Source organism: Rhinatrema bivittatum, chromosome 7 (assembly GCF_901001135.1).
Source record: "Rhinatrema bivittatum chromosome 7, aRhiBiv1.1, whole genome shotgun sequence".
Classification (NCBI taxonomy): Eukaryota; Metazoa; Chordata; class Amphibia; order Gymnophiona; family Rhinatrematidae; genus Rhinatrema; species Rhinatrema bivittatum.
The window spans coordinates 82798615-82929524 of record NC_042621.1 but is presented as its reverse complement, the minus strand read 5'-3'; the positions used below and the strand labels follow the sequence as shown (position 1 = coordinate 82929524).

The window sequence follows — 130910 nt, the reverse complement described above, 5'->3', positions numbered from 1 at the left end:
ACCAGGACGCAAGTACCCAAACAGTAAATACATCCCATGCTGCTGATGTCTGTAATAAGCAGTGGCTATTAATAGCAGTTAATGGGCTTCTCCAGTTCCTTCCCTCCTGCGGACTCCCATTTCCTTCTCCTCCGTTATTCCAGTGAACAGGAGAAGGTTGATCCTGAAGCAGACACTGCACATCTGACACAAGACAGGGCTGAATTACTACAAGTTTGAAACTTGTGAGCAGTATTGACCCTCCCCTCCACAGTTACATTTCCTTTTTGTCTACAGATTATGCCCTGGGGTGCCTCAGGGATCTGTACTCAGACTGATGTTTTTTAATATCTGGAAAAGGGAACGACAAGTAAGGTGATCAAATTTGCAGATGACAAACTTAGGCCTGGATTCATCATTCCTGGAAGAACGATGAATCCTGTGAAAGCCCACAGCCTTCGCACCACAGCTAAGCTAAAACCAGCTACACTACCTTAACCACTTCCTCTGACAACAAATTCCAGAGCTTAATTGTGTTGAGTGAAAAACAATTTTCTCCGGATTTGTTATAAATGTGCTACTTGCTAACTTCATGGAGTGCCCCAATCCTTGTATTATCAGAAAGTGTAAATAACTGATCCACATTTAACCTTTCTAGTCCTCTGGTGATGTTCTAGAGCTCTATCATATCCCCCCCCTCAGCCATCTCTTCTCCAAGCTGAACAGCCCAAATCTCTGTAGCCTTTCCTCACAGGGAAACGATTCCATCACCTTTATCATTTTGGTTGCCCTTTTCTGATCCTTTTCCAGTGCAAGTATATCTTTTTTGAGATGTGGTGACCAGACTCGCACACCATCCTTAAAGTACAGTCTCACCATGGAGCAATGCAGAAGTACAATGACATTCTCTGTTTTATTCAATGTTCCTTTTCTAATAATTCCTAACATTCTGTTTGCTATTTCGACTGCTGCAGCACACCGAGCCGACGATTTCAATGTATTGTTATGATGCCCATGTCTTTTCTCCTGGGTGTTGTCTCCTTCCATGGAACCTAACATCATGTAGTTACAGTGTGGGTTATTTTTCTCTATGTGCATCACGTTGCACTTCACATTACATTTCATCTGTCATTGGACTGCCCAGTGTCCCAGTCTCGCAAGCTCCTCCTGCAATTTATCACAATGCACTTGTGATTTAACTACTCTAAATAAGGGGGTCATTTATCAAAGGCTTATCGCACGCGATAAGCCTCAATCGCATATGAAAAGGGCCTTCTCGTATGCGATATCATGCAAATTAGGGGGAGCTGGGTAGGGGGCAGAGTCGGCGGTGTCTTCACTGCTGGTGATAAAGTTACTAATATTATAGTCGGCAGTGGCGCTATTCAGTGCGAAAGCCTAAGTTTGTCATCTGCAAATTTGATCACCTTACTTGTGGTTCCCTTTTCCAGATATTAAAAAACATCAGTCCGAGTACAGATCCCTGAGGCACCGCAGGGCATAATCTGTAGACAAAAAGGAAATGTAACTGTGGAGGGGAGGGTCAATGCTGCTCACAAGTTTCAAACTTGTAGTAATTCAGCCCTGTCTTGTGTCTGCTTCAGTATCAGCCCTTCTCCTGTTCACTGCAATAAAGGAGGAGAAGGAGACGGGAGTCCACAGGAGGGAAGGGACTGAATTAGTAAGCAAAGTGGAAGTTCCTCAGACTCGCCCTCTCTCCATCTCTTCCAACCCTGCTGCTCTGCCTTTTACACCTGGAACTGGGTCCCCCCATAAATTACCCCCTGGTTATGACTTTCAGATGCTGCAGAATTGGGGGGGGGGGGAAACCATGACAAGGCTTAAACTGATGATGGAAAGCTTTGCTGCAGCAGACGGAGAGAAGTGAGGGGGTGGGTCCTCAGCCATACATTAGGGTAATACGTTTGACAGATGAAGAAACAGGAGCCCAACTCATGCCCACCTGCTAGTGGGTTTTATTTGGGACTCTTCATTATTGATGTTCATTACTTTTGTAACATGCCTTGATGTGATAAGGGAAAATCAATCTATCAGATCAATAAACTAAGTAAACTCAAGGAAGTACAGACTTGGGGAGCAGTGAATGTGGTTTATATTTATCTTATCCGTTAACTTTAATTGTATGATTTACAGTCCCTTCTGCTGTGATATATTTATTCTACCTGCCTTCATCTTCCTTCCAGCTTGTTTTAAGCTTCCAAGTTTATTCTATTCCTTGTTGATTGTAACTTTGACTTATTCCTTTTTCCATTGTTATCTATTGTTTACCAGAATTGTTACCTCAGTTTACCCTTGTTAAATGTAAACCGATCCGATATGGTTATTTACCATGAAGGTCAGTATATAAAACTGTTAAATAAATAAATAAATATTCTTACAAAATAAGAGCTTGGAAATGGTTTAGTTGTAAACATTGGAGGTAATTTTAAAAGGAGTTACACCTGTACATGTAACATACTATCGCAATTTTCAAAAGTCATTTATGTGCATAAAGTGCACTTACATTTATTTATTTATTTATTTTATTTATTTAATGAGTTTTATATACCGTTATTCGGTAGAGCCATCATAACGGTTTACAAAGGGGTAGATTTTCAGACCGCGCGAATAGGCGTACTTTTGCTGGCGCATCAGGCGCAAGCAAAAGTACGCAGGATTTTGGTAGATACGCGCGTATCCGCTAAAATCCTGGATCGGCGCGCGCAAGGCTATCGATTCTGTATAGCCGCGCAGCCTACCCCCGTTCCCTCCGAGGCCGCTCCGAAATCGGAGCGGCCTCGGAGGGAATCCTCTAACGCCCTCCCCTCACCTTCCCCTCCCTTCCTCTACCTAACCCACCTGCCCGGCCCTGTCTAAACCCCCTCCTTACCTTTGTCGGGGGATTTACGCCTCCCAGAGGGAGCCAGTGGGCTGCCAGCGCGCCGGGATGCGACCTAGGGGTGGGTCCGGAGGGCGCGGCCACGGCCCCGGACCCGCCCCCAAAACGCTGCCAACATGCCCCCTAAATGCCGCGCGACTCGGGCCCGCCCCCGACACGCCCCCCTTGCCAAACCCCAGGACTTACGCGAGTCCCGGGGTCTGCGCGCGCCGGTAGGCCTATTGAACATAGACGCACCGGCGCGCAGGGCCCTGCTCGCCTAAATCCGCCCGGATTTGGGCGGATTTAGGCGAGCAGGGCTCTTAAAATCTGCCCCAAAGTGAACATTTTTACATGTTAATATCCTATGGACAATTCAATGGCTTATATTGTAGCGATTTTCAAAAGCCCACTTACACTGTTAAAGTGCATTTACATGTGTAATATCCAATTTTAAGCACGTAAATGCTTTTTAAAATCAAGCACATAAAGAATTGATTTATTTTATGCAAATCCAAGAATTGTTTTCATAGCATGCGGTGTTTGAACACTGCAGGGTTTTTTTTATTTTTTTGGGGGGGGGGGGGGAGTGGGAGTTATTTATAGAATGTGTTCAGTTTTAAAACCTAATCTTGGCTTGTAGTTGTTGGTGATATAAATGGGAAATACATGTTTCCCCAGACTAAACAAACTCAGCGCTCATTTTAGACACAAGAAAAGATTTTTTTAATTTGAGAAGTTACTTTTGCTTGGGGAGGACTTACCTGACCCAAAGCTTTACAAATATCAGACTAATAATTTTAAATAAAATGCATCATGCTCATAAGAAATGTATAGATTGGCTACAAAGTATAGCTGGACACCACAGGAAGAAAATATTTAGTTAGTGGCTCTATATATCTTGGGCGTATTGGTGATCTGATAGATAAGGATATCGCAGACAAAAGCAACAGATGGAAGAAGGTGCATGTTAAGTTTGAAACTGATCAGGGTTTGCTGCTCTTCGAGCCAAGTCTGTGTCTAGTCAAAACAGTGACTGCAAACTGATAACTTTGTTTCTGTAGAGAAAATATTGGAATAGTCTCCCGTCAGATAAGGAGGACTTCACTAGGACTTTGAGGTACTGAAGTGCACTGAATTCTGTGAAATTTATTTTGCGTGTAAAATCAGTTTCTTGTGCTCCCAAGTTGTGCTAAGGCACACGAGTTTCTCTTTTTATGCGTGAAGCAGAACTTGCAAAATTGTTGGCATTGCAACTGGTAAACTTTCGAGTTCTACCAAAAAAAGGAAGAAATAGAGAAAACAGAGCAAAGAAGCCCATGGTAAGTAGGTTTAAGACTTTTTAGGTGTGACTGTCTCATTTCTATCACTGACAACCACTGGGTCTGCTATTGCTTCTTGGCCCCGGCCCATGACATTTCTAATTGTACCAGTTGTAGTTGGATGACCCTGCAAGCGAGGCAGTGCTGCTCCTGGAAGATGGAGGTGGCCCGCCTCTTCCCCTCCTTCGGTGGAGGGAAGGGTCTGGTCCATTCCTTCCTTCCAGAGTGTGGGTACCAGTTGTGCCTCTCTTGCCCTTCTCTGCCTCAGTCTTCAGTTCTGATCCCTCTCATCCTGCTCAGCAACACTTGGAAGTAACCTCTCGTCTTTAGACGTAGAGCTTGTCCCGCCTCAGGAATGTGACCGGGGATTCTATTCTCGGGACTTAATCCCTGAGATTTACAGAAACTGAACAGTGTCAATCCAAGATGACCTCCCTTTAGATGATGTTGCCTTTTATTTGGCTGTGGGCTTGGATGTGTGGATTCCTATTTACCGTGCCCATCTGAAGGTCTTCAGGCTCATGTTGGAGAGCGTACACTACCAGTACAAGGTTCTTCCGTTCGGCCTCTTGGTGCCTCTGAGAATGTTTTATGGTGTTTTGTAGCTGTGGCAGCACAGCTTCATCAGCAGGGAGTCTGCTAGTTCCCATTCCTGGTGATGGGCTCATCTCCATCGAGTCCCTCAGCATGATCATCAAACTTCTCCAGTTCCTCGGGTCTCCACTGTGCCTACCACTACAGCTGGCTACTTTGTTCAGAGTGAGTACTGGATCTGCTCTACAACTTCCTCCTTCTTCTTTGTGTGCATTCTCGGGTTACCCCGGTCTACGGACCACTACCGGATCCACACTATCTTGGGCAAACGGCTACCACCAGCCTCCGGCCTACCCCACTCTGCGGACCACTACTGGAGACAGCCTGCACAAGTCTCTACGAGAGAAGGTATTCCCCGGCTTACCCCGCGCTGCGGACCACTACCAGGACAACCTACACAAGCTTCATCTAGAGGAAGTGTTTCCCGGGTTACCTCGCGCTGCGGGCCACTACCGGAGAGACCAGCTTACAGGTCATCTACTCTGGACCGAGTCTATTAACCCGCTGCTTGGGTTATCCTGCTGTATAATAAACTACTGCCTCTGGTGTCCATCACTGCTGAGACCCCGCCTGTCGTAGTGAATCCCTGCAGGGCTCCTACCTGTGGGTGGAGTCAGCTCTCACCATGACCCAAGGGCCCACTAAGTAGTTCTAAACACACAGCACGAAAGAGAAGCGTAACACCAGTTTTATTTATTTATATATATATATATATATATATATATATATATATATATATATATATATATAGTAATAATTACAATGATAGTACCGTATTTTCCGGCATATAAGACGACTGGGCATATAAGACGACCCCCCCCCTTTTTTATACATATTTTTAAGAAAAAAAATAATTTTACACTCAAACAGGAGCAACCCTATCTATGAAAAGGCAACACTACAAATATTAAATCAGGTCCTAAAAACCAATACACCTCTTATTAGGAAATCAGAACTAGCAAGCAGCAATAGATCCCCACACAGAAATAATTGTAAAACTATACTAATAAGCAGAATAAATGTTTCAAAACAGCTATGAACAGAATAACATCCAACAATTAAAAACTCATAAAAACTATTAAACATTCTCCAAACACCAATAAAATATTTCAAAAAAGCAGACACATCACATAATATTAAATAATTAAAATGGCAGTCAACAAGAAAAATAAACTTAAAAAGCCACCTTCCCTTACCCCCTCCAGCAGCTCTCCTACTCCTCTTCCATGCAGGCCGTAGCACACACCAGAAGCAGCAGTAGTGGCTAAGCTCTACACTCATGGTTCTCTTCCTTAGTGCCCATGTCTCTCACACACACACACCATACCAGTCATGCCCCCATGACCAGTTTCTGTCTCTCACACACCAATCATTTCCCAAACAGTCTTTGACACACATACACCAATCACCTTCCTGAACAGTTTCTCTCATGCCATACACACACACAGGCTTCCCACTCCCATGTTCTGCTTACCGTACATATACAGGCTTCTCACTCTCATAATCACTTTCTCTGTCTCACACAAACAGACACACACCAGTCTCTCTCTCATTTCCATGCTCGCTCTCCACTGCACAGGCTTCTCATTCCCTGAATCACATTCTTTCTCTCACATTCACACACACCAGTCTCTTTCTCTCACACACACTGTCACCTTATCAACCAGTCTCTCTCTCATGCACGCACACACACACAGCCCTCCCACTCCCATGCTCTCTCTCACATAATCAGGCTTCTCACTCCCATGCTTTCTCACATACCCAGATTTCTCACTTCCATGCTTTTTCTCTCTCTCTCTCTCACATACACATCAGTCATCTCTCTGAGCAGTCACTTTCATTGTCTCTCACATATACACGCACATGAGCTCTCTGACCAGTTTCTCTCAATCACAGACATGCTCTCAATCAAATACATTCTCTCACTTACACACAGGTTGGCTGGCTGCTTCTGTCTCTCTCTCACTCACTTCTTCTCCCCTCCCCCGCCCCCCAAGCACAAATAGTAGCTGCAGCAGCCTCCTCCTCCAGCCCCCGCAGGCCAAGAAAGAAGAATCCCATCGGCCGCGGGAGGCTCCTGCTGCTGAATCCTTTCTCGATTACCGGCTGCTTCAATTGCTCGGGGGCCGATGCTGCAGCGGCCGCTGCTACTTTATCACGCGGCACGGCCTTTCTTCTTCCTGCGCACCGAGTATCACTTCCTGTTCCGAGTCCGGGGGGGGGGGGGGGGAAATGCAGGTGCGGGAAGAAGAAAAGGCCAGCCGCGGATGCCACAGCTTTTTTTTTTTTTGTACCGCTGCTGTTCCCGCTGGGCTTGAACATGCTGATAGCCCAGCGGCAACGGCAGCAGGGAAGGAAGAGCAGCGGAAGAGACCGGGAGCACGCGACACACAGGTGAGAAGAGCTGCCCTATAAGACGATACCCGGCGTATAAGACGACCCCTGACTTTCGAGAAGATTTTCAGGGGTTAAAAAGTCATCTTATACACCGGAAAATACGATAATAATTATATTACTATATATATATATATATATATAGTAATAATTACAATGATAGTTCACAAAAATGGTTCAAGTGCTTATGAAATACATGTCATAATATATAAAATTAAGTACTAATGCACCAACCTAGATTCTCAATAAAAGCAACTTTTATTTAAATTCTGTTATATCAATTCAGTCAGGAGACATATCCCATGGAAACCTCAAGAGGATAAATCTCCATAAACATTCAGGAGTTCTATTTAAGATGCTTTTTCACGTACTTGATGATTAGATTATTGTGTGTCAAGTTGTATATTTTATTTTTGCAGCTTTGCCTAGCTGCCTGTGGATGGACAGGCTTTCCTCATTCTTACTATATCCGCCTCTAATGCCAGTGACATGATGGGACCTTAAACAGATCCCTAGTGGCACTGACTATGGCCAGGGGTTTTTAATGTTACAATACACACCAGGCACGGGGGGGGGGGGGGGGGGGGGGGGGAGACTGTAGACAATCACTTTAGAAGAAAAAACACACACAGTGACACACAATACACAAAGGCGAAGGCAGGAAAGGCTGCTGCTGTGTTCCTGTCAGAGTCTGAGTCTCAATAAAGCAAACAGTTTCAACTGCTGTTCTACAGTGCAGGCACAAACATATTGTCCAGTCTGCCTGCTACTATAACTCTGTGACTCGTTTACCATTTTTTTCTCCTGTCTAAATGTTACTGCAAACCTTTTCTTTCACTCTCACTGAAGGGCTAATTTTAAAAGGCCTGTGCGCGTGAAATCCGGGAGATACATGTTGGCTGAGCCATGAGCGCGCCGCACGGATCTGCATAGGCTCACAGCCAGGCGCGTATCTCCCGGTACACACAGAAGATCGGGTTTGGGGAAAAGGGGCAGGCCGGAGGCGGGGTCTGGGAAGGGCGTGGGCGGGCCAGGACAGCGCCATTAGGCACTGTCCCGCTGAAGCGTGTGCTGGGAGCCAGCCGCCCCGTGCAAGTTGCTGCTGCTGCTCTGGAGAGCAGGTAAGTAGAAAAGCAAAAACAACTGGGGTATTTAGCAGGGTTTTAGGAGTCTGGGTTAGCAGGGGAAAAGGGTGGCAGGTTAGGTTAGAGGGGTTAGGACGTTCCCTCCCAGTCCGCTCCAGTAAAGGACTGGGAGGGGGGAGGGAAAAGAGCCTAGCGCGTCACTGTGTGTATGTAATGAAATCCCCCCTCCCACTTACGCGTGCGATTCGGCACTCGCGCACATGTGCATGCCGATATTAAATCGTGCACGCATGTAGCAGATTTTATAAAATGCACCCGCGTCGACCCGCGCATGTTATAGAATCGCTGCGTCCATGTGCGCGCACTGGGAACCGTGCACACATGGACACCCGCTCGCGGGTCTTAAAATTTACCTTTAAGAGCTTAAGAAATTCTCTCCTCCATGAAATCCTAGAAAGAAATGGTTCTGGAAATTGGTGATGCCTCTCTGCCTCCAGCTTTCCGTTCAGTTTCAAGTGAAAAAAAAAAATGAGGAAGTCACAGCTGGACCAGGCTGCTGCAAAAAAAGTGTTTTGACTTGATTAGTCTTGCTCTCTCATTACCCTTTACCTCCTGCTCCTTCCTTGCCTTTTCTTATCTTGACTCTGTTCTATCTAGCTTCACAGAAAAAGCCCTGCAGGTTTGCCCCATAGACTTTAATATATCTAAAACCAAATGCAAACAAATTGTTTTTATTATTTGGGCTCCTCCAATTAATTTTCTTCACAATGAAACAAAATAAGAAGGATTCATTCATCGCATTTTACCCATTCGTTTTAAACAAACGCAAATCCCTAACCAGAAATTGGTGACAATTTTCTGAATGACTACTCAACAAATGTAGGGGGTAATTGTTGCGCCCGTCAGTCGCAGATGGCTGCGCCCTCTATTGCTCACCTTTTTTATGCCTGATTCAGTTCCTTACGGGAAGATGGCTGCCTCTGCTTCTCAACGCCGACCCCTCCGGCGTCCCCGGTCCAGCATGGGCGATTGCGTTGGCTATCTTTTTCCCGGAGTCACCTAGGGCACACATGTGCACAGCCCCGTCCTTTATGTGCGTCATGGCGGGAACCTCGGGGGCATCCCCACCGCATGACATCACAAGCTCTGGTATTTAATCTCCGTTCACGATTCTGAATAAGAGTTAGCAAGGAATCCTCCATGCTGATCTCTCTATGGTACCAGACACTCCCACTCTGTGTACTCTCGCTCCAGGACAACGTAGGTACCCGCTCCACGGGGGCCTTGCCTCGCTTCTCTACACCCTTTGGGGTTATCTACTACCAACAAGGATGCCTAAGGTACCTGCTCCTCGGGGGTTTTGCTTGGCTCTTATCTACCCTCTGGGGTGGCCTACCACCTATAAGGTCACCTAAGGTACCCGCTCCTCGGGGGCCTTATTTCGTCCCAAACCTCCGCTCCTTGGGGGTTCTCTTCTACTACAACTGCCAGCATCAGAGTGAGTACTACCTCACCAGTTCTGTCTCTGCATTGTCTCATCTCTCTTTCCATAGTTCCTCGGCCTACCCCGCTTCGCGGACCACTACCGGATCTTCTCTCATTGGCCTTTCCATCGTGGCCAGGGTTCTCAGCCTACCCCACTTCGCGGACCACTACTGGACCCATCTTCCTCTCAGGACCTGGTGAGACTGTGTAAACCGCCTTCTCCATGCTGCAGCCCTCAGACGGAACATTGCCATCAGACATCTCCTCTGCTAGCTGGGATCATTGCCCGTTCCTCGGGTTACCATCTACGTTGCAGTATAATAAAAATTAACTTCTCTGTGTCCATCTCTGCTCAGGAGCTAGCCTATCGCTGCAAGTCCCCGCAGGGCTCCACCCTGTGGGAGGTGCCATCTCTTGCAGCGACCAAGGGCCCATGCTTCAATATCCAAGTACAACAGTAATTTTCTAAAGGATTTACATATGTAAATGTAACCTATTGTAGCAATTTTCAAAAGTCATTTACTCATGTAAAGTGCACTTACACAGGTAAATCCTTTGGACAATTCAATGGCATATATTGTAGCAATTTTCAAAAGCCCTCTTACATGGGTAAAGTGCATTTATACATATGAAACGTATTTTTAAGCATGTAAATGCTTTTGAAAATCAGGCTCTTACAATATTAATGGTATAAATTCTAAACTTTGATGAAAAGTACTTTAATGTATGCCTTAGTCCTTCCAATCTGGGTTGATGAGGTCTCAGCAGTATGTGATTTAAAATATTGTCAAAACACCTTAGCAAATTAATGACTTATGAAAATATGAATGATAGTTCAAAAGTGTATTTTTTATCTGTACATTATGGGGGTCATTTTCAAAGGAGTTACGCATGTAAATGTGACATACTATCGTAGCAATTTTCAAAAGCTATTTACTCAAGTAAAGTGCACTTACTTGAGTAAATCCTATGGACAATTCAATGGCATATATTGTAGCAATTTTGAAAAGCCCACTTACTTGAGTAAAGTGTATTTACTCGAGCAAAAACCAGTTTTGCTCGAGTAAATGCTTTTTAAAATCTACCCCTATGGGGCGGATTTTAAGAGCCCTGCTCGCCTAAATCCGCCCAAAACCGGGCGGATTTAGGCGAGCAGGGCCCTGCGCGCCGGTGAGCCTATTTTACATTGGCCTACCGGCGCGCGCAGAGCCCCGGGACTCGCGTAAGTCCCGGGGTTTTCGGAGGGGGCGTGTCGGGGGCGGGGCCGAGCGCCGCGCCGTTTTCGGGGCGTGTCGGCAGCGTTTTGGGGGCGGGCCTGGGGCGTGGTTACGGCCCGGGGCGGTCCGGGGGCGGTTTTGGGGGCGGTCCGGGGATTTACGCCTCCCTCCAGGAGGCGTAAATCCCCCGACAAAGGTAAGGGGGGGGTTTAGACAGGGCCGGGGGGGGTGGGTTAGGTAGAGGAAGGGAGGGGAAGGTGAGGGGAGGGCGTTAGAGGATTCCCTCCAAGGCCGCTCCGATTTCGGAGCGGCCTTGGAGGGAATGGGGGTAGGCTGCGCGGCTCGGCGCGTGCCGGCTATACGTAATCGATAGCCTTGCGCGCGCCGATCCAGGATTTTAGCGGATACGCGCGACTACGCGCATATCTACTAAAATCCCGCGTACTTTTGCTTGCGCCTGATGCGCCAGCAAAAGTACACGAACGCGCCGTGTTTGAAAATCTACCCCTATTTTTATTGGCGTGTGTTTTTCACAAGAAATAATCTATTCATTCATAAAATGGAAGTGCTCAACATGGATCCATATTGAAACAAGGCAAACTCAAAAATATCAAAATAAAAACACATTAACCAACGATATATTGAGCTTTATTTCTATTACTGTGACTGAAGAAACCTGAATTATTTCATCCATGAAGAAAAAGTTTTAGTATTGCAGTACTTTAAGAAAATTCCTAATTTAACTTGGTATTTTTTTGTAATAAAAAGACATTTCAAACAATATTATAATAAAGTTTATTGCCATGATTCCATCATGCATTGACGCAAATCAGCTCCTTAGGCAACCTGTGCCTTCAACAATCTATTTATTTCTATGGAAATAAATGGAAAACAAGTACAGAAGTCTACAGCGTATGACATGGAGAAGCCATCCATATTCAGACCGGTCTGCAAAATAGCAAAGTGCTGGAGCTGATCCTGACTCATTCTGGATCACTTAGGGCTCGTGAGGGAGAGATCGGGAGACAGCGATACAATGCTGGCTGTTGCAAGACTAGCACAACAGAGTGGTCCGAATTAATCACTGTATAATATGGGATACCCCTTTATAAATAAGGCCAGCTCTACTTCATGTGCAGCACATCCTAGGAATGTAAGTACAGCTCCGTCCATTGGTACTGACAGAACTGGGCAGTAAACATTTTTGTAAACTTGATTGAAAAAAAAAAGTCTCTTCTTAGGAGATATACTGTTTTAAATTATTTTATGAACGATAATGCAGAGTACTGGTACTTTGGTACCAGTACCAGACTGGTCCATTAATTAGCAATTTCATCTATTTCTACAGATAAAGGTATATTGTGTAAAAGATGAAGTAACTATTTCCTTATTATTTCATATAGTTCAGCAACCCAGCCAGTCATTTTTCACATTACCAACTTTAACTATCTTCAAGCTGTTGTCTTCCAGTTTAAGATAATACCAGTCCTTGAAAAAGTAGCTGTAGCCTGTGGGAAAAATACAATTGTTAATAATATTCTGGGTTTGGTTTTTTTTTTCATTTAATTTATTCTATAGGAAAGTTGGCCATTAATTTTTTGTTTTACAGAATTTTAAATAGGTTAATTAAAGTTTAAGCCTCTAAATTATTTCTTTTACAAGATGACTCTGAAGACTTGGTATCTTTTGCTGAAACTATTTTTTTTTTTTTATGGCAGTGTTACCTCAGCCGCGTGGGTCTCTGCGGGGCAGCACACTGGAGGGGCCGTCCGGGGAACAGCAGGGCTGAGTTGGCGCATCGGCAGCACGGTCCTGTAAGGATCGGGGCGTTTCTCTCCGGCAAGCTAGCCAGCAACTCCGCGCGACAAGGGGAACCAATTCTCGCGCGATTCGAGCTCTGGCCATGCCCCCCTGACGTCAGACGCCGGCTGAGGCGCCTCTTGCGCTGGAAAATAGACTATTTAAAGGGAGCAGCATCTCTGGGTCGCTGCTTCGGCCACGATTGTTCTTTGGAGCTCTCGCCTTGTGATTTCTGCCTTTGGTTTCTGACTGCCTGCTGTTTGCTTTGACTCGGACTGTGTATTGGATTTCTCTGCCTGCTGCCTGCCCTTATTGGATTATCTGCTCCTGGTTCCGGATTGCCTGCTGCCTGCCCTGACTCGGACTGTGTATTGGATTTCTCTGCCTGCTGCCTGCCCTTATTGGATTATCTGCTCCTGGTTCCGGATTGCCTGCGGCCTGCCCTGACTCGGACTGTGTATTGGATTTCTCTGCCTGCTGCCTGCCCTTATTGGATTATCTGCTCCTGGTTCCTGATTGCCTGCTGCCTGCCTGGACCCGGACTGCTCACCCGTGTTCGCCCTACCTCGCTGGTTTCGGACTCCTCGCCACAAGGTAAGCGGTCTAAACGGTGGTTCCACTACTATCTGCGAGATTATCGTAACAGGCAGAAAGTCAAAAGCATTGAGAAATTGCCTAGCAGCTCAGTAACCACTAAATATCTGTGTCTCCGGGAAGCAGACAAGAAAGAGTAAACCATGCTGCAAGGTGAATGCCGTTTTTACTCACCATTTCCATTAGGATTCAGCACAGCATCTAAGTTATCTGGAACCCCATTCCAAGCATCAGCAATTAGTTTAGGGAAGCCAGGATCCATTTTCTTCTTTACTTCATTATACCTGCAGGCAATGTAAAACAGCAAATATTTAACAATTATTTCACCTCTCATTAAAGATCTCCTTCTTGTGAGGTTTCTCTTAATTTTTTTTTTTTTTTGTAGCTGCCTTCATACTTTGATGTGAAGGAATAATACAAAAGCAAACTCCTTAAAGGACCAGAGCCCGAGATCTGGCCCGGTCCAGCTTCAGTCTAAGCCAGCAGGGGATCCTGGTCTGGGTGGAGGTCCCTGGGAAGGCGCGTAACTAACTAGGGAGACCCAGGGGAGAGGAGGAGTCCTGGAGAAAGAAAGCACAGCTGAACTGCAGGTTGGGATATTACTAAGAAGCACAGCAGAGCTGCTTTTATTTGCTTTCTTCTCACTAATAAAGATGTTTATGCAAGAGTTCTGCCAGAGTCCAGCCTCTGTCTTCTAATCTAGATTTATTTATTTTATTTTATTGATGTGTTTTTTTATACCGAAGTATTAGTGTAGGCCTTCACTCTGGTTTACATTTAGAACAATTAAATACATTGAAGCAGGGTGCAGCTTTAACATGGAATAACATAGGAACTTTGGTATAACAAGATAAAATAGTATAATATATTGATACTAGAACAGGTAAAATAGACTGCTATAAATGACAAGAGATACGTTGGGTTGTAGGATATTCGGAGGGTGAAGCTGAGGGCGCTTAGATAGAGTTTAGTCTTCAAGCAGAAGAGAGGATTGCCAAGGAGATAAAAAATGGTGACAAAACATTTTTCAGATACATCAGCGAAAAGAGAAAGGTCCAAAGTGGTATAGTGAAATTGAAAGGTCAATGTGTGGAGGGAGACGAAGAAATGGCAGAAATATTAAACAAATACTTCAGCTCTGTGTTCACTAAAGAAGACCCTGGAGAAGGACCATCTCTACACAACAAGAAACTGGAGGGAAGTGGAATAGATGAAAATCCTTTTACAGTAGAAAATGTGTGGGAAGAGCTAAAGAACCTGAAAGTGGACAAAGCCATGGGGCCTGATGGGATTCATCCAAGGATATTGAAGGAGCTCAGAGATGTTCTGGCGGCTCCGCTGTGTGACCTGTTCAATAGATCCCTAGAAACGGGAGTGGTGCCGAGTGATTGGAGAAGAGCGGTGGTGGTCCCGCTTCACAAGAGTGGGAACAGGGAGGAGGCTGGCAACTATAGACCGGTTAGCCTCACTTCGGTGGTGGGAAAAGTAATGGAGTCACTGCTGAAAGAGAGAATAGTGAACTATCTACAGTCCGGAGAATTGATGGACCAGAGGCAACATGGATTCACAAGGGGAAGATCCTGTCAGACAAATCTGATTGACTTTTTTGACTGGGTAACCAAGGAATTGGATCAAGGAAGAGCGCTCGATATCATATACTTGGATTTCAGCAAAGCTTTTGATACGGTTCCGCACAGGAGACTGGTGAATAAAACGAGAAGCTTAGGAGTGAATGCCGAGGTGGTGACCTGGATTGCAAATTGGTTGACGGGCAGAAGACAATGTGTGATGGTAAATGGAACCTTCTCTGAAGAGAGAGCGGTTTTAAGTGGTGTACTGCAAGGATCGGTGTTGGGACCGGTCCTGTTCAATATCTTTGTGAGCGACATTGCGGACGGGATAGAAGGCAAGGTTTGTCTTTTTGCGGATGACACTAAGATCTGCAACAGAGTGGACACGCCGGAAGGAGTGGAGAGAATGAGACGGGATCTAAGGAAACTGGAAGAGTGGTCGAAGATATGGCAGCTGAGATTCAATGCCAAGAAGTGCAAAGTCATGCATATGGGGAGTGGAAATCCGAATGAACTGTATTCGATGGGGGGGGGAAAGGCTGATGTGCACGGAGCAGGAGAGGGACATTGGGGTGATAGTGTCTAATGATATGAAGTCTGCGAAACAATGCGGCAAGGCTATAGCAAAAGCCAGAAGAATGCTGGGCTGCATAGAGAGAGGAATATCGAGTAAGAAAAGGGAAGTGATTATTCCCTTGTACAGGTCCTTGGTGAGGCCTCACCTGGAGTACTGTGTTCAGTTCTGGAGACTGTATCTACAAAAAGACAAAGACAAGATGGAAGCGGTACAGAGAAGGGCGACCAGGAAGGTGGAGGATCTTCATCGGATGACGTACGAGGAGAGATTGAAGAATCTAAATATGTACACCCTGGAGGAAAGGAGGAGCAGAGGTGATATGATACAGACTTTCAGATACTTGAAAGGTTTTAATGATCCAAAGACAACGACAAACCTTTTCCGTAGGAAAAAAATCAGCAGAACCAGGGGTCACGATTTGAAGCTCCAGGGAGGAAGATTCAGAACCAATGTCAGGAAGTATTTCTTCACGGAGAGGGTGGTGGATGCCTGGAATGCCCTTCCGGAGGATGTGGTGAAGACCAGAACTGTGAAGGACTTCAAAGGGGCGTGGGATAAACACTGTGGATCCATAAAGTCAAGAGGCCGCCAATAAAGAGTGGGTGACTCGCCAGAATGATGGCTACTGCCTGGAGACAGTACCCTTATTCAATAAACGTACACATGCTTACTGAGACTCCAACATCGTTCTAGCTTCAACAGCAAGAGGAAATGTGGAATAAAGGATTTGCACTCACAAAGAGGGGAGTAGCTGGCTTGTTACGGCGGTTACTACCCCAAACCAAATAAGCCTGATACTTCAATTTCAATGCATATACAGCATAGTTCTCTGCTTCAACGGCAGGGGAGAAGAAAAACTGATACTTCACACATCCAGCAGAGCTCTCTGCTTCAACGGCAGGGGAGAAGAAAAAAGGGTTCGCACTCACAAAGCGGGGAGTAGCTGGCTTGTTACAGCGGTTACTACCCCAAACCAAATGTGCCTGATACTTCACTTTCGATGCATATCCAGCATGGCTCTCTGCTTCAACAGCATGGGAGAAGAAAAACTGATACTTCAAGCATATCCAGCATAGCTCCCTGCTTCAACGGCAGGGGAGAAGAAAAACAACCAATAAGGGCTGTATAACATAGTCTGGGTAAAACAAATAAGCATGGGTGTAGCTTGCTTATTGCGGCGGTTACTACCCCTACTATAGCTACTACTTGTAGCTTGCTTATTGCGGCGGTTACTACCCCTACTACCCCTAACTAATCAAGCTAGATATTTCACTTGGATGCAGCTCCATCACTGCTCTCTGCATTAATGGTGGGGGTGGAAGGGAAATAGAACCAAAGGTTACTAAGAGCCAAGAGTAACAGATAAGTATGAGAGAAAAGAGGTGTGAAGCTTGTTGGGCAGACTGGATGGGCCGTTTGGTCTTCTTCTGCCGTCATTTCTATGTTTCTATGGAAGAGCGGCGGAAGGTAACTTAACTTAGATAAGACCGCTCATGATGCCACATCTGGGCAGTGTTCCGGTATATGAGGTCTATGGAAAGATTCAAAAAATGTGGGGTGCTTTTCTGATCTTGGGAATGAAACACCAAGCAGAAATTAAAAGAAAAGGGAGGGGGGGCATAGAAATATAAGAATATAGTCCTAGGCATAGTGACGTGCTTGCTGTGATTGCTGTATTACTGCTGTAAATGCTGAAATTATACGAACATTATTTCAAGAATAATAATAATAATAATGTTGTTTAAAATTATTTCATTATTGATGTTTAAATGTGTTAGACTAAGGAATTTTACTTCCTGCTCATTCTGTTTCATTGTAAACCGGTTTGATATGCATTTTATGCAGGAAAATCGGTATAAAAAAACTTAAAATAAATAAATAAATAAATAAGAATGGATACGTTTTTAACAATTTATTTAGATTTTTATATTCCACTTTTTGCACGTTTCTCAGCACTTCAAAGCGAATGTACAACTGAATATGTATAGCTGATGGTGTGTTCAGTTGTAAGACCTTATCATAGTGTGGATTCCTGACTGCATGAATCACAAGATGAGTGATGTGAAGCATGACTGTCTGTCTGGCAGATAAAGTATGTGCAGGTGATCATCCTGTAAAATAAGAGGCACTGCCCATTGCACGTATTGGAGTCTATACATCAAAATTAATACTAAAACTGTCATCATACATGTTAAAACTAGGCTTGGATAAGTGCTTGGAGGAGAAGTCCATTACCTGCTATTAAGTTCACTTAGAGAATAACCACTGCCATTAGCAATGGTTACATGGAATAGACTTAGTTTTTGGGTACTTGCCAGGTTCTTATGGCCTGGATTGGCCACTGTTGGAAACAGGATGCTGGGCTTGATGGACCCTTGGTCTGACCCAGCATGGGAAGTTCTTATGTTCTTAAGGGAACCTCTGGAGATACTCCTACCGTGGGTAGCATTAAAAATATCCAGATCAGAGGACCCCCCCTCAAGTCAAATAAAACGATATAAGTATGTGTGATTAGATACACTGTAAGGATGGAATGGAGGGTATTAAGGAAGCAGTTGCAGGCTACTCCCAAAAATATTTTTTGAGCCTTGCTAAATAGTAAAATAAATATCCTGAATTTCACCTTTTATAACAGTTGCTATTTATGAAAACCTAAATATCTCCACACATCTACCTTTTGAAGCACGAAAACATGTGAATAAGTTGGTTCTAAATGCTAAGTAAGCTGGCATTTGAGTGGAACTGTTCTGAACTGGCATTGGAAGGGATTTTACTCCAAAAACTAAATCTAAACTGAATTTCTTCAATTATTCCTCTACAACAGATTATTGCTTTATAGCAACTCATTTTTTGCTTCTGTCTTTATTAATGTTGTTAATACCCACAATGGTAAACTTATTCACAATTCTTTTTCATTTTATGTAAGGACGAACTTATTCTGTGCGGAAAGAGATTTAATTTTTCTCATCATTTTTCATTGCCTGAGTACAATTTTGAGCACTGGGATGATGTTTTGTATGAAGTCATCAAATATATAATTATAAATTACCATGAATTTAATTTTTCTATGATAAGAAAACATATATTTGCATCTTCTCCCATTTAAGGGCAAATGTATGCAAAATTTGAAACTAAATGGAAGAAAACCAGTGACAGAGGAATATATTAAGTAATGCATACCAGAGAGAGTGATTAGCAGACAAAGAATGGATTGTCATTTATTTAGAAGTGGAAGTATTTTCAAGAGAAAATAGTAACATAATTAGGGCTTCTTTTTTTTTTTACCAAACAAACCCATTGTTTTGTCATTTGTAATCTTATCTGACTCCTACTGGGATCTCTATGTTAATAGTGCTTCCTTCTGCCAATAAGAATTATTTTGACAAAAAAACAAACAAACCCACTCCTCATGCAAAAAATAAAAAATAAACTGTGTTTGTTGGATAACCACAACTGGATTCACTACTCTCTCAGTCTTCTCTTTTCCTACCCTTGAAAGTGATGAAGAGAAAATTGAGATTAGGCTAGTGGGGATAGAGAGTAGTGGGGATAGAGAGTAGTGGGGATAGAGAGTAGTGGGGAGGGGGGGGGAAGAGGATGGGTGGATAAATGTTTGTGGGGGAAGGAAACTGGGGATGTGTGTGTATGGGGGGGGGGGAGGACTCACTGGTGGCTGGAGAAATGTGAATGTTGGTTTGGTTGGGGGGGGGGATGGGAGTATTGTTTTGTTATGGCAGGACATTTGTATTATATAAATGCATATATTTGATTCAGCCAGAAAGGGTACCCAGCAATAGTACCTGTGCCTCAAAACACTGATAAATACATTTGTTTTGTACCCTAAAAAAACACACTAATTAATTGGAAAAAACAGGTAAATTTTAAGAACCCGGTGCACAGAAATACCGGGAGATATGCGTGTGGATGCGCCGTGCGTTTTGGAAACGGTCCCGCCATGTGTGCCAGACCCTGTCACAGGGAAGCACGTGCCGGCAGCTGGCCAACGTGTGAAACTTGTTTCACCTCAAAAGATAAAGTAAGCTTGCAAACAAAAAAAATTCTAATAGTTAGGGGGGGATTAAGGGATGGGGAGGAGGGGAGGAGAGAGGAAAAAGGAGGAAGAATAGGTAGGGGGATATGGAAGTTCTCTCCCAGTCTGCTTTTTAATTGGAGAGGACTAGGAGGGAACTGGGAATGGGCAGATCACGTCACTGCGCGTTTAAAAAAAAAAAAAAACTCCCCCTTGCGCGTACAACTGGGCACCCACGCGCACATGCACGCACCGGTATCATATTTTATAACATGTGAGGGACGATGTGTGTATGTTATAAAATCGGCGCGTCTTTAAACATCTACCCCTAAATATCTAAACTTAAAGGGGTAGATTTTATAAATTTACGCGCACGCGTACTTTTGTATGTGCACCAGGCGCGAACAAAATTACGCTGGATTTTATATGCGCGTAGCCAGACGTATCTTATAAAATCCGGGGTTGCCGTGCGCAAGAGGGTGCACATTTGTGCAACCGGCGCTCGCTGCCTGTTCCCTCCGAGGCCGCTCCGAAATCGGAGCGGCCTCGGAGGGAACTTTCCTTCCGCCTAAATGGCTTTTGAATATCGGCCTTGCATAGTCTTACCTCCAGAACTTATCCCCTGAGAAAAGGTACGTCTTTTTGTTTTTTTTCCAGTTAAAAGCCGCATCAACATGTTGCACTTCGGGAGGTAAGCCAAGACTGGTGAGCCTCTTCGGGTATCCTCTTTCCAAAGTACTTGCTGAGTAAACCCAGTATTCATTTCCTAGGCAAAATCAATGTATGCATTATTAAATTAATGTGAAAACAAAGGGAGATATGCAGAGTTGGAGCTACCTGCATTAGCCCTGATGTAATAAGATGTGACAAAGCAAAAGATGTGCACTGAATTTCACCCCATAATTTCGTGACTCATGTACTAAATACAGAGTTAATTCCCAATGCAGAATGCGAATGGCATGCTAAGGCACTATTAAAAAAAAAAAAAGCAAAAACATTGTATTCTGAAAATGTGCACACAAAGACACACTTACTGCACATAAAACATGAGTTATAATCTCAAATTGTGTTTTAGGTGCATACAAGTTGTGCTCCTGACTCATATTTTGTATGCACATCTTTTATTAGCACTCTTCTGCTCCTCATGTTTTGTGTGCAGAAATTTCAGAAAAACCTTTTTTGCACACGAATAATGTTCTTCAGGGGTGTAGGGTGACTGCTGAAGTTGGTGGTGCACCAGAAAATTTGCTACAGTTATGTGCCCTCCTACATTATCTTGTGAGCACTGCTTTCTTTGATTCAAAAAGCCTATCAAAAGTATGCTCATAGCAACCCAATCCATAGAGGGAACGTTAGCTAATCCCTTAAAATAATCACCTAATCTACTGACAGCGGTACAATAAAATATGTGGATGAAAAATATTTTCTGCAAGAACATTCAAAACCACTTTCTGTGTGCAAGTGAAATAAATAAAGAACAAACTTCTGTTTAAAATAGAAATGAGGAAGAGATAACCATAATGTTTTAAACACCAATGATAAGTCCCATCGTTTTAATAGAAAGAATTAAAGTTACACAAGAGCTTGACATTTAACATACAGACAGGCCCTCACCAAAAACAGAATAGAAATGCGCCACCAAAAACTAGAAACCACAAGCCCATCTGTGTTGTGCAGTGCAACAATGGAAAAACAGAAATATCATCATTCCTCTCAAAAGATCAAGCAATAAAATCTATCATATAAAACAGTATTCATAATTCTAAAACCATGCTAATAAAAATAATAAATAGTTTATAGTTTATTATTCTTTATATACTGACATATCGGGGTTCCATCATATTGGTTTACAATAAATAAACATAAACAAAAACCACATACGTTAATAAATATAAATCAGCATATTAAAATAACAATAAAAAAGTACTAAAACTGTAATGCTAAAAACTATACTACATACAATAATTATTAAAATGACTACTTATAATACTCTATGCTAAAATCAATATAAATAGCAATACTTCCTAAAACAGTCCTAAAATCTATTTGCTATCCGTAAAAGCACACTTAAAAAGCCAGGTTTTTAATTCAAATGTCAAAACAGCCAACCAACATCCAATAATTAAAAAAAAAAAAACCCAAAAACTTGAATACATTTTTTCTAATATTTCCCAAACAGCAAAAAAATATTTCAAAACCTCTGATGAATAAAACATCTAATAATTAAATAATGTTCTAATATTTTAAAAAAATTATTTAAAAACAATAGAAACATCAAATTACACCCAATAATTAAAACTAATAAGGATTAAAAAAAATATATATCTTGCTCTCCATACCCGGGATCTTTTGAGTTCCAGTCACCCTGAGATTATCTTGCATTAGGGGAGGTAGGGCCGCACAAACTTCTCTCACTCCCTCACTCACACACCCATACTAACACATTCATTCTTTCACACACTCCCTCTCTCTCACATACATAGGCTCTCAAAGGCTCATGGTCTCTAAACACAGACACACACCCACAGCCTCTCACACAGACATACATGCACCCAGGCTCTCACACATACAGGCTTTCATATAGACATATATACACACACCCACAGGCTCTCACATAGGCACACAAGATCTCACAGACACACACCCACAAGCTCTCACATAGGCACACACAGGCGCTATCACATACATATGCTCTTGTACAGACATATACACACTTCCACCGGTGCTCACACAAACACACACACATGCAGGCACACAAGATTTCACCCAGACACACTCCTTAATTTCAGGCCATGGTAAGATGGGCACTGCCACAGCCTTGCCGGCCTCCTCCTCACTTCGTGCCATGGCAGGTTGGGCACTGCCATGACCCTGCTGGGCACTTCTACATTCGGGCTGTGGTGAGATGGGTGCCGCCACAGCTCCACTATCCTCCTCTAAACCTTGGGGTGTGGTGGGTTGGGCATCACCACGGCCCCATCGGCCTCCACTTCATTCCCTGGTGGGATGGGTGCTGCCATGGCCCTACCGGCCTCCTTTTTGCTTCGTGCCATGGCAGGATGGGCACCACCACAGCCCCACTGGACTCCTCTGAATTGTGGGGCGAGGCGGGATGGGCATCACCATGGACCCGCTGGCCTCCTCTTCACTTTGCGCCATGGCAAGATGGGCACCGCCATGGCCCTGCTGGATTCCTCTGTACTTCTGGCCGTGGCGGAATGGGCATGGCCATGTGCGTCTTAGAACTGCACGCATGCACCAGCGTAGAACTTCTCCCGCACATGCGTGCAGGTTAGAGGGAACATTAGTTGTGGGCAGCAGTACTTATGGTTCTAGGGGGAGAGCCAAAGAAGATGCGATGGCGTCACCAAGTTGATGGTGCATAGCGCACCTCATTTTAAAGCTGGTGGTGCCTGTGCACTACTGTGCACTATGGACGCTATGCCCCTAATGTTCTGTGCACAACTCATGTTTTATTTACAGAAAACATGGTTTGTACACAAATGCTGAATTCAGGATCCCTGTCCCATGAATTCTGGGTTTAGCCCCCATAGACTTATCACTAGCACTAGGAAATTTATTCCATATCTGAACAGGAATTTAATTTCCAGAATTAAGAAAATATGCATCAAGCCAGTGCACCTCTCTGCACTAGAGAGAAATATCAAAAGCTTTGATGAACTTGGGATTTATATAGCAAGCACCAATTTGTCTGCACAGCTTTTCTCATGCTTTTCTGCATATTTTTTGTACACAAAATGTATTGCATTGGAAGTTGTACACACAAAAATGTATGTATGTGTAGACAGCTGAGTGCATCTTATTACATCAGGGCCATTGTTAGATTAAGCATTTACAAGAGCTTCCGTTCCATTTCATTAACAAAATAGATACAACTAAGGAACTTTCTAAAATGCTACCAAATCTTTTCTTCTGTAATCCAGCATACATCACAAATTAATACACATGAAACTTTTGATTCAACAAATATACCAACAGTTTAGCAACCCTTGCTCCTAATACATTGTGCAGCTATAAACATCCTTGTTGCACCATTTTCTTAAAGCGTTTGATGACTTGGATGCATTTAAAAAAATGGCGTATGCAAGACCAATTAAAAATTTATTTTGATGGCCTAGGGAGTTCTTTCATTTTTGGATTAATATGCTGAGTGAATTTCATACTCTGTTTACCTTTCAATCCAGTTGGAGCAAACCAAATTTAATTTATTGGTTAGCAGGACAGAGAATTTTAGCGAGAACAAATTTCAGTTTATCCTTAAGGTTACATCAATAATGTCCACAAAACGTTGTCAATATGTGTGATTCAAATTAAATTAATAATACTACCTTTATTTTATCCATACGATTCAAAATGCTACTTATATGTAAAATTAATCATATATAAAACAACTACAGTTAGCATGATTTCATACAAGCAGCAACTTCAGTCTACATTTGAATATATGATAGGGAATAATATCGTCATATCAGTCTACTTAAAAACATCAGCCATGATTCACTAAGGCTCTTCTCCCATTCTGTGTCTATGGGAAATATCATTAAGGAAACAGGCCCAAAGAAATAAAAATCAGCAAAAAATTGCCAGTGCACATTTTAATGAACTAAATATATGTAGGACTACTTTTTGACAATTATACTCTAATTATACTGACAAATTTTACTCTCAGGGGGTCATTTTCAAACGCTTATCGCGTGCTGGGGGCAGAGTCGGGGTGGCGAGGGGAGGAGGCGGACTCCGTGTTGTCTTCGCTGGGGGCGATAAGGTAAGCAATGTTACTGTCACCAGTAGCGCGCCCAATACCACCACCTTTCACGTTGGCACTATTGGGTGAGAAAGCCGGCAGCGATAATACCACAGTGGTGCGAAGGCTGCTGGCTTTCCCAGGCCCCCCCCCCCCGTTTTCACTGGATTTACCATTCTGCAATAGAATGGTGAATCCAGGCCTTAATCTTAAATCAATATTATCTGAAGCTTGTTTGCTCTGAACACTGAAAGAAACTGAATTAATTTTGAACATTCCAGAAGTTTATTTAATATGCACTCCTTTTATATTAAATGGTTATATCAGGACTTCCCAAAACCTGTCTTGGGGACCCCAAAAACAGACAGAATTTCAGGATATCTACAAAAAATATGCACGAGATAAATTTGCGTATCATGGAGACTCGGTATATTCAAATTTATCTCATGCATATTCATTGTGGATATCCTGAAAAAGCCTACTGGCTGTGGGGTTCCCAGGACAGGTTTGGGAAGCCCTGGGTTATATAGTCATACCTAGTCCCAACTTTAGATATTCTGAGGTAGATATTCAGCCATGGGGCATCTAGCAAATGTAGGGTGTAATCTACTAAGGCTTTTCTCCCATTCTGTATCTATGGGGAAAATTCTTAGTAAATGACCCTGTGGCATTATGAGTGGTCTTAGGGTAGCTAGAAGACAGTTTCAGGCTGGACCCTGGCAGAATTCTTGCATAAACTTCCTTAGTGACGAGAAAACAAACAAAAGCAGTTCTGCTATTCTTCACAGTTCAACACAAATGTAGAATTGCAACTTACAGTTCAGCAGTCCTTTTTTCTCTAGGCTTCCTCCTCTGTCCTTTCCTGAGCCTGGCTTGTTATGCACCTTCCCAGGGGCCTCTACCCAGACCAGGATTCCCTGCTGTTTTATGCGTCAGGTGGACTAGGCCAGATCTCTGGATCTGGCCCTTTAAGGTGTTTTGGGGTTTCCCCTATATATTCCTTCACATATCCTTCCTCTTAGCTCAAACCTCTTAGGTTCAGCTTTTGCCCTTACTCTTCAGAAAATCCCCATTCCTTTCTTCCTTCCCAACCCTATGCTGGGGCTGTTTAACTCATCTAAGGATTCCCCTCTCCATCCCATTTAGGAAACTGCTCAAGGGTTCACAGGGTGCCTGCTCTTCCTCGTGTTTTACCAGTAAGTCCCTTTACTTTGTTTAGTGGGTATCTGGAATACCCCAATTCCCTTTGGCAACAGTGCCATCAGATACTGGATGGCGAGCCATCTGCCCTGATTTCTCTGGAAGTAACAGGAATTATACAGCTAAATTGATTGGGCAGATGGGCAGGCTAGATGGGCTATATGGTCTTTTTCTGCCCTCATGTTTCTATGGTGTACAGGGTGGAGATAACAAGTCTATTAAATATAGTTCACTTTTTAACTAGGGGCTAGCATGCAGCATACACTTACATTCCAGATTCTCCATTCCCTGCAGGAGCTAGTCATTTCCCTAAAGCACCTTCTTACAACTTTTGATTCTGCCTGCCTCTTGCCCTGGGACAGCGGTATGGAATATATACCACCCCATTTCTTCTACGATGGGTTGCCAGTTTAGATGCATGGCAGAAGAGTTTGTTTAGTGGAAAGTTCTGTTAGATCAGCTTGGGGAAACGACTTTTCCTTTTCAATTCCTTTCCTCTGACGTTTGTGTTGAGTGGCAGAGGGGGTCCTCATGCTAGTAATGCCAACTTCCCCCAATGCCAGTGCTAGTGGGTACTGCTTTTGCAAGTGATGCTGCCTACCAGCATTTGTCAGATGCCTCAGTATCTTCCCTTGACTGCCTGCAGTGAAAATGCTAGGCAAAATGTGGGTCCTCCCTCATTTTAAAATGATTCTTGTCCAGGGAAGTCTTATGTAATCTCTTCTCTGCATCCTTGGGGGCTGAGGTTGGCACTGGAATTGAGGTTGAGGGTAGAATATGAGGCAAAATGCTAGGAGCATTGCTTACACTCTCTATTTTCACTTGCTTGCTCTTCCTGGGGGGATTGTCAACAACTTCAGTGTTATCTCCTCCTAAATTTTTTTCAGCTACTGGCTCTTCAAATTCTGATTCAGAGAATCCTAGATAAGATTCTTCCTCAGAATCAGTTGTTGAAAATACTGTCTCCATTACCCGAGAAATAACCATAGAGAAGTGCACTGCTGGTTTTGGATTTGAACTTCCACTGACTCTGCCCCTGCCTCTGACCTGCTAATGCCAGCCTTAGACGGATCTTCTGCCCTTTGGCCCTATTTCAAAACAAGAGGGAGAGGAACAGGCAGCGGTGGCACGTGTTCTCCAAATTTCAATTTCATCTGGCTTGAGTTGGCTTCCACTGGTGGCATTTTGCAGCTAAAAAAAGTCTCTTTTCAATTTAGGGACAAGACTGCTGTTTTTCTCATTGCTACTATTAGGCTGAGCTGGCTCCGCAGCAAGTCCTTTGCCCTTTCCTCACAGTGGCATGATGGCATTTTAAGTGCCTACTGGAGATTTTTTTTATCATAAAGGAATTTATTGATACTGTGCCCAATTCATAGTACCATAGTCTGTCACACACACAGTATATATGTGTGTACTGCTGACTTGTTTTCCACACACAAACTCTGTTTAAAACAGAACCCTGGCAAATCACTTCATCACTTTAATATGTCTGCTGCTAACCTGCATTGTGCTATGTCAGACAGAAACAAAAAAATCACTCCTGCCCTGCCTCCAGTGAATACAGAAAGCAGTGCTACTACTTCTCTGTTTCTGACACCTAGAATGAGAGATCACTACAACAAAAGAATATCAGAAACAGCACTTCATAAATGTCAAGACTACATTTTTTAAAAGCTTTTTTTCAACTCTGACAGAACTTCTGGAAAGAGATACTTCTCTGCCAATTGCCAGACAGCAAATAGAGACTTTCTTGCATATGCTCATTGGGGTAGATTTTAAAAAGGTGCGCGCACATATGTACACCCAATTTTATTACTTGCGCGCGCAGGTGCGTGCAAGTTATAAAATCAAGGGTTGGCGCGCGCAAGGGGGTGCACAATTATGCACCTTGCATGTGCCGAGCCGCGCTGTCTTCCCCCGTTCCCTTCCCCAGAGCCTGACCTTCCCACCCCTTCCCCTAACCTTCCCCTCCTAGCCCTACACTAACACCCCCCTGATCTTTATTTTACCTTTTGCGCACGCCGGCCGATTGCAGGCACACGATCTCTGACACAGTGGCAAATGGCCGCTGTGCCAGGAGCAGCTGACCCCGTCCCTGGATTGCCCATGCCCCACCCACACCCTGCCCCTCTTCCCAAGCCCCGGGACTTACACGCATCCTGGGTCTTTACACATGCTGCCGGGCCTTTTGAAAATAGGTCCAGCATGCGTAATCCCCCTACGCGCGTAAATCCTTGAAAATCTGCCCCATAGTTTTCAATGGGAGGACATCACGTGATCCACATGGCCTCTATAGGCTACTTTAAAAAGATGCTTCACCATGATTTGTCCTCCATCTGGTCTCCTTGTCAGCTTGTCCTGTCTTGGCTTCCAGTAGGGTGTTATGTCACACTGGCAAGAGTTGATTGCTATAGTTACCAGTTAGACCTTGCCTATACCTGTTGTTTGATCAACACAGCCATAGATTTAAATGTGCTTTAGACTGGAATGGGAAACATAAGCAAATGAGATGAACATTTTTGTTTAAATTCATGGCACTCTCCATTCATTTTGGGGGTCCACAAATTAAATGAACATGGACTAATTTGTTGCATTTTACCTATTTGTTCCAAACAAATGCATATCCCTAGAGTCTGTTTCCTGCTGTTTTTATCCAGTTACCAATCTACATTAGGACACTGCCTCCTTTCCCATGACTTTTCAATTTCCTCAGAAGTCTCGCATGAGTGACTTTGTTAAAAGCTTTATTGAAATCCAGATAAATTATATCTATATTTACGTCTTCAAAAAAGTGTAGCCTATTGGTAAGGCAAGATGTCTCTTGGCTAAATCCATGTTGGCTTTGTCCCATAAAACTATGACTATAGGTTCAGTAATTTTGCTCTTTATGAGAGTTTCTACCATTTTGTCTGGCATGGATGTCAGGCTCACTGATCTGTAGTTTCCAATCCTCCTTTGAACCCTTTTTAAAAATTTACATTGTTAGCCCTCCAATCTTCAGGTACTACCAGCCCACCCACCACCCAGCTACCTACATTGCTAATGACTGAATGATAGTCCTAACCCTTCCTTCCTTGGCACGTGCTCCTGGAGACACATCCTTAGGGCAAAGGACCTAGATACCAAACTCTGGGGATAATAATCAGTATTACCCACATTGGTACATAGTCTGCCGGCAATTGTACCCAGTAATCAAAGCAAACGTCCACACAGGGCTTTACCCCCAGAAAAACTACCAAAAGAGATTGTTTGATTTTACAAACTATATGCATTTTCCCCATCTCCTCCCCCTCAGACTGCATTTCATTCTGTGGGTAAAAGTATGTTCGTGGTTTAGCACCATGCGTATTTTTACTTGAGGGTATTGCACAAGAAGAAAGACCCAATTTCTGTAGGTAAATGTCAATTTCACCCAAGGAAAGAGCCTTCTTTAATATCCTCTCTGTAATTAAGCAGCTAGAACTCTTTTGAAAAGTGCCTCCAACAAAATGAAAGTATTCAGGACTACTAATGTCCTCCTGACATTTTACTGCACATGAAACTGAAATTACTTTTAAAGAGAAGAGTTTTGGTTACAACAAAAGATTTTTTAAAAATCTTTCCTTCAAAAGAACTAATTTTTGTAAAAGATCTAACATACAAAACATTTATATAGCATGAAAACTTTTACCTGCAAAAATGACGGTTTTCTCTTCCTGGGGGTCCTCATAGACAGCATCGATTTTTTCTGACACTTCAGGCCAGAAGGTCGCCACGAGCAGGGGGCCTGAGGGTTTATTTCGGGGATTTACAGTCCTCCATATGAACCTGAAAGAAAGAGTTAGAGAAGACGCACAATGAACTGCTTCCTCAGCAATCTGTTCCTCATCATTCCTGGACAGGCACACCATGTGCACACAGACTGCAAGAGAAGACAATCATAAATACCGTCCCAGAGTTGGGAATCATTTGCTTTAATTGTATTGGGATGAAATCTTTTTTTTTTTGCTGTTTTTAAAAAGGTCACTAGAAATATTTCAGTGGTGCAAACTGCAAGGATTTCCCTCACAGATGAACACAGGGAGGGTCATTTTGAAAGGACTTTGGGGGGCACAATAGTGCTTTACCCTCAGAAATGGCTCTTTTGAAGGCTGCCTGGGCGATGATTTGTGCATCGTGGAGAGGCAATGCAGGTGGCGAAGCCTGGGCAGGGTTTGATTTTACAAGCATACTTTGATCTTGGAAAGTCTGTGCATGAATTTCCCAAAAGCTTCCCCTGCACAAAGTAGGTAGTTTTTGTGGGATCATTTTCGAAGGCAACGTGCGAACATGTGCTCACTTTGAAAATTAGGCGTATAACTCCCTGCAGAATTTCTCTTTGAAAATTAGGTAGAGAGCCAGTGCAAAGTGGGATTTCAAAATTACATTAGCCTAACCTAATCCCATTCCTTTTACTTTAACCCACAGTAAAAAGTACAACCTTTGTGGACACCTGTATATGCTCAGAATACATAAAAATTACCCCATGAATAGGGTTCTGATTTTAGGTTTTAAATGATGTACGCTGATGTGTAAGCCTGCCGGATGGATACATGTTCCGCACTGACTATGTAGCAATCTATACAATATTTGCTAATCTAAGAACCAGACCCTCATGCTGTACCTTTACTTTCTTTTCCGTTTACCTGCCAGGAGCCAGAGTCGGGTAGCTCCACCCACTCCCATGACATCATTGATGGCAGGCCACTGGGCCACCAACTAAGGGCCACGGCAAAGGGCCCTGTCCCTTCACTTAGACTTTCATTTGGACTGACTTTATGTTTCATGAGGGCTTCTTTGTAAACAGGGCTGCTATAGTGCAACAAATAAGACTACTCCATGACCTCAGTTTTTTAAAATTCCTCCTCGTATTCCTACGGCTCAGAATAATAATTTAAAGCTATAGTCTGACTCTTTTTCTCCAGCTCATGTTAACATTTGTTCTTTAAAATCTAAAACAGACATTGCTTTCAATTCTTAATAAATTTTCAATTAGATTTTTTTATTCGTTACAGAGAGTTGGTACACGGATGCCAACTCATCTTTTCTGCAGTTAATATGTCCCAGTGGTTTCAGTTACTTACATAATGCAAGACAAAATAGAAGAGATGGTGGAGTGGTTTTAACCTATAGAATTAACATTCCTTTGAAGCAGATTTTGATAGATATAGCTAGTTAATTCGACAGCACTGTAATTAAGTTGAGTGATTGGTTGTTATGCTTGCTTTATTGTCATCTCAATGTTTTGGCAAAAGATCTCTATATAATTGCAGTTTCTTGTATGTGCTTCTCAGGTACGCTCTAATAAGAATCTTTCTATAGGCGACCTAAACTTACATTGCGATAGCTGCCCTATTGGTGTGTTTCAGGATTTTTCAGCTCTAATCATCTTTGCAACTTTCCCAATTAGTTATAGTCCTGACGCATAAACAGAACATATTCCAGAGTATTTATTGCTACCCAACGAATATCTGCAACAAAATGTAGTTGATGAGCTTTAATTAAATTTTCCTTCTGTTTGAAACAGCAGCAAAATGTTAATTGGATGCAGAAGGTATCAAGGCAGGTTTGTTCTCATATTGACAAAGACCAATTTAAAGAGGAATGGGATAAACAGAAATCTAATAGAGAAAGTGACACTGCCCGATCCCTAACTTCATCTTTAATCTTCAAGGTTCTTCAAGGTGAGGATCAACAATAAAGAATCGCACCCAGTCAGATCCAACCTGAGAGTCCCACAGGGATCATCCCTCTTACCTACGTTATTCAACATCTACCTTCTTCCGCTCTGCCAGTTACTGTCTAACCTAAAGTTAAGTCACTACTTCTATGCGGACAACATCCAGATTCTCATCCCGATCACAGAGTATCTTCACAAAACTTGGTCCCATTGGAATAGCTGCCTCCCATCAATCAACCTACTTCTTACCAGCCTCATCCTCGTCCTCAACACCAAGACGGAGATCCTTCTCATAGCTCACGATAACAACAAAGTCCTTCTCAACTCCCCAAGTTCTTCCCAATTAGCCAAAACATCAGTTAATCACTCACCACATGTGAAAGACCTAGGCGTTCTGCTGGACAACCAGTTTAACTTAAAAAAATTCATAAATAACACCACCAAAGAATGCTTTTTCAAACTGCACTCCTGGGTAGGAGGTTTTTCACTCCTACCCAGGAGTGAAAAACCACTCCTAAACCTCCGAGACTTCCGCCTGGTGCTCCAATCTATCATCCTGTCCAAAATTGATTACTGCAAATCCCTCCTTCTGGGACTCCTCACTAACACCATCAAGCCTCTACAGATGGTCCAGAACGCGGCAGCCAGGCTCCTCACCAACGCTAAAATAAGAGAACACATCACCCCCATCCTTCAGAACCTTCACTGGTTACCAATCAAATACAGGGAACTGGGGAAGGCCCTACTGTGTCGCCGCATGTATGCTTTTAAAATCCCCCCATTGCATGCGGGAGAGGCCACCCGCCCGCACATATGCATGCGAACATTAAAATCCGGCACCCATGTGCGCGCGAGAATCATATTTTATAACGTATGTATGCCGACGTGCACACATGGACATCCATGCACGTTTTTTAAAATTGACCCCGTTATTAATAATGTTTTAAAATCTATTTCACATGAAATTTGAGATAATGGAACCATCATCCCAAGATTTTGCAGATTTTTTTCCAAACCAAATTTAATGCTCTTTTGCCAAACAATTTGAATATAAATAATAACATAGTGATGAAAATTTAACGTTATCTTCATGGAAAACTTTTGATTTTGTTTCTGCTGGTCGGCAGGCTTGGAGGTAGGCTTGGATGAGGGATGAACAAGACAAGGAAAAGCAACACACACTAGTAAGCAAATCAACCCTTTGCTGAGGCAAGGAAGAGAACATGGCTGGGGCCTTTAAACCCAGCCATGAGATGTTATTGGATCATGCTCGTGGTCATGCTTCCTGCCACGGAGACATCAAAAGGTACCGCATGCCTCAAATTAGATATAGGTTCCAGCCTACTACATTTGGAAAAATAACCAATTTGTTAGGAGGAAACAGGGACAGCACATACCAGGCTACCCAGGAGTGAAAAAGGACCAAGTTCTTGGCAGAGTGTACACAGTCCACCCAAACAATTTGGAATTCTATCATCTCAGACTCTTGCTTCATGAGATCAGAGGGCCCACGTCCTTTCAATATCTTAAAACTGTCGCTGGTGTGCTACAACCCACATTCCAGTCTGCCTGTCCAGGAAGCTGCACTCTCACATTCACCACCTAGGATCCGTCAGCTCTTCGCTATTATGTTGGTGTTCTGTCAAATGGCAAACCCCTTACCACTATGGGAAAAACATAAAAGTCTTTCAGAGGATATTTGTAGGCAGCTTCAGAGGGAATCTCTGCAAGACGATGTCCAAGAACGGTCGTCAATAATCTATAACAAATGCCTCACCTTCCTTCAGGATAGTCTACTGGCTATAGGAGGTCAACCTCTTCACAAGTACGACTTGCCTGCACCATCAGATGAACACGAACACGCTGCAGCTAACACCGACTATTTCAGAGAGCTGGCTTACAACATCTGTGATCTGGCCAAGACAGTTGACAACAATGAGCCAAGGCTGAATACCGAGCAGAGGAACATCTATCATGAAGTCATGACCAGCGTTCACTGTCAAAGTGGCCAAATCTTTTTCCTAGACGCTCCAGGAAATACTGGTAAAACATTCCTCATCAACCTGTTGCTTGCCAGGGTATGAAGAGACTCAAACATTGCCATTGCTGTGGTTTCTTCTGGCATCACAGCGACACTTCTGGAAGGTGGACAGAAGACACACTCTGCCTTCAAGCTTCCTCTCAATCTCAATAACACCGAAACACCTCTGTGCAACATCTCCAAGCAGAGCAACATGGCACAAGTATGCTCCCAGACATCCGAAACAACAACAGCCTCATGGGAGGGTTGACAGTACTGCTCGCCGGGGACTTCAGACAGACTCTGCCAGTTGTTCCACGGGGGACCCGTGCCGATGAAGTTAAAGCCTCTTTCAAGTCCTCTTACCTGTGGCCCATAGTGAAAGTCCCGTCCTTGAGAGTGAACATGAGGGTGCACCTGACAGGCGATGTCAAGGCAGGAAAGTTTTCACACCTTCTTTTGGCTATAGGAGATGGTACACTCCATGAACAAGATGGCAAAGTGAAACTGCCGGCAAATCTATGTCACCTGGTCACAGATTTGAAAAGTCTTACACAAAAGGTATACCCAGATCTTCAAAACATCCACATGAAGGACACATCGTGATTTAGAGAGAGGGCAATTTTAATTTCTAAAAATGACACGACAAACTCTATAAATGACACACTCCTGCAGGCGTTCATCTCAGAAACAAAAACATAAGTCTGTGGGCTCGGTCGTCAAAGTCAACGATGCGGTACATTACCCTGTCGAGTTCCTGCACAGTCTCAACCCTCCAGGCATATTCCTCAGCACAATCACCCTGCCCCCGGACCTACACGCATCCCGGGGTTTCTGCGCATGGCTAGGCTATTTGAAAATTGGCCTGGCGCTTGTAAGGCCCGGCCACGCAAGTAAACCCTGGAATTTAAGCGCGCCAGGGTTTGAAAATCTACGCCTAAGAGATCAAAGACTATGCCTCTACATCTGTTGATCAGGTGGTGATTAAAACCACTGAAATAACTTTAGAAACACATTGGTCAGCTCTCATTGGCCTAAAAAAACTTGCCAACCAAAATGGACAAAATGATTTCTTCGGTTAATGGGTTAACTGCTAAGTCTGATGAAGTCTCAGCAATTAAAGGAACGGGATGAGAAGTTAAAGGAATTAGAAAATTCTTCTGAAATTATGAGAATCAGATTTAGTTCTGATAAAAGATACTCATATTATATATCGAAAACTGTAAAACCTGGAAAATAATTCTAGATGTACTAATTTTCATTTTCTTAAGCGTACTTTGTTGTCTCCCCTGGAATTGCTTAGTCTGTCCCTCCTTTAGTAAAACTGTATTATTTGCCAGTATCTAGGGGCAGAGTTTCTCCCCCAGGGGCATTGAATAAAGTATATGATTTGTCAGTCTTTTTAGAAGAATCACAAAAAGACATCAAAGACAGAGCAACATTTCTGGTTAATCTTGTTTTAGAGTCAGACAATATCTGGAATCTTAAATTGTTCTTCCCTTTGTAAGATAAGAAACGTCTTGGGCAAAACATTGCAATATGTCTTGACGTTACTAAGGCAACACAGTCTAGAAGGAAATTATTTCTTCAGAAAAGAGTTACAGCCCAGGGTTTGAGTGCAAGTTTTATTTTACAGTTCCCATGTAAATGTACAATAAAATTTGAGGGGGTCAAGTATGGTTTGTTAATTTCTTTGAGCCTTCACAGAGGAATTCCTACAACATAGGCCTTCCCCTAGTGTTACTGATGCACAGATGACTGCTGGCGCGTGATCCCCGGCCCAGCGGCGGTGCGGAGGCCTCTGGCCAAGCCCAGGCCCCGCCCCCGGACCGCCCCTTTTGTGAAGCCCCTGGACTTACACGCGTCCCGGGGCTTTACGCAGGGCCTTTTTTAAATAGGCTATTATTTTAAATATTTCTTCTTTTGCTCCCCTTTTGAGGTCTGATTATATTGAAGCTCTATTTTTTTTTCTTTTCCTTATACATTGTTGTTGCCTTTGTGAGCTTCGTCTGTTTCTGAAGATTGTATTTTGGAAACAATGTTTTTGAAAATTTCAATAAAGAAAAAGTTATAAAAGAATTTGTTTCAGTATTGAAGGTGTCATTGAGCTGACAGCAGAACCTGTATTTGCAGGTGATAAGTTGGATTTGCTGTGATAGAATGCTTAAATCTTGCACACTAGTTTAAGGTTACCATTTAATTATGAGTTTATAATTGTGTTTATTTGTTTTCTTGCAAAATAGACAGAGCTTAAATGAATTGTGTGAGCTAGTTCAAGGTTAGTATATAATTCTAAGTTTACAATAGTTTGTTTTGGGAAAATAGAGTTTGAATTAATTCTGCATTCTACTTTAAGGTTAAAGTTTAATTCTAAGTTTTATAATTTTGAACTTGCAAAGGTCACTTACTTGATCTGAGAATGCAACTCTCCATATTTCCTCTGACATACATGCAGAGTTAGGCAAGTGGATACAGGAGCACGCAGGAGTCACAGGACATTTAGGAGTGGAAGCAGCATTCTGTTAAAAAGGACTGAGACATTTCTGAGGGGTTTAAAGGATCTGGCGTAACTGGGGAGTGTGAGGGCTATCAAACCAGGAGAGCCTGGAGGACTTAGCTGTTAACTGGGTAAACTGGTGGACAAACTGATAAATTGGGAATGGCATGGGTGTGTGCCCCTTTTAAAATCCCCCGGCTTACTTGGTACAAGAGGGATTTGTGCACCCATGCCGCGCCAACAAACAGGGGTGGGCCGGGAACACAATCTGGATGGGGCAGGGATGACGCTTGCTGGGACAGAGGCCATTAGGGCCTATTTTGGGGAAGTGTGCGCAGACAGCCGGCGCGCGTAACTTCTGCTCCAAAAGAACAGGTAAGTTAAAAAAAAAAATTGGGTAGATAGGTAGGGGTTAGGGGTCAAGGATTAGAGGGGAAAAGGGAGAAAGGTTAGGTAGGGGTATAGGGAAGGGACCTGGGAAAAAGGCCAAACGCGTTGCTGCACGTAACAGAAAAATTCCCCCTCCCCCCGCGCGGGCGAGTGGGGAATCTGGCGCACATGCATGTACTGATTATAAAATCAGGCATGCATGTGTGCACGGATATCATATTTTGTAACATGCGCATGTTATAAAATCAGCCTGTCCATGTGCGTGGGCTGGAACCGCGCGCATGTTATAAAATCAGCCTGTCCGTGTCTGTGTGCTGGGAACCGCGCGCATGTTATAAAATCAGCCTGTCCGTGTCTGTGTGCTGGGAACCACGCGCATGTTATAAAATCAGCCTGTCCGTGCGCTGGGAACCACGCGCATGTTATAAAATCAGCCTGTCCGTGTCTGTGCGCTGGGAACCGCGCGCATGTTATAAAATCAGCCTGTCCATGTGCGTGGGCTGGGAACCACGCGCATGTTATAAAATCAGCCTGTCCGTGCGCGTGCGCTGGGAACCGCGCGCATGTTATAAAATCAGCCTGTCCGTGTCTGTGTGCTGGGAACCGCGCGCATGTTATAAAATCAGCCTGTCCATGTGCATGGGCTGGAACCGCGCGCATGATATAAAATCAGCCTGTCCGTGTCTGTGCGCTGGGAACCGCGCGCATGTTATAAAATCAGCCTGTCCGTGCGCGTGCGCTGGGAACCGCGCGCATGTTATAAAATCAGCCTGTCCGTGCGCGTGCGCTGGGAACCACGCGCATGTTATAAAATCAGCCTATCCGTGCGCGTGCGCTGGGAACCGCGCGGATGTTATAAAATCAGCCTGTCCATGTGCGTGGGCTGGAACCGCGAGCATGTTATAAAATCAGCCTGTCCGTGTCTGTGTGCTGGGAACCACGCGCATGTTATAAAATCAGCCTGTCCATGTGCGTGGGCTGGAACCGCGAGCATGTTATAAAATCAGCCTGTCCGTGTCTGTGTGCTGGGAACCACGCGCATGTTATAAAATCAGCCTGTCCGTGTCTGTGTGCTGGGAACCGCGCGCATGTTATAAAATCAGCCTGTCCGTGCGCGTGCGCTGGGAACAGCGCGCATGATATAAAATCAGCCTGTCCGTGCGCGTGCGCTGGGAACCGCGCGCATGATATAAAATCAGCCTGTCCGTGCGGGTGCGCTGGGAACCGCGAGCATGTTATAAAATCAGCCTGTCCGTGCGCTGGGAACCGCGCGCATGATATAAAATCAGCCTGTCCGTGCGCGTGCGCTGGGAACCGCGCGCATGATATAAAATCAGCCTGTCCGTGCGCGTGCGCTGGGAACCGCGCTCATGATATAAAATCAGCCTGTCCGTGCGCGTGCGCTGGGAACCGTGCGCATGATATAAAATCAGCCTGTCTGTGTGGGTGCGCTGGGAACCGCACACACATGGACGCGCGCGTGAACATTTTAAAATCGACCCCAGAGTGTTTATGCCATGCCCCTTTGAATTCTTTGACTGCTTTCTTCTTCGCCACCTCCAGAAGGACATTCTAGGCCTCTACCACCTTCTCTGTGAAGAAATATTTCCTGATGTTAGTTCTGAGTTGTCCCTCCTGGAGTTTCATTTTGTGACCCCTAGTTCTATTTTCTTTCCAATGGAAAAGATTTGAAGTCCATACATCACTGAAACATTTTAAGCTGAAGGTCTGTATCATATCTCCACTGCACCTTCTCTCTTCCAGGGTACACATATTCAGATTCTTCATTCTCTCCTCATAGGTCTTCCGATACAGACCCCACACCATTTTGATCACCCTTATCTGAACCGCCTACATCCTGTCTCTGTCTCCTTTGAAATACGGTCTGCAGAACTGAACACAATACTCCAGGTGAGGCCTCACCAAGGACCTATACAAAGGCCTCACCTTTTTCTTACTGGCTACTCCTCTCTCTATGCAGCCCAGCTTTCACTTTATCACATTGCTTCGCTGTCTTCAGATCTCTCTCTTGGTCTGTGCACATCAGTCTTTCACTCGCCATCACATACAGTTTACTTGTTCCACTCCACACATTATTTTATAGACCTCTATCATATTTCCCTTAAGCTGTCTCTTCTCCAAGCTGAAGAGCTCAAACCTCTTGTGTTTCCTCACAGGGGAATCATTTCATCCCCTTTATCATTTTGGTTACCCTTTTCTGTATGTTTTCTAATTCTGCTCTATCTTTTTTGAGATGTGGTGACCAGAACTGCACACAATATTCAAGGTGCAGCCGCACCATGGAGCGATACAGAGGCTTTGTGATATTCTCTGTTTTATTCTCCATTCCTTTCCTAATAATTCCTAGCATTCTGTTTGCTATCTTGGCCTCTGGCACACACTGAGCATAGGATTTCAATATATTATCCCTGATGACACTTAGATCGACGTGGAATCTTTCATCATCTAGCACCCCAGACTCACTCTGGGAAAAGTACTAGATGTGGCGGTTTCCTTCCACCAGGTACAATTAATGTCCCACATGGTACAGAGGCTAGAAAGAGAGCCTGCACAGACTGGAGGACCTCAGCAATGGCCCTCTGAGGCAGTCATCTTGTCTTCTGCACCCAGGCCACCGGCCACCGTCTCTCCCATGAGCTTTAACTGTGGAAGGAGAAGTAACTTGGCAAGGGGCTGTTGTTATGAGAGAAGCAAAGTGATGGACATCAGATTAGTGTTGCAGCCTAAACTAGAGGGTAAAGTCCACTTCGATAAAGGTAAATCTCCAAAGCAGAAATGATCCTCAAATTGAAGAAAAAAAGGAACATCAGAGATACTGGCACAACCCAAAATCGAGGCTATGGATACTTTGTCCTTCTGTGCCCTTTGTGTGATGAATGGGCACGAGGAAGACCGGTATATTTATAGAAAGGCAAAAAACGAAGAGCCCGTGAGAGGAATGGGTAAAGCCAAAGGGGAAGCTACACTGCATGAATGCTCTTTATGTAAGTCAGAGGACCATATGGGCAAAGAATGCTTATGGCTGGAAGAAATGAAGTGGGAACGCAAGCTGGCAGAGCAGAGCAAGAAAGAGCAAGGGGCAAAGGCAGAGTCTCAGCATGAGAATGGAGAATGTGAACACAAATGGGTGAACACTAGGGCAAAACTTCAACTCGGTGGATATTCCAGGGTCTTAAGGAGCCAGGAGTGATCTAGGAGCTAGATGAAATTCCCACCCAAGATTTTGTGGATTCAAGGTCTGGCAAGACTCTCGTTCCTTCTATGTGTGGAACCAGCCAGAGTTTGGACTCCTATTTGTACTCTTGGCTGTTTTCCAACTCCTGGCCGCTTCCAAGCAATCACAGCGGGTAACAGAGTTTAAAGAAATATATTAAATAAGAAAACAGTAAAATATCATAAAATAAAATACAAAAAAACCCTAAAAATAAAACCTAAAAGGTGAATTTTAAGAGTTACATGTGTAAAAATGAGCACGTGCATGCACAAATAGTGCATATTTGCACAAGTGCTATTCTACAAACCTCAAACATACACGTGCAAGTAATGGTGTGCAAATAAATTTGCTCACGTAAGAGGGCTGGGGGGGGGGGGGCAAGGAACAATCTGGGGCGGGGCCAACCTTTAAACATACAGGGTGCTAGTTTATAGCCTGAGAAAGCGATGCACGTATGGTTATTACCTGCTAATTATCTGAGGTAAGCAAACCAATGGGAAGGCCTGATCTCAGGAAGCCATGGGACACTACCGACCTATCCAAGGTCTGAGCCTCAGACTGAAGAATTTGGACACATGAGGAGGCAGTCTACTGTATGTCCCATTTCCTGCACCTACCATATGGGAGGGGAATTGCACTGGGATGTTTTTAATCATAGTGAGGCTCCTACCCCCATCGATGCCATTACAGACCTCTTCCAGAGATTGCCACTAGATTTGCCCGGAAGAATGATATTCTCTATCTGTTGGTCCTGCTTTTTAGGTGCTTTCAGCTGTTTATACCACTGGTTGCCACTCTCGTGGTGTCTTCGCTTGTCCATGCCATTGCTGATGCTGTCTTGCTCCTCTCATGGTGCCTTGGCGTATTCTTGCCACTGTTCGTGATTTGCCTCTTTCATGGTGCTTTAGGCTATTCCTGCCATTCTTGATGCCATTTTGCTTACTTTTGATGTCCTGGCTTTCTCTTCCCTCTGATGCTGTTGTCTGCTTGCAAGTTTTATTAAACTTTGTTTAAAAAAAACTTCCAGTGTTGGTGCCCAAAATATGATGCATTGCTTCCCCCACTGGCTTTAATGGAAAACAAATGAATGCCTGGACATTATTTTGGTAGCCAAACCAAACAAAACTAATTACTGAGCCAAGTGAACTGAAATATCTAACCAAACAGAAAATTGTTTCTGTGCATTACCCAACTAGGTTCAAAATTACTGTTCTCAGCAAAACTGAACACAGAAAGGACTGACCTCCTACAGCCGGTTTCATGCACAACTGCTCCCCTACCACAGTATTAAGAAATGTATGTTACCTAGAGAACATTATGCTTTACTTAAAATAAACCAAATAAGGATGGGACAAAAGCATGTTTATGACTCATTTCAGTTTCACTTCCTGTTTTTAAACATGTAGTCTATTCACTACAGCTCTTTGTAAAATGTTGAACTTTGTAAGTGGAGGCTAGTGTAAATGAATGTACTAAAAGAGATGTTATGAAATTAATGTATACCTTTTATCATAAAATATATTCAATATTTAAAAGCAGTAGCCCCACATATTGCAAAACTTCAAACGCGAAGGCAATATAATACGGGCCATAAACAGGAATTAGCAGTTCATCACATTCAAAAGCTAAGGTCAAATAATTTAGAAATTATTTTTTTTAGATCCTTCAGCTGTTGTCTTCCATTCATTATTTACTCAGCATTAATCGGTTCTTATTTGGTGCCCAAATGATGAGACAAAGAGAGAGAGAATCAGAAAGGCAAGGACCTTGCGAAGTGAAATAAGATTTAATTTAAATTATTTCATTTACTCAGTGGCCTTATCTGGCTTTTGTAATTATGAAACTTTAGACCAATGGTGCAATTGCTCGAGTCCCACTCAGTGCCCTCAAACAATATTTGCATCAAGTAGGGGAGCCAGTGCTTCAATGATCCTTCTGGCAGTTGCACTTCTTTAACATTGGCCTGATATAAAGTTCGAATTACAAATGAAAGAGAAATACAAGACCTCACAGCTCCTTTAAAAAAATGATAGCCTTGGGATTGCCATTGTGCATTGCCAGGGCCAGGAACTTGTGAATTTCCCAGCCAGGGCAGCACAGGGCAAATTACCACAGGATTCGCTGAACTCAGGCGCTGCAGGGTAGTGAATCCTGCTATCATTTCTTTGCAGTAAAGCAGCACAGTAACATGCTTAGCAAACAGGTCCCTGTATGATGGGAACTAAAATTCACTCTACTGAAGTACTGGGTATATATGCATGCTAATATTAAAAATATTAAAGAAGACGATAGTATGAATTTATTTATTTATAGTTTATATAGGTAAATTGCCCAATCCTGTAGAATGGTACAAATATACTAGCAAAATAAATTCAGAAAATGTTTTAAATTGTATGAGGCTTCAATCAGTTCTAGCCTTTATATCTTAGGGCCTGATTCATTAAGGTCTTTTCCCACAGAAACAGAAAGGGAGAAAGCCTTGGTGAATTAATTCATCTTTTTTTATCATAATATAAAAAAATGAATCCTGTATACTAATCAGAATTTAGCAAATATCTAACCAGATTTACAAGAGATTTACTTTTATCTAAGGAAGGTGGTATACAAATATTTATTTATTTAAAAGTTTTTCTATACCGTCATTAACTTATTTACCATCATAACGGTTTACAATACGGCACATATAGAGGAGATTAGCTCAAAATTTTACAAAAGGGGTGCCAATAGAATCTGATATCAAATAAAGATTAAAAGCTATTTGGTTAATGACATGGATTTTCCAATGATGAATGACTTCATTCATGGCATTACGGGTTATTGACTACGATTATCTGTGTTATAAAAAATAATTTCCAGGTATGTACTTGGAGATTATGTGTTAGGTGCTCTACTCCTGCTCTTCCTTACTTATTTGCGCCATTCTCTTTGTGAAAGGCCTGTTTGAAAAGCTAGGTTTTGAGGTTTGTTTTAAATAGTTTAAAATTTCTCTGGAGTCTTAGCTAGAGGGGCATAGTGTTCCATAACATGGGACCATCCAGTGATAGTGCACATTCCCTGACCTGTGTAAGCCTTGCTGTTTTTACTGATGGAATGGTTAAGAGAGCTTTGTTTGCTTATCTTAAATTTCTGTGAGGTACGTGTACTCGAAGTGCTGTGTTCAGCCATTCAGCTTTTTCATAATGGAGCAATTTGTGTATTATGCAAAGTGCTTTGAACTGAACTCTTTGTTCGATGGGTAGCCAGTGTAGATCGGCTAGTGTATCTGTGACGTGGTCTTTTTTTACTTTTGCCAGTGAGAATTCAAGCTGCTGAGTTTTGTAATATTTGCAGTGGTCTTATTGTTGTGTAAGGTAGACCAAGCAACAGTGCGTTGCAGTAGTCAGTGCTAGTAAATATTAGTGACTGAAGCACAGTGTAAAAGTTTGGCAGAGACAGTAGTGGTTTTAGTTTTCTAAGTACCATTAGTTTAGCATAGCCTTCTTTAACCTTTAGTGATATGTGCTGTTTGAGGTTTAGCTCTGTGTCTATTATGACGCCAATATTGCGTGCCTTCTCTGCTAAATTGATTTTTTTGTTGCTATTGAGTATTATTTGAGTTTGCGTTATATTCATATTCTTTCTTTCTAGGTGTAGGAATTCAGTTTTATCAATGTTAATTACCAACTCCATTTGGTTCAGTAGTTTTATTATGTCAAGATACATGATGGCTAAACTTATTGTTTTTTCAATGGTGTCCTCTATTGGTAGGATTAATTGAAGGTCATCGGCATACATTGATGTCAAAATGTAACACTGTGTAGGATTGCTATAACAGTATTATCTTTCTTTGTGTTCTTTACCTGTCTTTGAAGAAGAATATTTCTCCTCTAATTTGGGCTACACCATCAAACACAATATCTTTGGTGCACAGTTCTGGAGTGACTGGTCCTAATGTTGGACCCGGACCTGGACCTTCAGATGTCCCCCCTGAAACAGACAGAGAAAATGCACTACAAATATAAAAAATATAAGAGGTGCATAACAATTTTTCCCAAAGGAAAATTCCCTATATTGTACATTTAAACAGTACACCCTGGGCAGAGGCCTTTTCTGTTGGCATGGCCGAGGTTGGTGAGGTGTTGGGCATTTCCCAGATTGCAAGCTTGCAGCCCAGACAGATGGATAGATAATTACCAGGAACTTTAATCATTTTTATGAAAAGCGCAGTGGTAGTTACGCACCTGAGGAAGATTTCAAAACATGGCCAGTGTTGGGCACGCTGAGCTTTGTTGCATTTAACTGGTGTTGAAGTCAGGTACTGGATGCATATTTTATGGAATGTTTTGAAGATAAGTGAACTTTTATATGCATTTAGAAAAATTTTAAAAATGAGACATTGAGACAAATGATTACAATTACTCTGAGCATGATAAAGGAGGCAGTATCATAAATAATACTGGTGCAATTCTCCTAAACTATGCTCTGAGTATATGAAGGTCTTTATTTTATACTTCCATCTATATATAGTTAGGGATTCTTAATGATTGGTATTGAACTGTATCACTTAGGCCTGGATTTATCAAAATGCGATAAGTATCGCATGCGATAGCAAAAGGGGCGAGTTTTATGTGAAGCGCTAAGTTAGGGCAAATTGTGATAAAGTTTTCACACTTTGTGATATGTGCCAGACCTGTTGTATTTCCTGCATACAATGACTGGGGGGGGGGGGGGGGGGGGAGAAAGAGAGAGAGAGACTAGCCATAAAGCCCTGACCCTAGATAGGTATTTATATCCCTATGAGAGGCCCACCTAGTAACTCGAGGTGAGGTTTAGGTATTAGTGTAGGGGGTTAGGGGCCACTTTGACATTCAATGTGAGACGTACGAACAGAACAGTGCTCTCTTGTGAAGATTTGATGGCCTTCGGAGAGAGGAAACTCACCCAAAGATGAGATTTGTGCAATGTTCTCTCCACCTAGCTTGATGTTACCCAGGTAGAGAGTCCATCAAGCTAGGTGGAGAGAACATTGCACCAATTTCATCTTTGGGTGAGTTTCCTCTCTTCGAAGGCCATCAAATCTTCACAAGAGAGCACTGTTCTGTTCGTACGTCTCACGTTGAATGTCAAAGTGGCCCCTAACCCCCTACACTAATACCCAAACCTCACCTCAAGTTACTAGGTGGGCCTCCCATAGGGATCTCTCTCTCTCTCTCTCCTAAAACAGGCCTTTCAGGAGACATCACAAAATGCACTAATACATTACCATAACAGAAGCTGTCGCACAGCTTAACACTTCTGAAAAAGGTGTAGCCAAAATCAGTGTTATGTCTGTACAGTAGGACCTCACAAACTGGTAAGCCCACTCCCACCACTAACTCCTCCTCTTTTTCAGATTTGCATCGCACCATACGATATAGTGCTATCACATGCGTTAAAGGCATTTTCACATTTGATAAGCCCTTAATGCCTTAGTGCATTTTGATAAATGACCCCCTAAGTTGGAGGGTATTATGTTTTTTGTTTATCTAAAAATTAGCCGGTTGGTTTTAGGGTGCTGATTTTCAGTGCTAGATGGTTGAATGCCTTTCAGAAACTCCCTGCACTCCCCGATCTCCTTTCACTAACTAATCAACCAAGTCCTAATAGTTTAAAAAAAAATGTTCCCCCTGCTAACAACTCCCCAACTCAGTCCCCTAGCTATAAATGTCCCTGCTAATCAGTCCCCTCACAATAAGCCTTGCTCACCAAGTTTGGATTTTGATTTTAGATTTAATTACTCATTTTCCATATCGAATTACAATTCAGGTAGTGTAGTGCTGCTATAAGAAAACATGTCCCCGGACCCTGACCTCTCTCTCACGCCCCAGCTCTCCTCCTTTATCTCCATACGGCCCTTCCTCATCCCTGAGGCAAGACGTCACTCTAGATCAGTGTTTCCAGGGCTGCTGGCAGTGGGGCTAGGTTTCCGATACCCCCTTTTTCATATATTTGAAAAGGTGAACCAATCCTCATTTAGAATCAGAATCTGACTTCTCTATGTTTCCTAGCTAAGGAAGATTTTCACAACTCTCAAGCTGTCTTCTCTCTACACTGTGCAACCACAAATGAGTGCAAAGCAACTGCTGGCAGAGGACAGGGAATTTCTCAGGCCAATATTGATAACTTCCTACAGACCGGATCTCTTCTGAGGGGGAACCTTGCTTACAGGGGGCTATGCAAGACGTTGAGTTAGCTTTATAGTTAAGACATAGGTCTAGTGTAGTTTTGAGGAAAACATATGGAAATGTTACCATAAAGCTCCTGCATTCCATTCACATCGTCCTGTGAGAGCTTGAAGTTTTTGGTGTAGGTGTAGATTGGGGCCATTAGAGCTCCTGGATCATCTGAATGCTCCAGCCCCAGTGCATGGCCAAACTCATGAGCAGCAACCAGGAAAAGGCTGTAACCTAAACAAATAAATGCAAGTCACAACAAATCAATTGGTTATACAACATAGATCATAGTCATAGATTGAATATTACAGTTTTATTTCATGTCACTAGGGGTTGGACTCCTGCTTGCTTCGCTTGCTAACCCTGCTCGTGGGCTCTTCCTTCTAAACTATACATTCCTGCCTATGTGTAAAATTCAAGAGAGAGAGAGAGCTATAGAATCCCAGCCCCTTCTATATGTTAAGGAAAATCCCTAAAAGAGGATGCCAATTTCAAATACTTCAATACCTGTGTGTGTTCAAGACGCTGTAGTAGTGTGGGTGTCTTGTACTTACTCTGTGGGGGTGAGCAAATGGGGGGGAGGTGTGTGGGGGGGAGGGGTGCAGGGGGAAGGCATGGTGGAGTGTGGATAGGTTTGGTAGGGGGAGTAGGTGGGGAGTGCATGTGTGGGTAAGGGTACTGTTTCCCCCCTGCACTCTCCACTTTGTCCTTCCCCCTCCCTCTTCCTCCCCTATTTATTTGGGAGTGGTGATAGTGTAAGGGAATAATATGGGAATGTGGGGCGATGCACACTCTTTACACCTCACACTCTCCACTTTTCCCTCCCCCCCTCCTGTGTATGTGGGGAGGGGGGATGGATGGTGATGTAGATGGGGTGATGGTGGGATGAAGAGGGGAATGGTGGGGAAGGGGGGAATGGTTTGGAGTGTTGGTGTAGGGTGTGTGGGGTAGAGGGTGTGTGTACGTATTGGGAGATGGAGGAGGAGGTGTATAGGGTATGGGGGTATGGAGTGTGGGGGTGCAGGTGGTAATGAGTATGCTGGGGCTGGGGTATGTATGCATGTGTGTGTGCGCATGCTTGCTCACCTGAACTCTCAACTCTCCTCTCCCCCTCCCTGTATATGTGTGTGTGTGTGTGTGTGTGCGCATGCTTGCTCCCCTGAACTCTCAACTCTCCTCTCCCCCTCCCCTGTATATGTGTGTGTGTGTGTGTGTGTGTGTGTGTGGCATTAGTTCAGATGGGATGGAGAGGGTGGTAGGGAGTAGATGAGATATATGTGTAGAGTGGGCAGTTGTGAGGGGATGAGTTTGTGTGGTGGTGGGGATATATAGAGAGGGAGGTGAAAGGAGATGGACGACTGTGTATATGTGTGTGTGTGTATATGTGTATATATGTATGTGTGTGTGTGTGTGTAAGTGTGTATATGTGTGTAAGTGTGTATGTGTGTGTATATGTGTGTATATGTATGTGTGCATATGTGTGTGTATATGTGTATATATGTATGTGTGTGAGTATATGTGTATATGTGTGTATATGTGTATGTGCGTGTTTATGTATGTATGTGTGTGTGTATGTGTATATGTGTGTATATGTTTATGTGTGTGTTTATGTATGTGCGTGTGTATGTGTATATGTGTGTGTTTATGTATGTGTTTATGTATGTGTGTGTATATATATGTGTGTATATGTGTATGTGTGTGTTTATGTATGTGCGTGTGTGTGTGTGTGTATGTGTATATGTGTGTGTAGTATGTGTGTATATATTTATATGTATATGTAGTAACATAGTAATGATGGCAGAAGAAGGTCAGATGGTCCATCCAGCCTGTCCAGCAAGCTTCCCATGGTAGTAACTGCTGCTCCATGCCTTAGCCCAAGAACTCCCCACACCAAGAGAGCATGCAACTCACAAACGCGCCTCTGCCCCACCCTTCACCCCATCGCATGCCCTCTCACAGCAATCAACCCCACACACCAGAGAAGCATGAGGGGTGAGAGGGCAGGCGATGGGGGGAAGGGTGGGGCAGAGGCGCATTGGTGAGTTGCAGGCTTTCTTGGCGTCAGTGTTTGTGATGGGCCCGATCGTTAATTTTTTTTTCTTTTATTTTTCTTATTTTTTTGATGTGCATATCTACTAACGTCTGCGTTGGAGATGCACATTTTTCTTTTTGCATCGGGAGTGAATGCCTAATAGCCTCATTTACGTGCATTTGCATGTGAAGAGCGCTATTACATTCACTCCGCGTTAGACACGCGTTGAATAGGCGCACCATATTGCATCAGCGCACCATATTGCATCAGCCCCTTAGTCAGATAGCCAACTCTGCCCCTGCCCTCCCCTCGAGTTTGCTGAATAACATTTTAGCGGAATAAAATGTATCTGGCAAACTTGAGGATGGTAAGCACAGTGGAATTTTCAAATCCTGCCATTTGTCTGGCTAAGTCCAAACTTAGCTGGAGAAATGACTGTGAATATTGACTTGATTGGGTATAAATAACTGAATCACATTCGTATATTAAAATTTATTTCTCAACCCAGTTGGCTAGATTGAAATGGTTTTCACAAGTGTATAGCACTAAAAATATAGTGCTCTACCCTCTCCCTTTTCCAGGGGAAAAAAACCTTTTAAAATATCATTGCCTTCATAGCTATTGCCATACCCCTGCTGAGCTCGTTTGGATGCCTTGAACCACTGGAGTAGTTCATGGATACGATCAGCAGAAAGTAGCAGGGAAGTTAAATCCATAGCACCCAGAAGGATGCAGAATTTATAAGAAGGTTTCCGGGTTTTAAAGTCGAAGCATTTCACGCAAATGCGCAACACTGTACCTTGATCTGGGCAGAACCCCCATTTGCGGTCATCATCGTAGCTGCTAGACGTAGCACACCACATCTTCCCGTCACTTCTTCCAGCACTGGTGCAGGAGTCGTATTTGTTACCAAGGAAGGTGAAAGGAAATGCACAGGGAGAACCTTCTGAATTCCCGCCCACCGTTGACATAGCTGGGAAGAGCAAGGTGTAAGCGGGGTTAATGTCGAGTCGCTGGCATGTACAGGGCATTTTACAAAGGTTGTTTCTGCAGGCTGGTGATTGCACCAAGATCGCAAACATGCAGAGTAAGGAAAAAGTGTCTTTCACATCTCACCAAAACCTTTCACAAATACAAAACACGTCAGGGCAGAAGAGGCAGCAACTCTGGCTGTGCGCTCTCTCAATAGCCAAGTTAAACATTAAAACTGGCAGAAACGTTCTGAATGTTAGCTCATGAAGGTCTGGAGAGCCAGATTAGCCCTGCTCATGCTTTATTTAACTTGGCCACATCTAAAACCCTGAAATGACAGGGTCCCTTGAGATTACTGGTGGGTCTTTATTTCTAAGCTGGTATTTTTGATATCATGATCACTGGGAATCATTATTTTTGTTAATCTGAAATATATATATGTGTGTGGCTTCCAGGCCCCCTCCTGATCCCCATCTGCCCCCACCTAGCACTCCTCAAAGCCCCTCGCTGCAATCCTGCTGCTCCCGGCAGCTGCCGGCTAGGGCTGGGAGGCTCAGGTCGGGCATTAGAAGGGGTCCCGGATGCCACAAATGTTTGCAGAATCCAGCGGGGGGTGGGGGGTGGGATCCTCGAGATGATAGGCCTGTAAGTTTCTTTTAATGTTTTATGGTTCTTGAGGGAGGAGGGGTGTGCACTATGACCTACATCAGATTTAATTTTTTAGTGAGGTGGGATGGGGGGAAATGAGTGATCGGATTTACAAGCCTGCATGGATTTTTGTTTTTCAGTACTTAACCAGCCATATCGTTTATAGTTTATTATTTTTCTAAACCGTCACATCAGCCGGGGCCTTCACAACGGTGTACAGTAATAATGTAACATGGAAATACAATAGATTGATAAAAAAAAGAAATAACAGCTAAAAATACTAAACGAGATGAAGCACAAAAATAAATTAGCTGTTGAAAGACATCATAATGCTATTACATTTTAAAACAAAGACGTTACCTTAAGATTCCTAAAATAAGTAAATAAACCTTCCAATATTAGATAGAAATTAGCCAGTTATCTGGATTCAGATACTTGCATAGCTTCAGACCTGTTCTGAACAGGGCCAGATTTACCCAAACATAACTGTACAGCATTTACATTCAGTGATATCAGGCTACGTTTAAGCCCTGCAATACAATTGCCTCTTTTTATCTGGTAAGTTTTATCCAGACAGCAAGGGGACATATTTAAACCCCTGGCTTTGTCCAGCTAAGTCTTGAACTTAGCCAGACAAAACATTTTGAATATTGTCCCCCATCTCTCTCAGCTGCTTTTTCCTGATTTTATTTATTTATTTATTTATTTATTTATTTATTTATTTAGAATTTCTTTTATATACCGACATCCGTTTGCACATCGTATCGGTTTACAAATAACTATGAACTTTTAGGCAAAGCCTTTACATGGAACAGTAACAATAACTATATGAGACAAGGAACAGTAACTGTAACTATATGCAAAACAAGGAATTATATGAGATAACGAGCAGAAACTATTGATCAATAAGGTAAGGCGAAGCAAAGTTACAGGATCATTGGCATAATGAAAAATAAAGCAATACAATAAAAATTTAGCAATTATTTCTGTGGTTTTCATTAACTGAGCTGTATTGCTTATTCTAGTATTGGATCACAGTAGAGAATCCAGAATTCTGCTCTGACCCTGTTCAGTTTAAAGTTGATTAATATTTTCTGATACCCTGTCATTGTTTTTTGAGATGTTCCTTTGAATGATTTTATGCTTATGCTCTAGTACTATTACTTACCACTTCTGTGGCATTACTTCACCTACACAATGTTGTAAAAGGGCATATAAGAGATGGTTCCTCCTCAGTACAGCTTACTATCTAATCAAGACAAACGTACAGGGAATATCATTTATTAAGAAAATGTTTAAATATTAATGAGGAAATAAGAGGGAAAATCAGAGCCTAAGATTTAAGAACAGCCTCAAAAAGGTGGATTTTTAGATGGGATTTAAATAAGGCAAGAGAGGGAGCCTGACGGACCAACTCAGGTAGCTTATTCCAAGCATATGGTGCGGACAGTTGGAAAGCTCAGAGGTGTGAAATGGCAGCAGAGGAGATGAGCATAGATAGATTTGCCTGATTAGCAGCGTGCATGAGGAGGGATGTAGAGAGACAGGTAACAGAGGAGAGGTAGTGAGGAGCTGCAGAATGAAAGCTCTTGTAGGTGAGTAAGAGGAGTTTGAATTGTATGGGGGAAAAGGGAGCCAGCGTAGTGACTTAAGAAGAGGAGTTATACGGGTGTAGTGACTTTTTGCATGGGCACAGAATTTGAGCAAGAGATATACTGCAGAACAGACACAGGAATGCAGAAAGAGAATTCTAGGGGTTTGGTTGTGCCTTACAGGATGGGTAAGTGGAGAGACAAGAGTGTCTAAAGCAGAAGAGGGTATTATGTTGTAAAAAGGAACTGCTTCATCAACTGTCTTAGACAATGTACTGGAAAAATGAAGTCAGGGCTAGTGCAATCCATTGTGCAAGCCATGCATTTGCACAGGGTGACATCCTGGAGGGTGTGGTGGCCTGCGAGCCAAGAGGGGCTTATCTTAAGTGAAGATTGCAGGGATACCGACTGAGATAAGAACATAAGAAATTGCCATACTGGGTCAGACCAAGGGTCCATCAAGTCCAGCATCCTGTTTCCAACAGTGGCCAATCCAGGCCATAAGAACCTGGCAAGTACCCAAAAACTAAGTCTATTCCATGTTACCGAAGCTAGTAATAGCTGTGGCTATTTTCTAAATCAACTTAATTAATTGCAGGTAATGGACTTCTCCAAGAATTTATCCAATCCTTTTTTAAACACAGCTATACTAACTGCACTAACCACATCCTCTGGCAACAAATTCCAGAGTTTAATTGTGCGTTGAGTGAAAAAGAACTTTCTCCGATTATTGTTAAATGTGCCACATGCTAACTTCATGGAGTGCCCACTAGTCTTTCTATTATCCGAAAGAGTAAATAACCGATTCACATCTACCTGTTCTAGACCTCTCATGATTTTAAACACCTCTATCATATCCCCCTCAGCCGTATCTTCTCCAAGCTGAAAAGTCCTAACCTCTTTAGTCTTTCCTCATAGGGGAGCTTTTCCATCCCGCTTATCATTTTGGTAGCCTCTCTCTGTACCTTCTCCATCGCAATTATATCTTTTTTGAGATGCGGCGACCAGAATTGTACACAGTATTCAAGTTGCGGTCTCACCATGGAGCGATACAGAGGCATTTTGACATTTTCTATTTTATTCACCATTCCCTTTCTAATAATTCCTAACATTCTGTTTGCTTTTTTGACTGCGACAGCACACTGAACCGATGATTTCAATGTGTTATCCACTATGACGCCTAGATCTCTTTCTTGGGTTGTAGCACCTAATATGGAACCTAACATTGTGTAACTATAGCATGGATTATTTTTCCCTATATGCAACACTTTGCACTTATCCACATTAAATTTCATCTTCCATTTTGATGCCCAATTTTCCAGTCTCACAAGGTCTTCCTGCAATTTATCACAATCTGCTTGTGAATTAACTACTCTGAACAATTTTGTATCATCTGCAAATTTGATTATCTCACTCGTCGTATTTCTTTCCAGATCATTTATAAATATATTGAAAAGTAAGGGTCCCAATACAGATCCCTGAGGCACTCCACTGTCCACTCCCTTCCACTGAGAAAATTGTCCATTTAATCCTATTCTCTGTTTCCTGTCTTTTAGCCAGGAATCCACGAAAGGACATCGCCACCTATCCCATGACTTTTTACTTTTCCTAGAAGCCTCTCATGAGGAACTTTGTCAAACGCCTTCTGAATATCCAAGTATACTACATCTACCGGTTCACCTTTATCCACATGTTTATTAACTCCTTCAAAAAAGTGAAGCAGATTTGTGAGGCAAGACTTGCCTTGGGTAAAGCCATGCTGACTTTGTTCGTTTAAACCATGTCTTTCTATATGTTCTGTGATTTTGATGTTTAGAACACTTTCCACTATTTTTCCTGGCACTGAAGTCAGGCTAACCGGTCTGTAGTTTCCCGGATCGCCCCTGGAGCCCTTTTTAAATATGGGGTTACATTTGCTATCCTCCAGTCTTCAGGTACAATGGATGATTTTAATGATGGGTTACAAATGTTTACTAATAGGTCTGAAATTTCATTTTTTAGTTCCTTCAGAACTCTGGGGTGTATACCATCCGGTCCAGGTGATTTACTACTTTTTAGTTTGTCAATCAGGTCTACCACATCTTCTAGGTTCACCATGATTTGATTCAGTCCATCTGAATCATTACCCATGACAATCTTCTCCAGTACGGGTACCTCCCCAACATCCTCTTCAGTAAACACCGAAGCAAAGAAATCATTTAATCTTTCTGCGATGGCCTTATCTTCTCTAAGTGCCCCTTTAACCCCTCGATCATCTAACGGTCCAACTGACTCCCTCACAGGCTTTCTGGTGTGAGGAAAACCAATGAGCAGGTTACACCGCTTTCGAGACTTGAAGGCCTGATTGAACGCAATAGTAGCAAGCCAGGAGGAAGTGCGCAAGGGAGACTGGAAGAGGAACGCCGTGCTCCATAGTCTTGACCTCGATGGAAGAGCAGCTGATGCAGTGCATGGGGCCTGGTGTGAGGACCTGCCAGAGGAATTTGACCTGGAGAGGACATGTATTTATTTATTTATTTTATTTTAAATCTTTTCTATACCGTCGTTAAGCGGGAGCCATCACAACGGTTCACAATAAGGCACAAAAACTATGTTGCATAAAGTGTCTGGAATTTTAACTCTTACACGGATAATATACTGGTAGCCTGCAAATTATTTACTAATGGGTTCAAATTTGCTACTGCCTGTTCTACTTTATTAGTCCTACATTTTAAATCCTCAAATTTTGCTCTAGTTTCCACAGAATCAGTAATGGCTTCTTTCTAGCCACCTTCCCATGTAGGCCAGTTGTATGCAGAGCTCTTGATATGGTTGACTGGTGCACCTCCACTTCAGTCTCAGCCACTGAACTTTGTAGCACCTTCAAAGTGATTGCTGGCTTCTCTATGGCTTCCCTCACAAGCCTCTTTCTTGTTCTGAGGCTAAGGTTTGAGTAACTGCCTTGTCTAAGCAGTGTCTGGGTGTAAGTTTAAAAAATAAAAACAGGAATAGTTGGGACATCTGACAATAATTTTTTCATAAGATTATCACATTTGTAGCTTAGAATGTGGAAATCTTATGGAAAAAGATGATTTTGAAGTAATTATACGAGGCACTTGTAATTTCATAGGTACCAGCACTTAGGCCCCAGGACCAAGTACCTAGCAGGAAGAGGTAGAACAGGAACATCCAGAGTAGGATGAAGAACATGCTGCAGAGGAGGCAAAATCTATACCTGAGCATCCTCCTGCTCCTGGGTAGGATCCACAGGTGCAGGACACTTGCCTTTAGTGGGATATGGAGACCCAGCAGCCACTGAATGAACTAGCATGCCAGAGACATCTCTCAGCCATCCATGGACCTTCCTGCAACACTAATTCTGGAAGGAGTATCAGGAGGGGCGAACAGGTGCCGCCACCATCAGAAGCAGGAGCATAGCAGGCACCTGATCTAGCAACCCTATATGGATTGCTAGACAGGCTGGAAAGATAGCAGACAGTTCATATGAGAAACATCCGAGGAGAGCTGATTTGACTGAGGCTGGCCCAGACATTGCAGACACATGCCATAAGAGAACAGACCGTCACCATTTCACAAGGCATTAACATCATGGCAACAACACTCAATAATATTAATACTACTCTTATACAGATCTCCAGTCCTTTCAGCAGGCAGCCCCAAGTCTGGTCTCATCACCTATGATGACATCAACTGCACCACGAAGCAGTCCTTGGCTGTCAGGATGAGCCAGAGGCCATGGCCGAAGGGACATGCAGCTACCAGAGCCCTCTGTTAATAGGGTGAAATGAAGAATTCTTTGTCAGGAATATAAGAAAGGAAAAGTAAATACACTGAGGATTTTGGACTACCTGTAGAAATTTCTTTTCAACTCTTTGAATCTGATACAGTATTTGAGAAGAAGTTGATAAGATCCTATAAAGTTTTTGAAGAAGAGGACATTGATCAAATTTGATATTACATATTGTAGTAAATCAAATCAGTCTTTTATTGTAAGTGGTATGGTATGCTATGGAAAGGTGTGAATGTGATTCATTTGAGTGATTGTGATTGTTTTTATCATATTTTTTATGTGCTGGGAAATGAATCTAGCGATGTTTGTAGTACCAATTTGTATGCATAGCAAAATATAAATTTTTGCATTTTTGTAATTTTGTATCACATATTTAAAATTAAGCATTTTTTCACTGTTAATCATAAGTATTTTCTCTATTATAATTGTTATCCTTCACTGATGCCTTACCTATTGAAGATTCCCGGTGCCATGTAGTCTTATTCTTCATTGAGCTCTCCCTGATGCTGGTGAGAGTGGAAGTCTAATGTTAGTAGGTGACATTCATGCAGTTTTGCAGCAGTAGAAGGTGATCTTCAGTCTTAGGTTTCCAGTATCCACTCTCAAGTCTCAGTTGTTTGGACTCATTTTTTCAGTCATTGGCTTCCCGTCTTCAGTCATCAGCCTCCTGTCTGTTGTCGCAAGCCACCTGTCTCTTGTGTCCATTCTTGACTTGATTGCCTGATCCTCTTTAGTGCACTCTCCCAACATGGACTGTCTTGGGGTAATAGAGGTTGTGCTGCCTGTCCCTCTTCAGTACTCTTTTTCTAAATGCCTATCATTGTTGACTTTTTTACTTGTAGCACTTGCTTTACTTTGTCCAGTGAAAAGTATATATTGGGTTGCCACTTCCACATTGTATGCTCCTTCCTGTATTCACCCTTTTATATAAGGATAAGATGGCCTGTATTCCTATTTACATAGGCCCTTTATGACATTGCTTGTTGTTGTTTCATACAAAGACAAAACCTGTTCTGTCATATTTGCATGTCTTCTTTCGACCCCGGCTCTCCCTGCTAGCCCAATCCCAGGTCGGCCCTCCCCGCGCGTTCGGCGCTGACCCGTCTGGGTCAGGGGAGGTGGACCCGAGGTAGGGAGAGAGGCCACACGCGCCGGAATCCCCGAGCCGGCAGGAATCGAAACCGACTTAAAAAAAAAGAAAAAACGCCGCGGTAAGCCCGCCCCCAAGCCGACGTCAGACAGGCGACCGGAGCCCTTTAAAGGGCTCGACGGAGAGAGACGCGCCCTTTCGACCCCGGCTCTCCCTGCTAGCGCCATCCCAGGTCGGCCCTCCCCGCGCGTTCGGCGCTGACCCGTCGGGGTCAGGGGAGGTGGACCCGAGGTAGGGAGAGAGGCCACACGCGCCGGAATCCCCGAGCCGGCAGGAATCGAAACCGACTTAAAAAAAAGAAAAAACGCCATGGTAAGCCCGCCCCCAAGCCGACGTCAGACAGGCGACCGGAGCCCTTTAAAGGGCTCGACGGAGAGAGACGCGCCCTTTCGACCCCGGCTCTCCCTGCTAGCGCCATCCCAGGTCGGCCCTCCCCGCGCGTTCGGCGCTGACCCGTCGGGGTCAGGGGAGGTGGACCCGAGGTAGGGAGAGAGGCCACACGTGCCGGAATCCCCGAGCCGGCAGGAATCGAAACCGACTTAAAAAAAAAGAAAAAACGCCGCGGTAAGCCCGCCCCCAAGCCGACGTCAGACAGGCGACCGGAGCCCTTTAAAGGGCTCAACGCTGCTAGGCGTCGCGCGACGCTAGGCGCGCGCACGAAGGAGCGCAACAAAGGGGCCTGCCCCTTTGTGCGCGCCGGAGTAACACCAAGCAAGGCACCTTTCTTTTCAAAGCCAGCACAGCCTTGCACCCAGACTCTGCCACGCCATACCTCACCATTAAACAACCATTCTGCACTCATTCATCCATGCTCCTTTCACCCAGCTGATCAACACGCTACAGACCAGCACTCAACGGAATCACTCCACGGACCAGCACTCAGACTCACTCCACGGACCAGCACTCAACGGACTCACTCCACAGACCAGCACTCAGACTCACTCCACGGACCAGCACTCAACGGACTCACTCCACAGACCAGCACTCAGACTCACTCCACGGACCAGCACTCAACGGACTCACTCCACAGACCAGCACTCAGACTCACTCCACGGACCAGCACTCAACGGACTCACTCCACGGACCAGCACTCACTCACTCCACGGACCAGCACTCAGACTCACTCCACGGACCAGCACTCAACGGACTCACTCCACGGACCAGCACTCAACGGACTCATTCTACAAACTGATAGATATCACAAACTAACTGACATCCACCTATTATTCACCCCCCTTAATCATCAGACACTTCATCAAACACCCTTCCTGAACACAAACAGAACATGACTCAAGGATACCCAATTCCCATCCTCCACCACAACAACATTACCAGGGAAATACCGCTCACACTTCTCCGGACACGCACCACCAGATCCCTTATACCAATCCTGGTCTCACCTTTAACCCAACTACTGGGTCTCGCACTAATCTCAGTATCCCTTTTTAACGCTCAATCAATCACAAAAAAATCACACATTCTAAATGACTACCTCCTCGATGCAAACCCAGACATCTGCGCCATAACAGAAACCTGGCTTAAACCAACAGATGCAGCCCTGGTTAACCAACTACCCACTCATCAATATGATATCTTCTCTCTTCCCAGACAGAAAAAAAGAGGCGGCGGATTGCTCCTAGCAGCCAAAAAGGAACTTAAACTTACCCTCCAACCAATTAAGTCAGCCCCTAAACTAGAACTAGGCCTGTTTAAATCTGAACACCTGCAAATCCTCCTTACATACGCCCCACCTGGTCTACTAGACTCAGATGCATCTCCCATAATTGAAACCATAGCCAAACACATCAACCTAGATGCCCCCGCATTGATATTAGGGGATTTCAACCTCCATGTCGATTCAACCCCGCACTCTCCCAACTGTGAAGCATTCCTAACCTCTCTCAAGGCGATGGGCTTCACACAAATCATCAACAATCCCACCCACAAAGCGGGGCATATTCTTGACCTGATCTTCATCAACTCCAATTTTTCTCCTTCTACCCCCCGGAATGCACTCCAGTTCCCTGGTCCGACCACTCCCTGATTACTGTCTCCCTCACAAGCAAGGAATACCACAAAACTCAACCCACCCAATCAACAATTCAATACAGGAGATCCTGCTCCTCAGAAGTCCTCAGCGAGCTCCTAACAAAGGAACTCCACAATATAGAAGTCTCTGACCCCAACTCAGCACTCTGCTCTTGGATTAGTATCACAGAATCAATAGCGAACAGAGTTTGCCCGCAGGCAACCAGAAGAAGTAAACAGACGCCTAACAGGAAACAACCATGGTTCTCCGACGAACTCAGAGAGCTTAAGCGAAACCTCAGACAAAGAGAAAACAAATGGCGTAAGACCCCATGCCCGAGCACACTAAACGCTTACAAATCGACCTTACACATTTACAGAAACGCCACGCACCGAGCAAAAAAAGATTTCTACGGCCACAGAATCCATGACCTCGTCTTTGATCCCAAGGCTCTTTTCTCCTATGTAACAGAGCTCACTAAAACCACCACCCCTTGCATCCCAGATGAACTGGCACAAACAAAGGCAAATGAATTGGCAATTTTTTTCCACAACAAAATCTCTAACTTACTAAAAGGCCTGCCCATCAATTCTTCCTCCTCTCACATCCCCAGCCCCCCCACCTCAAACTCCGGACCCTCTCTGGAGTCATTTGAACCCACCTCCTCCCTGGAAATCGGATCAATTTTAAAGAAAATGAAACCTTCATACCACCCACTGGACCAAATCCCAACCAAGCTCCTTCTATCGGTGCCAGACTGCATCTCCAAATACCTAGCTGACATCATAAACTGCTCACTATCACAAGGAATCTTTCCGGACGTCCTAAAAATTGCCACCCTCAAACCCCTTCTTAAGAAAGCAAATCTAGACCCTAGAGAACCCAACAACTTCCGGCCTATTTCCAATCTACCTTTTCTAGCAAAGATCATGGAAAAAATAGTTAACACCCAATTATCAGAATACTTGGAAGATCACAACATTCTCCATTCATCTCAATATGGATTTCGCAAAGCTCTAAACACCGAATCACTCCTCATCTCCCTCACAGACCATCTCCTCATGGGTATGGACTCCGGACACTCCTTCCTGCTAATACTACTCGACATCTCAGCAGCATTCGACACGGTGAACCATACCACCCTTCTAAAACGACTTTCGGACATCGGGATAACAGGTACAGCTTTCAAATGGTTCGACTCTTTTCTCACGAACAGAGGTTACAAAGTAAAGATCAACAACAAGGAATCTCCGCTCATCAACACTACAAGAGGTGTTCCTCAGGGCTCTTCTCTGTCTCCTACACTATTCAACCTATACCTTCTCCCCCTTTGCCAGCTGCTTACGAATCTTAAACTCAAACACTATCTCTACGCCGACGATGTCCAAATCCTGATCCCTATAACCGAATCCCTTACAAAAACACTGAAATTTTGGAACAACTGCCTCAAAGAAATCAATGACCTCCTGACTACCTTAAACCTTGTACTCAACACGTCCAAGACAGAAATGCTCCTTATATCCCTCAACCACAAAGATAGCCTACTCACAAGTCACAACAACACCCTGGTCAACCAAGCAAGAGACCTAGGAGTTATAATCGATAACCAACTAAATCTAAAAAAGTTCATCACCAACACAACCAAAGACTGCTTCTTCAAGCTGCAGGTATTAAAAAGACTCAAACCACTACTGTATTTTCAAGACTTCAGATCGGTACTCCAGGCCATTATATTCTCCAAATTGGATTACTGCAATTCCATTCTGCTAGGCCTCCCCGCCTCTTCCACCAAACCACTACAGATGCTACAAAACTCGGCTGCCAGAATTTTAACAAACTCCAATAGAAGAGACCACATCACACCTATCCTGAAAAACCTACATTGGCTCCCAGTAAACTTCAGAATTCTACACAAATGTCTCACCATCATCCATAAAGCTATATACAACAGTACACCCATCGACTTACACAACCCTCTCACGCTGCACTTCTCTACCAGACCCATCAGAGAAGCATACAAAGGTACGCTACACCCCCCCAGCCAAATTCACACACCTTTCATCCACTAAAGATCGAGCCTTCTCGGCAGCAGCACCAACCATCTGGAACAACATGCCCACAGACCTTAGACAGGAACCTTGCACACAAACTTTCAGAAAGAAACTCAAGACATGGCTATTTCTACAAGCCTTCCCCGATCTATGACATCCCCTACTGCTACAACTAGGTATAGGATACCATGTATAGTGGATTACATTCAGTCCTGAATACTAGAGTCTATTATAGCCTTATGTATATATCTGTATATTATTTATTTCTGAGACTAAATACTACCTATTTCTATGCTAGACACTACTCTGGCTTTTCCTCCTCCCAGTTCAAGTACCCCTGTTTATTGTAACTTTTCACTCTCTCCCTCTCTCCTAGCCTATTGTTCACGAAGTTGTTAATTTTAATGTTATTGCACCACTGTTTATTGTAAACCGATACGATATGATTGGTATCATGAGTGTCGGTATAAAAAAGACCTAAATAAATAAATAAATAAATAAATAAATATCCTGTCCTAGTTAATTGTGAATGCCAAAACACACTCGTACTAAAATATGAGTGACTAATGTTGATGCCAATAAAATGGTCACATTTTTCAAATTATTAGCTGATGTGATGTGTTTTATTTTCTTTAACTTATGGTGCCTTGCATTTGGTTGAGGGCCTTCCACTGCAGAGATGTTAAATCTTCTGTTGCAAGAACCTCTTGTCTGTGCCCTCTAACATACAGTCAGCTTCCATGCTCCTGACTTTTCCAATGGCATATTGGTCCTTGTTTCAGGAGTTGTAGGCCCAAATATTGGAGGGGATGCTATTTGTGCAAGTCCTGTCATAACACAGTCTCACATTTGGCCCAGAGCATGGAGCTCTGATTGAGGAGAGGAGACATCTCCATGGCCGTACACTACTAGGGGAAATGCCTTATTTTATTTCTCACTCTCTAGTTCACACTGGTGTATTGATAATTTGTATATGCTCAGGGATAATGAAATGACTTTTAGGTTGGGGCGGGCCCAAGTTACATCTATCAAGATTTGCCCCCATTTCTACTGCCATTCCCATCCCCATGCTATATTACCCAGGACTAATGTCAGGAGAGGAAAAGCAGTGGGTAGATAAATCATTGTGATGGACATGCAGTCATTCATTGCAAATATTAGGAAGATCTATAGATAACACCCCCAACTTATACAGGTCACTCTCCCAAATACAGCAAAACAAGGGGAAGGGGACTTATTTTTAGATATGTTAGTTAGAAGGACGTGCAAAAGTGTCATTGATAGACTCAGTGATGAAGGGAAAAAAATATGTAGAGGCTGATGAGGAAAAAGCAAAATTGCTTAACAAATATTTATGTTTGGTGTTTACTGTGGAAAGGCCTGGAGCAGGACCACATAAAACGAACACAAATATTAGAAGTGAGGTAAAACACAATTGATTTTCAGAGCAATGTGTTCATGAGGAGCTAACTAAACTTAAAGTAGATAAGGTGATTGAGCCGGATGGGATACATAAGAGGGTATCGAGCTGAGCTTTTCATTGCTTCTTTAGAATCTGGAGTAGTTCCAGAGGACTGGAGAGGGGAAGACGTAGCTCCTATTCAGAAAAGCGGAAGTAAGGAGGGAGCTGGGAACTATAGGCTGGTTAGTCTGACCTCAGTGGTGAGCAAATTAATAGAATCACTGCTAAAACAGAGGCCAATGCAGTTTCTGGAACCCAATAGATTGCAAGATCTGAGGCAGCAGGGTTTTACTAGAGGTAAATCTTGTCAGAAAAATCTGATTCCTTTGATTGGATATCCAGGGAGTTGGATCAAGGGAGAGAGCTAGACATAATGGGCCAGATTTTCAAAAGGTTACGTGCGTAACTGGTTATACGCACGCCGGGCCTATTTTCAAAAGGGCGTGGCAGGGGTGGGGTCAGAGGCCTCCGACACAGCAGCCATTTGCCGCTGTGCCGGGGATCGCGTGCCAGCAGTTGGCCGGCGCACGCAACTTACTTCAGCCCCAGGGCTAAAGTAAGTTTTGAAACAGAAGACAAAAAAAGAAAAAAGGTAGGGGGGAAAGGGTGGGGGAGGTAGAGGAAGGGAAGGTGGGGTGGGGAGGCAGGGAATGGGGGAAGGTAGCGCGGCTCAGCGTGGGCTCGGCACACACAATTGTGCACCCCCATGCGTGCGCCGACCCCCGATTTTATAACATGCATGTGCCTGCGCATGCATGTTATAAAATCGCATGTCCATGTGTGCGCGCCAAGTAGTGCATGCACATGGACGCACTCGAGCAAGTTTAAAAATCTACCCCAATGTGCTTGGATTTCGGTAAGGCCTTTGACGCTGTCACATATAGGAGATTTATAAATAAATTGAGCACTTGGTATGGAACCTAGAATTACTGACTGGGTTAGAAGCTGGCTAAGTGAGAGATGACAAAGGGTAGTGGTAAATTACCAATGGTGTGCCTCAAGGATCAGTCTTGGGATTGGTTCTTTCCAACATTTTCATGTGTGACATAGCAGAAGGATTTTTTGATACAAAACTGTGCAACAGGGTAGACCGCCAAAAAAGTGTGGAAAATATGAGGCGGGATCTAGCAAAGCTCAAGGAATGGTCTAGAGACTGGCAGCTAAATTTTAATTCTAAAAAATGCAATGTAATGCATTTGGGCTGCAAAAACCCAAGGTAGAGATACAACATTGGAGGCGAAATCCTTCTAAGCACAAAAGAGAGCAGGATCTGGAGTGATTGTATCTGAGGACTTTAAGGTGGCTAAACAAGTGGATAAAGCAAAAGGAAAAGCCAGAAATAGCAACATAGAAACATGATGGCCGAAAAAGCCTGTATGGCCAATTCAGTCTGCCTATCCATTTAATTAATTTAGCAGTACAATTCTCATCACTTCCTTAGACATCCCCTGTATTTATCTCATATTTTCTTGAATCCAGATACCGTTTCTGTCTGCACAACTTCTACTGGAAGGCTGTTCTACACACCCACTACCCTCTCTATAAAGACATATTTCTTAAGATGTCTACTCCCTTTCAATCTCATCTCATGACCCCTCATTCTAGAGACTCCTTTCCATTGTAAAAGGTTCACTTCCTGTGCATGGAAACCTTTGAGATATTTGAATGTCTCTATCATATCTCCCCTATCTCATCTTTCTTCCAGAGTCTACATGTTTAGATCTTTGTCTATCTCCATGTGCTTTAGAACAAAGACCACTGACCATTTTAGTAGCCACCCTCTGGACCAACTCCATCCTGTTTATATCTTTGAATGTGTGGTCTCCAGGATTGTACACAGTATTCCAAGTGAGGTTTCACCAGGGACCTATATAGGGGCAATATCACCTCCCTTTTTCTGCTGCTATTCAGTAATTTTTCTGAACTGCATAAAATTTAACTTATCAACCTATTTTTAATTTTTATAGACCAAATTTTAATGAAATGTACCTGCAACTGTTAAGCATACTTTTGTACAGAAAAAGGGCAATTCTACAATTACTGTTCATTGATAACATCAATAAATTATATTTCAAGTCTACTAGTCTTTCATAGCAGAGTTGTTAAACCTGTTACATTTACAAAGACAGTATCTCTGATACCTGTTTCTGGGCAGAATCCATATTTCTTATCCTGGTCATAATCTTCAGTGGTTGCACACCATCGATATCCATCTGTCCTTCCCTCTGTTGTACAGCTGTTATATGAAGTCCCTTGAAATTTGAATGGGAATTTACATGGCTCTCCATCTGCATTTCCCGCCAGTGTGAAAAGCACTATAGGAAAAATAATAATAATGATGAGAATAATTGCTGTGAAAAAATAATGCAGATTTATAATAATAATAATAATAATATTGGCAATAATAATTGTGAATAATTGTAATAAGTCAAACTTCTGCTATCAGAATACCACTCTATTTTTTTTTAATTATGAGGACAAAATAATACCACAGATTTCTTTTTGTATGAAGATGTGCCATCTGGAGAGAATAAATTAAATACTGTATGATAGCAGTTTAGTTTGGTTTATTATACTTAATATACTACAATTCATAAAGATAAGATAAATAAAAAAACGCAATAAAATATACATTAAATATACATGCATTATATTATACAACTTAGTCAAAAAATTAAAGTATATAAAGCAATCCCCAACATATATCTCCTTAACAATTATAAAAAATAATAAATACAGCTTAATCAATGACCAAAATAGTCACTGATGAAAAGGAACACACACCGAGTGCTTCTCAATAAAGCTAAAAAAATAAATCCCTCTCCAAAACAAAAGAATCCCTACCTTCAAACAGATTCAATCTTAATAAAAGTAAAAGCATGTACAGACAGCCATGTCTCTATTCCCTCAATGAATTTTAAATAATTCTTTTCAAGATGCAAGTGTAATGGGAGAGTACCACTAAAAGCAAAGGGGCAAATTTTCAAAAGGTTACGCGTGCCGGGCTTATTTTTAAAAGGCCCGGCAACGCATGTAAAGCCCCAAGACACGTGTAAGTCTTGGGACTTGTAAAAAGGGGCGGAGAGGGGGTGGGACTAGATGCTCCGATTTCGGAGCAGCCTGGGAGGGAACAGGAAAGGCCACGAGGCTCGGCGCGCCCAAGGTACACAACTGTGTACCCCCTTGTGCGCGCCTACCTCTGATTTTATAACATGCACGCGCACCTGTGCGCGCATGTTATAATATCAGGCGTACATGTGTGTGTGCCGGGTAGCATACACATGTACACCCACTTATAGGTCTGAATCTACCCCAAATTGTTTGGCAGTTTCAAGTCTCACTTTAAATGAACAGTTATTGTTCAAGATGAGATGAATAAAAGAGTCATTCTGGTTTATAGCAGGGATATGTTTTTGAATGGCAATTGAATCCCTACACATGAGCACTTCATCACAACACAGCATTTTTCTACACAATGGCAGACTTTCCAAAGAACCTAGAGAAATTCTGGGTTGACTTAAAAGCCCTAAAATACAAAAAATTTCAATGAGACCAACCGATTACAGTAAGGGATCAGTATACTTAGTGGTTGAATAAAACTCGCCCTGCTTGCAAAAGAGTAACTTTTGATACCTCAACTTCCTCTAACGATTCTTCAGGGGATGAACCATGCTCTGAAATTCTATAACTTTCACATTCTTCTACTACACCTACTTTCTGTTCAGTGTCTTTTTTAGACCCATATCGGGGACCATCACTCCTAGCCCCCAAACCAAGACCATCCAAAATCTCGGAGGATTCTCAGCTATCCATGTCCCCAATGAATTATGCGTTCACCAACCCAACGCTACAATGATCCTTGGCATTAGATTCTACACCCTTTAATTTTATCTTTGTTTTGGGGCTTTTAATTTCCTCTACTGTCCCACCATTTTTGGTGGTTTGCATATGTAATTATGAAATGTTCAGTTTAACCCTGTGTATTATAATTCCTTTTTAGAGATGTACCTATTTGTTCCTCCCGATGCAGCATTAGCGAAACATGGTTCCATGTCAGGGGACAGAGCTGCATTTTAAATCCATCTCAGCATTGTTCTCCATATAATTCAGATTTTAAACAATTTTCCTCAATAAAAATCACTGTTTTAATGACAGGACTCCATTAAAGTGTCTGCAGACCCCTGAACCTTCTCAACACACCATTTGCCTTTTGATTTAAGTTTTAAAAACATTAAATAATATATAACCCAAATTAAATGACTTGTGGTATTCTTGCTTTGTCCACCGTGCCTAGCCTTGCTTCTTGCCCTGTTTCTCTGTGCTGCCTTGCTCTGCCTTGCCTTATTTCCAGTCAGCTTTTCCCTCAGATTGTTCTTCTGTTACTGCCCTTTGATCTCCAGTTGCTCTGACTTCTGCCTGGATTCTGACTCTGTTTTTTATTTATTTATTTATTTATTTAATTTATTTATTTATTTAAATGTTTTTATATACCGAAGTTTAGCTAGCTGCCTTCACTCCGGTTTACAGATGTAACAACTCAATACATTCAGATAGCACAACTCAATACATTCTGTAAGCAACTGGTATCAAACAGGTTCATGAAATTCAAGATGTGAGTTAACAACTCAATAAATTCGGATAGAACAACAATTCAATACATTCTGTACACAACTGGTATCAAACAGGTTCCTGAAATAGAGGATGTGAATTATATAATTTATATCAGGTTTGTTTTTTTTAGCAATGTGAGGTGAGTTAAGAAACAAATTCCGAATTCTGTAAATTGTGTGAGAAAAAAACGAATATCGACGCTAGTTGAGCCTACGAATACTAAGTTTTAAATATACCTGTGGTTATATATAGAGTGACATCCTTATCAGTAATTAGAGAGTTAAGTTTTTGATCTTTGCCTGCCCTGACCTCAGCCTTGGACCATCCAAACCATGCTGGCCACCAGAACTCAAAAACTCAACCTGAGGGGAAGTGGCCAGTACAGGTGAAGACTCCTATTCAGTCTCTCTGCCTTTGGGTGTATCTGCTGCCATCTGCTAGAACCTGGTCTGTACTTGCATGCACCAGCTGCGTCAACCAGGCAGCAGTCCAAGGACTCACTAACCCCAGTGCATGACATTATGACAGAAAGGAAACTAGTCTTTAGCATGCTTTTCTCAACCTTGTAAACATTTTATGTTATAGCTCATTGATGGAACTTTGCTGACTAGAGAAAATGAAAACATGAGATAAGGGGAAAATGAGATGGTGGAATGAAATTGGCTTTGTAATCAATCGCACATACATGTTCTTTATCATAAAAGTGTGTTCAATTCACTCATACAATCAATGGTGCACTCATAATAAAGAAATGTTGGTACGTGGTCCAATATGATGACTGCAAGGAGCGTAACATAAACAAAACACTAACTATTTTTTTTCAGCTATCGATCAGAATTATTAAACATGCACCTGTGTCAAAGTGCCAGTTTTCAAAGAAATAACACTGACTACCTACCCTTTTGTGGCAGCTTCATCTATCTAGCTTGAATGAAAAAAACAACCCAACACACTTTTGCTTGTAGACTTAAAGTATCTATTTGTTTTGGATGTAACAAATCAAACAAAAAAATATATTCTGTTTTTGCATTTTATCAATTTGTTTCAAATAAATGCACATTGCTACCTTCCATACATATAAGCTAACTTCATATATAGCCCCTATATACTAAATATTTTCCCTAGTGAAACATAATGCTGTTGCATTGCGATGGAAGGGAGCTCTAGGCGGCACTCCTCAGTGTGGGACGAGGAGTGTGTACCCTTGTACCGAGATGGGTCCTCATCTGGGATGGAGTGGAGACCAAGCCCCTGCCGACCTGCAAACCTCAGTGAGACCAACCACACAAGGTTGGCCTCTGAGTAGTCCTCCGACCACTCCAAACCCTTTCGGACCTGCCGCTGGGTAATGGCAGAGGCGGCAGGCCAGACATGAAGCAGAGATGGTTGAGGACTGGAAAATGAAAGCTGAAGACAGCGGAGCTGACGAAGACACATCAGGGAGTGACGAAGACTAGTTAAAACCAAACAAGATAAAAGTCCGGAGCTCCGAGAGAGCAGAGGGCCTCCAGCCACTGGCAGACACTCACTGAAGATTAGCAACAAGCAAAGTATGGACGACTGCCCACAAGGAATCCAGGAACAGCAGACATATATCTGGACAGATGGAATCCAGACAACTCCCAGCAGTGTTGTCTTGGACGGAGCCTCAGCACCCAGCATGATCGATGCACCTAACAGGTCAGTAGATGGACGGAACCTCCGACCCGGCATGGAAGACGCAACAGAGGAATCCTGAGGTTGGGCTGAAGACAGCCACTAGGGTTCAATCTGTAACCCGGAACGAGATGAGGGCATCAGGAGAAGGATCTTCAGCCCCGTGGGATGGAGGAATCCCGCCAGTGCCCTACACACCCCAGAGGGGATGGTCGCGAACCACTGGGCCACTAAGCGGCCTACTCAGCCCAGCTGGGATAACAGAACTTCAGGAACCTCAGCAACATGGATGAAGACATCAGGACAACCAGGATGACAGGAAGAATGGAACATGAGGACACATCAGGACTTGGAGACAAGATGAGAGGCCAGGAACAATGACGAGGGATATCCATCGAAGACATCAGGAACAGCGGATGAAGAGGTATCCCATGAAAAAGGAAGCCAAACAGGAGAAGAAGGCAGGAAGTCCTAGGATTTATTTATTGTATTTATTTGTAGTTTTTATATACTGACATTCATTTAGTAACATCACATTGGTTTACAATTAACATAACGTCTAGCAATGGTGCTTTACAAATGAACAATTGAGCTAATTAGAAAAATAACAAAACTAGTTACATCTAAAGAACAATTGAAGAAGTTAGAAAAGTACAAACTAGTTAAGTCAGTGATTAATTAAAAGATCAAAACCAGAGTGAAGGCCTCTAGATAAACTTTGGTATATAAAAGCGTATAAATAAATAAAATAAATTTTGAATAAAGTAAGTTAAAATACAAGTTGCAAACAAGTTGCAAGATTGGGAAACTTATATGATTAAATCTCATACTACATATTGTGAAATGAAAAACAAATTGAAAATATGAGCAGAAAATTTGGTAGATGAACTTGCTCCTTGCGAAGGCAAAGACTGAATGGCAATGGAGCCCTTTTATAGGGCTGAAGAAGTGGATCAAAAGTGATGTCATCAGGTGGGACCAGGAGGGCCTCTCCCTCACTGGCCCTTTAAAACCAGTGAGGAGGCACTGCTCCACGCCTAAGGAAGCAGGAAGAGAAGACTGCAGGACCCTGACAGCGTCCCTCCAGAAGCAGCGTGAGGAGGAGACGGATCAGGCCTTGACCAGGCCCGACGTGGGAGTGGTGACATCCTGCCACAGGAAGAGGTGGAGCAAAGGCAGCGTCCTGCCGCCGAGGAGCAGGCCACAAGGCTGTGATCAGGCCCAGGGGCTTCGGCGGCTCCCTGCTGCCAGGAGGAAGCTGAAGGGTGGCTCCTGCCGCTGAAGAGCAGACCATAAGTGGCTCCTGCCGTGAAGACAGGTGACATCAGCGGCTCCTGCCAGGCACCGCTGCAGCGAGGTGAGCCGAGGGGGAAAACCCCGGCGTGGCTCCTGCCGCACCAGCATGACGGTAGCCTCTGGGCCACGGGAGAACGTCGGTGGCGGCCTCTGGACCGAACATGGCATTGGGCAGGCAGGTAAGAGGCCTCCCGTGGCTCTGGCCATGGAAGGAATCACAACAAATGTTTGGTGAGTGTTTGGATTAGCATTCTAGTTATGATCCCTGTGTGTACTTGGCTTAAAAGAGTTAGACTGCGATAGTACATAGATGGCACATAATTTGTTTGTATATTAATGTGCATTTTGTTTATTAGTGTCTTATTATGTATGAATACTTGTAATCTTACACTGAACAGAACTGTTTTGGAAGAGGCGGTATATAAGATTATGAAATAAATAAATAAATTATGCCTCTTAAAGAATACCATCTATCCAAGATAACCAATAATCCAAACCCAAGCAGTGAAACTGCACACACTCAAAGGAGCCAATGTTTCAAAACAATTTTGGGATGCTAGTAAACATCATAAATTACCACTCTGTGAACATAATAAAGGAGTTAATATTGGGGGTGCTCAAGCACCCACAGGGCTGGAACCTTAGCATATGCTATAATACCACTATATAGGGGCCTATATTCTAAAGGATTTTTCCTTTTGTGTGTGTGGATGTGGGAAAAATCCTAGTAGATAGGGCCCAAAATGTGATAAAACCATTTAGTACATAGGTCCTTTATTGTATTAACATGGGTGAAATACAACACAAGGCTTTTGACTACAACTTACCTAAATTTGGATTACTGTCATTTTATAAGAATGCATAAGAGGGTAAAGAAATAGCCTGCAAGACTGCTGGAGATAGAATTCAACCCAGCAGTAGAAAGAATTGAATGTCTTGGCAGGTTTCCAAACTCTCCTTTCCTTATCAAAATCATATAACATGCACTGCTAAATTATGAGGCTACGCACTCAGGGGCGGATTTTAAAACGAGCGCGAATAGCCTACTTTTGTTTGCGCTCCAGGCGCAAACAAAAGTACGCTGGATTTTAGTAGATACGCGCGGAGACGCGCGTATCCGCTAAAATCCTGGATCGGCGCACGCAAGGCTATCGATTTCGTATAGCCGGCGCGCGCCGAGCCGCGCTGCCTACCCCCGTTCCCTCCAAGGCCGCTCCGAAATCGGAGCGGCCTCGGAGGGAACTTTCCTTTGCCCTCCCCTCACCTTCCCCTCCCTTCCCCTACCTAACCCACCCGCCCGGCCCTGTCTAAACCCCCCCCTTACCTTTGTCGGGGGATTTACGCCTCCCAGAGGGAGGCGTAAATCCCCGCGCGCGAGCGGGCCTCCTGCGCGCCGGGCCGCGACCTGGGGGCGGGTACGGAGGGCGCGGCCACGCCCCCGGACCGCCCCGGGCCGTAGCCACGCCCCCGTACCCGCCCCCAAAACACTGCCGACACGCCCCCAAAACGCCGCGACGACCGGGCCCGCCACCCGACACGCCCCCCTCGGAGAACCCCGGGACTTACGCGAGTCCCGGGGCTCTGCGCGCACCGGGAGGCCTATGTAAAATAGGCTTCCCGGCGCGCAGGGCCCTGCTCGCGTAAATCCGCCCGGTTTTGGGCGGATTTACGCGAGCAGGGCTCTGAAAATCCGCCCCTCAGCATGAAGCAAGGTAACAGAGATATTGCTTTCTTTTTTGGACTGTGTTGAACTGCTTAAAAAGAAGTGACCTGGATACTTCATGTACAAACAGTACAGTAGTAGTTTTTTAATGTATAGGTTTGCCAAGCAAAAGCTTTTGTTTGGTATAACCGTACAGCAATTAAAAAAAAAATATATATATAGTGTTGGTTTATTTATGGATTACTTTTTTTGGGAAATTAGGGATAAATAATGAACTTTAGTGACCCAGAAATATCTTCATTTAAGAGAGGTATTTTGGCAATCAGAACTTGCATTCTTTTTCAAAACTATTTATTTATTTATTTTATTTAGTGCTTTTTTATACCAATATTCATGATACAGATCATATTACATGGAACAAGGGGGAAATAACGTTAAACATGAACATAAAATAATGAAAGTTACAATAAAACAGGGGTGCTCGAACTGGGAAGAAGAGGAGCCAGTGGCAGAGAAAAAATGGAACTGAACAATATCAATACAACCATATTTAAACCAATCAAAACTATGTCAAATAACCACCTTAAATCACTAAAAAGATCATTTAACCACATACATACAATTGCCTGTGTTTCCATCAGTAGCCTAACTCATCACCTGGGTATATTCCAGAATGATTTCTTCCTACGTATTTTAACATGTCGCTTTTTTTCTTCAACAAAAAAAAAATCATTTAATGCTTTTAATGCATCTTACTAATGAAGGTGAAGTTAAATAAATCACAACAGTTTGATGGCACAGTTCAAAAACTTAATAACTGTATAGAAAAAGAAATATAAAGAGCAGGGTAGAGAGACAAAGTTGAAGATGCCAACAATTCAAATTCTAATTCAGAAGACTCAGAATTTGGAAGCTTTCGTGGCATCAGATAGGGACTTCACACACATCTTACAAGATGCTAAAGCATCTTGTAAGACTCTATAAAATGGCTGAATAATAAGTGAACAAGCTTACAATGCTTTTAATGAAAAACATCTGCAGCCAGCTGTTCAAGGCGCTTGCAAAACAATTACATCACAAAAAAGAAGACTGAAGCCATTTATTCAGCTTCAAAACATTAATGCTGGAATTTCCAGGAACATGGATGTATTTAATGTAACAATATTTGGCACTTACAGAGGTTATTTTAATTCATATCCCATGCATAGCATATTAGTACTAAGATACCTTAAAAGAATAAGAGATTCATTCTTTATAACAGGCTTAGTTCAATACAGTATGAAATATGTTGCAAATCTCTCAATAACCTCCTGAACACAATTATGTCACTAGAATTTATATTTGCCTCTCTGTTTCATAACAATGGTCCTTGTGATATTTCAGCAATTTAGTGCATTTCATGTCATTTCCCATAAACTGTTATTCTGAAAGGAAACAAAATGATAATGGGAAAGAAACATATATAATAAATAATTCATATGCATACTATAAATGTGGGCACCATACTCATATCTAAAAACAATGCTCAAATCTCAAGGGCAGGGATGCCGTAATGTTGAAGATACATCCTCTTCAGTTAAAATGTCACACAGACATAGAAGATGTTAGCAGGTAAACACCACATGGTCCATTCATTCTTCCCATCTGTATCTGCCTAAACTATTTCTGAAGTTTTATTCAGTCTGAGACTTTGTAAGGTGGGTGATGTATTGTGCTGAATTACGACCTGTATCTGATACATTTGGCTGCACGTTCCCAGATATAAGATCTGAAGAAACAAAAGTGGTTTCACTTCAACAGCCATTCAATTAAATAGACAACTGAAGACTGATTCCATTGAATGCGCAACTGAAAACTAATAGCAACTACCCTAGAAGCCAGCCAAGACTGGTGTTACCTCAAGAGCCACTCAAGTGAATACACAACTGAAAACTGATCATTTTATAATATATCAGGTTTGGTAGTGTGTCCATCAGTGCTCGCGCATGTTCCCCAGCCCGCCGATAGATGACTCTATAATATATCGGGCTTGGTAGTGCGTCCGTCAATGTTCGCGCATGTTCCCCAGCCCGCCGATAGATGACTCTATAATATATCGGGCTTGGTAGTGTGTCCGTCAATGTTCGCGCATGTTCCCCAGCCCGCTGATAGATGGCGCAGGCGGCAACCTGGCCGCCTTGGAGGCTCAAACACACCGTACAGTGGCCATGTCACAACACCAGCTACAAGAGGTACTCCTGGGGGAATTCTGTGCTACAGCGGAATGCAGATTTTGCGCAGAATTCCTCCTTCCCGCATATTTCCTCCCTCACCTCGCCGATTTCCTCCCTCGCCGGAAGACAATTCAAAACTGGAAGGACAGGGGCAGGCAGAAAATAGCAGAGGAGGCCCTGGCATGCCACAAACGGAGCGCGTCTCGTGGCACACGCTCCGTTCGCGGCATGTTGCGGTCTCCACTGCTATTTTCTGCTCAAGGTGAAAATGGAAGGCCCCCGTGTGCCGCAAATGGCACACCGGGCCTTCATCTTCGCCGCGAATGGCGAGAGTCCCGTGGCATGCCGGTGAGAGAGAATGTGTGTTGGGGAGGGTGGGAGAGAGCAGGAGGGTGTGAGAGAGAGCATGGGGGGGATGCTGGTGAGAGAGACTGTATGTGTGAGAGAGGGGGGGTGACAGAAAGCATGGTTGGTAAGAGGGGGTGGGAAGGGTGTGAGAGAGAGCATGGGAGGTAAGAGAGGGTGGGTGGGGGGATGCTTGAGTGTGGATTTCAGAGAGAGGGAGCCTATATGAGGGAAGGGGGATGCCAGTGAGAGAGAATGTGTGTATGAGAGAGGAGAGGGGGTGTGGAGGAGTGCGAGAGACAGCTTGGTTGGTAAGAGGGGGAGTGCGGGGGATGCTTGAGTGTGGGTTTCAGAGAGGGAGCCTATATGAGGGGATGTGTGTGTGTGTGCCAGAGAGTGAGGGAGCCTGTATGAGGGTGTGTGTATGTATAAGGGACACTCTTACAGTGAATTTATAGGGAAATTCTGCTCAAAATATTTTAAATTCTGCAACTAAGTAACTTTTTTCTTTAATAATTTAAAACGTAATTACTTAAGAGCATAAGTGCCAATAAAAAGGTTCGCTGCCCTGGTGTAGAACGGGTATAATCGCTAGTTGCACATACAACTGAAGGCTGATAGTGACCATCTCAAAAGCCAGCAAAGACTGGTTTTATTCTTCATACTGTTGATCATTTCCTTTGCAAGGTTATCTTGTCCAGAAAGGTTCCCACAGCTTACATTTCTAGCTTAAATATCTGAGATCTAGTAGAAAGATTTTCTATATTTGCATTGCTATGTGCCTTTTTGAGAGAGCTGCTCAAATTTAAACACCAATGGCATAAAGTGTGGGTTTTAGATTGTTAGCTGTACAAAAAGTAAGAAAAAAATATATACTGTGGATTAGACAAGATCCGAATAACTGCATGTAAGGCAAAAATTTTTGTTGCTAATAATAATTTTAACTGTTTAAAGTCTTTACTCTTTACCCCTCTACCCACCTACCCCCAGGGCTTTCTTTTCTAATATAGTGTTGCTAGGGAAAATAAATTGATTGGTAATAAAGGACATAGAAAATCTTTATCATATTAAAGATTTTTAATTTCTGCATTATCTGTGTATGGTTTGAAATCTCTTTATATTTTTTCTAGTTACTTAGACTAGCAAGGATTCTTAAAATTCTATTAAACTGTGTTTTTATTCAAAGGATAAAAGAAAAAAGGCCTGGTATGTACAAGAGTTGTTTGTTCCCTCCCACCCCTAGAATATTTTCTTCTTAAATAGTTATTCCAAGGACTTAGGTCTTAAATGAATCACTTAACCTACGTACCAATCTCACAACTTGTATATTAGTCAATATTAGCACAATGTATTTTATTCAGTTAACAACTGTAGTGCTTATGTTCCAAGGCCTACCATTTGAAGGATTAAGGATTGTCCAATTTACTTTCAATTACAATGGAAAAATGAGCTGACAAATCTAAAAAAGGAATTGTCCAAGTTTAAAAAAAACCCTCTCCTTTCCAGCTTGCAGAATATCTCCCTCAACTCCCACAGAGGATTCAGAAACCCAGGATTCAGAACCCATTCTAAACCAGGAATAACTGGTTTACAAGGGGTTCTGGTAGAACAAGAGTTGAGATGACAAGACACTCAATATACCCAACTATGCAGTATCCTTATATCAGCCATCTAACTTCTCAAGGCTTATGCTCTTCATTGGAATTCCATGTCTGTCTTCATCGACCTTGGTCTCACGTCTTCACACATCCAGACCATCTTTGTCTTCAGATGTCATCTCATCCTTTCATCCTCCTCCATGATGGACTTTCCTAACCTGCACCTTGGCATTCTCTTGCCTTGTCTTCACTGGCCGTGCAAGGCACTCTCTGGTTCAAGCCTTGTCTGAGTCATTGATAGATCTCTCTCTTTCTCTACCTGTTTGGGGAAACCATGTACATGGTCTGCGACAGCCATGTCAGGCTGTGTAGGGCACGCCGGCCGGCGTGGTCCAAGACCAGCTCTTATTGGTTGTATAGGGCGCGTGTCATGGCAGTACCTGTTCAGGAGGGGTGACCTTGTGACTCTTAGTGAAGTCCTCAAGTACCTGGAGTCATCCTTTTAATTCTCCTAGCAACCTCGTCTGTGAAGCCCTCATGTATTCTGAGTGTTGTTCCTTCTATTCGTCTTCGTCTGATGTCTTCATCCTTCGACCACCATTCGCCCTGTCGCAGTTGCTGCTCCATGCAGCAGGTCCGAAAGGGCTAGGAGTAGTCGGAGGACCACTTTGAGACCAAACAGTGCGTTGTCTTGGTCTCTCTACTGTGTACAGTTGTGGCAGAGGTATGCAGCCTGCACTCGGATGCCTCTCACCTGCCTCGGCGCTTGCTGGATCTCCTTTTCGGCTGCATCGTCGCCCAGGGGTACACATATATCAACAGAGATGGGATCACTCCTGCGCTCCCATAACAGTGATTTACTTGGATTTCAGCAATGCTTTTGATACAGTCCTCTGTGTTGTAGTTAATTTCATACTATATGCCATAGGGGTATAGACAGCTTTGTGTTGTTTGTGATTCTCCACAATCTACAGCTTAGGTGGATAGACATATTTGTGCTCTTTGCAATTCTTCACTCTGTATGCCTTGACAATAATCTGACTGTCGCACCATAATATTACTTTTTTATCCTGGAGCCTATGCACCCATAACACTAAGGCAACCAGGATAGGGAACAGTTTAAGAATGATTACTTTTCTGATCAAGCTGATATCTCTCCATACCAAGGGCTAAGGTGCAGTGCACCATGATGTGTGAAAATATGTCCCAATTCCCCAACTCCTAGAGGCAACTAGGAGTTGGGGACAGAACTAGACAGAAGGGGGTCTTGCCAAATGGAAATACCATTAAAATAATTGAGGAAGGCCATTTACATTGCCATATCATACCTTAAGGGCTTAGAAATCCAAATGAAATGCACCAATAGCCTCCTGTTATAAGATGGCATATTTTCTGTTCTTCTGTTCTTATGATAGGGCAAAGGCCATTTTGAATAAAGGCAGCCACTGGCCTGGGAGCAAGAGGTCACTCTTGGGCCCCTCACTAGACCACTAAATTATTTTAGGTTTTTTTTTTTGGGGGGGGGGGTGTCAGGAGGAGAATCAATATTGTAATGAATGGGAAGTGTTGGAGTGGTTTTTTTTTAATGAAATGGGGAAACAAAAAAAAAGATCCAGGAATGGACTCAAAATGGCCTACCCAAGCAGTCCCATGTCACTTCTGCTGGGGTACTCCCTGATTCCAGCCTGCCAGACCATGACATATGAGGAGCATATCATGGAGGGCAGAGTGGTAGCAGCAAGTCTCCTTATGGTGGTACATCTGGGGCATGGCAGGTAGGCATATGGAACAAGATCCTCAAGATGCAGCATCAGCTGCGTGGCAGCAAGGAAGAATGACAGCATGACTCCCAAGGAATGGAGTGCAGGGAATCACAATACAAAGGCATCAAAACCTCCAAGGCATACAGTGTGGGGAATCACAAACAGCACAGAGATATCAATCCCTCCCAAGGGATACAGAATTAAAAACAGTACAGAGGTGTCAAAAGTGCCATGATATACATTGTGGGGAATCACAAACAGCATAAAGATGTCAAATCCTCCATAGTGTATATTGCAGGGAATCGCAAACAGCACAGATGTGTCTCTATTCCCAGGTGTACATTCTGCAAACAGAATGGATATGTCAAAACCCCATGGTATAAAGTATGGAAAATGACATATAGCATAAGGGCATCAAAATCATGATGGCATATAGTACAGAGAATCTCAAACAGTACAGAATGTCTCTACACCCAAGACATATAGTGCAAGGAATTGAAAACCACATAGAGATGCCTATACCACAAGATGAACAGTGCAGGGAATTGTAAACATCACAGAAGTGTCAAAACTCCTAAGGCATACAGTACAAGGAATTACAGAGCACAGATGTTTCTATATGTCCAAGTTATAGAGTGTGGGGAATCACAAACAACAAAAAGGTATCTATACCCCTATGGCAAACAGTGTGGAATTATAAATAGCACAGAGCTGTCTATATCCACAAGGTTTATAGTGCAGATGTAGAGATTTGCAAACTGCAGAAAGGTTTATAGACCCCCTATGGTATACAGTGCAAATTTAAACCACCCCCATGGGTATAGTATCTCATGCTGTGGTGTCCCTGGCCAATGGTGAGTGAAAGAGAATAGATATTTCACACAGAGGTCACTTCCAGCAGTCTTCTCTTAAACTAGGTTAAGAATATTTAGATATGAGATCTACCCAGTGAAGTCTCCTGGAGGAATGGAGAGAAAGTAGGGATATAAGTAAAGGAATGTCAAATAGAATAAAAGCTATATTTTTTTGTTTCTATGTTTAGATTTTATTATTATCAACAATTATCTGAAAAGGTATATTAGCAAACAAGTATATATAGTTAAATACACTTAAATAACAGTATTGCAAACTGCAAATACATAAAATTATGTTATTTTTCTTCAAAACTGGTTCTAGAATATAAAATACTTTGATATTGTAAGATAAGTTTATTTTATATTTTGATTTCACCAAAGTTGTTAAAATTTCTGCTTATAAGCATGGTATCTTTAAAATGAGTGCACATGTGTGTATGTGGGCACAAGCACAGATATGCTAGAATTTTAAATCATTTCCGCATGTGCACTAATGCTATTTAAAATAAGCTTAGCCCTTATTTTTATTTTTCTGCAGACAGTGTTGTAGGACTAGACATGACATCACTATGATGACACTGCCTAAGTTAGCCTATCCTTCCTTTTAGGGCCTGGGGCTTTTCCAAAGCCACCAGATACTCCGGCAGCCTCCTCTCTATAACCACAATTTTATAAGTCCCCCTGTGCTGCTGCCCCTGTACAGACTCTTGCTGCTTCTCTCACTCTGCCCCCTCCTGTCTGCCTTCAAGCAGCTCATGTCACAGACCCATGGCTCTTTCCCTGATGCAGCATTATATTGTTCCTGCTACTATGACTCCCTTTAATGCTGAAGGAAAGAAATGGGGAGACAAAGGTACTCCCATGTCACATAAAGCAAGGCCCAGGGCACCACAGGAATCACAGACTCATGGCTGCCTCAACAATGCAGCTTAATGCTGTCACTGGATCTTCCCAGTGTTGTGGGAAGGCAATCAACTATCCTCCCATGGTTAAAAATACAACACAACACTGCCTCTACCTTTCCCTTTCCACCATAGGATCAAGCAATTTCAAATAAGAAGGACTCCTCTTATGTGGCCTGCTGACATAGAGCTATTACAGCCTCCTCTCCAAGACCAGTCCAAGAATGTGTCATCTCAGCTATATATCTCTCCCAAGCGATCATACCAGTTCGGACACTTCAGCACACTCCCCATTTCTGTTTGCACTAGTTATCATCTCTCCTGGACCCGAGATGATATGAAAGGATTTATTTTATTTTATTTTATGATAAGTTAAGAATGACTTCCGACCTGTTCTCCACTGTTACCTCTTCTGTTAATTGTTTTTAATTGTTCCCTGTACCGCCACTGAGCGAATGTTGTAGATACATTGTAAACCAATATGATTTGTATACTTTACAGGAATGTCGGTATAGAAAAAAATAAATAAATAAAATAAATAAATAAATATATACTATGCCTGATTCAAATTGGCCACCACCACAGCAATGGGCATCTATGACCCACACTTTAAGAAATTATTTTTTTAAAAATAACCTATTTTTCCACCTTTATTATATGGCAAATCATAAGCAGCACAGAGGTGTCTATATACCCAAGAATTTCAGTGCAGAGAATCACAAACAGCACAAATGTGACAAAACCACAAAAGCATAAAGAGAGAAATTGCAAAAAGCACAAAGGCATCTTATGTTCTTATCTAAACCCCCAAGATATGGAGTGTGTGTAATCATAAACACAAATGTGTCAAAACAATCAAGGGGTGGAGTACAGTCTGTCACAAATAACACAAAGATGTCTAATCCTCCAAGACATGGAGTATGGTCCATTGTAAACAGCACAAACTTGTTAAAACCCTTAAGGTGTGGAATGTGGCCAATCGCAAACAACATAAAACATTCTAAACCACCAAGGCATGGAGTGCAGTGAATCAAACATCTTAAAGCTATCTGAGTTATCAAGGTATGGTCTGCAGTGAATCACAAATATTGCAAAGGTGTCTAAACTAACAAGGCATGGAGTGTGGTAAATCACAAACAGCACAAAGGGCCCACATCCCCAAGGCATGGAGAGTGTTCAATTGCAAATAGCACAAAAGGCATCTAAATCATTAAGGCATGGAGTGAGCTGAATCACAAACAAAAAAAGAGTGCTTAAACCACCATGGAATACAGTGCAGGGAATCACAAACAGCAAAATGACCTAGACAAACCTTCATAGCCAGACAGAAAATGTGGGGTGGGAGAAGAATGTTTTCTTTTTTTTTTTTTCACTTTTTTCTCTGAGAAGAACACAGTCCAATATAACCAAACAGGGTTGGAGTACCAGGCTGAAATCCAAATTAGCAAAAAACACAGAGGCAGAAAAACTCCCATGCTGGTATATAATAGGCATGGCAGGTACTCATATTAACTACATGACACTCAAGGTTGTCTTTCAGGGGCAAGGTAAGTAGGCAGAGTGGTACTAGTAAGAGACCTAAGATGGTATACTGGGACATGCAAGGTAGGCATGTAACAAGTGTTATATGAGGGGCAAGGCAGATAAGCAGAATAGTAGCAGCAAAATCCTTAAGGTGGTACATCTGGAACATAGCAAGACCACTGAGGTGGTACATTTGTGGCTTAGCAGGTAGACAGAATGGAAGTAAAACTCCCAGGATGGTACATTTTGGGTATGGCAGATAGGCAGCGTGGAGGTAAGACTTCTAAGGTGTAGCATCAGTCTCATAGGAGCATGAACCCTCCAAGGAATAGATGGCAGGGAATCACAAACAGCACAAAGACAACAAAACCTCCAAGATTTTGAGTGTGGGGAATTACAAACATCACAAGGAAATCAAAATTATGAAGGCATGCAGTGCAGAGAATTTCAAAACCCTCAAGGTATACAGTGTGAGGAATTGCAAACAAAACAGAGGTGTATATAGTCCCAAGGTGTCAGTGTGTGGAATAGTAAACAGCACAGAGGTGTCAAAACTCCCATGGCTAAGGTTTGGGGAATCACAAATAGCATCAAGACATCAAAATCTCCATGGCAAGAAATTGTAAACAGCATAGAAGTGTCTATAGCCCAATGTGTACAGTTTGGGGAGTCACAAACAGCACACAGGTGTCTTTACCCCTTAGGCATCTGGTCCAAAATCACAAATAGCACAAAGGTGTAAAGATATGCAATTTGGGGAATGACAAACAGCACAAGACATACAGTGTGGGAATTGTAGGCAGCACAGATATGTCAATACTCTGAAGCTGTACAGTGTAGTGAATCACAAATAGCAGAAAGTTATGTATAACCATATGGCATATAGTGCAGTGAATTGCAAACAGCACAGAGGTGTTTATACCCCCAAGGCATAAAGTGTGTTGAATCACAAATAGCACACGTGTCAAAATTTCTAAGACCTACAGTGCAGGAAATAACAAGCATGTATCTATACCCCCAAGGCATATAGTTTGGGAATCATAAAGTGCAGAAAAGTGTCAAAATTCTCAAAAAGTACAGAGATGTCTATACCCCATGGCATGCAGTGCAAGCAATTATAAACAGCACAGAGGTGTCCATATCTACATGTTGTACAGTGTAGAGAATAGTAAACAGCATAGAGTTGTCTATATACCTAAAGATTACAGTGTGGGAAATTACAAACAGCAGAGGGGTATCTATACCCCCAAGATATACAGTGTAGGAAGTCACAATCAGCACCCAGGTGTCAAAACTCTGAAAATCAATGGTGTGGGGAATCACCAACAGCATAGCAGTAGCTATACTTCAAAGGCATAGACTGTAATGAATCAAACAGAGCAAAGATATCTAAACCTCATGGCATGTAATGCGGTCCATTACAGACCACACAAAGATGCCTAAACCACCAAGGAATGGAGTGAGGTCCATGACAAACAGCACAAAGGTGTCTAAACCACCAAGGTGTGGAATGCAGTGAATTGCAGGCAGCACAAATGGGCATGAACCATCAAGGTATAAAGTGTGGGCAATCGCAAACATTACAATGGCCTAGATAGGTGCACCTGACACTGCGACAAGCTCCTGTGCTCCGTGACAGGCCTCTCCGCATGGCCTGCAGAGAGACGTGGCTGTTCAGCGCCGCGCCCCTCCCTAGGTGTTCATGCATGCATCACTGTTCCTTTAGAAGGGCCTGCAGCAGGAACTAGGCCGCGGTCCGGAAGATGACGTCATTGAAGCTCCGGTATATAAGGCTGGCTCAGCTCCTGTTAGTCGTCTTTACAACAGGTCTCCACGCTGGTCATGTACTTCGTTGCCTCCCAGTGATTCCCTGCGTTCCTGGTTCCTGTTTCTGGTTGTGTTCCTCGTCTTGTGTTCCTGCTACCCAACTTTCCTCACGGACTGATCTTCTCCTGGACCCGACCTCTGCTTTGCTTGACTACGCTATTGATCTTCTCCTGGACCCGACCTCTACTTTGCCAGACTATGCTACTGATCATCTTCTTGTCCAGACCTCCGCTTTGCCTGACCACACTACTGATCATCTCCTAGTCCAGACCTCTGCTTTGCCTGATCACGCTATTGATCATCTCTGAGACCAGACCTCAGCCTTGCCTTGCCACCGCTCCTTGATTGCCACCAGCCTTTACTCCAGCTTGTTCTACGATGCCTCTATTGTCTACGCCCTGGACGGCCTTTCAGGCTTCAGCCTGTTCTTGCTAGGGCGCCCCCTGTCAGACTTTGGTTCCTTTTGGTGCCCTGGTCTCCGGGACTCAGCCTCATCCAGTACAGACTTTCCAGTTCTGCTATTGCTGCCTCTGGGCTGACCATACCATCCTTCCATCGACAACTACAGATGGAGGCCCACCTAACTCCAGCTGGCTCCAGCACCCAAAGGCTCAACCCACGGGGAACAAGGGCTGGTATTGGTGAAGCTCCAGCCGGCCTCCATCAGTTAGCCCACTCTGCCTGCCAACAGTGGGAACCTGTAGTATCCCTCCTATGGGTAGCATCAACCCCACCTCGGCCCAAGGGTCCACCTCCTATGCAACAGAAAGATATTGCTGATCCACCTTGGCTAGGTCTGGCCAGTCTACGGAGTTGTGTGCCCAATATGCTAGAGCATCTGTGCTCATGTCCTCTATGGACTCTGCAAGATAGCATTTCACATACATTTTTGCTACAGTCTTCTTTCCTGGGATGGGCTGAGGGTCTCTGTTGCCAGCTCCTGGGTCAGGAGAGCTGCTACGTTTTAAGCAATTTGGCTTTAGTGTATTGAGGTGGGGGAGGAAGTTGAAGCTGCTCCTTGAGGTGGTCACTTTTTCATGTGCTACATCCTGACTGTGCCTATGCCTCTGCACACCTGTAGACATACTTTTTCTCCAGAATATTTACTGTACAGATGACCCTGCCCAGGGTGGCACTTCTGGAACTCAGATTCTCTGTGGCATCCTTAAAGGGCTTCAAGATTTGTACCACCTGCCTCAAAGCTATCCAATCATGATGCCCCAGGGGCAATCCACAGCTTTCTCTGTTTCCAGAGATAGATCATGAAGGGGTGTCTGCTGCTTCAGTAACCTAACAAATAAATAACAATCTCACTTGTTAAAATGAGAAACAAATTCACATACTACGATTGTGTCTTTTCACTGATGATGACCTTCATATGCACCGGGTACACATCTGAATTTGTGTTTTAAACCCAACACTAGTACCTATTCAATTTTAATCATCGGTCACATTGTGATTAAATGCCCATGTAAAAAAAGTGAGTTTAATGATCTGCGAAATAAAGTTCCATCGTGTTACTTAAACCTAAACCAACATGTACTGTTCTTTTCCCATGTGGGAATCAAAAATTTCAAAAGAAATCAAATTTGTACTTATAAACACCAGAGATGTTTACAAGTGAGATTGTTGTTTATTTATGAGATATAGATTCTTTCAAGTTTTGGGTTCAGATTTGCGCTGTACTGCCTCAGTAACCTCTGCAGCTTAATGCAGGTGGAATTCTAGCAGGTGAATCGGATGCTTCTTAGACATCTCAAATTCTTCCTGCTTCTCACAGAAAAGCTGCCCCATCTTCACATTTCAATGGAAATGTACTGCTGTTTTCCTGCACCTTTCTAGCAGGTCATTCAGGCATAGATTCCCATGGTTCATGGCCCCAGGCTTAGGGCATCCTTCACTGCCAGGTGTAGAAAATGTCCAAACCAGTGGATTTCCTGAAAGTCCCCATCTTCTATTGCTTTTACTCTATTTGCACCACTGTCTGTCAAAAAGAAACATGACTTTCTGGTCTAGCTGCCAACCCTCCAGCATCTTTCTATGGCTGATATACTATTGAACAAGGTATAAGAACATAAGAACATACCATGCTGGGTCAGACCAAGGGTCCATCACGCCCAGCATCCTGTTTCCAACAGAGGCCAAACCAGGCCACAAGAACCTGGCAATTACCCAAACACTAAGAAGATCCCATGCTACTGATGCAATTAATAGCAGTGGCTATTCCTAAGTAAACCTGATTAAAGCAATTAATGGACTTCTCCTCCAAGAACTTATCCAAACCTTTTTTAAACCCAGCTACAGTAACTGCACTAACCACATCCTCTGGCAACAAATTTCAGAGCTTAATTGTGCTTTGAGTGGTGGCTATGTATTAATTGGATGTGCCACTTGAACCCTGATGCTTACCCTTATCTTTTACATGTTGTGAATATTGCAGGGTAGATTTACATATATTTTATAACCCATGCTTATATGATATGTATGGTTGTAAAATACTAGGGTAGATCTACGCACAGTCATATACATGCATATATGGGCATATGTGCCGGTCTTTTAAAGTTATCCTTCCTGATTATAAGCATTTGAATTGCTAATAAAGTTATAAGCTGCCTTGAACATTATTTGAAAAGATGGACTAAAATATCTAAATTAAAAGTACAGGCCTGTTTAAATTCAGAAACTGTGCACTTAGCAACACAAATGCACATAGGTAGCTAAGAAATGCAACACAGTCAATTGAGTTTGGAACATTAGAAATACAGCCATTTTCACTGAACTGCTTTGTTAGCAAGCTGGTCCACAATGAAATGTTTTGAAGTGCGTAACTTACGTTCATGAGGACAGAATCCGTATTTCCCATCTGAATCAAAGTTGTATGTTGTTGAGCACCAGAGAAAGCCATCACTGCGCCCGGAGTCCGTGCAGCTATTATATTCCTGACCGTTGAAGAAAAATGGAAATTTACAGAATTCACCATCTGCATTTCCATATTTCACCTTAACAACTGTGAGAAAAACCAAACAGTACATATTTTTAACGGGCTTTTGCTTAAACCTTTTCATTTAGATGTACATGACACTGCTCTTATTAAGTCATAGAATAATGAAACAAACGCAATGTATTACACAAACAAACTTAGAAACTATGAATAAATGGTACTGATCCATAGAAGGGTTTTATGCTGCTTTTTAAAAATATAAAATTGTGCCCTACCCATGCAGGGCCTGGAATTGTGAAAGATTTATCTTCATATGGGGTTACTTAATTTAAGCTTCCATATGGGACTTTTAAAAATTTCATTTCATTGGTGAGGGGGACATTCAATTCATTCTATTTTATTTTCATTTCATTTTGTTTTGGTTTTAGCAAGCGCTAGGTGGGAATAGTGTGCACTAAAAGGGCTTAGTGTGTGCTATTGGCAGTGTGCACTAAAACCAAACTCCACATGACTTAAAAGCAGTCCTCTCCCATCCATTCCCACAACATGAACCTTTGCTCCAGCCCCTTAACTTTCCTGCAATGTCCTGGGCCCAAAGAGGGGCAGGGGAAATTCCCAGTTGCTCCTTCCCCACCAGTACTAGCAGATGAAACCAGGCCGGTGCCATTTTAAAGCCCAGCCACACTCGGCACCAGCCTTGGGTCAGCCAGCACTGTTATGAAATAGGGAACGGGGAAGGCAGGAGCGACCTGGGTTTGTACAGGAGGAGTCTGGGGGAGGGAGGACAAATCCAGATTTAAAAATAAAATCAGGCAGCCTGGGGGAAAAAAAGTGGCAGTGAGTTTCTTCGGATGGGGGATGGGGCCCAAAAACAAAATGAAAACCAAACAAAATTTAGTTCATTTTTCTTTTGGTTTGTTAATAAAACATAACAAAATAGGAAATTTTGTTGGCATTTTCTATTTCATTTCAAAGAACTTATATCCCCAGTGCCAGTTTTACTGTACATGTCTCTGCTCCACAGTCCATCTCAACCAGTCCTCCTCTCACTCCACCAGTCCATCCCCACATCTCTCTCTCTCCCTCACCCTCCTCCAGTCCATCCCCACATCTCTCTCTCTCCCTCACCCTCCTCCAGTCCATCCCCACAAGTCTCTTTCTCTCATCCTCCTCCAGTCCAACCCCACAAGTCCTCCTCTCACTCCACCAGTCCAACCCCACAAGTCTCTCTCTCTCTTACCATCCAGTCCAACCCAAGTCTCTTTCTCTTTCTTACCCTCCACCAGTCCAACCCTACAAGTCTCTCTCTCTCTCTTACCCTCCCCACCAATCCAACCCCACAAGTCTCTCTCTCTCTCACCCTCCACCAGTCCAACCCAACAAGTCTCTCTCTCACCCTCCACCAGTCCATCCCCACAAATCTCTCTCACCCTCCACCAGTCCCCCACAAGACTCTCTCTCTTACCCTCCACCAGTCCAACCCAACAAGTCTCTCTCTCACCCTCCACCAGTCCATCCCCACAAATCTCTCTCACCCTCCACCAGTCCCCCACAAGACTCTCTCTCTCTCACCCTCCACCAGTCCCCCACAAGACTCTCTCTCTTACCCTCCACCAGTCCAACCCAACAAGTCTCTCTCTCACCCTCCACCAGTCCATCCCACAAATCTCTCTCACCCTCCACCAGTCCCCCACAAGACTCTCTCTCTTACCCTCCACCAGTCCAACCCAACAAGTCTCTCTCTCACCCTCCACCAGTCCATCCCCACAAATCTCTCTCTCTCTCACACCCTCCACCAGTCCAACCCCACAAATCTCTCTCACCCTCCACCAGTCCCCCACAACTCTCTCTCTTACCCTCCACCAGTCCAACCCAACAAGTCTCTCTCTCACCCTCCACCAGTCCATCCCCACAAATCTCTCTCTCTCTCACACACCCTCCACCAGTCCAACCCCATAAGTTGCTCTCCTCTTTCACCCTCCACCAGTCCAACCCCATAAGTTGCTCTTTCACTCTCCACCAGTTGCTCTCTCACTCACACCACCAGTCCAGCCCTGCTAGTCACTTTCTCTCACCCTCCACAGTCCAGCACCACACTCTCTCTCTTTTCCTCCACCAGGTCATCCCCTGCTATTTTGCTCTGTTTCTCTCCACCAGCCCATCCCCATCAGTCAATGTCTCTCTCCGCCAGTCTCTGTCTCCCTCCACAAGACTGTCTCTGCCAGTCTGTCTCTTTATCCCACCCCCACTACTCACTCTCTCCAGTTCTTTCCCTCCGGTCGCTCCAGATCTAAACGGATCAAGCTGTGTGTCTACCTGTAGTTACACTACTTAAGTTACTGAATATAAGTACATTCTAGTACATTTACGGCTGTGCTTTGCAATTATATATACTCAGTTTATATCAATAAACATTATTTAATAAGTTTTATATATTATCAGTGAGTCTGGTATGTATATAATTATTTTTTTGTTTTTACATTAATAACTTTCTGTATACGGCCCATAATTCCAGGTAAATATAAAGAGAGGTATGTGGCGATTTATGAAAATTTTGGAGATTACAAAGAGGTCCACGCTCCCAAAAAGGTTGGAAACCTCTGATCTAGACAACAAAATGTAGACAAAGAAGCATTTTGTTTTTGGTTTAGTGATTTGGATATGCCAGCTTTGGGAATGGGAATGTGTAGCATGTCTTATATCTTTATATTTTGCATGGTACAGAAGGAAATGCATTTCTGTTTTCATTTCTCTACTGTTGCACTGCATGCAAAGCCTGATTTCTTGGCATTTCCAGTTCAGGTTTATCAGTACATTTCTATTTCTAATTTGTAGTCCCTTATTATGTATTTTGTGAGAGTCTGTCCATGCTCTGTGTGTGTGTCCAAGGTGAGGTATCCTGCTAAGGTGTAGTTTCTGTGTAGGGATCTGTGTAGTCCTGCTTGGTCTATTTCCTTAATAAGCGATGTGTTGGTGTTCGAGGGACCAGTGTAATATTTGTCTTGCAATAATGTGTTCTTATAGCTCTTTGGCTGGTAGTAGGTTCTGAGCCCTGGAAGTTGCCCCCTCTCCCCCCATGGATAAGCCTTCACATGAGTTCCAGCACCTTTATTCTAAGAAAAAAGCACTGCGGATTTCTTTGCTGATCTGTTGATAATCCATTGCCTGTTCCATGTAATGCAATAGTGTTGCCTACAGACACGTACGTGCAGCTTTACAATGCAAATTACAGGCTTTTATTAATCTGCCCTAAAGGTATAATAATACAAATAAAAAAAAAACAACCTATGCAATAATGTAATGATCTACAACATAGAGAAAAAGAAAGAAGAGATATCACTCTTCCTAGTCAGTATTGGATTATCTACTCGAAATACTATTTATTTAAAATACAAATTTATAAAACAAGACTAAAAGTTTACCTTGACCCTCTCCCAGTGTCCAATGTTCATCATCATCAAAATGAGAGTCTCCCTCCAATTCCTTGTCCTGGTGCAAAGGCGTGCGCCAAGAGTCCATCCTTACCGTCAAATGGATAGCCGTCACCGTGTTCTGCAAATAATGCCATGTGAAAGAGGAATCTTAGCTTTCAGTCAACACAGGGACAATACATGATCATAGATAAAAGAGAATAATTATAATTATCATTTAAATATAATTCATACAGAAGAAAATCAAGTGAAACAAGGGGGCAATAAGCAAATTATCTGGATTGGTACAAACATGCAGGTCTATTTCACCTGTGGAGTTTGCACTGATAATCAAAGCAAAACTTAGAATCCAATATTCAAGAATCCTAAAGCAGCTAAATTTACCTGGATAAGTTATCTGGGATATTCAGTGGCATAAACACCCTGCTGAATAAGCTAGAATAAAAGTATCTGCTTGTCTTTAGCCGGATAATTTTAAAACTAACCGGATATCTTTGAATATTGCTGGTTACTTTTAAAGTTATCTGGTTAAGGGTAGTTGGATAACTTTAAACATAATCGGCTATATTCAAAGAATATTCAAAGAATATAGCTGCAGAAGTGTTGACAAGAGAAAAAAACACCAATATGGCCCATTCTGCCATGGCTCCTCACCAGGCAAGTGGATTTAAACATTGGGCCAGCAGGCCCGCGCCTCTCCATCCCACAAGCTCTCCAAATTCAATGAGAAAAATGTTGGGCTGAAAGGAATCTCACATTGGTGATGCAAAGTTTTATTATCTTTATTAAAGTTTTCCAATTTATTATTGGAAAGCGTCTTTCCTCACACCCCCAAGCCAACCCCATCCCTATCTACCATCACCCCAAAATAGCAAAGACATGTGGGACATGGTGAAAGTGCACTGTTGCTCCTGGCATTACAGTAAAGGTATTACTACTACAGCAGCAGCACCGCTAGCTTACACTACCAAGACTGCTGTCGAGACGATGACTATGGCACTATACTTCCATCATGAAAAGCCCCAGGAGCTTTTACTGTTTTGGGGTGATGGTCAAAGAGGTAGGGATGAGGAGGTAAAAGTTGGGGGGCTTCTCTCTAAGTGTAAACATTTGTATGTGTTTGTGTGTGTGTGTGTATATGTGTGTGTATGTGTGTGTGTGTGTGTGTGTGTATGTCTGGGTGTGTGTGTGTATATATGTGTGTGTGTGTATATATGTGTGTATATGAGAGTGTATGGTGTGTATGTATGTGTGTATGTATGTATGTGTGTGTATATGTGTGTGTGTATATGTGTGTGTGTGTGGTGTTTGTTTATGTGTGTGTGTGTGTGTGTGTGTGTGTATGTGTGTGTTTGTGTATGTGTGTGTGTGTGTGGTGTATGTTTGCGTGTGTTTGTGTATATGTGTGTGTGTGTATGTTCTGTGTTTGTGTATGTGTGTGTGTGTATGTGTATGTTTGCGTGTGTTTGTGTATATGTGTGTGTGTGTATGTCTGTGTTTGTGTATGTGTGTGTGTGTGTTGGGGGGACAGGCTAGCCTCCTCGGGTCTTACAAGTCTCCAGACTTTTGCAAGTTCAGTAGCATCACATGAAGACTTGGATGTTTCTATCTATAATCATTCCTGTAAGAAATGTTTATGTAATTGCCTTGGGCCTGCCCACAGAGGAAACACACAAAATCCATATAACCATAGCTGGACATCCACAAAATGGTGACATACTCTAGAATCAGGTTTCAGTGATATTCATGACCATGTTTTTCTTCTGAGGCTGATCCCAGTAATTGCAATAATGTTAGACATAGAAACATAAAAAGTCAGTACATATACCCCAGCGCCCAAATTGATCATAATGTCTGCATCTCCTTCAGTAGTCTGCTGAACTCCAATGGCGTGACATCACTCCAGACTTTAAAGGCACGTGCAAAGGCATCATCCACTGTTTCAGAGTCCAAGTCAGGGGTGTATCCTAAAATCCTTTGAAAAGAAAAACATTATAGAAAGGGTAGGCACACATGTTTCAGTTTCACTATGTCTTTGCTATCTCCAGTGAAATTTCTTGGTTTCATAACTCCAATGAAGCTGTGGAGGAATAGCCTAGTGGTTAGAGTAGAGGGCTAAAGCCAAGGTTCAAATCCTGCTTCTCTCGCTGATGTTCCTTGTGACCTTGGCCATTTCACTTTGACCTCTATAGCTTCAGGTACAAGCTTGTACTGTAAGCCCTCTGGGGAAGAGAAATACCCTAGTGTACCTGATTTGTAAAGTAATTAAATTAAACCCATGTTGATTAATATGCAGCATTCTTGTCTAAATATTTCCTAAACATGTAGCATTTCCTCAAGTTTCAACTTGTTTTAAAAAAAGCTTACCTGAAACAAAAGAAGGAAACCTCATTTGTGATACAAAACTAAACTTAATGAGGTCAATATTCAAAACCAAACATTTAAATAGATGACTTGGAATGAGATGGATAACTTGGGGAACATGAAGTTAGACAACCTGTGAGTTATCCATCCAAATGGCTTTGAATATTGACCTTAGTGAAATTAAATTGATATATAGAGACTGATTCCTTTAACTGAATAGGAAATTGAAATGAACACAGAATTTTCCCATGTGGTTGTCTGAATGTAAAATGATTTGCTTACTTAGAAATGTCAAGCTGTGGTTATTAGCTGTCCCCATTCTATACCTCAGCTCCCTAAATGTTGCTAGGGAGGACATTTGCAAAGGGATTTCCAAAACTTAAAAGCATTTTACCACATACATCACCTGTCTGAAAACTGCCAACCCTGTATTTGAGTAAAAGCACGTGCATTCTTCCATAAAAGTGCTTAACTTTTAACCAAACCGTAATGGAGGAGTTTCCGTGGCAGAGTTAGGATGCAATGATGACTATAGGCATAGTGTGGGAGTTTCAAAACTATGGGCCAGAAATAAATAACATGCGCAAATCGGCGCGTCCATCTGCGCGTACCGGGAACCTCATGCACATGAACACCTGCATGCTGGTTTTAAAAATCCACCGCTTTATGTCTTTGGCAATCTTTTCTTCTGCTTGACCTTTTGCTTGCCTGATTTCTTTCTTCGTCTCCCTCAGTTACACCAGGTATTCTTCCCTGTATTCCTCTTTATGGGATCATTTATACTTCCTGAACTCTGTTCTTTTTGCCTTTATTTTTTCAGCCTTTGAGAACTAAATTGGTTTTCTTTGTTTTCTTTTCTAACATATAGATTTGCTGCCTTTGTAATAGCTTCTTGGCTCACTGTTGGTCCATCTTGCCCATTTTCTCCCTGTCTTCTAGTTCTTCCTCCATGTACATCCCTATTTTGTCAAAATCTTGGGTTTTTTTAATTCAAAAGTCGGGTCTTTTCGTGACTTCTCAGTACCTTAGATGCGATATCAAACCATACTATCTGCTGATCACTTGTGGTCAGGTGGGCACCTGTCCAGACATTAGAGACATTATTCCCATGTGTGAGCACTAGATCAAGCATCACACCCTCCCTTGTGGTTTTCGTTAGCATTTATTTGAGCAGAGCCTCTATCTCTCTACCTCGTGTATATTCCTAGCACGCTGTCTCTTGTAGATTCCTTGGAAGGGATGCTCCAGTCTATATCCAGCAGCTTAAAATCTCCAACGAGCAACATGTCTCCCCTCTTTCCCACCTTTTGGATGTCTTTGACTAGATCTCTAGCCAGCTCTTCTGCCTGAATCAGAGGCCTATAGACCACACCGTTGTAATGGAAGCACCATCTTCTATTTTTTAGGACGGCTCATGCTTCTTCCCTACCCCACGTCCCTTGCATTTCCGTTGCTTGGATATTGTTTCTGACATAAAGCACTAGTCCTCCCCCGTTCCTGTCCCCTCTGTCTTTCCTTAATAAGTTATAGCCTGGGATGACCGTATCCCAATCATGTGACTCCGTGAACCAGGTCTCCGTAACAGCCGCAATGTCCAAGTCCTCTTCCACCATTACAGCCTGCAGTTCTGATATTTTATTGCCAGACTATGAACATTTGTGCTCATGGCTTTCCAGCTTGAACGTCTTTTCTGCCCTATTCAGTTTATTTTTGTTAATTTCTTTACCCATGTCTTGGAGATGTTGGGTGTGACATTCCAATTTGCTTCTGCCACTCCTGTCCTCTAGTTTATATGCCTTCTGTCCTTCTAGTTTATATGCCTAGTTTATATGCCTTCTGGCATATAAACTAGAGGACTAGAGGCTATTCACTCAAGCTTTCCCTGAGAGCTAAAATCTGGTTGAAGCGACAGACGATATACCTACCTCTGTACATATGTTCCTGATTTATGGTTCCTGATTTATGGTTCACAGTTACATTTAATTGAGTTTATGAAAGTTCTCTTTTAATAGTTTTCCTGTATACTTGTGTTAATGTATTCTGCCTTGAGGCGACTGTTTTTAATGTATTTCCGCCCTGGAGGCGACATGTTCAGTTCCTTGTAAACCGGTGCGATATGTATTCTTTACAGGAACATCGGTATATAAAAATTAAAAATAAAAAAATAAAAAAATATGATTTCACTTTTCACTTAGGATCCTCTTCCCTCCAACAGACAGATGTAAGCCATCTTTTACTGTTCCATACACAGCCACAGCCCCCAATATATACAAAACCTTTTTCCTTACACCAGGTTTTGAGTCATGCATTGAAGTTATCTATATGGCTTAGCCTCTCCTTCCCTTTCCATGAGCAGGTAACACTTCTGAAAAGGTAATAATCTTCTCAAGGTGCTTAATCTGTTTCCCTAGAGTCTGGAAATCTCTCTGTACTACCTGGTTGTTTCTAGTATTGTGATCAGCGGTCTGCAGGCTGCCTCAAGGATTGCCACTCTTACCTCCAGCCCGGCCCGAGTTTGCAGTGGGGCGCCACCGGCGCATGCAGTGGGGATTCCACTGCTGAGTTTCCCCAGACCAGCTGCCCTTCTCCAACACAGCGAAATATTGATGATGATGGCTCCTATACTGTGTATCCCCCCCTAGGCACGCATGCACACATCTCTTGTTGGGCTTTAAAGGAACAGCCATAGGAAAAGCCTTGTGGCCCCTGAAGATGATATCATGAGTCCTGTCCTTTAAAGGCCCTCTCTTCCTGTTACTCTTTTCCTCAGCAAAAGATCAGCCTGCTTATTGAGTAGAGTAAGTTACTAGGACTTCATTCTTCAATTCCAGCTTGTCTTTGTTCTTCATTTCCAGCTTGTCCCTGTTCTTCAGTTTCAGTCTAGTCCAGGCTCTGTGTTCCTTCTTCAGTTCTATGTTCTCTCACATATCTGTTTGCTCTCTGCCTTCCTATCTGTCCCTTCTTCCCTTCAGATGTATACCCGATACTTGACCTTGGCCTGGTTACTAGACATCCTTGCTTGCCATTAACCATTCACCATTGCTATCTCCAGGACATCCTTGAACGCCACCTGCTGCTGATCCCAGCCTGCCTCTGAATATGCCTTGTCTCCATCTGCTTCAACCCTGCTACAATGAAGAATCTTCGTTGTCCGCAGATGCCCCCTCCTAAGACCTGCCGGCCCCAGCACCTGAAGGCTCTATGCGGAGGAGAAGGAGGGCCTGTAACAGTGAGCTCCAGTTGGGCCTCATCTGACTCTACCTGCCAATGGTGGGGACCTGCAGAGGTTCCTCCCTGCAGGTTGTGCGAACTCCACCTCAGCCAAAGGGTCCATGCCCATAACATCTAGCAAGGTCATTGGTTCCCAGATGGATGATAATATCAACTTCAGAGTCCTTACTATCTTCATTGATTGCATTGACTATCTGATTTACATTTCTACCAGCCAATGATCCTGAAGGCTTTTAACTTTAGTGATCCCCTTGAAAAGAATTCCCAAATTAGTTCCTCTTATAACTGAGTCTCCCAGCATAATGAGCTTTTTCTTATGGTTTTTGGTTGTGTATTGGAATTTCTTGTGCTTTGGGTTTATTCTTTCCTTTCAAATACCACTTCAGTCTCCATTGCTAGAGTTTTTTCATTTTCCAATGTAGAGAAGGCATTTTGTACTTGTGTCACTTGAGAGAGCGGGTATCTGCATCACAGTTTTGTTTTGTTTTTTTTTACCAGAATCCACTGTAATCCATTTATTATGGAGTTTCTGGATGATCTGTGCAAGTTGAGGAGGGCATCTGGGCTGCACAATTGTAAAGAATGGGTGACTTTGGGTCTTATCCTACCTGATCCCATTGTAAACCAGTTGTTTCTGGGTTTCTGAATCTTCTGTGGTAGTAGGGAAAGGATTCCTGAATGCTGTAAAATAAGTGAGGATTCCTTGGTGGTTGCAAATTCCTCTTTTACTGCAGATAATTCAGCTTTAAGGTAAGCTAACTCCTTTTTCATTGAAGAGAGTTTTGAACAAATGGAGCAAGCCCTAAGCTTGCAGATGGTTTGCTTCAAGATAAAAGCTCCGCAATATCTTTTCAGGTATATTCTGTCCAGAAAAGCTCCCAAGATAAGTATTCATTTCTGCACTAACTATCTAAAAACTAGCAAAAAAAGTTTTCTATATTTGCGCCTTTCAGAGGGTTGTTCAGATTTAAGCACTGAAGGACAAAGCATAGACTTTTAGATATTGTTTGTTGTGCAAAAAGAGGATTAAAAAGCAACTACTCTTCTCCTAACAGAAGTCTGCTTTTCCTTGGGGTGTGGCTGATCCTAATCAATAGCAGCCAGATAGTCTAGTGAATTGCAGGGGGGTAGTTACAGTATCTTTTCAGGTATATCCTGTGCAGAAGGGGTCCTAAGCTATGTATACATTTCTGCCTTAAATATCTGAAACCATAATATTCTGGATTTCTATGTGTAAAAAACAAAACAAAAGGGTAAGAAATGACCGACGCGCTATGTGGGAGGACCCCCCTTAACATGGTGTTTGCCAGAGGGGAGTCCCCCCACCTTATCTTTAAGAGCCGAATCGGCGCTGGTCTGGCTTCCCCGGTGGGGAGGAGCGGAAGACGCGCGCGGCGTAGTGATGCCAGCGGGTCAGCATGCGGTAACGTCAGCCTCACGCTTATCGCTAGACTGAGGGCACCAAAACCAAGGCGAGCACCGGGCCAGTCCTCTTTGCATGTCCGGCGCTCATGGTGGAAGTGCGTGATTTCAGACGTGCACGGAGGGCTGACCAGAGGCTGAAGAATGAAGACAGAAGTCAGGGCAGGCAGGCTCGAAGTCAAAAAGAAAGATTAAAGAGGCAGGGGACTGCCGTTGGCCGCGAGGGGCTGCAGGACAGGCAGACCCGAGTTGGGTGCCCATGTGGTGCCAAGCGGAGGCAGGCTTGGAGAGGTCGCAGGGGACACGGACAGCACTCCCTCCCCACAACCTGCGAACTGTAAGTTAAAAAAAATTGTTCCCCCCCCCCCCCAATCAACAACCCAAAGAAAATAAGGAAATAGACATCAGGACATGGCTGGGGGAAGAGGATGAGCACGGGGGAGCAAGGCAGACCAGAGGGGCGGAACCAGAAGATTAAGGAGGCTGAACCCCGAGAAGCGCAGGTGGAACGATCCCTGAGTATGGGGGAGGGAGGAGGAAGATTTGAAAGGGGAAAGAGACCAGAGGGAATGACTGCAAGGGGACGAAGACAAGATGGACCGGCTGCAAGGGGATAATAGGCGCAGATGGGATGAAGCAGGAGTAAGTTAAAAAAAAAAAGTCTCCCCCCCCCCAACAACAACCCGAAGAAAATAAAGAAATAGACATGAGGAGATGCCTGGGGGAAGAAGAGGAGCACCGGGGGAGCAAGGAGGACCAGGGCAGGGGGCAGAACGAAAGATTAAGAACATAAGAAAATGCCATACTGGCTCAGACCAAGGGTCCATCAAGCCCAGCATCCTGTTTCCAACAGAGGCCAAACCAGGCCATAAGAACCTGGCAAGTACCCAAAAACTAAGTCTATTCCATGTTACCATTGCTAATGGCAGTGGCTATTCTCTAAGGGGCGGATTTTAAAACGAGCGCGAATAGCCTACTTTTGTTTGCGCTCCAGGCGCAAACAAAAGTACGCTGGATTTTAGTAGATACGCGCGTATCCGCGCGTATCCGCTAAAATCCTGGATCGGCGCGCGCAAGGCTATCGATTTCGTATAGCCGGCGCGCGCCGAGCCGCGCAGCCTACCCTCGTTCCCTCCAAGGCCGCTCCGAAATCGGAGCGGCCTCGGAGGGAACTTGCCTTTGCCCTCCCCTCACCTTCCCCTCCCTTCCCCTACCTCACCCACCCGCCCGGCCCTGTCTAAACCCCCCCCTTACCTTTGTCGGGGGATTTACGCCTCCCTCTGGGAGGCGTAAATCCCCGCGCGTCAGCGGGCCTCCTGCGCGTCGGGACGCGACCTGGGGGCGGGTCCGGAGGGCGCGGCCACGCCCCCCCGGGCCCGCCCCCCGGAACGCTCCCGACACGCCCCGAAAACGCCGCGCGGTTCGGGCCCGCCCCCGACACGCCCCCCGACACGCCCCCTCCGAAAACCCCGGGACTTACGCGAGTCCCGGGGCTCTGCGCGCGCCGGTAGGCCTATGTAAAATAGGCTTCCCGGCGCGCAAGGCCCTGCTCGCGTAAATCCGCCCGGTTTTGGGCGGATTTACGCGAGCAGGGCTCTGAAAATCCGCCCCTAAGTGAACTTAATAGCAGGTAATGGACTTCTCCTCCAAGAACTTATCCAATCCTTTTTTAAACCCAGCTACACTAACCTCACTAACCACATCCTCTGGCAACAAATTCCAGAGCTTAATTGTGCGTTGAGTGAAGAAGAATTTTCTCCGATTAGTTTTAAATGTGCCACATGCTAACTTCATGGACGGCCGGTGCCATCTTGTGCTCCTACCATGTGACAGGGACTGACCAATGGCACCGGTAGCCCCTGTGACATCATAAGGGCAAGGCTATCGGCGCCATTTTGAGTCCTAGCACGCCCGACAGCATGGAGGGAGAGATCGCTCGCAGGACCCCGCTGGACCACCAGGGACTTTTAGTAAGTCTTGGGGAGGGATCAGTATAGGGGGGGGGTGTAAGGGTTGGGGTGGGTTTTTTCTCGATTCACGTTTTTTTTCCTGATTCGTTTTTTTTTTATTCGTTTTTCTGGTTCTGGGTTCGGGTTCCAGTTTCATTTTTGGCAAAAAATGAGTTTTCCCACAAAGCGCCCGCGCCGAAACCCGACCCAAGCCAGAAAAACAAAGCTCGTCTCTAGTCGGCAGTAGCCAACCGGTATGTAAGGCCGGGATTCGTGCAAATCGGTAACTAACCAAAAAATCCATTTTACCCGCAGGTCCGTGGATACAAAGGAAGATAGTATGGTTAATAGGACATTCTTTTGTACATTGGGCCGCCAAGAGGGTGCAGGCGAGACCATACAGCGCACATTTGGGCTTGGCACAGCAGGGTGTAAACCTGAAATGGATGGGAAGGCAAAAAACGAGATGGGGGCAATTGCTACCGGATCTGCGAAGCGGCCAGATGTTATAGTCATTCATTTAGGGGGTAACGATCTAGGCGAGAACTCATGCAAACAATTGATAGATATGGTAAAAAGAGATCTAGAAACAAAAAGGGATATGACCCGGGGACAACAATAATATGGTCAGATATTATACCTCGGATAAAATGGCAGGGTAACAAATTGTGGTGCAGGGGCAGAAAAAAGGTAAATAGACAGATTGGTTTATGTGCTCAGAGGATGGAGGTGCAGCAAATCAGACACGAGTGGGCGAACAAGCCATGTTTAGGCCTATACCAGCCAGATTTGATACATCTATCCGGAGTGGGATACGACATATTCAACAACACCATACATGAAGCGCTGGAGCGGGTATTTAGTGAAGCTAGGCCGCAGTAGTTGTGGTGGGGGGGGGGGGCCTGGGACAAGTGGGACACTCTCTCAGGCTGGTGGCGGGGGTACCCGGGTCGGTAGGCAAATTGGGTGTGGACAAACCGGAGGTCCTAGGGGATGGAGTACGTATAGAAACATAGAAATGACGGCAGAAGAAGACCAAACGGCCCATCCAGTCTGCCCTGCAAGCTACGCACTTTATCCTTTTTTTTTTTTTCCTTTTTCTCTCTCCCACCTGTTACTATTGGCTTCCAGTACCCTCCAGCCCTAATTCCCCTCCACCCCACCACCAATGTAGAGAGCAGCGCTGTATCTGCATCTAAGTGAACATCCAGCTCAATTATGGGTAGCAACCACTGCAACAAGCAGGCCACACCCCTGCCCCATACTCTTACCCACCCCTGGTTTTTGTTTTTGTTTTTTTTGTTGTTGGGTTTTTTTGGGTTTTTTTGGAGATGGCAGCCCTCCATCCATCCGCACCGTGAAGGTGGAACACCGACCACTGGCATCCCGCTCCATGAATGCCTCTGTGGCTACTGCCGCTCCGTGCAGTGTTTTGCTGCCTCCTCTTTATTCATGCCCTCTAGACTTGATGGATCCACAATGTTTATCCCATTCCCCTTTGAAGTCCTTCAGTTTTAGACTTCACCACTTCCTCCGGAAGGGCATTCCAGGCATCCACCACCCTTTCCGTGAAGAAATACTTCCTGACATTGGTTCTTAGTCTTCCTCCCTGGAGCCTCAGCTCGTGACCCCTGGTTTTGCTGATTTTTTTCCGACGGAAAAGGTTTGTCGTTGTCTTTGGATCATTAAAGTTTTTCAAGTATCTGAAAGTCTGAATCATATCACCCCTGCTCCTCCTTTCCTCCAGGGAGTACATATTTAGATTGTTCAATCTCTCCTCGTATGTCATATCATGAAGACCCTCCACATTCCTGGTCGCCCTTCTCTGTACCGCTTCCATCTTGTCCTTGTCTCTTTGTAGATACGGTCTCCAGAACTGAACACAGTACTCCAGGTGAGGCCTCACCAAGGACCTGTACAAGGGGATAATCACTTCCCTTTTCTTACTCGATATTCCTCAGGTTGGGTTGCCCGGAGGGATGGCCCCGAGGCTTGGACATGGTGGGGGGCCGGGAAGATGTTTTGGTGGACTGGCTTAACATGGCGGACGTTGGCACGAAGCCCGGGACTATAATATGATCAGGATCAGAGGAGTCAGTGGAGGCTCAGAGAATTGGATGAGGCAGAAACTCTTTTCATGTCAGGCTCCAGTTTTTTGGAACAAGCTTCCTAGTGAACTGTGTTTTATCTCTGATGTACAGATTTTTAAACAGTTCAAAACCTGGATGTTTAAATTGGCCTTTCCAAGGTAAATTAAATGGTTTGAGTTCGGGAAGCTTTAGAAAGAAGACTAATTGGCAGTTTGTAGGGATGTGCATTTGTTTGAAATGAATGAGTAAAACAGGATAAAGGAGCCTGTTTCTATTTTGTTTCAAACAAAACAAAAATGAAGGGAAAGAAAACAAAAAAAATGATTGTGTATTTTTTCGTTTTCAGTAAATAGTGGGTGCTATTTACAAATAATGGGCTGGATTTACTAATGCCGCAAGGCGTTATTTGGCGTCGCACAAAATAACTACACCATAAAAGCTGACAGCGAAAACAGCATACCTTTCGCTGTCGGCGAAGTCTTCGCGGCGTCAGCCCCGGTGCTGCCCTGACTCCTCCTCTTCTGGGTCTGACGCCACCACGACTCCGCCCCGATCTTGGTATCGCACGCGATAAGGGACTTTCGCGTGCGAAAGTCCCTTATCTCGTGTGATCCGCTTGGAAAATGACCCCCAATGTGTGCTGTTTGCCGAAAATAAAAACATGAACAAAAAATATTAAACCCCCCAACCCAAAAGAAAACTGAACAAAAAAACTCTGAAAAATGAATTAATGAAAAAAAAAAAAAAACAACTGAGTGTGTAATCTCTATTGGTTTAAGTCTTTTGATATTTTATGTATCAGATATTTTATTACTATGTAACATTTTTATTTTATTTTATGATTTTACTGAGTTGCTTTGGATTTGGATGGGAAGGAGACAGAAAAATAAAATGATGATGATGATGATATTCTAAAATATGCAGAGTTATATGGTCAAACTTGCTTACATATGACCAAGACCAATCTCAAACCATTTTTCTCCATTCAAATTTTGTGGTTGCTTCTACAGCCATCTACCATCCATTGAGAAGTATGCCTGAACCAAAATGGAGAAGGAAATCCCCAGAACCCTCTGCGTGTCTTTGGCCTGCCTGGGCTGAATGGACTCTGAGTGACTTACAGAATGTCCCTGGATATCTGTGGAGGCAAGCTGGCACCAGACAGGTGATGTCTATTCATAGAGTCACCACAGGGGAGCTTCAGGCACTATTCTCAGGAGTTTGTAATCCACACAGTTACAGACGTGTTGATTGTCTTGACCAGTAAGAGTTTAACCAGAACAAAGAAAGTCATGGGAAATGGGCTACACATCCTGGGAAGCCAATCAGGATAGTTAGCGATGATTTAATCATGCAGTTGACATCACAACTTATGTAAATGATCCTTTGGGCAGTCATGCAAGTCTCTAGAACCTTCTACCCTGTATTTGAATGTTATCTATAAAACAAGGATCACTTTCTGTATACGATGAGATGCTGGTCAGATTGAAAGACTAAGGGCACCCAGTACCCAGCATCTCCCGAGAACACTTATATTGACTAATAAAAATACATTATACTTTTTACTGAGTCTAAGTGTTCTTATGTCCCTGGCCATAAGCATAGAGGAAGCTTTAACACCATTTAGAGATGATGTTGGGCAAGGGCAGAGTTGAATGTGTCTCTCTTAAGACACTAACTTGTCTAAATTCAAAGTATTAAAAATAAAAAAAATGAATGTTGTCATTTTTAAAATGTTTAAATATTTACAAGAGATAGCAAAGGTGAGTTATAATGAATAGCCAGAAGAATGTCCGTTATGCAGGGACATCCATTAATGCCTTCTATTGGATTTTATTTCAGGATGGTCATCTTAGTGAACATCTGTACAAAATATTCAAGTTTTATTTAAAAAAAACCAATCTGGAAATTCTTGCAACATTTCACAAAAATGTTGGTATTGCAAAACTAGACAAAATTTCATCAAGCTAGGCAAACTTCCAATCACTAAATGCTTAGCTTTTGAAATCAGGCTAATAGAAAGGGTTTGATTTTCTTAAGCAAACATTCTAAAAATGAACTGATAAAGCTATTTCTTTCACTTTTTCTTAATATCTGCCACCCACCTAATATGTTTTTAATGAGCATACATTTCTTCTCAGATATCCTAGTTTTCTTTTCCTTTTGAATTACCAAATCTCCTATTACAGATATGTATTTTATTTTTAACTCAGCTGTGGTGCCTGTATAACCTTTACACTGAAATAAAATGCCAGTGAGCTGCTGGAGTGCTTGACTTTTTGCATTGCTGCTATTAAAATTATACAATAGTATTTCCAACAGGCATAAAATTAGGCCTACAATGCTTAAAATCAAGTTTTTCCACAGTACAAAGCACAGCAGAAATACTGAAGCTTCTGTGTAATAGATCTTAACTTTGCTGGCAAATTTCTTAATTTGACATAGAGAAGAGCAATTTTCACGCTGGAAAAAGTCTACAAGTACCACATTGCACCCGTCTTTAAAGAGAAAATATACACGTGTGCTTTCACTTTGAAACTTGCGGCAGGCACAAATTATCTGTGGAGTTTTGCACTTCCTTTTTCTGCAAGGTGTTTTGCCATGGAAAACAACATAGGGAAGTTGATGTTCAGTGCCATTTAACCGCATAAGTATAGACGTATCTGGCTATGTGGAGGCGACTGAATATCTGGCTGTGTTTAGAGGCTGCCATCTAGGCAGTAGTGTGGTGGGAGGGACATAAGTATAATGGGGAGTAGCTACTTACATGGCTAACAGAGCTGGATAAGTAGTGATATTAGAACTTATCCAGCTATGTTAGCCAGATAATTTAGACCTACTCAAATAGCGCATGTTATAAAATCGGGCGTAGATTTGTGCGAGTCGGGTTGTGCGCACAAATCTACGCCCGCGCGTAGCTATTAAAATTCGGCCCATTATTTCTAATAGATTTAATATTCAAAGAATCACACCAAACTCATTCATTAGAAGTCAAGACCTAAAGCAATGACTTGAATATGCCTTTGTGTTTTATACTAGCCAAAGTAATTACAATGATGGACTCAGATATTTTATAATTTAACACACTGATTGTCAGCTAATCCCGTATACATTTGACAACCAATACAAACAGGTGATTTCTTTTGCCTTTTTCAGAAATAAACACTGGATAGGGATGTACATTTGTTTTAAACAAATTGACAAATGCAACGAATGAGACCATTTTTGGTTTGTACAAATAATACAAACCGAAAATTAGCCTCAGACAAAAATACCCCAACATTTTGAGTATTTTTGTATACTTTTGTTATTTTAAAAAAATACAGGCCTTAAACTAGTCCTGTCCCCAGAGTGAGGCCTGAGGTTGGGTCCCAGTTGCTGAGTTTAGACCTAGGCCCTGGCCTGCTGCTGGAGCAAGGGCGAGGCCAGGATCCGTTGCCAAGGCCTGAACCAGGGTTTAGGCCCAGGTCCAGCACTGGGGACTGGCGAAGGCTGGATTCCATTGCTGAGGCTCTGGCCTAGTCCCATGCACAGGGCCCAGCCAGAGACCAGGTGTAGTCACCAATCCCCATGTTTAGGCCCAAGGCCTAGGCTTGGGTCTGATATTAGGGCCTGGCTGAGACCAAGTCCTGAGCCTAGGCCCAGGTCCAACACTGGGAGCTGACTGAGGCCAGATCCCATTGCTGAGACCTAGGCTTGGTCTTCTGTGACCAGAAACTGACTTCAGGTGGATCCCCAGCATCATATCTAGTCCAAGACCCAGGCTGGGGCCTCAGCAATGGATTCCAGCCTCATCCGTGCTCCGACATTGGATCAGGGCCTAGCCTCAGTGACAGGACCTGGTCTATGTTGGGCCACGGCACCAGATCTGGGCTTAGGCCTGGGCCTCGGCAACCTGGTCCCAGACTCAGGCTGGGCTCAGCATTGGACCTAGATCTAGGCTGAAGCCTGGGGCTCTGCAATGGGACTCGGCCTCTGCCAGGCCCTGGCTTTAGATGTGGGTCTTGGCCTGAGCCTTGTCATTTTGGAGATGGAATCTGGCCTCAGTCCAGGCCCTGGCATCAGGCCTGGGCCTTGGCATTGGGACATGGCCTCTGGCCAGATCCCAGTATTAGGTCTGGGCCCCTGCCCATTTTTTCTTTTACAATGAAGTCATTGGAGCCGTCTCCCATTGATTTCAATTTTAAAAGGAAAATGAGGGAAACAAAAAAACAATTTTTCTTTTTCAAGTAAACCTAATAAATGACTGTAACCTATGAATTAATGAACTGCAACAAATGTTTAGATTCTGTACATCCCTTAAACTGGAAAGAGAGCCTGGGAGATTAAAGCTTTTATTGTGCCAGGCATCCCAAGTGCAGCTTAATACAGTAGGTAAGTACCTGTATGTGATCTGATTCTTTTCCCATTTGGGCTTCCTGGCAAAGAAGTTGTAGTTGGCCACATCTGGATTACCGCAGCGAGGCTTCTTCATGGTCTCCAGTGTATTTTGATCCAGCTCACCAGTTTCAGGCAGCTTGAAAAACTTCTGCATTTGCTTCAAGGTATCTTTTAGCACAAATAAGTTGCATCTTTCTTTAGGGCATCCATAGAACTTATTTAGGTATTGCTTAAAGATAAAACATAACAGGAGCTTTAAAAATAGACACATGGTAGACAGTGTCTTTAGGCTCTGAAAACATGCAAAATGGAAGTTCTTGCAGAAAATGCTAAGGCAAGTGTTAGGAATATGAGAATTCTAACTGTTGAAAAATACAGCTAGATGTCTTGTGTTTTAGATTTATATTTGTGTTTTCTTTCATATATACATCATCCCTTAAACTGGAAACGGAGACACTCGGAGATTAAACCTTTTATTGTGCCAGGTATCCCAAGTACAGTTTAATACAGTAGGTAAGTACCTGTGTGCAATCTGTATACACACACATACATATATATATATATGTATATGTGTGTATATATATATATACACATATATATATATGTATGTGTGTATATACGGGTACTTACCTACACACACACACACACACATTTGCTATATGCTGTGAAAAAATCATTGTTCCGTATTAGCTCTTTTTAAGCCACATTGATATCTCAATAGGAATGCGGTTAATCAGGTAAATAAACTAAACATATGGTATGAAATCTTCAACTCTCTCTTTTTTTTTTTTTTAGAGAAGCTACATTTTACCAAACCTGTATAAGATGTTGAGAGAAAATCAGTTTTCTTTATAAAAAGCCAAGTTTCAAATTTTATATCCATTAAAAAGTTAGCTCATCCAAAACACAATAGTTAATATTTTAATATGTTAGATGCAATAAGCTTACTGTTTTCCCAAAAAATGCTTAATATCAGTTTTCTTTCTTTTTTTCACTGAAAAAGTGCACCATTTTTTTTTTAAATAACTAAAATCTCAACATTAGTAGAAACTATTCATGCATTAAACATGTTTCCCTTTCCCATATTTTATTTTCCAGTTTTTAAAACACAGAAAACTATTATTCCTTGCCCAGGACTCAATTCATTCAGCTGCCTGCCTTTGAAAACTGACACCCATCCTAGCCAATTCTGGTCCCCAGGGACTGGGGAAAGAATGCCAGCTCTCTTATCCTCAGCCGAAACAAAGAAGAAACAGCTACTAATGAAAGACAACAGGCAAATAAAGCAGAACAAAACAAAACAACACACAAAAGAACTCACCACCGCCAGCTCCTTGTCTGTTTTGGGAGCGACGTCTCCAGGAAATTTAATGATAGGTGACGGCGCGGCCAAAGCTTGGTGAAAAACAAATACAGAGAGCAAAGATAGCTGGAAAAAGAAGCCATGAAGTTGAACGGCAGCAGCGTAAGTTCTCATTTTGTTGTCTCTTTCTAAAATCTGCATTAAAATAAAATGTCTTTGGCGGTCCCCGTGTCTTATCTTTATTTCTGGGCGGTCAGCTTCGTTTGCTTTTCTGCTTGCTCCAGCAATTCTTTTGTATGTTTAGAGATCCAGATGCGCAGTCTCCAGCTACCACAAGAGGAAGTCTGAAAAGCAGTGGAAACATAAAAAAAGAGCACTTACCAGATGTGATGTGCTACATTTTTAAGGTAGCGACAGGCTGATGCTGGTTTCAATTGTTGGAAGCAGGATTTTCAAAATAAAAGTAAAAGCGAGCCATCAATGTTATAAAAAAGATTGTGAGTGGATAGCACAGTTTGATGTACACTGTGGGGAGCCATTATCAAAGATTTCGAAGTTTGTGAACACGTTTACCTATGTAAAAATGTATTTTTTAAATTGTCCCCGCCTCATGTGCTCATAAAAGTTCAGGCACTGTGACATTTACTAGCACAAGAAATGAGCAGAGCCCACTGTAAGTATAAGGCTAAGTGTTGTTTCCCAAATCTAGTTAATAAAATTTAAATGAAAAAAAAAAAATGAGCAGGGCTAGGTGAGGGGAGTGAAAGTGCACATGGAAATAACATTCTCAGATCTCCATGTGTACTTTTACAAGTATGCAGGCACAAAGGCACCCCTATTGCATACTGTCTGGGCTTGTAGTTGTTGGATTCGTGGCCCCCTTGACCCGGCTGAGACAGATGAAGACTCACCGTGGGGAGGCCCACTGTGGATGTCGAAGCCGGGAGGCGGCACAGCGCAGGAGACCGGAGGGATCTTCACCAATGGAAGCCCGAGGTCCCCCCAGGAGGAGCCCGTGAGGACCCGAGCCGCTTGGACTTACATGTGGTCGCCTGAAGGCCAGGGGCTGAAGAGGAGTTCCTGAAGATGAGAAGGGAAGGGCCGAAGCCAGGAGGCCAGCTGGAACTTCACCACTGGAAGCCCGCGGTCCGCCCGAGAGGAGCTCGTGAGGACCCGAGCCGCTTGGACCTAGGAGGGGCCTCCTGGACGAGAGCCGGAGTCAGGAACCAGTGGAGCGAAGCCAGAATCAGAAGCCGTGGACGAGCCGAGGTCAGAGGCAGAAGTCAGAAGCCAAAGACTGAAGCCAGTAGTCAGAAGCCGGAATCAGAAGCCAGTAGTCCAAGCAGAGGTCAGAAGCCAGTAGTCAGAAGCCGGGGTCGATAGCCGGAAGACAAAGGTAGCAACTAGTAGATCTCAAGGAGAGTGAACCTTGTTGCAAGGCAAGGACCCAGGCCTAGCTGCAGGGTTTAAATACCCCTCCAGTGTCTGACGTCATCTGGGGCCGTCCTGTCTGTTCCTGCGCACGTGTGCGTGCCTAGGGGGCGGGGCCAGCCACGATGGATCGGCGGCGTCTCCCTCAAAGAGGGAGTGCCGCGAGAGAGGCCCCGACGGGCCCTGCCGGCTGGAACGGAGCAACAGCGGGCCGGGCCGGCCCCGAGGTGAGTGGAGGGACCGGGGCACGGTCCGGTACATGTGTATAAGGTGTCCATGGAACTGCAAGATCTCTGAGGAGAACATTATTGCCTTCTTCGTCTATGTTACATGATCTATATGTATATTCAGTTTGTACAATGTTTTATTAGTGACCACATACAAGTGTTCCCTGAAACATATATGCAGTAGTGATATATATAGTAACATTCTAACATAGTCATAGCAATGATGGCAGAAAAGGACCAAATAGCCTATCCAGTTTGCCCAGCAAGCTTCCCATGGAAGTATCTGCTGTGCCATGCAGGTTACCCCCATGTTTCTCTTAAGGGTAGAAGCTGCCACTCCATGCAGTTATGCCCAAGCTTTATGATAACCCATAAAAGATTTACTGCTAGCAACATTTTTACTGGGTGATGAGCCTTCTTGAAAATTCAGACAGTGCTGTTTGACATACTTGCTTATGAACTTGGATGTAGAAGCAATTCTGTGCTTTTTACCTCACATCTGCGTATCAGTACCCCAGACTGTAAAAGTCAAGGCTCAAGTTCGTTGTTGTCTGAATCCAATTGCTCTCCCCCCCCCCCTCCATTAAAGGGGAGAATGATTATTGGTTAAGGGTAGTAATTCCTTCTGTTAAGGGTAATAACTGTTACTCGGCATAGTTTCCCCATGCTTATCAGTTTCCCAGACTGTAAAAGTCGGGGTCTTCTTTGGTTGTCTTAATCCAATTCCCCTCTTCCCCCTGCCATTGAAAGGGAGAGCAATGTTACAGTTGCATCAAAAGAATCAAAACTTATTGGTTAAGGGTAGTAATTGCTTCACCAGCAATTTACCCCCATGCACTCTTTTCTTCATTTCCATCCTCTAGCTTTTAGGGATCCACATTGTTAATCCCATGCCCCTTTGAATTCTTTGAATGTTTTCATCTTCACGACCTCTTTCGGAAGGTCATTCTAGGCATCCACCACTCTCTCTGTGAAGAAATATTTTCTAATGTTGGTTCAGAGTCGTCCCCTTTGGAGTTTCTTTTTGTTAACCCTAGTTCTATTGTTTCTTTTCCATCAGAAAAAGTTCGATGTTTTTACATCATTAAAACTATCAGGTATATGAAGGTGTGTATATCTCCCCTGCACCTCCTCTTGTCTAGGAATACATATTTAGATCCTTTAGCCGCTCCTCATACGTCTTCCAATACTGATCCCACACCATTTTGGTTGTCCTTCTCAGGACCGTCTCCATCCTATCTCTATTCTTTTTTAGATAAGGCCTCCAGAACTGAACACAATACTCCAAGTGAGGTCTCACCAAGGACATTCTTCTGTCTTTAGCTATTGCCTTGGCACATTGCTACTACATCTTCAGATTGCCAGACACTATAACCAAGCTCACTCTCTTCAACCGTGCACATCAAATTTCACCCCCTATCACATACATCTCTTTTGTATTACTGCATCCCAGATGCATGACTCTGCACTTCTGGCATTGAATCTCAGCTGCTAAATCTTCAACTACTCTAAGCTTTCTTCAATCACTTTTCATTATCTCTACTCTTTCAGGTGTGTCCACTCTGTTGCAGATCTTAGTATAATCTGCAAACAGCAGACCTTACCTTCTATCCCTTCTGCAATGTCACTCACAAAGATATTGAACAGAACTGGTCCCAATACCGATACCTGTGGCACTCCACTTAATGGTGTTCTCTCTTCAGAATGGATTCCATTTACCATTACATGTTTTCTTCTACCAGTTTGTAATCCTCTCCACCACTTTGGTACTCACTCCCAAGCTTCTCATTTTATTCACAAGCCTCCTATGCGAGACTGCATCAAAAGCTTTTCTGAAATCCCAGTATATCATACCGAGTGCTCTTCCTCGATTCAATTCTGTAGTCACCCAATCAAAGAAAAAATCAATCATTGGGTCTTGCAATTATTCCGATTGTAGATAGTTCACTATCCTTTCCTTCAGCAGTGTCTCCAATAATTTTTTCCTCCACCGAATTGAGGTTAACCGACCTGTTGTTTCCAGCCTCCTTCTACCACTCTTGTGACTTGGAACCACCACCACTGTTCTCCAATCCCATGGCATCAGTCCTGTTTCCAGGGAAATTTTGAACAGGTCCTTCACTAACATATTTCTAAGCTCCCTCAGTATCCTTTGTGCAGGAAAGGGCTCCTTAGAATGGGTTGTTGGCCCCTAGAGTAGAGCACGAGCCTTCAAAGTGTGACAGGTCAACGTGGAGGAAGTTTCCATGTGAACAACGGTTCAACATGGGTCATCGGGTGCTAAGAGATAGGCTGGCTACAACCAGGGAGAGTTTCCTTTCCTTTGCACAGGAAAGGGCTCCCTAGAATGGGTTGTTGGCCCCTAGATTGGAGCACGAGCCTTCAAAGTGTGACAAGTCGACGTGGAGGAGGTTTTCATGTGAACAGTGGTTCAACATGGGTCGACGTGTGCTGGCTTCAACCGGGGAGAGTTTCCTTTCTTTTGCGCAGGAAAGGGCTTCCTGAAATGGGTTGGCCCCTACAGTGGAGCACGAGCCTTCAAGCATGGTGCGTCGAGGTGGAGGAAGTTTCCATGTGAACAGTGATTCAACATGGGTCAATGGGTGCTAAGAGATAGGCTGGCTACACCTTTCTTTTGCGCAGGAAAGGGCTCCCTGAAATGGGTTGGCCCCTAGAGTGTGGTGTTTCCATTGGCATCTAGGGAATACCCAGAAGCTATTAACTGTACTTATGCACTTCAGCTGATGACAAAGGAACTTGAAGAGCTCTCAGAAATAAGAAAAAACTGCTACTCAAGTCCAAATCTACAATATCAACCTATTTTGACTTTGTACCCTACAGTAGGGATGTGCAGAGGGACCGCCATACATTGCATTCGGGCAAGGGGGGCCCCCGATAATACATGCGTTAATTCTTATTCGTTTCCTGGCTAAAATTGAATTAAGTACAACCCCCCACCCTCCTGACCCCCCCCCCCCAGGACTTACCAAAACTCCCTGGTGGTCCAGCAGAGTTCCAGGAGCCATCTCCTGCTCTCACACCCTGGCTGCTGGTATTCAAAATGGCGCCAATAGCTTTTGACCTATGTCACAGGGGATACCGGTGCCATTGGTCAGCCCCTGTCACATGGTAGGAGCCCCTGTCCTGGACCCCCCACTGGACCACCAGGGAGTTTTGGTAAGTCTTGGGGGGCTCAGGAGGGTGGGGGGTTTGTTTAAATTTGCCTCTTTAGACGGCCGAATAATTCGGCGAAGATTCGCAATACATTTCGCTTCCCCACGAAAACAACGAATATGGCCCTATACATTGCAGATTACAAATACATAGGAAACGAATGCACACCCCTACCCTACAGTGCCTCTGTAAACTATGGGAACACAGAGGATGAACTAGAGTACAACTACCACCAGTTTCTATAGTACTAGAAATATAATGTTGGCACCTAAGAAACATCTAGGGAAAATGACCTGTATTATGAAGGTCATGAAAACTATTGAGCATATGAAATATCCAAGCTCTAAGCTGGATAGACAGGCACAGCGATAGAGGTCAGGCCCTTGTTAGGGGTGTAGGCCTGACGGACAGGGTACAGCAGTAGAGGATAGAGGTCAAGCTCTCATAGGGATGTAAGGCCTGGATGAACAGGGAAGGCACAGCATTAGAGGATAGAGGTCAAGCCCTTGTAGGGATGTAAGGCCTGGATGGACAGGCACAGCATTAGAGGATAGATGTCAAGCTCTTGTAGGGACATAAGGCTGGATGGACAGGCACAGCATTAGAGGTCAAGCCCTTGTAGGGACATAAGGGCTGGATGGACAGGCACAGCGTTAGAGGTCAAGCCCTTGTAGTGACGTAAGGCCTGGACAGACAGGCTCTTCTCATCATCATCAGTTTCATCTCTCCCTGCAGCACTGAAGTGGAGGCTAAGACAGAAACTAACTAATCCTCCTAAACCTTCTTCAGCTATTACTTCTTCCATTTCTGATGATGAGAATCCCACACAAGATAATTCTTCATCGGAATCAGAAGCAAACAGTGCTTGCGCTACATTTTCAATGCTAAGTCGAGACTGCTCTCGCACTGCTGGTTTTGGGTGTCGCCCTTTTGTCTTGCATGACTCAGCCTCCCCTTCCCTCACCTCCAAAACTACAGGGTCAAAAACAGGTGGTGGCAATGCATCATCTTTAAATTTCTGTTTTTCCCGGATGGAACTTACTGCCCCTCCAGAGATTTAGATTGGAACAGGTCCCTTTTCATCTTTAATGGGGGGACTGGCACTGACTTTTGAAGTGCCTCCTCTGCCAGTGCCTCCACTGCCAGTCCCAATCACTCAACCACATCTAGCTTTCCCTGACATCATGGATTTAATTTCACTGCCTACTAAGGATTTCTATAAAATAATTATTTCCAAAAGAGGCCTACTAGGGATTTGGCTTCAGAGAGCACTGCTTGTCCCAATATATGTGAGTCTGCAAAACTGCCCACAGGACCACAAGGCAGTGCTTGGATGTACACTACAACTGGGACCGCTGTATGTGCACACACCAAACTTGTAACTACAAAAGAGGCCGAAAAATGGGACCAGCTGGTTTCCAATATAATATCACAAAAATAAACCAACTGTAAATTGGTCACAAGTCATACAGGTAATGTTATTATTTAAAAGCCGATCTTTATTATACTAGTGGTCATAAGCTTGAATAAAATATTTAATATAGAGACAGAAACCTCAGAACTGGTAAACCTTGTAAATTTTACAATGGTTTTTGAACCAGTAAGCTCAATCATGGGTTTCTATGTGTCTCTTTTTTTTATTTTAAATAAAAATGATTTTACTGATTATTGAAAATGATTCTTAGTCGATATCAAATTCTCACTGTTAAGTGAAACTGTTCATATATGTGTATTAAAGCCCAAAGTTAGTATGTTGGTTGAAAGGACAAGATAGTTCTAATATTTCTTTGCCTTAACAATGTAGCACTTATCTTTAAGACTTGTTACAATTTTTTTGCAACACTTTATTAACACAAGTTAATATGGACATCATTTTTAAGAATATATGATGTGAGCAAGCAGACATACTTCCTTGTTGAAAAAACATACAGTGAAACTATTCAGCGGTGAAACTAGTTGATCACGCTATAAGCAAGCAAACAGAAAAGTTCTGCAGTTAAAACAAATATATTGCACATCAGTTAAATCTTATTGGAAGTTGCTCACACATTATATGAACAGTTTCACTTAACAGTGAGAATTTGATATCGACTAAGAATCATTTTCAATAATCAGTAAAATCATTTTTATTTAAAATAAAAAAAAGAGACACATAGAAACCCATGATTGAGCTTACTGGTTCAAAAACCATTGTAAAATTTACAAGGTTTACCAGTTCTGAGGTTTTCTGTCTCTATATTAAATATTTTATCAAGCTTATGACCACTAGTATAATAAAGATCGGCTTTTAATAATAACATTACCTGTATGACTTGTGACCAATTTACAGTTAGTTTATTTTTGTGATATTACAAAAGAGGCCTACTGGGGATTTGGCTTCAGAAGTACCGCTGTCCTAATATATGTGAGTCTGCAAAACTGCCCATTGACACCCAATGCACTGCCTTCTTGGCTTAAAAGAGCACTGTTCTACCAATATATGTGAGCTTGCAAAACTGCCCATAGGCCCACGAGGCAGTGCCTGGATGTTCACTACAACTGGGCCCACTGTATGTGCACACACCAAACTTGTAACTACAAAAGAGGCCTATGGGCATTTGGCTTCAGAGAGCACCACTGTCCCAATATATGTGAGTCTGCAAACTGCCCACTGACTCTTCTTGGCTTAAAAGAGCACTGCTCCACCAATATATGTGAGTCTGCAAAACTGCCCACAGACCCACGAGGAAGTGCCTGGATGTACACTACTACTGGGACTGCTGTATGTGCACACACCAAACTTGTAACCACAAAAGAGGCCTACTGGGGATTTGGCTTCAGAGAGCACTGCTGTCCCAATATATGTGAGTCTGCAAAACTGCCCAGTGCCCACTGAAGCCCAGTGCACTGCCTTGTTGGCTTAAAAGAGCACAGAGAGACAGTCTGAGTTCAATAAAAAAAACTGCAGTTAACAAAAAATCCTGGCTTGGCACAGCAGCAAAAATGAAGAAATATCCTTTTCAATGGAAAATTCTATCAAAGTAGCTAGAAATTGAATACAGATTTGAGACACAGACTAGCTCTGAGTAAAGCCACCTCTCCGGATCACCCCCGCAAAGAAAGAGCGTGGCACGCCGTGTGCTTAACGTATAAATAGCATAGCGTCATCAGGAACAGCATCACAGAGCTCTGAGTGAGAGCGGCGATTGGCTGCATTAGAAAAATGCTTAGCTCTGATAGGTTGCATTCTCGTCTCCTTGCCAACCTGTCTGACCCACTCTATGACAGGGCTGTGAGATTACTTATGATTCACAGGAAAGGGCTGGTTTTTCTTATGGATACTCCCACATGGCCTTCTATTTCAAATGGCCACTACGAAATCACTGTGAGCCAAAAGAATGAAACTAATAAGATATGTTTTATTTGTGGGGGATCGCGATACGTTTCGAGAACCCACGGATACAATGAATAGGGACTTATGCGTTGTGAATTGCACATTCGTTGGAAACGAATGCACATCCCTATTTCAAACTAGCTTGGCACTTCACTCTATAATTGATACTCTGGGCATTTCTATCTGTTGGGCCTTCAGCATCCCATGGACAAGAATTTTACCTTTTTCACTTTGCCCCATCAGTCTCACTCAAGGATTGACTATTTTCTCATATCTAATTGTCTATTACTGGGCATGTGGGATTCTAATATTAATAGAATTGTGGTATCCGATCACATGTCAATAAGTTTAGGCTGTGTCGGTGGACGCTTGGTCTTGGTTCAGATTGGCTCAGCCTGCGGGGAGAAGCTCTGCAGGTTCTCACCACCAGTGGGCAGAGCTTGGGAAGGCAGAGACCTGTGGAATGCTTCACCCTATACCAGCCCTCGTTCCCCTCGGGTTGAACCTTTGGGTGCCGGAGCTGGCAGGTGAGGGTCTCTAATACGTGTAGAAGAGGAATCCAGGGTTAGGCTAAGGTTAGAGGCAGGCAGCAGTCAGCATAATGAGGGTCCAGGCAAAGGTCAAAACCAAGAATCCATGTTAGGAGGACACAGGCAAGGGTATGATGAGATGGGTCAGGCAAGGTAGGCGCAGGCTGGGCAGATGAGGCAGGAACAACGAAGCAACATACACTAACAAGTAGTTTGGTCCTGATGCTGAAGCATCTGGGGAGTATCAGGCCTGCCCTTAAGAAGGGGAAGCCAGTGACATCATCTAAGGGCGCCACGGGGGGTTTCCCACTGCAGGCCCTTTAAGTTTGGGAATATGGGCACATGTGATAGTAAAGACCAGTGGCATCCTGTCATACTGGAAGGGATGGCAGCATCCTGCTGTGTTGGAGAGGAGGGCTTGCGGTGGCAGCATCAGGGTGAGTATTGTGGTTTTTCGGGTGACTCCTGTGAGCCACGAAATGCAACAGTTTAACTCTTGAATGTAGACATCCCCAGGATGCAGCCCCTCAATGGTGATTTAATTCCGGCTTCTGAAGACTGATTTTATTGCTCTGTTGACTGCTGTGATGAATATTTTCACTTTAATCATATTGCAGACACTTCTTCTAAGGTTTGGCATGATGCCTTCAAGGCAGTTTTACTTAAGAGGGGTAGTAATCAATTATTCTGTATGGAAGGCCAAAATGAGACATGGTTTTGGAATCCCTAGATGGTGGAATATTGCAGCTGGAGCAGCAACATATACAGAATTGAGACAACTCTTTCCTTCTAGTCTGAATACAATACTATTTTGAGTCTGTAAGCAGGCCTACTCCTGGATGCCCAGGAAGAAAAGAATTATGCTAGTAATAATAGATCTGGTGATATATTTACACAATACTTGAAAAACAGAAAAACTAGAGAAAAGATCAGAGTTATTACTTCTCCTCAGGGCCTTTTATTTAAAGATCCAGAGATTCTACAGTGCTTTGTAGATTACTACTCCTCTCTATTCTCTTCTGAAATTGACCTTTCAGGAGATGCTATGTCCACTTTTATAAAGATTTACAGCAACCTCTTTTAATGGAGTCAGATAGGGAACTCGTAGATAAGCCTATTTCAGCACAGGAAAATGGGCTTGCTATTAAATCACTACCACTAAAAATGACCCCTGGGCCTGATGGATATTTGGAAGAATTTTATAAAACATTTCAATTCTTTGCTTACTCCTAAGCAGTTCTATCAGTTTTCAGGAATCAGGGGTGGTTGGTCATTCTTTTCTGGAGGCCATGATTACTGTCTTAGAGAAAACGGAGAGGAACCCAATCTTGTTAGAAAATCACAGAACTATTATCACTTATAAATGTTGACTGTAAGATCTATGCAAAAGTCCTTTCACTCTGGTTGAGAAGAGTTATGCATAATAACCAAAACATTTTTTTCCAGGCCATATGGCCCTCGAAACTCTAACCTATTTTGTGATATTTTGTCTGTTATTCCTGATTGTCTTACTCCCATGATAGCTTTGTTGCTTGACGCTGAAAAAGCTTTTGATAGGGTTGAGTGCAATTATCTCTTCTCTTTGATGGAATGGTTTGGATTTGGAGCTTATTTTATTAGAATGGTTCATTTACTATATACCATACCACATGCCACACTATTGGTTAATAGTTTTCTCTGTTCTTTGCACAGGAGGAACTCACCAGGGTTATCCATTGTCACCACTTCTAGGAACATAAGAAGTTGCCATATTGGGTCAGAACAAGGGTCCATCAAGCCCAGCATTCTGTTTCAAATAGTGGCCAATCAAGGTTACAAGTATCTGGCAAGTACCCAGACATTAAATAGATCCCATGCTACTAATGCCAGTATCAGCAGTAGCTATTCCCTAAGTCAACTTGATTAATAGTAGTTTATGGACTTCTCCTCCAGGAACTTACCCAGCTACACTACCTGCCTTATCCATATAATCCAGCAACTAATTCCAGAGCTTAATTGTGCATTGAGTGAAAAAGAATTTTCTCCAATCTGTTTTAAATGTGCTACTTGCTAACATTAGGGAGTGTACCCTAGTCCTTGTTGCAGTTTCAGGTACTATGCAGCATCCCCTCCACCAGGGGACCCCAGAGCATACCCTCCAGGCTGGCCAAGCTCCTTCTTCCTGTCTGTACCACACCCAGACTCCAACCCTACTTAACTCAGTTTATACCTTGCTTCAGTGTTTCTACATCAAGTCTCTATTGGCTCAATACCCTAGCCACTCTCACTTTGCTGCCTTCTCAAGCCCTTCCTTCCTTTGCTCATGACCTCTGGGCCTTCTGACCTCAGCCTTGTCTTCCCATGCCCTGTGGCCTCTGGGTCTTCTGACCTCAGCCTTGTCTTGCCTTGCCCTGTGGCCTCTGAGCCTTTGGATCTCAGCCTTGTCTTTCCTTGTCTAGTGGCCTCCAGGCCTTCTGACCTCAGCCTTGTCTTGCAGCTTAGGCCTTCTTGCTCTCTACCTTGCTCTGTGGCATTCCTAGGCCCTTCCCTGACCTCTGGCCTACCCAAGCCTTGCCTAGCCTTCGGCCTTTCTAGGCTTCTCCCTGTCTTGCCTCTCAAGCTCCTCAAGTATTGCTGCCTCCGGGCTCTATGTTCCATGTTGTCCTTGTCTTGTCCTATCTTGTCCACACTTAGTCTGATCCTGTCCCAGCCTGAGTTCCTGTCTTACCTGCACACAGTTTCTGAGTTCCAGTCCATTCCTGCTTCAGCCTCAGACTGTCCTAGCCTTGCTCCATCTTTACCAACATGTCCAAGCCTTACTCCAGCCTCGACTTGCCATCCTGCAGCACTCCGGGTATGGTGATCCCGGTTCCATCTGGACTGGAGCCATAACAGTCCTTCTATTATCTGAAAGAATAATCAATTCACTTTTACTCATTCTAGTCCTTTCATGATTTTATAGACCTTTGTTATATCCCCCTCTCAGCAGTCTCTTTTCCAAGCTGAACAGTCATAACCTCTTTATCCTTTCCTCTTAGTGGAGCCATTCTATCCCTTTTATCATTTTGGTCGCTCTTCTCTGTACTATGTCTTTAATCTTGCACTAGAAACAATAGCGATTCCTATATGGCAGGGCAATGCATTGGCTGGCATGCAGTATTGCCAGCTAGAGTGAAAATTAGCTATATATGTAGATAAACTCTTGGGTATTTGTTTTTAGAGGTGAGATTGGTTCCTAGGTTATTAGCTGTCATAGAAAAGTTATTTCCTATTTCTGACTACAAAGTTAAGGCATCCGATGGTTATATGATATGGATATAGAGGTGGAGCTAGTCTGCTTATCTCTGCAAAAAGCTCTGGTTGCTTCAGTCCAAATGTCATCCTTTCCAAATATGATACTACCTAAACATTTAAGTAACTGCTGCAGATTGCAGGCTATTAGGCTGATGTTCGGGTATCACAGATAATGTGTCCCTCAAAACATCTCTATGGTCTAATACCACTTTTCAAATTAATAAAGCAGTTATTAATTGGGTTCCATGGCAGGAAAATGGTATTTGAGTCAAGTACTGAAAGAGGGTAAACCCCTGAAGGAATATTGAGAGGAGAAGAAGATTTGGCAGGTGGCTGAAGAGGATTTGTAATTATTGCTTGCTGGGTAATATTGGGACTTTAACTTTTGGGGAGAGGTGAAATTGTGGGGTAAATTAACTTGTAGTGTGTGTGTGTGCCTTGATTAAAAGTTAGGAAAGGCAAGTAATTTATTTTCGTGTGTATGTGCGTGCCTGATTTAAAAAAAAGACTAGGAAGGTAGGTCATTTCATTTTAGTGTCTGTGTGTGCCCTTCTTTTTTAATCAAACTAAGGAGGAAGGTGATTTCTTTTTTAGAGTCTCTGTGCATGTATGCCTTGATTAAAAAAGAAGACTGGGATGGATCCGGCTGTTGTGGTACATAGGAAGGTGTGGGAGGTTCTGGAAGCCAAAGTTTGACTCTTAGGTAGAAAGCTGAAATCCACAATCTTGAGGGTAGCACTCTCGGAAATGCTCCCTGTTCCACCTGCAGGAGTCCCAGAAGCAGGCAGAGCTCTGGAGTCCTAGCGCGTGGATGAGACAATGGTGCATGGAAGAAGAAGAAGAGGGAGCTTATTCCAAAAGGATAGGCTTCACATTAACCAGGGTGGAATCAGGATGCTGGCGATAACCTTCAAAAGGTAAATAGAGCAGTTTTAAAACTAGAACATGGGGGAAAGTTGGTAAAGATGGAGTCGCTCAGCAGTGCATGGTTGAGAGGAAAATATCTACTAAAATAATAGGGCATCCCAATAGAGAGGTTCCAGAAAAACAAAAGTAGCCCATGTGCCTATAAATAAAGAACCACCTGAAATAAAAGATTCCAAAATATCCTTGTCAAGTGATAAGCAGATTGTTAATACTAATAAAAAACATACTTTGAAATGTTTGTATGCTAATGCCAGAAGTCTAAAATGTAAGATAGGATAGAATGTAAAGCACTGAATGAAGAGGCAGACATAATTGGCATCTCAAAGACCTGGTGGAAGGAGGATAACCAATGGGACACTGCTATGCCAGGTTACAAATTATATTGCAATGATAGGTGGATCAAACTGGTGGCGGGTGGAGCTTTATGTTAGGACTGTTGGACTCTATACCATCCCTGTAGGAGATGAGAACGGTAACTTTTAAACAGCTGTGCAGGCATAATGTACGTGCATATGCTGGCTTGCATGAATGTACATGGCCATTTCATAAAATAACCCTAAGCATGTATATGTGTACATGTTAAAAAACAGCTGTACGTGTGCACACGTGCATGCAATTTTATATGGATGTGTGCATGCATGCATAAATGTCACTTCTTCCGAGTAAGCTAGGCATGAACACCGACACAAATATCCATTTCCTTAGTTCATTCTCAGTTTACCCCGGTGAAGGATAGGATTTCCCTACTTCCATAGCTAGATAGCCTCCTTTTTACCCTATTAGCCCTGACTCGTCAAATCCCGCTGACTAGCCCTGTTTTTTAAATTTTAAAATGTACACACCATCTATAACAGAAGTAAAGTTACGCAGTAGGGGACCCTAGCATGTGCTTGTAAATATTTATGCAAATACTTTAGGTTACAGATCAAGAATGCCTATGCGTCCCACCCATGCCCTGCCAGAGGTCTTCCATGCCCCACCCCTTGTTTTGACTTCCCGATTTGTGCACATACCAGGATAAACATGCGTACTAGGCTGCCTCTTAAAATCTGTGAGGTGCGCACTGGCTGAAGATACTCATGTATCTCCCAGCTTTGGCACGCAAATGGCTTTAAAAATTCACCTGTAAAATGCACACTAGAATCATTATGGATGGAAACTGCATTTGTGATGGGGAAGAGTATAGTTGTGGGGGTATACTACCATCCACCTGGACAAAATAAACAGACAGACAATAAAACGTGAACAGAAATTAGAGAAGCTAATAAATTTGGTAGCAGAGTAATAATGGGAGATTTCAGTTACCCCAATATTGACTAAGTAAATGAAACATCAGCACATGTTTGGAAACAACCAATAAGTACCCCAATATTGACTAAGTAAATGAAACATCAGCACATGTTTGGAAACATCCAATAAGTAGATCTTGCTACCTAGTTAGCCACATGTTCAGCTAATCGTTCGTTCTCTTCAAATACCATGTATAGTCTCTTGTTCTCTCCTTCCTATTAACATGTATAGTCTCCTGTTCTCTCCACCGTGTAATGTTAGAGCACACCTGTAAATTTTGCTTTCCTCGCAGTTAGCAGTTACCTTCTTACTTTGTAAATAAGTAGATCTTGCTACCTAGTTAGCCACATGTTCAGCTAATTGTTCGTTCTCTTCAAACACCATGTATAGTCTCTTGTTCCCTCCTTCCTGTTACCATGTATAGTCTCTTGTTCTCTCCCCCCTGTTACCTGTTACAAACAGTTACTATGTTATTATGTTACAAACAGTTACTATGTTATTATGTAAAATAAGCAGGTCATGCCTTATTTGTTTTAGTTATATGTAAACCGATGTGATATCTCGATCGAATGTCAGTATATAAAAACAATAAATAAATAAATAAATGTTAAGGAGATAAAGTTATTAGATGAAATAAATGATTGCTACATGGAGCAGTTAGACTGGGAACCAATTTATTTATTTATTTATTTATTTATTTATTTATTTAACAGCTTTTAATATACCGGTGTTCGTGCGAGCACATCACGCCGGTTTACAATAAACTTGCGAAAGGAAGAAATTACAAAAAACAAGGGAGTGGGAGATGGAGCAGGTTTGAGAAAAAGGGGGGGGGGAGAGGGGGGAAAGTAAAGGAGGAAGAAGATAGCAGCTGAGAAATTAAAAGGAACGTAACATTATTTACATGAGAGGCAATAAATGAGGGATAAACATTGTCACAAAGTTACAGCGGATAATGAGGAAATATGGATTGTATGGAGTATATATATGGAGGCTTATTTACGGTAGTTATGGCAAGTTATGAGGAACATATATATATGCTTATTTACAGCAGTTATGGCAGGAGAAGAAAGACAATTAATTTTAACTTTTAACATGCAGATTGTACAGGTTGTAAGGTAGATGGGGTGCAGTAAAGTGTAAGGTGGGGGGGGGTATAGGGTGGGTGGGTGGTGGGCGGTACTGTGACTAGGGGGGTTTCAGGGGGGTAGGCTATGAGGGGTTGGGTTCGGGGTAGGCCTGTCTGAAGAGCCAGGTCTTAATGCCTTTTTTGAAGTTGGGTAGTGAGGGTTCAAGACGGAGGTGTGTGGGGAGGGAGTTCCAGAGGGCGGGGCCTGCAATGGTGAAGGCTCTTTCTCTGGTGGTGGAGAGGCGGGCTGTTTTGAGGGGGGGGAGGGTGTGGAGGGTGCTTGTAGATGTGGATCTTGTCTGGCGGGTTGAGAGGTGGAAGTGGGGCATTTCCTTAAGCCAGGGGGGTTGTTTTTGTAGAGAGTGTTGTGTAGAATAGTTAGGGTCTTATATTGGGCGCGGAATTGGATGGGCAGCCAGTGCAGGTGAACTAGGATAGGTGTAATATGCTCTCTTCTACGTGTGTTTGTAAGGATTCGTGCCATGGCGTTCTGAAGAGTTTGGAGTGGTTTGATGGTGGAGTATGGAAGGCCTAGTAGAAGGGCATTGCAGTAGTCCACCTTGGAGAAAATAGTGGACTGTAGGACTAATCTGAAATCTTGAGTATGGAGTAAAGGCTTGAGCTTTTTAAGGATCTGGAGTTTGTAGAAGCCTGCTTTAAGAAGGGACTTGATGTGTGGCTTGAAGTTCAGGTGTTGGTCGAGTGTGACTCCCAAGTCTCTTACGGAGAGGGGTAGTGTGGGAGAGATGAGGGGGGGCGGTGGCATGGTGGAGGAGTCGTGTTCAGGTTGCTTGGATATAAAGAGGAGCTCGGTTTTGGTTGTATTGAGAGCAAGGTGAAGGTCGGTTAGTAGGGAGTTGATGCTGACTAGACAATATTCCCAGAAAAGGATGGTTTCATTGAGTGTTTTCTGAATGGGTATGAGTACTTGTACATCATCAGCGTATAGGAAGAAGTCCAGGCCTAGGTTTGATAGTAAGTTGCAGAGGGGGAGGAGGTATATATTGAAGAGGGTGGAGGATAGGGAAGATCCCTCTGGGACGCCTTGTCTGAGGGGAATGTGACAGGATTCATGGTTATCGAGTTTTATAAGGTATTCTCTGTTCGTAAGGTAAGAGGTGAGCCAGTCTAGTGCTGTGTCGGTAATGCCTATCTCTGTCAAGCGTGTGATAAGGATTTGATGATTGACAGTGTCAAAGGCTGCTGATATATCTAGTAGGGCCAGTAAGAAAGATTTTCCTTGGTCTAGTCCGATGAGTATGGTGTCGGTAATGGCTAAGAGGAGATTCTCGGTATTTCGGCCTTTCCGAAATCCGAATTGTGAGGGGTGCAGGAGGCTGTGGTCCTCGAGGTAGTCGGTGAGCTGGGAATTGACTACTTTCTCGAGGACTTTCGCAAGGAAGGGAAGGTTGGAAATGGGCCGATAGTTTGCCGGGTCAGAAGGGTCAAGGGAGGGTTTTTTTAGGAGGGGTTTCACAACGGCAAGTTTGAGGGGATCTGGGACTTTGCCGAAAGTGAGGGAGCAGTTGATGATGTTAGCTAGGGGTTTGGCGATAGTGGTGGGAATGGATAGGAGGGTTTTGGAGGGGATTGCGTCAGAGAAATGCGTGGCCGGTTTCATTTTTTTGAGGATGGACTCAATTTCTAGGGTAGAGGTGGGGTCGAAAGATCTGATGCAGGTGCTAGTGTGCTTTGGGGAGGGGGAGGTGGTCGTGGGGTTGTGGGGGAAGCGTAGGAGGATATTGGAAATTTTGTGCTGGAAGTGTTTGGCCAGATCCTCACATCTTTCCTTGGAATTTTCTTCAATGGTAACAGGGTGTGGGGTCTTGGTGAGTTCAGTGACGTAGGAAAAGAGGGCGTTGGCATTGAATTGTAGGTCGTGGATTTTTGATGCGTGAAAGTCCCTTTTGGCAATGATGGTGGCTTGCCGGTAGTTGTGCAGTGATTGTTTATATATTGCTTTGTGTTGGGGGGAGGGATGGCGGCGCCAGGTACGTTCTTTTGATCTGAGGTCCTGTTTCAGGATTTGGAGTTCGTTGGAGTACCATGGTTCTTTTTTGTTTTGTAAGGGGGGGATTTCTTTATGTATCACGGGGCAAAGTTTGTTGGCTATTGATTTGGTAATATGATTCCAGGAGTGGAGGGCTGCGTCTGGATTTGAGAGGTCCAGGTTCTCTACAGCTTTGTCGAGTGCTGTAGTTATGCTTTCTGATGAGCAGGGTTTGTGGAAGGATATCGTTTTTTTTTGGGTTGAAGATATCTTGGTGGGGGAGGTGAGATGGATTTGGGTATTGATGATAAAGTGGTCGGACCAGGGTATGGGGGTTGTTGAGGGAGTGTAGGGTGCAGATAGATGGGAGTTGATAAATAGGAGGTCAAGGGTGTGCCCTGCCTTATGGGTGGGGGAAGTGATGAGCTGTTTGAAACCTAGGGCTTCGAGAGTGGTTAGGAGGGTTTCGCAGGCCGGGGTACGAGGAGTCGAGTCCACATGGAGATTAAAGTCTCCGAGGATCACTGTGGGGGAGTCTGTTTTGAGGTTGTCTACAATAAATTCAATGAGGGGTGAGGGGTCGTGTTCGAGAAGGTTGGGAGGGGCGTAAATGAGGCATATTTGAAGGGTGGGTGATTTGAAGAAACCAATTTCTAGCTTAGGGGGGGGGGGGGGCAGACGGGTTGGATTCTGAGGTTCAGGTGCTTTTTTGCGGCCAGGAGTAAACCACCACCTCTCTTTTTTGGTCTCGGGATGGAGAAGATGTCGTATAGTTTTTCAGGGAGCTGATTGAGATAGACATGGTCTGATTCTTTGAGCCATGATTCAGTGATAGCAAAAAGATCAGGGTTATCATCCGTGAGCAGGTCATGGATGATGGGGGCTTTTTTGAGGATGGATTGTGCATTGAGGAGGGTTAGGGTGAAAGTGGCTAGTCCGAGGAATTGAGTGAGGGGTGAGGTCAAGATGGGAACTAGTGAGCTCCGAGGGATAGCAGTTTGAAGAGGGGGGGGTGCGCATGGTTTGCGCAGGTGAGGGAGAAATAGGGTGGGGATAGACTGGATGCACATGTCTGGTGTGATGAGGCAGGGAGGGTGGGGTGGGCCTCTTGTCGAAAGAGTCTCTGAGGTGTAGGGAAATTGGGCTGGTCTGAGCTTAGCGAGGGTGAGTAGACATCGAAGCAGTGATAGAGCATGGAGAATCAAGCACAATACAATACAGAATCAAGCACAAGACAGTACAGGGTAATTCAAAGATAACAGAACAGGTAGTCCGAGTCTACGTCCGGAGTCTACGTGCAGCGTTGTGTGTCCTGTGGTGGCTGTCCATTGTGACTGTGAAATTGCTGAGGGGGTAATCAGTGCCGTTTTACTCACTGTGCTAATCTGGTGGCTGGGCGTCTGCGTGTGGTTCTGAGTCCGGTTGTGGGCTTCCAGTGGGGTGGATGCAGAGGAGGGGAGGAGATGTTTAAGATCCTGGACTGTGGTTCTGCTCTGCGGGTCTGCACGAAGGGGCGCACAAAGGGGCGGGCCCCTTTGTCGTGCGACGCCGGGTAGTGCAGGGCCTTTTAACTCCTGCAGGTCCCGGCTCGATGACGTCACCCCTGCGCCCGGCGGGGCGGTCCTCGGTGCGGCGGGTCTGGTGGGGGTGGGGGCTCGCGGCCCGGCAGGCGGAGGAGGCAGGATCGAGGATCGAGGCAGCAGGCCGGATCGAGGAGGAGGCAGGCCGGATCGTGGCGTGCATTTACGGCCTCGAGGTAAGTCAGACCGGGGTCGGAGAAAGCTGGTGGCCGGCCTGGGAGCCCGTTTGGGGAAGGCGGAACAAAGAGGCCTTACCCCGACGGGCTTTCAGCGCCGGCTGCGCAGGCCCAGTTCACCGCCGATCCCGTGAAGAAGAGGGGAAGAAGAGGGGAAGAAGAGGTGAAGAATGAGGGGAGGGAGCCATTTCAGACCTCATTCTTAGTGGAACAAAGGATTTTGTATGAGAAGTAATAGTGGTGGGGCTGCTTGGCAACAGCAATCATAGTACAATCAAATTTAACTTAATGACTGGTAGGACATTAAGTAAATCTACAGCTCTAGCATTAAACTTTCAAAAGGGAGACTTTGATAAAATGAGAAAATAGAAGAAAACTGAAAAGTGCAGTTACAGAGGTTAAGAGTGTGCATCAGTGGGGGCAAGATGGCCGACATATGAGAAGCAACTACGGGAGCAAGATGGCCGACATATGAGAAGCAACTAAAGAGCTATCTCTATGCTTGTGCCTTGAATTATATAATACCTTGATTATATTACCTCTTTGAAATCAAAATGCCTCACTCGAAGCGCAAGGCTTGATTGAAAGAAAATTTAAATACTACTAAAGAAGAATCTAGACAGCAGGCAAAGATTGAGAACTTTTTTGATCCTACCCCAAAAACGCCAGGAGCAAGGACTGCTGGGGGAGAGAGGAGCTCGAGTCGATCCCCATGGTCAAAGAGATCTTGCTCAGCCCAGGGACTCCTGAAACGCCACCACTGCCGGGAGGTCAGCATAGAATGGAGGGGGAGGAAATATCGCGAGACTCGCAGGAAGAGAGGAGCGAGCAAGCCCCCCTCAATCGGCCCGATGGAAACAGCGAGGAGATGGCATTTAGAGGAGTTGGAGGAGCATTGGAAAGTTTGGCTACCTCCACTCCGTTACCCCAAAGAGCTAAGCTGGCGCGGGACAACCCAGGAGACACAGCACTTCAAGACCTGGTAACGTTACAAGCAAAACCTGTATTTTCTTTACAAAAGCCTCCCGTGATCACACTAGATACTTTATGGAAAGCTATGGTATCGATTGAATCAGCAGTCACTGAAGACATATCACTTCTGACCAAACAATGGACCTTCTCTCTGGCTCTGGCACCAAATGCTATCATGATATAAGTTTTTAGTACGAGGGCTAAAGCCCTAGGTGTGGTTTATCTCTAGGGAGCATAAATGTGCAGCTGCAGGTGTTCAGGCCAGAGAGTACATAGTATTCATGTAAAGCTTTTGTGGTGTTAAGGGCAAGTTAAAATATTCATCTCGCAAGACTTAATATTGGGCCTCTTAATTGGGTCCTCACTCCACTTAAAAGGCAATCTGGACCAAGCCCTTTTTAAGTTTCACACTAAACAAAATGTCTTCTACTTGCAGGTTGCTCTAACACCGTGTCAGCAGCTTTGTGACAAGTGAAGAGGAGTGAGGGAGTTGTGTAGGTTTGAGAATCCCCACAGTCCAAGAGCAGACAGCTAGGAGGCCTGCTGCTGCTTGAAAGCAGGCAAACCTCCACAGACTGGCTCCCCCCCCACCCCCCATACTGGCCTGGCATGTGGATCTGTATAATACCTGTTCACTAAGGATGACAATTAGCAAACATGTATTAAACAGATCCATATGCCAGGCCAGTACGGGAGCAGCCAGTCTGTAAACATAAAACATATCGAGCTACATATGTCTAACCTGGCAGCTTAGACATATGGCAAAGTAAGTCACAAATGATGTGGTCTAGTGTGGTAGCCTCTATGTCGAGTGTGCAGGATATGCTCTACAGAGAGGAGGGTAAGTAGACCACTGTCTCAAAACAAGGAACCTCTAATAGGAGTGCTAGCAGGCCTCAGGCCCCGCACACCCCAAAACAGCTAACCCTCCTTGCAGATATAGCTATTGGAACCATGCACACCCCCAAAAAACAGGACAATTAGTCCCACTACAGGTACGAGGTGGAAGAGCCTTAGAGTCTGGGAGTGGTGGTGGAAGGTATATACCCCAGGCAGATATCTACTCATCCAGAAATGTGACACAACATATCTAAGGTCTGATGCTGGCAAGTTTTACAACCCCCCCCCCCTCGACAAAAGGAATAAACTGCATGTGCCCTAGGTGGAAAATTATTTGACTATGCATCAGGCCATTTTCTCCCCATCTGATACAATAATATCTCTTGAGGCACCTTTTTTAAAGAGTGGAAGCAAAGGATCACTGGTGTCCAAAGGCAGCGTGTGCAAAATGGATGCATACACATTGCGTGCTCTGGGATATGCATAGGTGTGGTAATGGAGGGAACCATGAGAAAAACATCAACCCAAGGCACAGATCTAGACAGAGGCTACCACAGTACATCACTCACCCAGATGCATACACTAACATATATCTGTTGGCCCATAATTGGATACAGATGAGAATACCTCCTGCACTTTGTGGATCTATACAAGGCCAATGTGTAGGTTCTTGCTCTGTTCCTAATCAACCATCATTGATGTGTGTGGCAGCCTGGTCCATAACTGCTAATGAGGAAGTCGGAGCCCTAACTATGCACAGAAGATTATCTAGACCTGCGAGCAAGACACACATCTGTGAGAAGCATATATGATAAGCACTTTGTCAGAGGTACTGACACGGGCCCCTCAAGCCCTCAGGTGGCAAGGAATGCTGGTCCTGCAAGAGACCAACACAGAAAGTGCCTAAGCCATCATGCCTACCACATGACACCTCTGGGAGCACTTGGCCTATACAATCGGCACAATGTCAGGTTTCAGAATGAGACAGGATGTAGGCTGACAACACCTTCTGTAGCCTTTATGCTATACACAGAGCTGATGATTGAGAGTCTCTCAGCGCACCTGCCTTGCTGACCACAAACTGTAATACTGACAAATAGCACATAAGACACAGCAGCATCTTGGCCACAAGTCACGGCAGCCATGTGGCCCCGCAAGGGCCTCCAACCATAAAACACTGGAAAGATAGTGACGCACCTTGAAAATTGATCATTCTGTAAGCTCTTCACCCCAGGAGTCCTTAGGCTATGTGCTTTAAGGGTGGCCACAGATAGCATACAGAATGTAACTGATACTAGCTATTGCAATAAACAAACTACTCTGTACATTTTCTAGGTATATGTACAGCAGTACCATATGAACTGGCCAAGGCCCTTGCAGGACTGTGACATCTCCATTTTTTGACAAAGGCTACCTGTGATGTGTCAGGCAACATTTTTGTGTTGCGTTAAATGATGTGAACCTTTTCTTAAGGACATCTGGGTGCTATTAGAGTCATTACAAAATAGACTGTACTCTTGACATTTCAGAACTGACTTTCAAATACAAGTGAAGGCATGACACCATCTAGTCTGTCCCAACTCTGCCGTCACACAGTCTGACCAGCATACTTGTCTAGCCTCCCTGAGAAGCTAACATAACTAACATGACAGTCCAATAGCAAAGGCCCTCACCATCTGTACATGATAGTTGATATTTTGCCTAGGTAGGTATAGTAGGGTGCATCTGTGTATGGGTACATGAAACCCCAAAGTGGTATGCTAGCTTGCAATGACCTGTGAGCATTGTGGGAATGCCACAATCTTTACTAAAGCCTTAACTGAAGGCCAGCTAGGTGAGCAGTCTGAGGTCAGCACTGATCCATGTGACACAAAGCATCCTAAGTACAGGTACATGCACATAATTATCAGCTATGGGATGAGGCTGTAAAATGGCACCTCTGTGATTGATACTTTAAACTGTCAACCTGTAGATTTAGGCTGTGACTTTAAGCTTCAGAGCTACTTGTGATACAGGATTTCTAGAGCAGTTGCTTTCCATGTTCAATGCCCAGCTGGAGTTCTCTCATACTTGTGGCACTATCTCACCCACAGGGTCCTAGGGGTAGGCCTGCCAAGAAAAACACCATAAGCTAGGGCAAGCTTATGTATGCTATGTTGGCGGACCTACACAAACAAGACTAACCCATTAGCAGGACCCATACCATGGAACACCATGCCTCTTGAGATCAGATTACAAAGAGACATCAAAACATTTAAAAAAAAGTTTAAAAACCTGGCTCTTTAAACAAGCCTATCACAAAGAGAATGGAGAATAGAAAATAGAAAGGGAAGGGAGCAGGCAGTAGAACATCCACACACAGCACATAATCAAGTATGTGTGCAATTTTTATTTTATCTCATTGCTAACATAAAAAGGAAAATACAGTTATAAAATTATACTTGTAATTAAAATGCTACAGGTATAAAAGGACAAGATTTATCACACTCACCAAATAGTATTTATCATAATTTTATGTAACTGAATCTTTATGGCACCTGTTTAGATTATATGATCCTATACACTTGTCAATATTAATTTATGTGCCTTACTGTAAACCGTTGTGATAGTAATTAACTGAACGACGATATAGAAAAGATTTTAAATAAATAAAATAAATAAACATGCCTCTTTTACACTCACTCTCAGTCAGAAAACATTAGGCCAGCCACATTTATTTCATGTTATCTTTACTTTGACTACTGCTCCATTGTCAAGATGAAGCGGAACTAGGCATGTTTTCTGTTACAAACTGACACAGATAGAAGAGTAATGAGCCAAAGAAAGATGATAGAGAGGAGAACAGCTGCAAATACTCTACTGGTCTCCCTTCCCTGGAAGGGGAAAGGGTAGTTGAGGCCTAACAGGCAAAGTAGCATTCTATAAAGCTTTGCCAAAGTTGGCTGCCACCCAGCATGGTGCCCTCAGCTTGTACAGGTGCACATGGGGGATCCAATTGTAGATCTGGGTGTATCTCCATTGGTATCCCGTGGCATAGAGTGAGATTATGGAATACACAGCAGAGCAGCACTATATCTGCTACTCTGGGTGGGGCATACATTAAATCTCCACCCATTTTGTCCTAACAACAAAATCTACTTTTGAGAACTCTGAAGGTGCATTCTATGTTACAGTGGGAAGAACACAAGGCCTCGTTGTATCTCATCTCTGCTGGCATGTTGGGAATAGCAATAGAGTGAGAAGCCAGATCCTGCAACCGAATCTTGAATCTCCTGTGGCAAATGGGAGCATCTTTCACACCACTGTCACTTTGAGGTATGCTTGTCAAACCACAGCATTCTATAAGACAGTAGAAGCTAACCTCTAGCTTAGTATGAGCCTTAATACCCTATTTCTCTATCCTGTGTCCATGCCAACTTTTTCTGTGACACTATATGAACACTATGGCACTAGCTGAATCTGGGTCAGATCTTCCAGATTAGGAAACTGAATCTGGGGATTCCACCAAATGTTTGGCAGCCCCTCACAACCAAGCTAAGGCAACTTGTTCATAGAAGACATCAAACCCTGAAGCAGTACATCAGAGCTGCCACACCTGTCCTAGCAGAAAAAAATCTACCTCATGCTGTGAATATACAAGTCCATGGCTACTCTGCAGTATGTCCTCCAGAGATACAAATTTGTCTTCCCTGACACAGGGAATTTGCTAGGACCAAAATTGCTCAGGCCACTGCTTCTGGTTTATCTGTGTGTTGGGCAAGACAAACTGTGCTGACCCATCACTAACAGGGCACACTGGATCTGTGAGTACCAGCAGTGTGGACATTTAAAAGTTGTGATTAATCTCCGTCACATGGTAGGAACAATGGACGGCCGGCACCATGTGACAGAGGCCGGCCAATGGCACCGATAGCCCCTGTCACACAGTAAGGGCAAAGAGCCACCGGCGCCATTTTGATTAGTGGCAGCCGACGGTCTGAGAGGGGGAGATCGCTCCCGGGACCCCGCTGGATCACCAGGGACTTTCGATAAGTCTTTGGGGGGGGAGGCAAGTCTTGGGGGGCAGGAGGGTGGTGGATTGCAATTAATTAAATTTGAAGGGTTGGGATGGGTTTGGGGTTTTGTTTTTATTTATTTTTTTACAATCCCCTATTGTAATTCATTAAATTTGAAGGGTTGGGGTGGGTTTCAGGCTTCATTTTGGGGGCAGCCGAAATAAAATCGTCCTGAACCGTGGGAAAACGAAATTTCCCGCGGTGGGCTGATAACGAAGGCCGAACCAAAAGGTTTGGCCGAATCACATCTCTAGTGATAATGGCTGCGAGCACGCGATAAAAACTTTTTTCCCTTGTACCATAAAAAAAAAAAAGATGCAGTTATTTCTGACATTAAATCCCATGTTAGTGTGCGTTAATCTATCGTGGAATGCGGGAGGACACTTTGATTTTCATTAACTCCTTCCACTTGCATACTAAAATTAAAATTTGCCTGCTGGCATGCGTTACGCTATTTACTGCAACACGCATTAGACTTCATTTAACACAGGTTAGGGCCCTAATGCATTTTGATGAATGACCCAATAAGTTTGTATCCAAAGCAATGGAGGGTGAAATGGCTTGCCCAAGGTCATAAGGAACATTTCTTTCTTGTCTAGACCTAATTCTTGCATAACCTACAAGAGCTATCAGGCCTATCCTGTAAAGTGCGGCCGCGTTTACCCTGCTCCTAAGCCGCTTTTAACTCACATTCCAGCCGCGTTAGCCCTTCCTGCGATCCCGAATCCCCTTTAACCTACTCCTACCGCGTCCTAAATTCCCCGGGTAACCCCTTCCGCCCGCGGCATGTATATTGCATGCAAACGAGCGAATTAGCTCGATATTGTATGCAAACGAGCCAATTAGCTATTCCCCTAGCATCCCGTAACCCGCGCCCCGACTAACGCTACCTTTCCCTGCCGTTTTGTCGCGCGTTTAACCTGCAAACTTACCGCCTACCCTGACCCAGGCGGTAGAGGCATGGGTAAGGGTAGGTGGCAAGCTTTCCCCCAGCCCCCGCTCACCTGCCCCGGCCGCGATCATGGGTGCCGGTCTCCGTGGCAGCCCCAGTCCTCTCCCCTCCTCCCGAAGCCAAAAAAAAAAAAGCTTTTTTTTTTTTTTGGCTTCGGGAGGAGGGGAGAGGACTGGGGCTGCCACGGAGACCGCTTTACCCCGTGGAAGTAAGTTGTTTCGCCGCTTGTCTCTTCTCCCCCCTCCCGGAGCAGGGCGCGAAAAGCTGCCTTGCTCCGGGAGGGGGGGGGGGGGGAGAGATGACAGCGGCGAATCCGAAAAATAAGCGAAAAAAACTTAAAAGCTAAAAGTAAGTTGCTTCGCCACTGTCATCTCTTCACC

General features: G+C 43.7%; 1 protein-coding gene and 1 long non-coding RNA gene across 2 annotated transcripts; one reads left to right on the top strand and one right to left on the bottom strand.

Annotated features, from left to right (window-relative positions):
- Positions 1-11730: 11730 nt before the first annotated feature.
- MMP2 (matrix metallopeptidase 2) lies at positions 11731-104953 on the bottom strand. Its single transcript, XM_029608576.1, is given in 16 exon segments — positions 11731-12462; positions 13523-13632; positions 20133-20292; positions 29162-29298; positions 43171-43297; positions 45601-45756; positions 48354-48527; positions 63390-63563; positions 84334-84507; positions 87864-87915; positions 87917-87993; positions 88714-88720; positions 89707-89741; positions 89744-89847; positions 103311-103537; positions 104630-104953. Coding segments are annotated over 16 exon segments (2001 nt in total). The 5' UTR covers positions 104813-104953; the 3' UTR covers positions 11731-12358.
- LOC115095204 lies at positions 100035-104715 on the top strand. The gene is made up of 2 exons (XR_003857720.1): positions 100035-100093; positions 104407-104715. It is a non-coding gene; the product is annotated as an uncharacterized LOC115095204 (long non-coding RNA).
- Positions 104954-130910: the final 25957 nt, after the last annotated feature.